At 49.2% G+C, this 108,923-nt stretch overlaps 5 protein-coding genes across 9 annotated transcripts in view; 1 reads left to right on the top strand and 4 right to left on the bottom strand.

Moving 5' to 3' along the window:
- LOC128836776 (pepsin B-like) overlaps positions 1-1,853 on the bottom strand; it is a 7,631-nt gene extending 5,778 nt beyond the window's left edge. The window contains exons 1-3 of the mRNA XM_054027359.1: positions 1,744-1,853; positions 1,285-1,438; positions 554-671 (exon numbers count right to left, since the gene is read on the bottom strand). Of these exons, the coding sequence (XP_053883334.1) occupies positions 554-671; positions 1,285-1,438; positions 1,744-1,799 (328 nt within the window). The 5' untranslated portion in view covers positions 1,800-1,853. The remainder of the gene's footprint in view (positions 1-553; positions 672-1,284; positions 1,439-1,743) is intronic.
- Positions 1,854-14,446: 12,593 nt separating this feature from the next.
- LOC128836773 (gastricsin-like) lies at positions 14,447-26,437 on the bottom strand. Its single transcript, XM_054027356.1, has 9 exons — positions 26,305-26,437; positions 25,451-25,601; positions 24,200-24,317; positions 22,831-22,949; positions 21,602-21,801; positions 16,349-16,471; positions 15,570-15,717; positions 15,016-15,114; positions 14,447-14,818 (listed from the first exon to the last, which is right to left on the bottom strand). The coding sequence occupies exons 1-9, from the start codon at positions 26,358-26,360 to the stop codon at positions 14,663-14,665; spliced, it is 1,170 nt and encodes a 389-aa protein (XP_053883331.1). The 5' UTR covers positions 26,361-26,437; the 3' UTR covers positions 14,447-14,662.
- A 5,873-nt stretch (positions 26,438-32,310) lies between these two features.
- FRS3 (fibroblast growth factor receptor substrate 3) lies at positions 32,311-57,136 on the bottom strand. 3 transcript variants are annotated; one of them, XM_054028033.1, is made up of 8 exons: positions 57,032-57,136; positions 49,116-49,253; positions 47,858-47,946; positions 46,816-47,002; positions 43,997-44,158; positions 43,250-43,407; positions 41,355-41,653; positions 32,311-41,237 (listed from the first exon to the last, which is right to left on the bottom strand). In XM_054028033.1, the coding sequence occupies exons 3-8, from the start codon at positions 47,921-47,923 to the stop codon at positions 40,730-40,732; spliced, it is 1,380 nt and encodes a 459-aa protein (XP_053884008.1). In that variant the 5' UTR covers positions 47,924-47,946; positions 49,116-49,253; positions 57,032-57,136; the 3' UTR covers positions 32,311-40,729. The 3 variants fall into 3 exon arrangements, with proteins under 3 accessions (XP_053884008.1, XP_053884006.1, XP_053884009.1); XM_054028031.1 differs by having other exon boundaries at positions 32,311-41,653; XM_054028034.1 differs by lacking the exons at positions 46,816-47,002; positions 47,858-47,946; positions 49,116-49,253; positions 57,032-57,136 and adding an exon at positions 46,103-46,281 and having other exon boundaries at positions 32,311-41,653.
- A 3,801-nt stretch (positions 57,137-60,937) lies between these two features.
- PRICKLE4 (prickle planar cell polarity protein 4) lies at positions 60,938-76,275 on the top strand. Of its 3 annotated transcripts, none has more exons than XM_054027767.1 (8): positions 60,938-61,226; positions 69,842-70,010; positions 71,846-71,953; positions 72,747-72,875; positions 73,041-73,244; positions 73,692-73,878; positions 74,157-74,477; positions 74,987-76,275. In XM_054027767.1, exons 2-8 carry the CDS (start codon positions 69,858-69,860, stop codon positions 75,532-75,534), a joined length of 1,650 nt encoding a protein of 549 aa, XP_053883742.1. In that variant the 5' UTR covers positions 60,938-61,226; positions 69,842-69,857; the 3' UTR covers positions 75,535-76,275. The 3 variants fall into 3 exon arrangements, with proteins under 3 accessions (XP_053883742.1, XP_053883741.1, XP_053883743.1); XM_054027766.1 differs by having other exon boundaries at positions 69,831-70,010; XM_054027768.1 differs by lacking the exon at positions 60,938-61,226 and having other exon boundaries at positions 65,639-70,010.
- A 1,236-nt stretch (positions 76,276-77,511) lies between these two features.
- LOC128835679 (uncharacterized) lies at positions 77,512-98,270 on the bottom strand. The gene is made up of 14 exons (XM_054025268.1): positions 97,298-98,270; positions 90,508-90,583; positions 89,559-89,714; positions 88,171-88,320; positions 86,562-86,711; positions 85,622-85,716; positions 84,938-85,107; positions 84,207-84,397; positions 83,359-83,490; positions 82,480-82,593; positions 81,466-81,597; positions 81,004-81,135; positions 79,207-79,329; positions 77,512-78,343 (listed from the first exon to the last, which is right to left on the bottom strand). Exons 2-14 carry the CDS (start codon positions 90,544-90,546, stop codon positions 78,161-78,163), a joined length of 1,767 nt encoding a protein of 588 aa, XP_053881243.1. The 5' UTR covers positions 90,547-90,583; positions 97,298-98,270; the 3' UTR covers positions 77,512-78,160.
- Positions 98,271-108,923: the final 10,653 nt, after the last annotated feature.

The following is a 108,923-nucleotide window of genomic DNA, read 5'->3' as shown; positions in this document are numbered from 1 at the left end:
TTCTTATACGACAGAGCAAAGCAATGATATTAAGCCAGATAACCTCAAACAGACTTTTTTTAATGCTCATCTTCTTTATTTACCTATCTTGTACCTGTAACCATAACATTTAAGAATTATGGACCAGATCCTCAACTGGTATAAATAAGTGTCGCTCTATTGAAGTCAATTTATACCAGCTAAAGCTCTGGGTAATAGTTATGCCCTTCATAGCATTTGTTGTCTCCCAGCATGACTGCTTAAACTTTAGTATACACACTACAGTATTCTACCGTGCAGTATCTCAGCTGTAGAGTTCTGGACTACCACTTTAGAATACTGTAATACCTTTTATAAGGAAAGAGTGATCCATACGGTATTCAAGGCTTAGAAAAGAGCTCTAGGAGACTAGCAGATATCTTAGTATGACATTCACAAATACTGTCTGAGAGGATCATTTTTGATTTGGAAGATGCTGCATCTTCTTACCTAGTTGGAATTTGACTCTGCTTCTCAGGAGCAATGCGCCCAGGACATGCATCTACTGAATAGTTAACAGTTGAGCAGTACTCACAGCAGGCCTCAGTCTGGCAGTACGTAGATGGAACCCACAGGTTGGAGGAGCCGGTGTCGAAGAGAACCAAGAAGTTCTGGGGCGGGGTTCCAATGCTGATCTCTCCAAAGTAGAAGGACTGCAAAGAGAGAAGACGTGTGGGCAGGGGGATTCCTTTGTGCTCGTAAACAGATTCCAACATTTTGACTTCTCTAGCATCTTCCATCTGAAGATGCCAAAGGTCTTTACAGCCTTTAAGGAATTAAGCTCCACAGGGGTGGTCCATTATTTTGCATATGGGGGAATTGAGGTATGAAGAAGAGAAGAGACTTGCCCAATTCACCCAGCAAGTCAGTCGCAGAGCCAAGAACAGAACTGTGACTTCTCAACTCCCAGTCCTGCACTAGAACCGTACACCCAGTCTCTGGAGAAGACACATTATGTGTCCCAGGGAATACAAAGCAAACACTTGGGAGTGATAAAGTGGGAGTGGGAGGAAGCAGGGTAACCTGGACTCTGCTTTTTCTCCAAACGGAAATACAACTGGAAGCAGAACTTGTGTGTTCATTGTATTCCGTTAGATTTTTTCATCCAAACCACTTCAAAATAGTTACAGATTTCCAAGGACTGAAAAGAGGGATCTATTGACTTGTGACCACAGAAGTACATAGATTGACTAGGTAATAAGGAAGGAAAGAAGGCTAGCAAGACTACATAAAGAAAGGAGAGAGGGAGAGAGCCTTAATACTCACATCCAGGTAGTTGGCTATTGGTACATCAACGACATTGTAATTATTGAAGTGGTACTTCCTGGCAGGATCAACTTTGTGATGCTTCAGAAAATCCTCCAGAACTCCTTTCTCCTTCATCACCTCTCGCATAGACTTTCCTTTCTTCAGAGTGACTCTGCACAGAACAAGAGCAGCTCAGGAAATGGTTCGTCCTCCCAAGCATCTCTCATGTTGTTCCTCTCTGTATCCTGCCATCATGCCGTTCCTTCCTCTTAAGTACCTCTTACAGATCAGTGCGTTACCACTCAAAGTGAGAACGTCTGAGCAGAGGCAGAAATATATTTACAAATATCATACAATTAATAGTACTTTGTAAGGAACATAAGGACCTGACTTAGCAGAATACAGAAATGCTGATTTATTTACTATGTGGGTACTTCTACGCACTCCTCACTACAATATCTGTTCTGGAATACTCACTTCACCAGCCCTTCTGAGAGCTGGAGACAAACCAGAGCCAGGATGAGCCACTTCATGGTGCTCGATTTCTCCACCAACAGCTCCTGATCAGAACACGTCGGTCACTGCCGCAAAACTAGACTGACGCATCTAATCTACAATCCCTACTTTTATATCCTGGGCACTGCCTCCTGCTCCATTATCTGCTGGCACCCAAATTCCCATATCACAGTGCTCACCCAGTGTCAACACTTGGTGTATTTTATTTCTCCATGAAGTATGAAGATGTTTGTTTCTTTTGCTGGGAGCTGAGATTGTAAAGCAATTAGCACTTTTGACAGCCAGATCAAACAATTAAGATCTGCTCAGAAGCAAACCTCTGCTCACAACAAAAGAAAGGTGTTGTCAAAATGTCAACACACTGGAGCGTTATCTGTTTGCTTCAAAACTTCCCTGCCAAAAATGAAGAAATCCATCGCTGGCTGCAATGAATGGAAATTTGATACAGTTCTCTCTTTTTGACTCTAGTGGTTAGCCAAAATTCAAGGCCTAGCTGATTGTTTTGCTTAGGAGAAGAAAGTCATGTTGGAGTCAGGTATTTCTTTGATGCAATCTGGTTCACTTACAAAGGCCTGGTCTACACTACGGGTTTAGGTCGACTTTAGCAGCGTTAAACCGAATTAAGCCTGGACACGTCCACACAACGAGGCCCTTTCTTTCGAATTAAAGGGCCCTTTAAACCGGTTTCTTTACACCACCTCCGACGAGGGGATTAGCGATAAAACCGGCCTTTGCGGGTCGGAATTGGGGTAGTGTGGACGGAATTCGATGTTATTGGCCTCCGGGAGCTATCCCACAGTGCTTCATTGTGACCGCTCTGGACAGCGCTCTCAACTCAGATGCACTGACCAGGTAGACAGGAAAAGACCCGCGAAGGTTTGAATTTCATTTCCTGTTTGCCCAGCGTGGAGAGCACAGGTGACCACGCAGAGCTCATCAGCACAGGTAACCGTCATGGAGTCCTCCCAGGATCGCAAAAGAGCTCCAGCATGGACCGAACGGGAGGTACGAGATCTGCTCGCCATATGGGGAGATGAAGCAGTGATAGCTGAACTCCGTAGCAGTAAAAGAAATGGAAAAGTATTAGAAAAGATCTCCAAGGCCATGAAGGACCGAGGCCATAACAGGGACACACAGCAGTGCCGCGTGAAAATTAAGGAGCTAAGGCAAGCCTACCACAAAGCCAGAGAAGCAAACGGAAGGTCCGGGGCAGAGCCGCAAACTTGCCGCTACTACGCGGAGCTGCATGCGATCCTAGGGGGTGCAGCCACCACTACCCCAACCGTGTGCTATGACTCTCTCACTGGAGAAACACACAGGGAAGACGGTTCGGGGAACGAGGAAGATGACGATGGAGGTACTGTAGGTAGCTCACAGCAGCAAGGAAGCGGAGAAACCGGTTTCCCCAACAGCCAGGATATGTTTGTGACCCTGGACCTGGAACCAGTAACCCCCGAACTCACCCAAGACCCTCAGGGCACACAGGAGACCTCTGGTGAGTGTAACTTTGTAAATATTTGTAAACATTACAAAAAAAAAGCAAGCAAGTCTGTTAACGTGTATGGGGATGGGGCGGAAATCCTCCAGGGACATCTCCAGAAAGCTCTCCTGGTTGAAATGGGGTGATTTTATTAAGGGGGACATTCAGAGGCGCCCGTTCCTGCTCTTCTGACCAGAAATGTTCCCCGCTGTTAACCACGCGGTGGGGGGGAGGGGTGAAGTGATCATCCCAGAGAATCGTGTGTGTGTGTGTGGGGGGGGGTGGTTTACTTGTGTTTGTGCCGCATGTTAACCGGGAAACCGCAGCCCCCTCCTTTTACATTGAAACCCCATTTTAAATGGACAACCCAATTCATCCTTGATATGGGAAATGCGCTGCTGTTTGCAACCTTTCCCGCATGTTAAGAAGGTTAAAAAAGCCAAAACACTGTGGCCTACGATGGCTGCCTGCAAGCCGAAATATGCGACCTTGTAATGAAAGAGTGTACCCATTGTTCCCTAAAATGTGTCCTTTTTAACCACCTCTCCCTTCTCCTCCACCAGCTGCAAATGTTTCTCCTTCGCAGAGGCTCGTGAACATTAGAAAGAGAAAACGTAAGACGAGGGACGAGATGTTCACGGAGCTGCAGATGTCCGCCCAGGCTGATAGAGCACAGCAGAATGCGTGGAGGCAGTCAATGACGGAGATGAGAAAAGCCCAATATGAACGAGAGGAGAGGTGGCGGGCTGAATCGCGGGAAGAACAGAGCAAGTGGCGGGCTGAAGACGATAGGTGGCGTCAGCTTGCAGACAGACGGCAAGAGGCAATGCTCCGTCTGCTGGAGCATCAAAGTGATATGCTCGAGCGTATGGTTGAGTTGCAGGAAAGGCAGCAGGAGCAGAGACCGCCGCTACAGCCCCTGTGTAACCAACAGCCCTCCTCCCCAAGTTCCATAGCCTCCTCACCCAGACGCCCAAGAACACGGTGGGGGGGCCTCCGTCCACCCAGTCACTCCACCCCAGATGATCGCCAAAGCATCAGAAGGCTGGCCTTCAATAAGAGTTAAAGTTTTAAAATGCAGTGTGTCCTTTTCCATCCCTCCTCCCCCACCCATCCCAGGCTACCTTGGCAATTATCCCCCTACCTCTGTAAGGAACTAATAAAGAATGCATGAATGTGAAAAAACAATGACTTTATTGCCTCTGCAAGGGGGAGGGGAGGGTGGGGTGGGGTGGTTGGTTTACAGGGAAGTAGAGTGAACCGGGTCGGGGGGGGGGGTTGGAGGGTTCATCAAGGAGAAACAAACAGAAGTTTCACACAGTAGCCTGGCCAGTCACAAAACTCGTTTTCAAAGCTTCTCTGATGCGCACCGCGCCCTGCTGTGCTCCTCTAACCGCCCTGGTGTCTGGCTGCGCGTAATCAGCGGCCAGGCGAGTTGCCTCAACCTCCCACCCCGCCATAAAGGTCTCCCCCTTACTCTCACAGATATTGTGGAGCGCACAGCAAGCAGCAATAACAATAGGGATATTCTTTTCGCTGAGGTCTGAGCGAGTCAGTAAGCTGCGCCAGCGCGCTTTTAAACGTCCAAATGCACATTCCACCACCATTCGGCACTTGCTCAGCCTGTAGTTGAACAGGTCCTGACTCCTGTCCAGGCTGCCTGTGTACGGCTTCATGAGCCATGGCATTAAGGGGTAGGCTGGGTCCCCAAGGATCACGATAGGCATTTCAACATCCCCAATGGTCACTTTCTGGTCCGGGAAGAAAGTCCCTTCCTCCAGCTTTCGAAACAGAGCAGAGTTCCTGAAGACGCGAGCATCATGTACCTTTCCCGGCCATCCCACGTTGATGTTGGTGAAACGTCCCTTGTGATCCACCAGGGCTTGCAGCAGCATTGAAAAGTACCCCTTGCGGTTTACGTAGTCGGTGGCTTGGTGCTCCGGTGACAAGATAGGGATATGGGTTCCGTCTATGGCCCCGCCACAGTTTGGGAATCCCATTTCAGCAAAACCATCCACTATTGACTGCACGTTGCCCAGAGTCACTACCCTTGCTATCACCAGGTCTTTCATTGCCCTGGCAAATTGGATCACAGCAGCCCCCACCGTAGATTTGCCCACTCCAAATTGATTCCCGACTGACCGGTAGCTGTCTGGCGTTGCAAGCTTCCACAGGGCTATCGCCACTCGCTTCTCAACTGTGAGGGCTGCTCTCATCTTGGTATTCTGGCGCTTCAGGGCAGGGGAAAGCAAGTCACAAAGTTCCATGAAAGTGGCCTTACGCATGCGAAAGTTTCGCAGCCACTGGGAATCGTCCCATACCTGCAGCACGATGCGATCCCACCAGTCTGTGCTTGTTTCCCGGGCCCAGAATCGGCGTTCCACGGTATCAACCTGCCCCAGTGACACCATGATTTCCACATTGCTGGGGCCTGTGCCTTGTGAGAGGTCTATGGCCATGTCAATTTCCTCATCACTCTCGTCGCCGTGCTGCAATCGCCTCCTCGCCTGGTCCGGGTTTCGCCTTGGCATGTTCTGGCTCTGCATATACTCCAGGACAATGCGCGTGGTGTTCATAGTGCTCATAATTGCCGCGGTGATCTGAGCGGGCTCCATGATCCCAGTGCTAGCTATGGCGCCTGGTCAGAAAAAAGGCGCGAAAGTAGTATCTGATGGACCAGGAGAAGGAGGGCGGGAGGGAGGGAGGGAGGGAGGGAGGGCCAAGTGACGACATGGCGTACAGGTACAGGAACAGGGAGAAACACAAACAACTGTCACACAGAATGGTCCCCCCAAAGATTAAACTGGAAACCCTGGGCTTAGCAGGCCGTTGATTTCACGGAGGAAGGGGAAGCAAATGAACACAGAATAAATCTATTTTTTACATCTTAAGGTGGCAGCCGACGCTGCAGCATGAGTGACAGCCATACCAGTATGATGATGATGGGTACCAATCATAATATACCATCATCTGCCAAAAGGCAAGGGGCTGCTGCTGTGTAGCAATGCAGCCCCATGTCTGCCAGCCCCACGTCCGCCAGCACCCAGCATCGCCCTCGGCCTCTTCTGGGTGCTTAGCAGACAATATTGGGCAATTGGCAGAAAATAGTACATTATGACTGGTAACCGTCATCATCGAGACAGTAGCATGTCTGCCCAGGTGGCCATGATTGACAGCCACTCCAGTACGACGACGACGGGTACCAGTCATAATATACCATCGCCTGGAAGGGGCTGGTGCAATGCAGCCCTACGGCTGCCAGCCCCACGGCTATCACTCATGCTACACCGTCTACTGCCAAAAGGCAGTTAGCAGCTGCTGCTGTGTAGCAATGCAGTCCCACGTCTGCCGGCACCCAGAGGACATATGGTGACGGTGAGCTCAGCTGTGCTGAGCGGGCTCCATGTTGTCTGCACAGGTAACCCAGGTAACCCAGGTAAAAAGGCGCGAATCTATTGTCTGCCGTTGCTGTGACGGGGGAGGGAGGGGCCTGACGACATGTACCCAGAACCGCCCGCGACACTGTTTTGCATCATCCGGGCATTGGGATCTCAACCCAGAATTCAAAGAAAAGGCGTGAACCGCTTCGCGGCTCGAGCTGTGGCGCAAACGTAGTATCTGACGGCCTAGGGGAAGGAGGGAGGGGGGCCGAGTGACGACATGGCGTACAGGCACAGGGAATTAAAATAAAGAACGGTGGCTGTGCATCAGGGAGAGACACAAACAACTGTCACAGACTGGTCCCCCCCAAAGATTAAACTGAAAACCCTGGGTTTAGCAGGCCGTTGATTTGACGGAGGGAGGGGGAAGCAAATGAATACAGAGAAAATCTATTTTTTACATCTTAAGACGACGGTGCAGCGTGACTGATAGCCCTCGGCATCTTTCTGGGTGCTTGGCAGCAAATACGGGGCGGTGTATGACGATGGTCTTCAGGCCTATTGCACGAGCTGCTGCTCAGGGAAGACTCTGCTAATGTGCGATGACCCGACTTGTAATAGGCCGGCTAACAGTCATAATACACCATTTACTGCCAAAAGGCAAGCCCCACGGCTGCCAGCACCCAGATCGCCGATGAAGGCTACCAGTCTACTGCACCGTCTACCGCCAAAAGGCAGTTAGCAGCTGCTGCTGTGTAGCAATGCAGTCCCACGTCTGCCGGCACCAAGAGGATATATGGTGACGGTGAGCTCAGCTGTGCTGAGCGGGCTCCATGTTGTCTGCACAGGTAACCCAGGTAACTAACCCAGATAAAAGGGCGCGAATCTATTGTCTGCCGTTGCTGTGACGGGGGAGGGAGGGGCCTGACGACATGTACCCAGAACCGCCCGCGACACTGTTTTGCATCATCCGGGCATTGGGATCTCAACCCAGAATTCCAAGGGGCGGCGGAGACTGCGGGAACTGTGGGATAGCTGTGGGATAGCTACCCATAGTGCAATGCTCCGGAAGTCGACGCTAGCCTCGTACTGTGGACGCGGTCTGCCGACTAGAGCACCTAGAGCATTTTATTGTGTGGACATACACAATCGGCTGTATACAACCGATTTCAATAAAACCGGCTTCTATAAATTCGAACTAATTTCGTAGTGTAGACATACCCAAAGTCTGTACAAAGTCCTATTTCCCTGAAAACAACAAGAATCAAACATCAGGAGAAAGTTTCTTTGCTCACAGTTCCAAGCCCCTTTATAGCTAGCACTTAGCCCCAAAATCTCCCTCTTTCTAGGCTCTGTCTCAGAGCCATGCTCCCAGGCCTTTCCTGAATTTGTTTCTGTGGTGTTTCTCTTCTTCCCTCACACACACAGACACACCACTCCAGTCCAATCGATCCCCCAGTCCTGAGTTTATCGGATCACAGTTAAAGCTGTGTGAATAACTGATTTTTTTAGATCATTGGATGTACCCAAAAAAATATTTTGGGTCAAAGCGCATTGTTCAACCCAAAACAAAGTTTTGCTTTTGAGCTTTTTTTTAAATAAAAACAAACAAACTAGGAGTACATTTCTAAACAAAATTTGTTGTGAATCACTCAAAAAGCTTCATTTATAAAATGTCATAACTAAACACTCATTTTTGTTTGTTTTTTCAACTGAAACAATTTGGTGAGTTTGAAACAAATTTTCAAAACGTTTTGGTTTGAAACAAATCTGCATTTTTTGTGGAAAAATTCCAGCCAAAAAATCCTGCTCTGCTGTGATCGCAACAGAACTCCCTTTGGGCCTCAAAGTTGGCTCCTACTCCCCCGTCTTGCCTGTGGTTTTGCTTTGGGCGGAGGCTTCTATTGTATCAGCTATTTATCCCTTAAAGGAGCTCCATTCTGTTTTACATTTATCCTGAATGAAAGACCGCTGTTATGCCTACCAGCTTCAAGAGGTTTAACCCAACCCATAGCAATCCTAATGGTGGAGCTGAGCAGTTATATGAGGTTACATTCGCTAGATTCTGCTCTCACTTACCCCAGTGTAAATCTAGGGCATATCTACGCTACCACATATGTCGGCAAAACTTATGCCGCTCAGAGGTGTGAAAAAAAACACACACACACACACAACCCGGGTGACATAAGTTCCACCGGCATAAGTGGCAGTGTGCACAGAGTGTTATGTCAGCGGGAGAGCTTCTCCCACCAACATAGCTACTGCCGCTCTTTGGGGAGGGGGGTTAATTATGTTGATGGCAGGGCCGGCTCCAGGCACCAGCCTGGCAAGCAGGTGCTTGGGGCGGCCACTCCGAAGGGGGGCGGCACATCCAGCTATTCGGCAACAATTCGGCGGACAGTCCCTCACTCCCGCTCACAGCGAAGGACCTCCTGCCGAATTGCTGCCGCAGATCGCAATCACAGCTTTTTTTTTTTTTTTTTGGCTGCTTGGGGCAGCCAAAACCCTGGAGCCGGCCCTGGTTGAAGGGGAAGCTCTCTCGCATTGGCATAGAGCAATGGTCCCCAACCTTTTTCATCTGGCGGGTGCCAGACGACGAGCCACGGAGAACCGTGGCGGAGGACGAGCATCCGCCAAAATGCCGCCAACAAGCAGCAACATCAATAGGCGTCGCCGCCGAAATGCCGCCGACAAGCAGCGTCGTCCAGAGCGATGTTCGGCAGTGACACCTTTGGATGATGATGCTTCTCGGCAGCATTTTGGCAGATGCTCGTCCGCCGGCCAGTACGCAGGCGCACTTAGATGCCCCGGCGGGCACCGCATTGGGGACTCCTGGCATAGAGCGGCTACACGAGAGATCTTACAGTGGTGCGGTTGCATCAACACAGCTCTGCCACTGTAAAGTCTTTCATATAGACATAGCCCTAGAATAGAATTGGTCGGCTCATTTTTTTCCTGTAAAAAAATTTCCATGTAAACAGAAACATTTTATTTCCATCAACATTTCTTCGACTTTCTTAAAAAAACCCTCCAAACTTTTAAATATTTCAATTTAAAGGTGTTTTGGGGTTAAAACATACAAAATGTCAAAGAAAGCCTCATGTTTGAGGGAGACGTTTTCCATTTTTGTCAAAACATTTCTTATTAGTAAAAAACTTGTGACAAAAAGTTTTCAACCAGCTCTGATCTGGCGTAACAGATCTTGTCTTCATGGGAAGCCCTGGTCTTCACTAGGAGAGAAGGTGAGTTCTTACCTCATCCTAGCTGGCCCGTGGTGACTAACTGAGGTTAAAATCCTAGTGAAAATAAGGCCGTTGTAATTGTAACCCTGGGCTCCCCCATAACCTTCACCTCGAGACTTGCTCACTGTGACCAGAGTCTCAGAGGAGCCAACTGAGGTCACTCAATTTGGGTGAACTGCAAAGAATGGGACAGGCAATCCCCAAAGCCGGTGGATATTCCAATACTTAGATTTACCAGATCAGCTTCTATAATACCTCACTGGTTACCCAGAAACCAACAACACAGTTCCCTTGAAGTAACCCAGCCTTAGGCCTCCACCCAGACACCCAAGTCAAATATGATGAGGATTACTGAAAATCTTATTCATCATACAAAAAAGTTCTACCAATCCCAAAGGATCAGACACATTACCTTCCAGGTTAAGGAATGTTCCAGACCTTACCCAAATACACGCTTACAACCAATCCTTATTAACTAAACTAAAATTTATTAAAAAAGAAAAGAGCGAGAGTATCGATTAAAAATCAGTATACATACAGACAGGAGTACAGTTCTGAGCTCAGATTCATAGTAGAGCTTTGTAGTTGCAAAGAGCTCTTTCAGAAATAGTCCGTAGGTTATAGTTCAATGTCCATATTCAGGGTGAATCCATTTTAAGACTGGAGATCTCAGCCATGCGGCTTAAGCTTCCCCTGAATGAAGCATCAAGCAGATCGGAGATAAAAAGAATTGGGACCCAAGGCATCTTTATACAGTTTCAGGCCTTCTTGTGACAGCTCCAAGTCCTTTGGTGAACAATAGGCACTTATGGGGATTTTTGAAGTAGATCCATTTCCTAAGCATCACTGGTAATTAGCTATATGGATTAACATAAGGCAATTGCCCGTTTTCTATCATTCTCACATGATTTCCTATACATTTCAAAGAGAAACGAACACAGTGATGTTAATATGTTTACAGTTCATCTAAATGTTAGCATGTTCTTTTGGTCTCTGAATCAATAGCTATATTGACAGACAGGAACTGTCTGTTTACCTGGCTAGCATCAAACAAGATATGAGTACACACATACAATTAGTATCACCTCTAATTTCTAACAATATAGGTTTGCATTTCAAAGTTCTAGCCCATCTACCATGGAATGGCCTTAATTACTGTTTACATACTGTTCTAGCATCTCTCTAATGGTTGACTCTGGGTCAATTATCCTGCAGGATGCTTAACCCTTTCTGGCCATACGTCATACTTTGTATAAGATTTGTTGTGATTATATAACAGCGGTAACAACAATGATTTGCAAGGTCATATTTTAATTAGATAATGTCACACTCCCACACATGAAAACCATATGTTGCCCTGTCTCCACTAGGATCGTACCTCATGTTAGTTGCCTTGTGTTAGCTAACATGAGGTAGGAACATACCCTTTTTTCGAAGGGGCAAAGTCACAACAACTGGTGATGAAGATGGGTCCCTAATTCTGGGGTGCCTGCAACACAGGGACTGGTAGTGACCTGCTCATGTAAATAAAAAATTACTTTATAAATGTTTGTATGTCTGGGGGATATTTACGTGTCTGATTGTTCAGCAGAGGGCTGAGCTATCTACATTGCGAGACTGGAACCGTGTACCATAGCTAACGATATCTATGATGAAAAAAAGTGGGTGGTTTTACTGAGCGTAATGGCAGCTAAAACCCATAACTTGCTGCGCAGCCTTACTCTTGCTAAACCAACCGATGAAAGATTTGCTGAGATTATGGAAATTCTGTTAAGTCACTGCTCCCCAACGCTTCCGAAAGCAAATATTAGACATAAAAGCAAAAATTGTGCTTCATGATGGGAGCTCATCCACTAACCTTTTGTGATATGGCCAAAAGGTAGAGGAAGAGCTGCAGCAGTTACAGGATGCTGAAATTGTATCCAAGGTTAACTGCAGTGAACGGAGCACCCTTATAGCGTCAGTAGGAAAAGAATGGGGCTGTCGGTATTTACAGTGATTTCAAGGTAACACACATGAAAGCAAAAACTTCACCAGGGGGCAATGCCTACATTTTTTCAAGCTCATCCACTACCGTTTGCGATACAGCCAGGGACAGAGACATCACTTACTGGGCTCTGGAAATCTATCCAAGGTTAGCTGGAGTGAATGCAGCACCCTTATAGTGGCCGTTTCAAGGATCCCGTAAAGTAGGGTGACCAGATAGCAACTGTGAAAAAATGGGACAGGCGTGGGGGGGCGGGGGAGAGAGAATAGGCACCTATATAAGAAAAAGTCCCAAAAAACGGGACTGTCCCTATAAAAACGGGACATCTGGTCACCCTACCGTAAAGCCAGTATTGCATGCGGATCATCTTACTTTACATGGAAGAGAGATTATATTTGCCTCATTAGCTGTGAAGAGCATTTCTCCACGATCAACCTTGCCCAACCCTGTCTCCAAATTAACAGACACAAAGGCTTACTCCAATCTAACAGGCTAGTGTTTGGAATAGTTTGCGCACCTGCTATTTGCCAGTGAGCCATGGGCTGTGTATCATAGGGCATTCCTGGCACTCCGTTTTGCTAAGACAATATACTAGTCCTGGCGATAGTTATGAAGAGCATTTTGAGACCCTCCAAAAGGTACTTGTGAGGCTGGCTGGGCAGGGGCTTAGAGCAAACAAGGGGAAATGTGAACTTTTCACAGAGTCACGTACATCTTGGGGCCACTGACCAAAACAGATTGCATCGATCCCAAGAGAAAGCTGAAGCTGTCCTTAGCACGACCCAGCCACAAAACGTGCCCTACGGTTACATGCCTTCTGGGGCCTGGTCATTTTGTACCATCGGTTCTTACTAGAGCTGGTGGGAAATAATACGTCTGAACCATTTCCCAAGAAAAATGCCCTTTTTGCAAAGCCATGGGAAAATTTCAGGTTTTGCCAAAAAAATGTCAACTCCCTGTCAGGAAAATCAAAGTGACAGCTCCCCGGCAGGCAGGCTGCGGCGCTCTTGTCAATTTCACTTCGGCCTGCCTGCAGCTGGAGGGGGCATGGAGACTGAGCACCCAGGCTTTCTGCCCCGCCAGTCCCGGAGCTGGGTGGGGAGGCTAAGCTGCAGTCAGGATCCTTGTCTTCTATTGCTGAAGCCACTGGAATCCTGCCAGAGCAGCACCGTACCCCTGTAGCTCGTCTTTGTCTATCTGCATGCAGTTAGTAAACCTCGTTCTTCGGAACCAGTGGGGCTGTGTGGTTTCCACATATTCTTAACATTGTGCAGAGAGCACAGACACAACCGTCATGTTCCAATGTGACTTCATTTTCTAGCAAGGAGCAGCCCGATGCTGAATTATTCTAGGTTATGGTGGTGTAGCGGAGATAAAAATCCGCTCTTCAGAGTTCAAAGTGCTTTCACAAATGTCGAAAGAGGAGGCTGCAGGGTTGCCCGCCCTCCAGGATCATCCCAGAGTCTCCAGGAATTAAAGATGAAACTTTAATTAAAGATTATGTCAGGTGATGAAACCTCCAGGAAGACATCCAGCCAAAACTGGCAACCGTAGGCAGCTATGAGGGTAAATTAAGTAAGGAGGAAAGTGTTCCTATCCCCATATGGCAGAGAGGGAAAGTGACTTGCTCTCTGTCACATCAAATGTCAGCAGTAGAGTCAGGACTGGAATTCTGGAGCACCGTTACCCCAAGGCAGGATATGAGCGACTCCCACTGATTGCAGCTGAGAGCGCTGTACCTAAGAGCAAAATTTGGCCCCTAAATTTGCCCGTGCTCAGAGTAGCTCATCAGGAGCGGCTAGATGTTTCTGCCCACGAGTTCAATGTCCCATTGACATCAACTCGGATTCTGTAGCAGAAGATTAAGGGCCAACAAGCCCCACCTCGAGGGTGTTGAAATGTCCCAGGTTCCCTAGAGTTCCACCTTCCTGGTTCCGTTGGCTCTTTGGTGAAATCGGACCAGATCTGTGAGATGTTGTGGTCTTGCTGAATTGGCAAATTGTTGAATTGGAAGTTTTTCTGACCAGCTGTAGTCTTCAGTTAACAGATGGGTAAACTGAGGCCCATAGCAGGGAAGTGACTTGCCTGAGTTCAGATAGGGATTCAGCGCCACGGTCAGGAATGGAACCAGCACTCACAATTCTCAGGCCTTTGCCATAACCACCAAACATTCTTATCAACCTTATCTTAACTAAAGGAGGGACGATCATTTTCTAAGTGACCAGGGTTCTGCTTAAACCTCATCCTCCCTGGGCCTCTGCTACCACATCTCAGAGTGCTTTGAGATCTACAGATTAAAAGAGCTGCATATTATCAAGCCACTAGTCCCAACAAAGGAAGGGAAGATGTAGTGAGCCAGGTAGTGTTTAAACTTGGAGCTGCAGCATCACTATCCTACAACACCATGTTAAGTGTGGGTGGTATTTAAATGAAATTCCTGTGGTTGGTTTAGCTTTAAATTCGCCCCTACTCAGAGCAGCTGCATGTTTCTGCCCAGGACATACCGCTTTGATGCCATGCTTCCCTCAGCCAGGTGTTTATTTTGCACCAAGAGATCAAACCAAAACACATGTGCTTCATGTTTTTAATGCCTTTTATTTATTTGCAGTCACCTTCGAAGGGGAGCCCAGAATTCACCGGAGAGAGGCTTCAGAAATTTGCAAAAGTTCAGTACAGAGAGATGTTCAAAATCCTTGGCAAGAGGCATGCGGGGGCCAGAGTGTCACAGCCCAGCAGGTTGGAGCAGAGGCAGGAGACGGTTCGGAGCAGCGTGGAAGACAGTCAGTGGCACTTACGCTGCTGGGGCAAAGCCCACCTGACTGTTGCCTACATCGTAAACAGAGTAATATGCCCTGAGGAAGACGTCACCCAGGATCCAGAGGGGCTGCCCGTTCTGGGATGGCAGGTAAGTGGGTGAGATGCCCACGACGCACTCGGTGCTATTGCTCTGTTGAGAAGAAGATAGAAAGCTGAGTTAAAGCCCTTTGGTTTGGAAGCTCTGGTCATACCCCGTCACATGGATAACACAAGTACGGATGTGCCCAGCAGACCCATATCAAATATACAGCTCTCCGGGAGCCCACCCAGAGGAGACTATGCAAGTAGAGGAAGGTGAGGATAGCGCACTGCGATGAGAATCCATACCGGGAGCACGTAGGCAGAGGGGCTCAGCGGGAAGCTGGTTCCACTGATGGTGAAGGAGATGGTAGGCAGGCTGTCAATGCTGCTGCAGCTAACCGTGTACTGTGGAAAGAGGAAGCAAGAGCAGGTTTGCGTACTATGTACAGCCACTGCAGACAAAATGCTACATTCCATGGGACTCTCGAACCCCGCGCTTCTCCACACAGAGCTGCCTTCCATCAGCCTGGGAAAGCTCTTTATAACGATCACATGGAAAAGGAAGGAAGTCAAATCCTTTACTACAATTGAAAGGCCTCAACACCCTGAACAAGCAGAGATTATTAGGTCCACCTTACAGATGGGCAAACAGGCACAAAAAAGGTTAAATGAGTTGCCCAAGACCCAACTGAGAGTGAGTGGCAGATCCAAGAATAGAATAGTCCAGACAACCAGTCACCTGCTTTAACAACTAGACCACACTTCCTCTAAGCTGCTTCACCTAACAGAAACCTGCTTAGCGGCAAGATTCTTCCCCTCTTCCACTTTTAAGCCTCCCGGTGGCCAGCTGTTCTCCATACCTCTCCATCGCTGTTCTCCTGAGCGCCAATGTCCTCCATCAACTGCGAAAAAACCGCCTGTGGAGCAGTGAGGAGGGAAGTTCCAGTGTCCACAATCCCCTGGCAGCCACTGCTACACCAGCCAGTGGACTGTCCGTCAACAGAGAAACTAAGGGAACAGAACACAGGACACTTCAGCAGGAAAATTCCGCAGCAACGTACCTATCTCTTGCATGATGAACTAAGAACATGGGGGTGCTACCATTAGAGATGTTAGAGCCACTGTTTTGTGTTCTCGTGGCATCTCTGGAACTTTTTAAGTTTGGGTTATCTAAGGTCCCAGAGAGACTCAGGGGCAGAGTCTGGAGTAGAACCCAGGAGCCGAGTCCAGAGTAGGAGCCAGGAGTCCAGGTCTTGGCTCCCAGAGTCCTCTGTCTGATCACGGAGGACAGGTTAATCAAAGGCTATTAGCCAAGATGGTCAGGGATGCAACCCACCCCATGCTCTGGGTGTCCTTAGCCACAGATTGCCATAAACTGAGAGTGGACAACAGGGAATGGATCACTCAGTGATTGTCCTGTACTGTTCATTCCCGCTGAAGCACCTGGCATTGGCCACAGTTGGAAGACAGGCTAGGATGGACCATTCGTCTGATCCAGTGTGGCCATTCTTAGGTTTGTTGTTATGATCAAACATGTTCCAAAGCCCATTGAAATTAATGGAGGGACTCCCACAGATTATGATGGGCTCAGGATCAGGCCTTACATTCCTACAGAAAATATCAATGACAACAACCTTACCCTTCAATTCCAATTTGCCAATAAGCATCCTGGGTGACAGGCGTCCAGACAATCTGACCAGAGTGCAAATTGGAGTCAATCCCTCCAAAGAGAAGTTCACCACCATCCTGAATGCCCTCTTGCCTAAACAAACGCACAGGAGAGAAAGCGCCTGGTTATTTATAGCCATCTCCGGAATCCAAAGATAGACTGTGACTGGAACATCCAGGATCCTAGCTGGAGTTATAGCACAAAAACCTTCTCAGAGATAGACCAAGTACCCTGGTGACAATGGGGGGGTGGGGGGTGGAAATCAAGCTTATGGGGAGCTTTCGATCATCATGCACCAGACACATTGGTGCTGTGACACCTGCCCGTTCATCCAGTGAGCTGCAAACCTGGGCAGTCCCCAAATACGATGACGGCAGGTGGGTGCCAGTGAGTTTGCAATGGGATGTTTCAGAAAAGCCTCATCTACTGTTTGGAGAAAATGAATCATCTTGTAACAAGGGTGGAGTTGTCAATCTAGTGCCCGGCGTTCAAAGGTGCCATGGAGGTAACTGTGGGTACTCGGCATCTGGGAAAAAGCTGGCACGGAGAGTCCAGAGCAAATCATAGAATCGTAGGACTGGAAGGGACCTCAAGAGGGCATCGAGTCCAGTCCCTTGCACTCGTGGCAGGATTAATTATCTAGACCAGGGGTCTCAAACACGCGGCACATCCCACACACCTCCCGCACTCCAACCCCCTGCCCTGAGCCCCCTGTCACATCCCACACTCCAACCCCCTGCCACACCCCAACCCCCTGCCCTGAGCCCCCTGCCACATCCCGCACCCTAACCCCCTGCCCTGAGCCCCTGCCACATCCCGCATCCCAACCCACTGCCCTGAGCCCCCTGTGTAGATCAATCTCTGATCATTTTCATATGACTTTACATTGTGCCTCTTCATATAACCTTGTGGTGGGTCTACCCACGTGTGACCTCTGTTTTCATGGAACTTTGTATCAAAGCCTCATTTAGAAACTTTGCATTGCCCTTCCTATAATATTATAGCCCCTAAGGATAGAATAAGATAGAAGAAAAATTTCTTTTTGCTAGCAGTAGAACAAGAGCTCTCCCCCCCCCCCCCCCCACTCTTAATCAATTGCCCTGTTGAATGAATGAGGTGTGGATGAGCAAGGCATGGAAGGCAGCACTTCCAGACAGCCTCAACTGTTGGAGAGGGGCTGGGAGCCAGACCCAAGAACAATAAAACGTGTCAAGTGGGCTCATTAAAGACAAGCAGACATACCGACGGCCTCGGGGGTTAGAAGCAAGCACCTTCTTTTGGAAACACCCTCTTTGCAGTATTGGGACAACGCTCAAAAGAAAGCAGCACAAAGGACCAATGGACACAGACACAGAGTTTGAATCTGGTATAGATTTGCATAAGAGGAAAGCTGCTATAAAAGTGAGGTGTCTTGCAGAGGACCCCGGGTCTCGTCTTGTCAACATGGGAGCATCGATCCGGATCAGCAGAAGCCCGGCTCCACCCCCTCCCCCATCTAACTCACCTGGCCAGTGAAGTTAAGGGGAGCAACTAATTGGTAACAACAAGACGGAGTGTGTTTGTGTGTGTGTGTGAGTGTAAGTGTAATATATTATATGCATATTATACAGTGTTAATTAATACATGTATTACTAATAAATGTGGCGTTTTGTCTTATTCCCCCTGAAAAGATCCTGTGCAGTACTTTAAGTACAACACCTGCCACATCCCACACCCCCAACCTCCTGCCCTGAGCCCCCTGCCACACCCCAACCCGCTGCCCCGAGCCCCCTGCCACATCCCACACCCCAACCCGCTGCCCCGAGCCCCCTGCCACATCCCACACCCCAACCCCCTGCCCCGAGCCCCCTGCCACATCCCACACCCCAACCCCCTGCCCCGAGCCCCCTGCCACATCCCACACCCCAACCCCCTGCCCCGAGCCCCCTGCCACATCCCACACCCCAACCCCCTGCCCCGAGCCCCCTGCCACATCCCACATCCCAACCCCCTGCCCCGAGGCCCCTGCCACATCCCACACCCCAACCCCCTGCCCCGAGGCCCCTGCCACATCCCACACCCCAACCCCCTGCCCCGAGGCCCCTGCCACATCCCACACCCCAACCCCCTGCCCCGAGGCCCCTGCCACATCCCACACCCCAACCCCCTGCCCCGAGGCCCCTGCCACATCCCACACCCCAACCCCCTGCCCCGAGGCCCCTGCCACATCCCACACCCCAACCCCCTGCCCCGAGGCCCCTGCCACATCCCACACCCCAACCCCCTGCCCCGAGGCCCCTGCCACATCCCACACCCCAACCCCCTGCCCTGAGCCCCCTGCCACATCCCACACCCCGACCCGCTGCCCTGAGCCCCCTGCCACATCCCACACCCCAACCCGCTGCCCTGAGCCCCCTGCCACATCCCACACCCCGACCCCCTGCCCTGAGTCCCCTGCCACATCCCACACCCCGACCCCCTGCCCTGAGCCCCCTGCCACATCCCACACCCCAACCCCCTGCCCTGAGCCCCCTGCCACATCCCACACCCCAACCCCCTGCCCTGAGCCCCCTGCCACATCCCACACCCCAACCCCCTGCCCTGAGCCCCCTGCCACATCCCACACCCCGACCCCCTGCCCTGAGCCCCCTGCCACATCCCACACCCCGACCCGCTGCCCTGAGCCCCCTGCCACATCCCACACCCCGACCCGCTGCCCTGAGCCCCCTGCCACATCCCACACCCCGACCCGCTGCCCTGAGCCCCCTGCCACATCCCACACCCCAACCCCCTGCCCTGAGCCCCCTGCCACATCCCACACCCCGACCCCCTGCCCTGAGCCCCCTGCCACATCCCACACCCCAACCCCCTGCCACATCCCACACCCCAACCCCCTGCCACATCCCACACCCCAACCCCCTGCCACATCCCACACCCCAACCCCCTGCCTTGAGCCCCCTGCCACATCCCACACCCCACACCCCAACCCCCTGCCCTGAGCCCCCTGCCACATCCCACACCCCACACCCCAACCCTCTGCCTTGAGCCCCCTGCCACATCCCACACCCCACACCCCAACCCCCTGCCTTGAGCCCCCTGCCACATCCCACACCCCAACCCCCTGCCCCAAGGCTACTGCCACATCCCACACCCCAACCCCCTGCCCTGAGCCCCCTGCCACATCCCACACCCCAACCCGCTGCCCTGAGCCCCCTGCCACATCCCACACCCCAACCCCCTGCCCTGAGTCCCCTGCCACATCCCACACCCCAACCCCCTGCCTTGAGCCCCCTGCCACATCCCACACCCCAACCCCCTGCCCTGAGCCCCCTGCCACATCCCACACCCCGACCCCCTGCCACACCCCACACCCCAACCCCCTGCCCTGAGCCCCCTGCCACATCCCACACCCCAACCCCCTGCCACATCCCACACCCCAACCCCCTGCCCTGAGCCCCTGCCACATGCCACACCCCAACCCCCTGCCACATCCCACACCCCTCCCCTGAGCCCCCTGCCGCACCCTGCACACCACCTGCACCCCAACCCCCTGCCCTGAGCCCCCTGCCGCACCCTGCACACCACCTGCACCCCAACTCCCTGCCCTGAGGCCCCTGCCGCATCCCACACCCCTCCTGCACTCCCTGCCCTGAGCCCCCTGCCGCACCCTGCACACCACTTGCACCCCAACTCCCTGCCCTGAGCCCCCTGCCGCATCCCACACCCCTCCTGCACTCCCTGCCCTGAGCCCCCTGCCACACCCTGCACACCACCTGCACCCCAACTCCCTGCCCTGAGCCCCCTGCCGCATCCCACACTCCTCCTGCACTCCCTGCCCTGAGCCCCCTGCCACACTCTGCACACCACCTGCACCCCAACTCCCTGCCCTGAGCCCCCTGCCGCATCCCACACCCCTCCTGCACTCCCTGCCCTGAGCCCCCTGCCACACCCTGCACACCACCTGCACCCCAACTCCCTGCCCTGAGCCCCCTGCCGCATCCCACACTCCTCCTGCACTCCCTGCCCTGAGCCCCCTGCCGCACCCTGCACACCACCTGCACCTCAACTCCCTGTTCTGAGCCCCCGCCACACCCTGCACCCTTTCTGCACCCCCTGGGGGCAGCGTTGGGGTGGGGACTTCGGGGAAGGGGTTGGATTGGGGCAGGGAAGGGGTGGAGTGGTGGCGGGGCCAGAGGCAGCGAGGGGGGGTGTCAGTGATGTGGCCCTCGGTTCAATGCACTAGTCCTCATGTGGCCCGTGTGGTCGTTTGAGTTTGAGACCCCTCATCTAGACCATTCCTGACAGGTGTTTGTCTAACCTGCTCTTAAAAATCTCCAATGACAGAGATTCCACAACCTCCCTAGGCAATTTATTCCAGCGCTTAACCACCCTGACAGTTAGGAACTTTTTCCTGATGTCCAACCTAGACCTCCCTTGCTGCAATTTAAGCCCATTGCTTCTTGTCTTATCCTCACAGGTTAAGGCCTTGGCTACACTTACCAGCTAGTTTGACGGCTGGAAATCGAAGTTCTGGGTTCGACTTATCGCGTCTAGTCTGGACGCGATAAGTCGAACCCGGAAGTGCTTGCCGTCGACTGCGGTACTCCAGCTCGGCGAGAGGAGTACCGCGGAGTCGACGGGGGAGCCTGCCTGCCGCGTGTGGACCAAGGTAAGTTCGAACTAAGGTACTTCGACTTCAGCTACGTTATTCACGTAGCTGAAGTTGCGTACCTTAGTTCGAATTAGGGGGGGTAGTGTAGACCAAGCCTAAGAAAAACAATTTTTCTTCCTCCTCCTCGTAACAACCTTTTACATACTTGAAAGCAGTCATCATGTCCCTTCTCAGTATTCTCTTCTCCAGACTAAACAAACCCAGTTTTTTCAATCTTCCCTCCTAGGTCATGTTTTCTAGACCTTTAATCATTTTTGTGGCTCTTCTCTGGACTCTCTCCAATTTGTCCACATCCTTCCAGAAATGTGGCGCCCAGAACTGGACACAATACTCTAGTTGAGGCCTAATCAGAGTGGAGTAGAGCAGAAATGGTACAGTGAAGCCTAGAGACTGTAGCCCCTAAGGAACATGCTACGTCTGATTGGGTAGAACCTTCACCACATTATTCTGCTGTTGGCCCTCCTCAGAGCATGGGAGACCAGAGGAGCTGACACAAAGGGAAAGGGATCATGGGAAATATAAAGACAGCAGACGGGCTTAAAGAGACAGGGGAATAGCCTCCTCCTACTTACCCACTCAGGTAGAAGCTGAAGAGCGGGGCACTGAGAAGGTTCTCCTGGATCAGACCTTGCATCACAGTAGTGGCACCGCCAGCAGCAATGGCAGGGAAACCCAGACCGAGGATCCCATCGAACTGAGCATAGACAAAGTCGGTGCCAGGCTCAGTCTCACTCAGACCAAATTCCTGTTTTGTGATGGAAACGTCCTGGATCTGCAGAGCAAGAGATGGGAATAGCCATTACAACCAGACAGAGCAAGCAGGCCACTGAACCTAGCAAACCCAGGAAGGAGAACTTTGGGTGCACTTTTCTAACCAGCCAAGAAATCTCAGAGCACTTTCTGTGGGTATCATCACCTCTATTTTATAGATAGGGAAACAGGCACAAACAGGGGAAGCTATTTACCTAACGCTTACCCAGCCCATCAGAAACAGAGTTGAGAGTAAAAACCAGATCTCCCGACTCCCACTACTAGACCACGCTGCCTCTTACAATAATATGTTGTTACTACTAGCAAGACCCACTGAGGCTCAGACATTCCTCCAAAGCTCTGCAACTAGTGGATGTCCAACTAAAGAAAGGCTTCCCAGCTACAGATGCCTCTCCATACACAGCCTGGGAGTCTGAAGGTTCACGATGTTGAAAAAAGAATGCTGAGTGCCTTGGGTTTTGTTTGAAATACTCCCAAACATCCTGTTCCCCAACCACCTCATTTCTGAAAGCCCACTTCAAAAACCCAGATTATATCCTTATCTGCAAAAACAACAAAGAGTCTGGTGGCACCTTAAAGACTAACAGATTTATTTGGGCATAAGCTTTCGTGAGTAAAAACCTCACTTCTTCGGATGCATCCGAAGAAGTGAGGTTTTTACTCACGAAAGCTTATGCCCAAATAAATCTGTTAGTCTTTAAGGTGCCACCAGACTCTTTGTTGTTTTTGTAGATACAGACTAACACGGCTACCCCCTGATACTTATCCTTATCTGGAGATTAAAAGTGGAATAGATGTCTCGGTTCTGGCCCTCGGCAAGGCATTGTTTGAACAGAAAAGTCCCCAATGAGTGATGGGCCGTATATTCACTAGCTAGAGTGAGTGATCTCAGCCCCCTCGTGGCAGGGCCTACAAGGGAAATCAGAGACTTTCTACTGCTGCCTGCTGAAGGAGTTCGGATGCTAGCACCTGCCAGCTCATGCGAAGCTCAAATAACTATGTCCTCTCCTCAGCTGATGCTATTACTTACTGTCACGGTGTCATAGCCAAAGACTCCAGTGAGACTGCCACTGCCGTACTGCAGAGAGAAGGTCTGTCCATTGGAAGAGTAAGTGGAGGAGTCATTGGGGTTGAACAGAGTGTGGGTGGCTAGAGGTAAACACAGATCAGCGTCAGTTATCAGCTCGTGCGAATGACCGATTCAGACTCAGAGTCGAAGCTCCCCACCCCGAACTGAGCCCGACACTAATCCCCTCTAGAAATGTCCAATAATGGCAAAACTTGACCTTTCTGTAGCACCTTCCCCCTGCGGTTCTCCAACACTTTGCACCCGTTACTAATCAATTAAGCCTCACCGCTCCTCTTCGAGGTAGGTCTAATCACCCGCACTTTACAGGTGGGGGATGAAGGCACAAAACAGGGCAGTGACTTGCCCAATGGGACACAACCCTGCCCCACAATCCTGTTCTTTAGCCACGGGACCATCCCTTCCCTGGCTTGCCTCTTTCTTTGCATGCAGCCGTCTGAAACTGTCACATGTGCCTACACTGATTGAAACAGTTTTTTGGGGCTTCAGACACCTCAGCAGTGGAGCCGTTATGGGACTGAAAGCCTTTGAATAGGAATTTCTGCCCTTTGTAATACACAGATTGATATATTATTTTTATAGATATATCAATAGGGCAAGAAATAACGCTGCTGCAGAAGATCCAAGAAAGACAACTGTGAAGGTCTGGACACGTGTCAAGAGCAGACGCAGGAAGGATACCAGACAGGGTGACAGATACCAAATTGCAAGCAGGTAGAAATAGAGGAAGATCAAGGATGCGCTGGACGGACATGGTGGCGACTGACATACAACAAAAGGTTCAAAGATGAACAAAGCCACGAAGCTGGTACGAGGTAGGAAGTGGTGGACAGACTTCGTTCGGCCTCAAGGGTCACAGCTGAGCCGACGGATGGGAAGCAAAGAAGAGAAGAATAATGTGCGTGTCCGTGTGCGTATTATATAATCAAACAGTATCTATTTTAAATTATGTGTGCGTGTATATCTATAAATAAATCAATTATTATTTGAATTCCTGTAAGAACCTAGGAGCCCCAGTCATGGACCAGCCCCCACTGTGCCAGGCGCTGTACAAACAGAACAAAAAGAGGGTCCCCGCCCCACAGAGCTTCCAAACTACGTAAATGACATGCGCTTCCATAGTCTTGGCTATCTTTCTGTCTGCAGTGGGACTTCAGAACACTCCTAGCATATTGGGATTTGAAGGGCGTCATTCCTGACGAACAATCCGGATGACGGCTCGGTCAGTGCCCAGGATGGGATACTGTGATAGAGAGCCTCCCTCCATGGTAGAGACGTTTCCCTCGGCCCCTTGTGCATGGCGATTACTCACTGCAGGCTTGGCTCTGGCAGTACGTCGAGGGCACCCACAGGTTGGAGGAGCCGGTGTCGAAGAGAACCAGGAAGCTCTGGGGTGGGGTTCCAATGCTGATCGCCCCATAGTAGGACATCTAGAGAAAAGGGGGCATTCTTTTCATCACAGGTTCTCCTCCTCACGATCCGTGTCACTTGCCAACCAATAGTACTATTGAGCATGCTGAAGACAGTCACTGCCATCTGCACCACATATGTAATCTCAAACCAATGGGGCTGCCAGGTGGGTGGATGGTGACAAGAGACGGTGGAATCTCATGCAGTTAGAGGTTTTGCAAATGACTCCAACTATGCTAGAGGGTTTCCAAAAAAGGGCAAACTTTCCCCCCTTCCATTTTAACCCTTCTCTTTCCTCCAGAGAGATTCAATTTCTTAAATATATATTCTAGCTAGAGGGCAGCCTGTGCTCTTTATTAGGGCCGAGAGAATTGTTGGGTCTTTTACTCCTCACGGAACAAAATCTATATGGAGGAACCACTGGGCATAGCTGAGTCCCAAATAACTATGTTTACTAACTACAGCAGAACCTCGGAGTTACAAACAGCAGAGTTATGACCTGATTGGTCAGCCACACACCTCATTTGGAACTGGAAGAACACAATCAGGCAGCAGAGACCAAAAAAAAAAAGCAAATACTGTACAGTATAGTACTGTGCTAAATATAAACGACTAAAAAAATAAAGGGAAAGTTTAAAAAAAAGATTTGACAAGGTAAGGAAATTGCTCCCGTGCTTGTTTCAAAATGGCTAAAAGCAGCATTTTTCTTCTACATAGTAAAGTTTCAAAGCTGTGTTAAGTCAGTGTTCAGTTGTAAACGTCTGAAAGAACAACCAGAACGTTTTGTTCAGAGTTACGAACATTTCAGAGTTACAAACCACCTCCAGTCCTGAGGTGTTCGTAACTCTGAGGTTCTACTGTAGACACAAACACGCAAGGCTTAGCTACATACATGTGGCTGCTCTGGTTGGCTGCTCTAGAACACGGTGACCACCATGAGAGGGCCCACAAACTATTTAAAGGGATACTACCCGATTCCTGTACACTACAAGAACCGTCCTACAGAAGATGGGCTGGTGCAAGTTGGAGATCATATTTTCCATTTGAATTTTTCGCTCTCCTCCCATCCTTGCTCCACAGTTGACAGCCTCTATCTTTTCCTTGTCTCTGCTCCATTTTTGTCATTATTTTTTCCAATCAGGCACATACTCACATCCAGGTAGTTAACCAGGGCCTCATAGGCAACAGCAAAGTTGTTGAAGTACTTGCTGGCTGGGTCAGACTTGTGGTTCTTCAGGTAGTCCCTGAGTACACCCTTCTCCTTCATCACCTCCCGCATGGATTTGAATTTCTTCAGGGGAATTCTGCCCAGAACAGAAAGACAGCGATCAAGTCTCCCCTCGTCATTGTCCCTCTTCCTATTCCCCCTCTCTCCTTTTTGGTCTCACTCTTCCTGCTTCTCTTCCATAGCTTCAATAGGTTTGGGATGGGGTAGTTTGGTGGTATGTTTTCCAGTCACTGAAAGAACCCAATGCACTTGGACTAATTAGTGGGGTTCCACAGGGACTGACTTCATTGTAATTACAGCAGGGATAAATTTCACCCCATCTCTTCCATAGTCTTGGTTCTCTTAAGACCTCTCTGAAGTATGGAAGTAGCACACTGGAAAGCTAAGAATGGGAGATGGACACTGGGGTAATGGTGTCAATGTTAAGGCCAACCGTGGACTATTGTTTCCTTGGACTCAGGGAAAATGCAAAGCCATAGAAGAAAAAGCTGATCCTTCTTAAGATCCTTCGCACTTGTACAAGCACTACTGATTCACTGATCTGCAAGTCTAGTAAGGTCAGTAGCACTGCCCCCATTTTACAGATAAGCAAACTAATGCACAGAGAGATTAAGTGATTTGTCCAAGGTCACAGAGCCTGTCAGTGGCAGTGCCAAGGACAGAACCCAGGAGTGCCACTCTCTTTCTCAAACCACTCCCCACAATGTTCCTATTCTTTCCTTCACACCAGCACAATCAGCAATCGCTGTCAAGTGGCCACACTGTTATTCCATGCTCACCTCACCATCCCCTCTGAGAGGTGGAGACACACCAAGGCGAGGATCAGCCACTTCATGATGCTCTTCTTGTGCAAGCAGTTTCTAAACAGTCCCCCTGGTTCAGTCCTGGACACCGGGCTGAGGTTGGAGTCCCAGGCTCCCTGCCTATATACCCAAAGGGTGCACTGTTGTCTCCGCCTTCTTTTGCCACTATCTCATTCACATATCAGAAGCTTATCAACTGTCAATAACACTTCATGCTGCGGCTTGCCCTAACAGGGCTAAGGACCCTTTATCTCAAGAACAGCTGCTTAATCAGAAGGTTAATTGCCATTATTTTTAAATTACTCCTTGAAGAGAAATGTTGGAATGATAAGAGGAATCGAAGTTCTTAAACTCCCAAAACACCCAACAACCCACCAGCTTGTTCCCCTTTATCTTCCACTTGCTTGCAGTCTGATAGTTCTATCGCATGCTTTCTCCAAAGGAGGAAAAGTTTGATCACACACGGCAGCTGGCTTATAATGGAAAGAACAACAAGATTAGAATCGTTTTGGGTGACCTGCATTGTTTCCATCCCAGTACTCGCCTGTAACTTTTCAAGAGGCCAGATAAGTACAAGCAGGGCTGCCCAGAGGGGGGAGCAAATGGGGCAATTTGCCCCAGCCCCCCCACGAGAATACAGTATTCTATAGTATTGAAACTTTTTTTTATGGAAGGGCCCCCGAAATTGCTTTGCCCCAGGCCCCCTGAATCCTCTGGGCAGTCCTGAGTACAAGGGTATGTAATGTCCCTCAGAGAACAAAACATGGTGGTGTGGGTTGCATATCGAAAAATTCTCTGCTGATTAGGGGAGCTCCATTCACCTTGGAAGGCAGGAATGTCCCCATGGTGGCCTTTTAAAAACAACCAAGGGGTGAATTTTAGGGAACGATTTTTATAATCCCCAAGAGCCCCATTGTTTGTGCAACTGTATGTTTAATTTGCATTTGCAATTACACTGAGTGCGTGACAGTACATCAAATCTTTGCATGTAAGTACAGTAAATATTGTAGTAGTGAGGCCAGCTAAGTACTTAAAAGAGATTATGCAAGGTTAGGTGAGACTCTTACATGCAAAAAAACCCGAACATTTAAGTCATCATTAGCCCCACAAATATCCAATTTGCCCTCAAAAGTAATTGCAGGTGCACTGGTAACTCTTAACCTTAACTCTGCCCAGTAGTTACACTAATGGAGCAGTGGGAGACGCACAAAAAGTGTCTTTAAAAATCAGTTTTGTCTAAGCTGAGATACCAAACACTAAAATGCCTTATTCATAATCTTATTGCTATTAAATGGTGTCACTACAGAGCAGAGTTAGTTATTTGGGTGCCTTCACCATGCATTTCCATTTCTTAATAAAAATCTTAACTCTGAATTTCTTGGGTTTGGAGATGATCACGGTCATGTTTTTCACCTTGCCATACTGAGATGCACTCTAAACCTTAATTCCATTTTAATCGTTTTTTGTCTAGGACTTAATAGAATACTTCGGGTTGCCAACATTGTATTTCAAAAATAAAGGCCAGTTTTCATAGCGCATGCACACACATCGATCTGGCTGACATTGAGGAGAGGTGGGGGTGGCAACTGGCCAAAACTTGGTGTCTGTAGTTTGCATATTTATTATTATTATTAAGCCACACTCACCAGGGTATTTCTTGCTGCTTTTTGCAGCTCCTGATCCTCTTGTGCGGTGAGGAAGAAATCTCTGCAGGGTGCCATTTCAGATTTCAATGCGGTGTGAAGGCCCAACTTTCAGCAGGGGGTCCAGAGGCCACTTTGGCACGTCGGAGGAGTGGCCAGGACTAATTTGAGCAGCATTGAGACCCCGTACGGCCAGGTCAAGTTGCCAACTGGCGGCACTTCACAAAGTGCAATCCCAGAGGTGGAGCACTGTTCTGCCCGATTTCAGGTGCCAGAGCGATCCTCTGGACCACCCGGGCTGCTGGCAGTGCTACACTCCTGGTTGAAATACAGGATAAAAGGCACTCGTACTGATTTTGTATTTAAATAAGGGGCATCCCTTATAACACAGGACTGTTGTTATCCCTATGGAGGGATCACCCTTGGATCTGCAAGGGAGACTTTATCAATGGCCTTGCTCGGCCTTGGAGAACGAAGCCCCCCTGTGCACAGGACAGGAACAGCAAAACCTTCCCCGCTACTCAGCAGCAACTAGCTCAACTCCTGCGTCCGTCAGCTGGGGCCACCACTTCATCATCCAGTTCCCATCGATACCCTCCAACGTCAATCCTTGTCCTGATCATTATCGCTGTTTGCTCCTGAGCCCCGAGTCACGTGGATTCTGACACGAGCTGCTAGGGGAGCGAATTCCAGATGTGCATCACTCACTAGGAGAAAAACCCCTCTGGACATTTCGTCTATACTTCAGAGGTTCCAGTTCCAGGGGCATCAGTGTTGTCCTGTTGCTGCTAAGTTCAAAGGGAGCTTCACTTGCACCCTTGTGATCGACCGTGGTGGGTTTTGCAAAGATTTCACAGGGGGAAGGGCCAGAAGGGACCATTTCGATCATCTAATCTGAGCTCCTGCATAACACAGACCAGAGCATTTCACCCAATCATTCCTGAATCAAGTCCAGTGTCTGGATCAAACCACCAGTGTGTAGCCCTGTTCTGAGTGCATTGTGCCTACTTCCGGCAGATAGCTGGGGGTGGGAGGTGTCTGTCTCCCCTTTCCCCCACCCCACTTTCTTTTTAAACTGTCACTTTGTCAACACTTGAACTTTTCACGCCAATCAAGTCTTATGGAATTACTTCCTCCATAGTCTCTTTTCCTAACTGCAGATGGGTAAATTCTTCAGCCTATTGACATAAGAGCAGTGCCATACTTTGCAGCAGTTTAGATGTCTGATCTCCTTGATATCTGTGGGAGCGGGGAGAGGTGCAGAACAGCAAGGAGAAGGAAGACTCTCAAGCTTAGCTACGCAAGCAGCAACTCTTACCCTCCATCCCCAAAGACTGTGACTGTTCTCAGCAGAGGTATATGCTACGTGGCCCATATCCTGTTCTCTGGATTTTTATTATAAAAGGGCAAATATAAATATCAGCTCACTCAAGGGGACCCTTATCACCAAGGACCTAGATAAACAGTGGAAACTGCTCGCCCCATGGGCCAAAATCACAGGAAAGCAAATTGAACGTGGGTGGGAAAGGGGCACGGAAGGAACCCTGTTACCCCACCTCACACACTCAGATCTGATTTGGTCTTGCAGAATGTTCCTTTCTCCTTCAAGCTCCATTAACAATGGGCAAAAGGCCAGGTGCCTGGTTGTATCAGCTGAAGCATGATTTATTGCCAACACTAGAAATGTAAGAATTGCTAAACTGGTTCAGAGCAGTGATCTAAATCCAGGATCCTGTGGCCATCATTAGCAGATGCTTCACGGGTCACTGCAATGAACATCATAGTGGACAATTATGGAGTAACCTGCTCCTAAAGGAACTTTATTCCTGACTCCAGGCAGTAGTGGTTGATGTATTCCCTGAAGCATGAAGGTTTATAGTCCTCGTGCATTTTCTATCCTGTCTGACCCAAACATGGATGTTCTCATTATTGATCTAAATATCTACTCATCTGACATCCTACCAATTTTTTTAGGTTCAATTATCTTTCGTGGCAATGAGTCCCATACATTAATTACATACTGTGTAAAAAATGGATTTTCTTCCATCAGTTCTAAAATGCACTGCCTTTCAGTTTTATTGGATATTGATTTGGTTTTGTCTTAAGAAGTTACTAGGGTACACAGGAGCACCTGAGACTTCTCTATTGCAGTCGTTATTTCATATTCCTCTCTCATGACCCCTTTTATTCATCTCCTCTCCAAAACAGATAGTCCCCACTCTCTTCACACTGAAGCCTTTCCAGGACTCATCATACTATCACCCAGCTCTGCCCCTTTCTCTTTCTGCTAACATGCTTTTCGTAGACAGGGAGACCAGAACTGAACAAATCAGTGAACTTCAGAGTCATCTAGGCAATTTGGCTACACAACATTCACTCATTTCAATGAGAGGTGGGTGGATGAATCATAGTCAGTTTTGACAATCTCAACCAGAATCCCAAGTGCAGATGTAGTGTTGATTGAGAAAATCGGCATAACTACACAGTACCATTTTCAATCTCTATCTTTAGAACACATTATTTAGTTTTCTGGCCACTACTATACACCAAGCCGGGGTTTTCATCAAGTTGTCCTCAGTAACACCAGGGTCTTTTCCGTGTGTCATTTCTATCAGTTTAGAACCTAGTAAGCTGAATTTTATCTGCCATCGTTAGTTCTTTGCCAACTTCTCTGGTTTTAACTAACCTAAATAATCATTGTGTCTGCAAATGTTGCCACTGCTTCATTCATCCCATATCATTAATATAATAAACACTGGCCTTAGCGTGGACCTTTGTGGCATATTGCAGTGTTAACCTTTTGACAGGTTGAAAATTGGCCATTGACTCCTCTTTCTTTTCTGTCTCTTAGCCAGTTTCTGATCCATGACAGAATTTTCTCTCTCACTCCTGTGATCGTTCAGTTTTCTTAAGAACTTCTTTGTGAGGGACTTTGCCAAAGGCTTTTTAAAGCCCAGATAAGTTCTATCAACCAGTCCTCCTTATTCACTACTTGGTCAAACAAGCTCAAAAAATTCTAGTAGATTAGAGAAGCATGATTTTCCCTAACTGGAACTGTCCCCAAGTCTTGTGATATGTGGTGGTTTCCTTAACGGTCACACCACTGAAATCAAAGGATTCTCAGATTTCATTAAAAAAAACAACAACAACACACATTTATAGCGCTGTTTGCAGAGAAACCCTGAAAGCATGACCCCTAAAGCACAAAGAAAGTCCCCAAATACTTATTTTTTAAAAAGCGTATGATTTTAAGCCAATCTCCTGATTTTTGGGGGGTCTGATGTAATTTTCAAATGCTTGAGATTGGCAATACTGCTATTGCCTGCAGTTTGAATTATTTGGGTACATTTCACAGCTGATAAGAAGTTCAAACAGGAGCCTTTTATTAAGTGATAGCTCAAAGCTAAATAGATTGTAGCTAGTAAGCACTCTGGGACCTCGAGTCTGTTTCCCCATCTCCTCCCATTGTCCTTATTATGCTTTGCTCGATGGTGCCCCTTTGTGTTTGGCACAGCCTCCAGAATCCCACCAGCCAAGAAGCTCCCCTCAAATAACTTCAAACACACCTCCCTTGCGATGCCCCTTCACTTCCTTTCATTGGAACCAGTGGGCTCTGTATTGTATTATCCAGGTTAGATTTAAGCTCTTTTGGGCAGGAACTGTCATTCGTATTCCACAAAGCACTCTCTATAAACAGTGAGATTTTCAAGGGTACACATGCAGCCAGGTGCTTACATTCCATTTTGCCTTTGAAAATCTCCCGCAACATGGCAAAAGTAGTGAATAACCAGGCAGAGGCTGTTGCTGGAGGCAGGATACTGGGTCTTGATGGAGCAATGGGCTGATCTCACATGGAAAAGTCTATGTTCCGTTGCTTGGGAAAGGCACAGGACTGGAACAGCAACAGGTCAGAATTGAAGTGAATTGGCGTAACTGTTTGTGGGGAGCCCAGGACTGGTAAAACAGAGCGTAGTGTAGGTCAGGACTAGGGTGCATTGGCACAGCTGTTCATGAGATCAGGAATAGAATAGCAAGAAGTGCTGCAGGCCATGATTGCTGGACACCGGCAGAGCTAGAGGTGGCGTCCAGGACTGAAATAGCATAGGTTACAGGAGGTTGGGATAGAGGTGCATTGGCAGAGCTGTATGGGGAGGCCAAGACTGGCATAGCAGGTCAGGATTCGGAGCACTAGCAGAGTTGCATGAAGGAAAGTGCCTACTTACACTAGGATTGATTCTGGACAGCACATGGGGTCTCCAACTTAAACAAGCAACTAAAATTCATCTTTAAACTTGACAATTCTCTATTTAACAGCAAACAAGCCACACCCTCCACCAGATAGTCGTCAGATTCCATTTATTCTGTATACATTCTTAGTGCACATTAGAGTAAGACATGAGCGCTCCTCAGCTCACACAGCACTAAGGCTCTTTGCCTTGAAGGTTACACCTGGATGAAATATAAACAGGGACTGAATGGATATCCATAGTAATAACCCATCAAAGTAATTACACAGAAAGACCGATGTCTATGGACAGAGCAGCTTTGAATCCCTGGTGACCAGAGCCCCGAAGTGCCTTTGCTTTTCCGCCAAGTCAGAAATATTTAGTATCAAAGACACCAGTACAAGTAAGAACAAGGAGAATCACACAGGATAAGAGCTTGAGGTCAACACAGATGTGCCTGGGCCTTTTGACTTTAGTCACACACACACACACAAAGGAAGGAAGGAAGGAAGGAAGGAAACAAATAGGATCCCCTCTTTAGAACCAGAGTGTTCCCCACACCCACTCCCTGGCTTTCATTTCCCAACCTCCAGCCTATCCTATCCCTTAACTTCTTCCCTTTTGGTCCTGTTTGGTAGCAGGAATCCACTCCCCTTCAGCTACCTACACACAGCACTCAGCTTCAGATGAACCAAGCTTGGTGGGAAAACAAACTCTACAGACAGGCTGCAAGGGTGCCATAACAGGTGAGCTGAAATTACTACTAAGCAACTGATGAATGATACTGCATAGTAAGGGTGAAGGCAGATGCAGTTGGGTAGCATCATGCCTACGGAAAATGGGTGGGAAGTGGCTGCGGAGATGACTAAGAGAACTTATGTTAATAATATCTAGCTCTTGTATATCGCTTTTAATCCACAGATCTTGAAGAGCTTTACAAAGGAGATCAGTATCATTATGCTCATTTCACAGATGGGGAAACTGAGGCACGGGGAGGTGACGTGATTTTCCCACAGACACCCAGCAGCAAAGCTGAGAATAGAACCCAAGTCTCTTAAGGCCTAGCCAGTGGCCACACTGCACATAGGGATCAACAGAAACAACTGACTGCTCAAGACACACATACCCTCACCTGTCCTAGTGTGAGGCACAGGGGTCTCTGGCATGAGAGGTACAGAAACAATCCCCTCCCAGCATGAGAGAGAGGAGATTCTGAGGGTTAGAGGTATTTAGACGGCCGCTTCCCACTGGAGATAAAGACAGCAACAGCTGGGAAATTTTTTCCAGTGGACACAGTGGCTTACATAAAAATACTTGTATAATTTTTTTCGTGTTCAAACCACTCTGTAAACATCAATTAATCCTCACAATACCCTTGTAAGGCAGGTAACTATTACTAGCATTCAGACCAAGGGCGTTACAGTTCCTCTCCATTCCTAGAGAGAAAAGTAGGCATCTAGGCTGTGTAAAACAAGCTAAAAATAGACACGCTCCTTCAGATTAGACCTATTCCCTGCCAACCACAAATAGATGTCGAGGGAGAGGCAGTCCACCTGCCTAACTTCAAAACCCAAAGAAAAAACACTTAAAAAGTTAAGCCACTCAAAAACCTAAAGAAAATCTCCTCAAGCCGAAAGCCTCCTGGGGACACATGGTCTTTTCCATGTTATCAGCCCCACACAGAACAGATCAGTGCAGGGACGATACCAGAGGAAGCCCTCCATCCACAGGACAAGCCTTAAGAGATGATGTGTTCCTCATCATGGAGCCAATTCAGTACGGGGGCTAATTCCTTTTTGTGTTAGCACATGCGGGGTCTCCAGGGCAGGTACTCACCCATTTATGATGCTGAGCTCCTTGTGTCCAGCAGTGTGACACCAGCCAGATATATAATGCTTTGGAGAGCACCTTTGACTCTGGAGACCAAGGTTTATGAAGGCCACTACAAAAGATGAAACATTCTGGTTTTTGCCTACATTGTATTAGCTGAGATGGTCACAGCATGTTTGGAGGGGAGACACTGGGATGTGGATGATGGTTCCTAATTTAATCCACATCCAAGATACAAGTGCGCAGGCATTTGGATAGTCCAATAATCTGTTCCTTGCAAGGCTCACGGCAAGATGTGCAAGGAAAAGAAAGGCAACCTTTAAAAGAATATGGTATAGAGGAAAATACAGACTGAGAAGATGTCCTGTTTTCTTGTCATGAACTAGAAGGTTTCTAACAAGGATAACTGGGGCAAAATTCATCTCCCGTGTGACCCCACTGAAGTCAGTGGAGTTACAGCAGGGCTGAATTTTCCCCGCAGATTATGAACTCCTCAGGGCATTATTGTCTTATTTTAGATCTGTAACAGTGTCAGGAATACCAATGGTGCTCTATAAAATATAAATAATTCCAAACCAAAAGAGAATCATAGGATAAGAGATTCCAACAGAATTACCACTGGATTACAGGCTCCCTACCATCTATTATCCAAAGCAACGTCTAATCAAACAGAGCAAGGAACTTGGTGGTGAGGAAAAGTCAAATAAAAAAGGTCCAAGCCTGTTCAACCTGCCACTGAAAACTCCCATCTTCTACCTGAGAATATCCCACATCTGACCACTAGAGGAAGCTATGAGGCTGGATAACACCACACCACACTTGTTAACATTGAAACCTCATCAACAGGGGTTTCCCTTCTTTTTCCGGTCCCTGAAGCTCTAATGCAGCAGAGCTCACGCTGCGCTCCATGAACTGTTTTCCTGGCTGTCGAAAACGAGGCAACAGGACAGAGATTGGGAGAGGACCTTGTCCATGGAAGGAGATCTCACCCTTATGAAGCGGCCAGAGAATGAAAGAGCAGTGGAGCCACTGGTCTAATACATTCCTGGCTAACTCAAGTCAGGTGACCAGGGCTGTGTTTCCCCCAAGCCCATGAGATGACTAACTGCCTTAAGAAGCCTTTATCTATTCACAGTGTGGCCGATTGGTTCTCCCTCTTTGCCTGCACAGATTCTCTCTCTGTCCCCTGAAGTCTTCCCACCCAGCTCGAAAGCTGAACTTGATCTTCTGTGCTATGGATACATGGGTCCAATGAGCATTAAATTGTAAATTCACTTCTACTCAGCCATCACCTAGAGCCAATCTGCCCCTGGCACTTCTCTCTTGAACCTCTTCATGAGACCCTGCAACTTCTCATGAACAACGCCTGCTGAGTCAAACACTGCGCTCCTCTTACCCAAGGATGCCATAAGGAATGGAGAATTCGAGAGACAGTAAATCAAGACACAGCCAGATGGCAATTTGCAAAATCAAACTCCAAATCAAACCACACATGTACTAAATCAGAACCACCCAGGATAGAATCAGAGGCTTCTTCTATAACCTCGGTGATGAGAGAACTTCTAGCTACTTCATCTCCCCTCCTTAGCAGGTGCATCATTCATTATCAACCACTATAAACTGGATTATAGCTTTGATAAGGCAATCAAGTCAAAGTGTCAGAATCTCTATGTACTTATATGGCCTTCATCACCATAGTATCCCAACCACAAGTGCCTTACACCACTCCTGGAAGGTAGGGAAGTATTATTCCCCTTCACAGATGGGAAACTGAGGCACGGGGTAGTGTGACTTACCCAGGGTCATCCAGGAAGTCTGAGGTCGAGACAATAATTAAACACCTATCGCCCTAATCCCAATCCCATGTACTAGACACTAGACCATTTGAATGGCATTGCAGTCCGGGGCACATTAGGGGCTTCAGCCTGGGTGGATGCACTGGGGAGGAAGCCCCACAGAGCTGTGTTGCTAACAAACATCACCTTGAAGAGACCCGTCTGATTTATTCCAGCCTCTCAGCTCATTTCGAGTTTTGGAAATACTCATTCAGGTATATTGGCTGTTCCCAACTCCCCCACTCTAGAGAGAGAACACTATGACAGTAAACTCTACAACATGGCCCCAGGCCTCACCTATTACATTACACCTGATTTGACTTCTCCAAAGACAGGTAAGCACTCACTTGTACAGATGAGTGGCTTTGGATACACTTAAAGGAACCCAATGTTTCTGCCAAAAGGCAATGAAGGCCCCTCCTCTTTCGATGGGAAAGGACAGGGTCTGAGATATCTTATTCCAATGCCGGGAACCATATTGATCCTGGGTGTAACCCTACCAAAGCTAATGAGGCTGCAACCAGGAGGAATTTGGCCCAATGGTCAAGGAGTCCTCTTCTGCTATTGCAGTAGTGTCAAGAGTCCTTTGTGATCTTGGGGTGGTTCTAGCCAATAGCAAGCCCACATGGGGCAGAATGGGGAAATTTACCTTTTTGTCTGGGACTAGATTAGCTTTGCTGTTAAACCTCCAAGGCCCTGATCCGGCAAGGCAATGAGACTCATTGGGAGTGGAGGATGCTCAGTGATTCATAGGCTTGGGCCCCACATCACCTGAGGTCACTTCCCATGATTTACTGAAAGAAAATGGCACAAGCCTTATAAGTGCCTTATCACCATCTGCCAAATGAGTGAGTGCATGACAAATAGCTTATAGGATCTTCTTTCTTAGCTCAGTCCTTCTCATCCTTCCCTCTCAGCCTTTCATCTCCATCAGGAGATGATCCTGAAGTCCTAGGATTGCCACCACCAGGCCACTCCCAATTTTAAAGAGAGGCACACTTTCTAAATCTGATCAGAGTCACCAGCAAATGCAGGAAACTTCACAACAGAGTGGAGCTACCACAATACAACAGGGATGATGGCTCCTGTCACATACTGGTTTTTCCTGTCTCCCCCTTACTCTCAAAGGTGCTTAGACTGTCCACACTATGACTTACACCATGCTAGTAAGAACTCCTCTTCAACGTAGGTGTTGCTAGGGCTGTCTCCCAGGCCAATGTGGACAGCGACTTTTCCATTTCATCTGCACTACAAATACAGCTGTAAACAGGGCACCAAACACAGGCTAAAGCCTCAGACATTTCCCATCTGCATTACAAGATCCGCTTTCACTGTGCGGGTGACAGGCATGTGGTAACCAGATCCCCTAATACTGTCATAGTGTAGATGGACGCAATGTCCGATAATTAGGTTAAAAAATCATGCTACATACAGCAATGGGGAGAGAGCCAGCTGGGGCATCTTGTGGGTACATCACAGCATGGTCTGATTAACCTAGTTCTCCGAAAACTGTTGCTGATCAGAGGAATTGTGATAGGGCCCTGCTAAAGATGCTTGTTAGCATAATTAGAACAAGGCCTGAAAGTCTGCAGTTCATGCAGGCTAAGCAGAATACGGGACAAAGAGAAGTGCTATTTCTTTTATCCCTATGTTAAGAGCACTCATCTAGCAGCAGGCAACTATTATCCTGTGACCACTTTTTACTTGGTGGTCATTTGTGACCAACATTATTTTGTAAACAGCCCCGCTAATCACTTTTTAAAACCCATCTTAGATGTTGGGAAACAAAAACATTTTATCCTCTCCGTTAGCTGAATAAACCTGTTAGATCAATACATTTGCTACAGACCAACGAGGAAGTGAGGAAGGGATAAAGGTATTAGAGGACTTGATTTACTGCTGTGGATGTGTGCCAGGTTCCCCACATCCCTAGTCATAACAACACTAAACTAGATAGTTCATCATGCCAAATGCTAGCAACAAATTCCTAGAATAGACCCTGATCCGGGCTGCAAGTGAAGTCAATGGAAGGATTCAGCAGACTTCAGTGAGTGCTGGATTGGTCCAATGAAGCACTATAATAGGCAACAACATTTGCCCATAAAAGGGCAATTCAAAGCCCACCAAAGACGGTGGGAGTCTTTCCACTGACTTCGATGGGCTTTGGATCAAGGCCTACATGAATACAGATACATTAATACAGTGCATTTGCAGCAACAGCTGCCATGTAACTCTAATATGTTCGTATTGTGACTTTTAAAGACATTCTGTCCAAGATCAAGCACACATTTAGCAAAACCTATATCCTGACTTGTTTTACAAATATATATATATTTTTTTGGCCTGGATGTTTTGCACATCTCAGCTGGGTGAGCAAAACTAGACAAGTCAATTTAAATTCAGCAGTTAGTCAGTTTCAGCTAAAGACTCTCAGGCATTGTCCAGTGCTGTAATGTTTGAGATGCAAAAGCTACAACGGAAGGTGATGTTTAACCCTTAAAAAAAAAGCCTCTTCATTGAGATTGTTCATGAAAATATTTTTATACAGTTACTTAAAAAAAAAAAATTCTTCCTCACCCCCAATGAAACCTAAATGTGGGGCATAAACTACGTGACAGTTTCCCTATAAATAAAGTCAGTTCATATATTAAAAATAATTAGCTTCTGTTATAGAACAAAAATAAGAGCTGGACTGAAGCCTGGAAGACAAGAGGTCAAAGGCTTGCCAAAACTCACTCACTTCTGAAGGTGGTGGTGGTGGTTGGTATTTGTAATGCAGATATCCTATCCTATCTCCTAGAACTGGAAGGGACCTTGAAAGGTCATCAAGTCCAGCCCCCTGCCTTCACTAGCAGGACCAAGTACTGATTTTTGCCCTAGACCCCCTAAGTGGCCCCCTCAAGGATTGAACTCACAACCCTGGGTTTAGCAGGCCAATGCTCAAACCACCGAGCTCTCCCTCCCCCCCAATGAGATACCAAACCAATGAGAAGAATCATAACTCTACAAATGGGGAGGAGTTCCTGACCTAAGGCTAAAGAGATTATATGGATACCCATCAGCTTTACTTATTTGTAGGGCTTGGCTACATTCCTTGCCATTGCTCCTAAAAGTCTCACGTTTCAAGGCAGCACTGAAAAGAAGCTGGGTTTGTTAGCGCTGGAAAGAATCTCAGAAATCGATAGATTATGCTTGTGACTGCCAGGGCCGAGATATAAGCAGATGAACCAGCTTTTCCCTTTCACTGACTCTAGTCTGTTAACATACCAATGGCAAGGACATCATAGGAAGGTTTGGATGGCTCCATTTGCCAACCCCGAGCGAGCTTTCAGAGAATTGGATGGCATGATTCCAATCCTGCGGAAGAGGGTGAGGGAGTTTCAAAACAATAAGGCAGAAGTGAATATAATTCCAAGAGCTCTTTTACGTCTCACAGAAATGAGAGGGAATAGCAAAGTGGAATCAGTGAATGCCTCATGCTGCAAAGATTGGTGTGGCCTGTAGCAAGTGAAACCATACACAGAATGTTATCATTGGAACATCCCACAGTGGAAGAGAAGTAGAACGTCATGCGCAAGTTTTTTTTTGTTTGTTTGTTTTTTTTTTACAGAAGGGCCTGATGGTTCACATCAAATTCAGCCCTGGGGTAACTGGTTACAACCACTCAAAGCCAATGGAGTTACAGTAAAGCTCAATTTAGTCCTTTGAGTCTACAATACAAGGAAATGAGCCATGCATTTAGCCAAAACACTAGTCAATTATTTCACGTGGACTCAGCGAGGTATGCGGGAGTAGGCACTGCTCCTTAGATATGACTCCAAGCTTGGTTGCCTCGCAGCTATGCTGACACTTCCATGTTTTCTGCAGTCACTCCCACCAGCCCAATATAGTGCATTCCAGGTAACTGAGCTTTGAGTCACAGCTACGCTTTCCCCATTTGTAGTTCCACAAAGCACCCTTTTCACCATATCATCCCCCCCCCCGTCCTGCCAGCCCCCGCCCCAAAAAAGGAAGTGAACACCAAGTGGATCCATTCCATGTTGCCACTGGCTTGGCACTTTTAACTTTGGTGCAAAAGAATGTTTACAAAATAAAATAAATAGATAGAAAAATAAAACAAATAAATAAACCGACAGCTGGAAAACATTTCTGAATATCCACAAAAAAGGCAGACAGATAAGTACACACCAAGGGCTCCCTGATCCCAAACCTCAAACTCCACTTGCATTCCCAGTCTTTCCCCCTGCTCCTATGGGTTTGGTTTTTTTAAAAAACACTCCCAATACTCTCTCCATCCCTCTCATAGAATCATAGAACATCAGGGTTGGAAGGGACCTCAGGAGGTCATCTAGTCCACCCCCCTGCTCAAGGGGGGACCAATCCCCAGTCAGATTTTTGCCCCAGATCTCTAAATGGCCCCCTCAAGGACTGAACTCACAACCCTGGGTTTAGCAGACCAATGCTCAAATCACTGAGCTATCCCTCCCCGTCTTCTCTCCACAGGCTGCCGACATGGATGACATGAAAGCAGGGGGATTGACCCTGGTCCATGAATGACCTGTTTACATTTATACTCCGCTTGGTGCCATTTCGAATGCTGGCACCCCACAAAATAACTTAAATAAATAAATAAATAAATAACCATTTTCTGCTACTCTGCAAGGCTTTAGAAACAAATGACATGGGAGGAACGGAGAGAGGCAGGCAGACATTTGTAAAGTCCGCTTGCTGGAGCTATCCCAGGATGCTGTATTGAGCAATAGGGTTAACAGGGCGTCGGGGCAATAGAGAACGAAAGTCACGCTACACGATACACTGAAAGGCAGGTACGAAAGCCACAATGCAGCGCTTGCACGCAGTGTTTCCCTTACAGAGGCAAGTCGGTGCTGTTATGCCGAGTTTTCCTTGAAGTCCCATCGTCTCTGGGCAGCGCTCTCTGCAAGTTGGACATGGCTGCTGTCTTTTTAAGGTCAATGACCGCGTAGGAGTCCATCCTGCTGGCTGGGTGGGCGGCAGGAAGCGGGGCGCAGGGCACCTGGAGGCTCTGGCGCCCCTTGTGGGGGTCAGCCTCCAGCTCCACCTGGATGTAGTTGAGCTGACGCTGCTGCTCCGGGCAGGGCCGGCGGAAGTCGAAGCTGAAGACACTAGGTGTGCAGTTGTGGCGGTGCTGCAAGAAGTCATCCCGACGTAGGCCGCTGTGCAGTGCGGCGTTCTCCGAGTTCATGTAGTTTTGCAGGGGGTCACCTTCGTCCGGCTCGGGGTAGCCATTCGGAGAAGGAGTCAGCGTGTCCCCAGAGTCCTCGTCCTGCCGCAGCGGCTGGCACTCCCACACAGGAGGCAAGGAAGGCAGGTTCTCGTAGTTCAGCAGGGGCGTCCTGCGGTGAGAGCAGCTGTTTAAGCCCAGGTCCTCCCGGGTGAGTTTCAAGCGCCCGCCACGCCGAAGAGATGTGCCCCCAGCAGGCAGCAGGCCATTCACATTCTCATATACGCACCTGGGCACGAGGCACTCATCCTTGCACTCGTTGTTGTTGTTAGGGCCGCAGATGTGCCCCCCGCACTCCCGATAGTAACGGCAGGAGCTGTCACGTTTCACCATGTGCCTGTGAACTGGGGCAGGGCCCAGCACAAACTTCACCTCCCCCGGCTGCAGGAAGACCTGGGGGTTTCGGTCCTCCAGAGAGCAGCTGTGGTTCCCGTGCAGAAAAGGAGGGTGGACTTCAGGCAGCGAGTGCATGCAGTGCCGGCCCCTCATCTCCTCCTCGCCACTGGTTGTGTTCACATAGGTGTGGGACTGCAGGGAGAGAAGATGTGTTTTAGAGGCAGAGGGTGATGCTGGGGAGGGGGGACAATGATAGGAAGAGATCAGAGCCAAAAATACAGGGGGTGGGATTGAGTGAGAGTACAGCTGAGAATGTGAGTGTGAAGAGTGAGGAGCCTGGTGGCTGATAAAGTGGGGGGGAGGAGGAGGAGTCTTGGTGGCTGAAAAAACTTGGAGGGGCAGTGTGCCGAGAAAGTGGGGAGTGAAACTTGACCGAAAGGGATGCAGCTATGGTAAAATTATGTTTACACATTAACTGTTGCAAACCAAACACCCAGCACCTGGAGACAGGAATGAATTTTGTTTTCTCTCATGGATGTGAATTTAGTTTCTATGGGGCAGGATGAGCAGCATCTTGCTCATCTAGAAACTATAATATGCCATATTATAAAGGAGACATAATATGGCTCTAAAGCTTCCCCATTAGTCTGGCCTGGTTTGGTTCTGCTCCTCCCTCCCATAACTCCCCAGCCTCTCTCTTAGGATCAGAGCCACTATTAATCAGGGGATTGATGTGTGGGCTCTCTGGGGTCTGAGGCCAGATCTACACTAGAAGTGCTCTGCTGGTATAGTTATACTGGTATTTTACACCAGCAAAGCGCTCCTAGTGTAGATGCAGCTTATAGCAGCAAAACAGAAAAGCTTATTCTAGCCCCTCCCCCTCAAAAAATGAACTATACCAGCAAAATTGCAGTTTTGCCAGTACAACGACATCTAGAGTACGGGCTTCTGCCAGTACAGCTTTGTCAGCCAGGGTCACGCATCATCACACCCCGACTGACACAGCCGTGCTGGCAAAAGTTTGTAGCACAGACTTGCCCTCACATAGGCTCCTTTCAAACATGAGCAACTTATGCACATGAGATGGTTTAAAACAAAATATCTCTGACACGTTTTTAAACAGGTCTCAAGTTGAGTTCAAACTCTGGTGTGGAGCATATGAATTTCCATCTACACAAGGTGAGATATCTTCTTGAGTGGTCTATATAAAGTATACAAGGACACAAAAATAACGTGAGGAAGGAGCCCACACCTGCCTAGGTTTGTGAGACTCTGAAGCACCAGCTATCAGACAATGATGGAGACAAGACACTCGCTGTAATGGACTGATCTAGCATGATAAATCCTATGAGCCTAAACACAGAGAACAAAGATCAGTTGCCCAAGCAGTGTAGTGGTAGCACAACACCATGCAAGGGTCTGAGTTTCGGTATCCAGCCTAGAGTTTAGCTTGGGGCTGGTAGAGATGTGGAAGCAGCACATACAGTTTCAGGAGGGAATTGCATGTTGCTGTCAAACAAGGGGCAGATCATTACTGATGGCCGGGGGAAGCTACACCCAGCCCTCGCTGCGAGCAGCTGTTCCAGTGAGTAGTCACAGGGGTGCAAATTTGCAACAGTGAAACTAAGTAAAACAGCCAAGAAGGAGCAACTGACAAGGTAAGAGGGTCTCTGGGCTTCCTTAACATTGAGCAGATGCGTGAGCCTCGCACCCCACAAGAATCCTAGAAGAGAAGAAAACATGCTATGAGTTCCCTGCAGCAATGGAGATCAGGAGACCTGGGCTTACCTGCTCATCTGGCCCAATGAGGGCATGTGTGGAGTCCTCCCCAATGGAGGAGTGTCTCAAGCTGTTCATGGAAGGGTGTCGGGCCGTGGAGTAGGATGGGGCTTCCCCAGGGAAGCTGTGGAATCCGTTGGGGAACCCTGGAACAGTGTATCCCAGAGCTGGGGGGAGAATTCAGAGAGACGTGCTTTAGAGGCAGAGCATCACACTGGCCTTGCGTACAGATGCGGCTGCATCTGCACCATGGGCCAGCTTCTCAAAGGGCCTTATTAAACAGACGTGCTGGAAAGGCAGAGCCTGCTTGGCGGGGAAAGGCTCCTACCGTGTGTACGCCTGTTGTAAATATGCAGGCTAGGCCCCCAGGTTAAATTTACCAGCACTTAAGTCACGTCTATGAAAGTGGGAAACAAACACACATTCTTCTAGTTGAGGTTTCCCTCAGGAGCCCGCTGATCTCTAAAGAGGCCACTTGGCAGAGCTCCAGTTGGAATCCAACTGGAGTCGGAGAATGAGGTTGATATTTGCAGTTTTTGTTCCCATTTCCTTGGGAACAAGGTATCACATCTGCAAACGAGTGGGGCTTTAAGCATGCTGCACAGACATACGTGGACTCGAGGGCCCAGCTCAGAGGCCAGACAGCTCACATCAGCTGCTTTGGGGAATGTAGCCTTGGCTTGGAGACCAGCACCCAACACAGAGATAAACTTGGACAAACTTCCTCTACCCTACCTAGTACTCTGGAAGCCTTACTGTTGGTTGTCTGGGGTGTCCGGGATAGCTCCAGCTCAGTGGAGTGACTGCCCCTAGTCATGATGACTGGCTCCTCCACCACATTGATACTATTACACTGCATCAGGTCCTGCAGCAGGTTAAAGATCTCCTCCGCCCTTGAACACTTGAAGGCAAATATCCCTGTGCAAATACAAAGACGGGGGGTGGGGAGAGACGAGTACAACCTTAGTTTAATAAGAGTGTAGTCTAGTCCTTGGAAAGCAACATAATGTAAAATCTGACTGAAAAGGGTTTCTGTTTAACACAACACAATTAACCTGGGGAACTCACTGTCACAGGATAAGGTCACGAGCTTGGCAGGATTCAAAAAGAGATTAGACATTTATATAGGTAATGGGAATAGTCACCCTTCCATTAGATAGTACACACATTTGTAAGAGGTATAAACCCTCATGCTTCAGGGTACAAGTCACATACTAAATATCCAGGATTAGGAAGTAATTTTCTCTATACACCCGTTGTTACACATCATGAAGCTTCTTCCGTTTTCCTCTAAAGCTCATGGTGTGAGACAATATTTCAAACAGGATACTAAATTAAATTGACAACTCGTCTGAGCTTGTTGGGCAAGCCCTGTATTTCTCTACACACAAATTTATGGTTTACAGGAAAATATTTTGTAAGATATTGTCAATATTTAAACACCCCCGAGGCGATATTTCTGTATAGTGTATCCTGTTGTTACATCACTAGAAACATAACACCACCATTGCTAGTTGATCCATGAATTGGTGCATCTAATGCCAACTTTACATTAGTTAACTCTGCTGGAGATAAGAATGGTATACTGGGTGACAGATGAGATTCTTCACCTGTAATTTCCATTCTTTCATTTTACCTGGGGCCCGATCCAACTCCCATTGTCAATTAAGTCTTTCCATTGACTCTAATGGGAATTGGATTGGGCACCTGGAATGCATGTGGAAGGGAGGAGCAACTGCACCCCACTTTTAAAATGTATCAGATTAAACGGTGGCTCCCCAGATAAATAGTTTGACCAATAGCCAACGTGTGCAGAACTAACCAATCACATGCTGGTGAGCACACACATGAATGCACAAAAGCCATAGCAACAAGGACAACAGCATGGCAACAACTGCTGCTACTCTGAAGAAAAATTTGAAAAATATTCTTGCCAGAAAATATATGCATCTGTCTTATTCACTGGGGCTAGGGAGGAATGATCCAAATAAAATCAATTAAGTGAGAAAGTCTCCTATGAACAGGAAAAGAACCAGAGGAAATGTATGCAGATCAAAACAGTATGGCTTCCATACAATTTATCTTTGCATATAGAGGACATGGATGACTTAACCTGTGCCCTCTGAAAGCTCTCTTTGTAGATGAAGAGTGAATGACTCTACCCTATCTGTGCTATCTAGAGCTCTGTAGAAAACCCAAGTAAACGTAACAGCATTCCAACGACTGATCTGAATCCTGCAAAAGGCAAAGTAGACACACAAAAAGCCACAGGTCCCACCCTGCTGACAACCGATAAGCATGGAATTCCACTAAATGCAAATCCTATTTATATAAATATTATAAAAGAGTAGCACACAGCATTGTAAATGCACACAGTACTTTATAAATAGACGCAGAACAGTGATGTGGACTTTATTCAGAAATCAGAGGACTTTTCAACACACAATGCTAATTGGGGGACACAACCTGATTTTTTTTTTCTTTTGCTGTGTGCCAAGAATATGCTCATCTCTTTACAAGTAATATACAGATAGTCCTTATGCCAAGAAACTTACAGTTTAACAGGCAGCATGGAATAGTGGGAATCAGGAAAAAATAGGCTCTATTCCCAGCTCTGCCACTGACTGAATGGGGTGTTCTTGGGTGAGTCATGTCATCTCTGTGCCTCAGATTCCCCATATGTAAAAAATGGGGCACTTTTGGAACTACCCTCTCCCCACCTTGCAAAGTGCTGCGGGATCAATGGATAAAAAGCAGTAAACGTAGTAGTACTGCTAAACAAGGCAGATAGAGAAGACAGAATGCACTGGAAAGACCAGAACAGAGGAGGACAGGATTTTTTAAAAACTAACATTGACTCACTTTTTTGGGTCATTGTGGAACAAGCAAGCCTTTTAGAAGGGACCTAAACAAAGACAGAGCAGAGGCTTGGCAGACAGTAGTACAGAGGACATAGATGATGACGTGCATTGAAAAGCAAATATCTGAAGTTGAAACATGCCTAGGAAACCAGAGCCAACAGCCTCATCCTTGCAAAAAGCACCTTGGGGGACCTTGGTTTCACATCCCATAGAAAGGTGGCATTTCTAGCACCTCCTCAGTACCAACACAGAAGAGTAAGCCCACAGAATCACTAACTTCTTCTGCCACCCTGGGTTTTCCTTAATGGTCTCTGATCCAATTGAAATCCCACTCCAAAACTGCTTACCTTAAGATATAATGAGAGCCAATTCTAGATGTGTTTCTCCATGCTGTGCATTTATAAGGCAATAGCCTAATTACTTTAAGTCTATAAATATAAACAAGTGAGCCACAATAAGCCACAAGAGTGATACCACATGATAGGTCTGCCCTCAGTCACAAGCTTCCAACATTAATGTCTTAATTGGGAGTATTAAATGCACATGCAAACACACCACAGTACCCTAGAGGTGTGCTATCGCTTGTGCATGTGAAGCAAGGAATAAAGCAGGTTTCCCAGATGTAATAAGCAGGGGAGAAATCAGCACCAAGCAATTCCAGCATTCTGAAACTGAAAGTTTTAGACAGGTTTGTTCCCCCAAAAGACACAACACCTTGTCCAGTCTGGCAGCGGCGTCCGCTCTCGAAGGAGAAGAGGTTGGAGTCATAGCCATAGCGGCGCAGGCAAAGGTACGGCCACCTGACAGCATCGCGCTTGTGTGTGTGCAAGATGAGCTCCATCTGCGTTAGCTCCATAATCCCAGATCCCAGCGCGTTACCCTCATCGTCCACATTTGTTACCTGCAGAGGCACCAAAGCTCACATCAGGAGGCTCAACACAGGAGATCATAGAATACCAGGGTTGGAAGGGACCTCTGGAGGTCATCTAGTCCAACCCCCTGCTCAAAGCAGGTCCAATCCCTGTGACAGATGTAAGTTTGCCTGGAAGCCCCAGCACTCTCTCCCTTGACTCATTAACATGCCTTGCTCTTGGATGATAGGGGGAGGTCATTTGGGAGTGAATTCATTGCTGGTGAAAGGTGCGACATGGACAGCCCTGAAGACTGCAGCCCCACACCAGTTCAGCTAATGTGCCTCAACACAGGCATGGGGGGGCGGGAGGGGAGACACCCTTGAGTGGGAAGAGGAGAGTTCAGTCTCTCTCCAATTCTTGGCCTCTCTGCTAAGACTGTCAAATGGTTCAACCACTGCCGGCTGTGTTGGTGCTTTTACAACGTGGAGACCTGTTTACAGCCAATTAGGCTGAAACGCACAGACTCATTTCACACAAGCCACCAAATATGGTGATAACTTTTGATGCCCACTGACTTGGGCCCAATTTGAAAGGTTCCGCAACACGTGAGCCATCTAATTTTCCCTTCTCATTGCATCTGTTTCTTCTCTGGCACTGGGAGATTGAATCTCAATGCCAACGCAAATCCTTCTACACGACAGAGGGTGGAACCAGCAAGCAGGGGATTCCCTGCTTAAAAATTAGCAATACATTTGCAAATCTTTCCCTATAGAAGAATTTCCCCATAAGAGAAAGGGCTTTAATGCGTAGGTTCCATGAAATTTGGATTGAACTTTGCAGGCCTTGATTCTCAGTGGCTGCTGTCAATTGCAGAGCTTTCCCTCTAGGATAAAGGGTATTACCTTAAACTTGGTGGGGTGGTTGTCTGGGACACTGTCTCTGCACAGGTAGCTGTAGCAGCTCCCCATGTCGTTAGCATACCAGGTGAGCCCTAGAGGGACGGTGCGGGAGAAAAAAAAACAACAGAGGATAAAGGTACAATTTCATTTGCGTTTTTGATCCGTAATTATTGTTTCATCCCAACCAATGACCCAGGCTTTTAGAGTGGTGGAGCAAAGGCAGGGACGGCTCAGTGGAGCCCTGGAAGTGTACTGGACGTTAAATGCTCTCAAGGAAGGGGGGAGTGGGTATGCATGCCAGGGCGCAATGCCACACCACCAGGGGATTTTTCTAATAGAAGAATATTTTCACGGAGCAACTAACAGCGAATGTGATACAATGGGGCTACGGAAGCTGTTCATAAAATAATGTTACTCTGGAGTTTTGGCACCAACTACCCATTTTATGACTAATCACAATGAGGAAGGATTCCTTAAGCACTAGCCAGGTCTACACTAGGAGTGTTTCACCAGTATAGCTATCCCGGGAGGGTATAGCAGCAAAGCACTGCTTGTGTGGAAATAGCTTATACAAGCGAAAGCACAATCTTACCACTATAACTATGTCTAGGCTAGAGATCACAACCCTGACCAACAAAGCCATGCCGGCAAGAGTTTGTAGTGTAGATCAGCGGTTCTCAACCGTTTCGGGCTCAAGACCCATTCATAAATGTTTATGGCCTGTTGTAAATAGTCTGGGGGTGGAGGCCCTGAAGGGTTTCGGTTAGGTCCTGCCCAGCACTCACCCCACAGCGGCAGCCCCTGCAGCTGCTGTGCTTTGGGGCTAGCTGGGCTTGGTTCTCAGCTCTGGACATTTCAACCTTCGGGGTTGCAGCGCCACCAGATTTGGCCCCGCCCCGCCCCCCTGACTTGACCAAATTTGCATGAATGGAGTTGTGACCTGGCTCATGGGGTTGCAGTGGCACTCACTCAAATTTGTCCTATCCTGGGTGTCCTATCGATGGCTGGGCCAAACCTGAGTGTCGCTCAGACCCCAGGGGTTGCAGTGCCTGGAGCAGGGAGGCGGGCCCAGCCAGTCCTGTGGGACAGGAGCCAAAGGAGCTGCCACACAACCCTTTGAAACATCCTGGCGACCCAATTTTGGGTCTCGACCCCCAGGTTGAGAAACGCTGGTGTAGACCTAGCCCTTGCGCAGTGCCTTTGAGATAATCCGTGAGGACAGAAGAAAGTTCCTAACTCTTTAGTCTCACTTGATTCTTACCCAGTTGAGGCCATTAGGTGGTTTTTTGAGGGCGGGGAGGGATTCCCACTTTATTCCCACAGTCCTCTGCTGAGTGTCATGGTAACCAGGATGTCAAAAAGTCACCTAGCGTTCCGTAGAAACTGTCCCATGTTTCACCTGACAAGAATCCAATCAGAGATTGGCAGAGAAAAGAAAGACAGAGAGCTAGATTTTTATCATATCTCTATTAATCTTTCTAAAAAGTTAAGAAAAACAAAATTAAAGCAATAATTTATAAATGTAAGTTTATGTAACACACTGCATGGACAAATCCAGTGGGGACCTGACAAGTAAAACACACTTTGGGGGTAAATTAGAATGTAGGTGTAAACAGATCAATCCAGAACTCACTGGATGAGCAAAATGAGAGGTAGGTCAGCAGGAAATGCAACTAGCATTTGCTTACCCCCTCCTATTGGCTGCTTTTTTCCCCACATCCCTCTCGGTTTGTAAGTTACACTTCCTTTGCCTGTTCAGCACAAGGTACCCTACTTTGCCACTTACATCCATTTTCCACCCAACAAATGTCATTATTGAACTAGGCACAGACATTCACAGGAGTTGCACCATTTACAGCAGAATGAACAAAGCCTGCAAAGCATTTTCAAAAACACACCAAATGTGTGTGCAGCTATTAAGGAATTAGCTCAACACCGTTCATAAATAAAGTGGGGCTGGAAATGCAGATGGACAAATGAAATTTCAGACAAAGGTCACAAGCAACTTTCTTTTCACTGGGCAATTTTGGACAACTAATCTCCAGAAATAAGGCAAATTTTGCCTCAATTATGGGATCCTGATCCATTACTGGGCCTCCAAGGCACTACTGCAATATAAATAAATTATAATACTAGTAATTAGCATCAAAGATACTAGAAATCACATGTATCTGATGCTTTAGGAATCTGTCTGCATCTGAATTAGACAGAAGGTTCCTAACAAGGTTCAGAGAGCAAGAAGCTATAGAAGCCAGTGGGCAAATAACACAATAGCTATTCTATTTTGGATCATAAAAGGAACAAATTCCAGATATACACAAAACTAAACAACTATTCAGTACTTTTCAGAGAATGCAAGTGCCTAGTGTACAGGAAATGCACGTACTAGTAATAGGAAAAACTGGCATTACAGACTTTAGTTTACTGAACTCAAAGTCAACTCGGGGCACCAGAATGAGAACCAGTCACTACCAAAGGACGCTCTGTGTTAATTATCTAGTAGTCCAAGGCGTGAGAGAGTAAAACTGTACGGATAACTAGCCTGACATTACAAGAGTAAATGAAATGAAGATGCTATTGAAAATTTCAAGCTCTGGCACATAATCAGTTTCATCATCAGTCACTCCAGCTTAGCAAGACTTCAGAGACAAAGATGATTCTCTTGGGCAAAAGCAGTATCCTCACGCCCACATGTATAGGTTGTGGCATTGACCATGTATAGCTAGCACATTTTGACCATTACAGTAACAAATAATATCCTATGCGTCTCCACTGTACATAACTCGGTCAGACTTGATTCTGCTCTTTCTCCTTCCTTATCCATACCTGGGTATCTCTCCATCACACCTCTGAAACACTGTCTCTGTCTGCCACTGCCCCAGTCCTACCTCTGATGAATCCTCATCCAGATCTTAAGCCTGATCTACACTTAAAACTTAAGTTGACATAGTTACAGCACTGACACCCCTGAGCTCTGCAGTTCTACTGACCTAACCCCCCAGTGTAGATGCGGAAGCATTCTTCTGTCGACTAGCTACTATTGCTCAAGGAGGTGGAGTTACTAGTGATGGAAAAAACCCTTCTGTCACTGCAGCGTACATCTATTCTCCAGGATTGCAGAAGTGTAGCTGCAGCACCAGTTATACCACTGTAGAGTACATACGCCTTAAGTGTCTTCTCAACTTCATTATTACAATGACTTTCTCAATGGCTTTTCTTTGTCCCAGCTCTCCCAACTCAAGAAAATGCAATTTTCTGCAGCCTGCGTTCTTACAACCAATGCAATCACATCATCCTCAATCCTGAATAACTCCATAGGCTCATGACTCAGTTCAAAATTGGCCTCCTTGTTTGTAAAACCCTCCATGAACTTGCTCCAGCAGACCTCACAGACTTTGCCCACTAATCTAGCATCAGCCTCCGCTCTGCCTTTCAACTAATCTGGTCACTGCTGGCACAAGGAGCCTTCTCTTCTACAACTCCTGCCATTACCAACATCCTCTCCCCCCCGCCCTCCCACTATATCAATTCTCCATCCTATTTTAAATCTCAGTAGAAAACTTCAACGTTTTTCTTTGCCTCTTTGTTTTTCTCTCCCTCTACTAGTATTTCTGTCACTCAGTTCTTTGGCTCTGTAAAATGTTTGGGACAGAGTGTTATGGGCTTCCATTGAAAGGCTGAAAGGCTCAGAACTGAGAAAATGAGATTATAAAACTACCCATTTAATGATCTTTGGAGATTCCCTAGTCATCTAGTCATTGCAGACCATGCCTTGTTGCTGACGATTTTAGTTGTATCTATTTGATGCAGATACCTAGATTCTTAAGACTCTACTCTTCAATGAGCAATCCTTTGAAAACATGCCTTTTTCTGACTATGCTACACATCCAGAGAATATCCTAGTTGACCAAGCACCCTCCTTATTTACTGCCTACCTACATACTGTACACACTAAAGTGCTTCAAAGCTCTTTCTGAGTTTCCATCATCCAGATCCCTTTGCCCACACCAGCTGCTCCAGTCATCTGCTGAAATCCCCCATAGCCTATACACAAGCAAAGCAAAATGCTGCTATCCTTTGTTAAAGGCCCAGACGTCAGTTGTGTCTTTGGCATATAAATATCTACAATACCATTTCTCATGGTTTCTTGCTCACCATGCTTAAGCTTAATTGGCTTTCTGGGGGAAATGAAACCACCTAGCAGTCCTAGCCCTATGCACACCTGTGACTGCCTGGGTCAGTGACAGTGTATCTACACTGTAGCTGGAAATGTGCCTCCCAACCCCTCCGAGCCAAGCTCTGCTTGAGTGGGCATGCTAAAAATAGCAACCGGGACAGCTGCGCCAAGGTAGCAGCTTGGGCTAGCCACCCCAGCTCGTACCCACAGGGTCGGGAGGATTCGGACGCAGGTAGCTACCCAGAACTGCTACCTGTGCTGCGCTAGTCCCGCTGCTATTTTTAGCACATTAGCCCAGGCAGAGCTAGCACCCCCGGCTGGGAGACTCTCTCCCAGCTACATACCCTAACGTGAGAACTGCCTACAGCCAAGGGACGGGAGTATTCTCAAAAAGATACAAGGTTCCATGGAGTACTTGTGGCACCTTAGAGACTAACAAATTTATTAGAGCATAAGCTTTCGTGGGCTACAGCCCACTGCATCCGAAGAAGTGGGCTGTAGCCCACGAAAGCTTATGCTCTAATAAATTTGTTAGTCTCTAAGGTGCCACAAGTACTCCTGTTCTTCTTTTTGCGGATACAGACTAACACGGCTGCTACTCTGAAAAAAGGTTCCATGGTTGTCAAAAGGCCTAAGGCAGGATATATATCATTTCCTATCTTATTGTGAGGGATAGAGTCTGAAATCACAGCTGGCAAATTTTCTTGTGATACTCCTGTCACCTTTCAACAAAGGTGGAGATTTTCAAATGCACAAAATGGGGACTGGGCACCTAACTCCCATTAACTTTCCATGGACATTGGATGCCTAACTCCTGTTTCTACCTTAGAAAATATCTTCGAAGCGTTTTTTAAAAACTAAGGAAAGGAAAGTCATCCACATACAAAACTCCATCCTCTCCAGCTCATATCTTGGTTCTTCTTATTGAGTGTCTCGGTGCATAGCTCAACTCTTGGATTCCCTTTGGCTTACCAAGGGTGTGAATTTGGTGGTCACCTCCAAAACTCTGACAGCACCCAACACCCTCCAGCACTATAATTCACAATAGTGCTTTCACCTCCTCCCCTTGTAATCTCTTCCTGTGTTTTTCATATTTATGTTTTTGAGAAATGTGGGTTAAAAACCAATCATGTGAAATGATGACATAGCTCCTTTTCCTGGGAAGGTGGTCGATGAGAAATAATCTAATCTTCATTTTAGAATGACATTTTTTAAAGTTTTACACAAAGATGACAATTTTAGGCAGAGGCCGATAATTTCTCCAAGGAGCTTACAAATAAAAATGCATTTTAACTCAAATGAGCTGATATGCACTGTGTATTGCATCTCCAGTGCTAATGTACTGCACTGCTTTGTTCTGTTTCCAAAATCATTAAAGACCCTATGTTTATGTGCAACACACAGGTGGGGAGTGCCGATCACTCTTCATTAGCAGCAGTGGATGCATAACACCAAATTGAAAGCTTTTGGTTTGCAAGCTGACTGACAGCCAGCATTGTACATGTGAGTGAATACCTTTCCAACTGGCACGACACTACCAGCAGAGCCCATGTTAAGACAGATACCTGCCCTGGAGCGAAATGTTAATAAGACACAGACTTTCAGGAGTCTTTAACCCCTATTTATTGTGTCTTCTAATGCCAATCTGGAGATTGCCCACTCTGTGGGTATGTCTATATTGCAATCTTTCCTGCCAACTGCAGCGCGGACGCAGCCTGCGTGAAAGGCAATGCCTAATTCAACCATTTGTATCTGGAAACAAGGCATACATCACTCCCAAGTTCAAAAATTATCACTGCCTTCCTATCCATTAGAATTCAGATCCAAACTCCCTGTGAGTCTTCATGCTCCTCCATGGACTCCCCCAAACTTGAATTCATCTCTAATTGACAGTTTTCTTCCGCTCCCTGAATATCTCACATTTCTGTCCAACATTCCCTGTCTCTCCACAGCCAGTGGTAGAGACTCCTGTCTCCCTGTGCCCAACTCCTAAGAAGACTCACGTCCATCTAATGGTCTGTTTAATGCAGTATCCTGTACACCCCTACTTGCAAATTCCCATGTTCTGCTGGAATCTCACGTGCAAAGTTGCACAACTAGGGTTGCTAGGTCAAAAAGGGACCCTGGCGGCTCTGGTCAGCGGGCCATTAAAAACCTGGTTCCATGCGGCTGGCAGGCTCCCTATGCAGCTCCCGGAAGCAGGGACATGTCCCTCTAGTTCCTAGGCAGAGGGATGGCCAGGTGAGCTCCACGCACTGCCCCCGCCCCGTGCGCCAGCTCCACAGCTCCCATTGGCCAGGAACTGCAACCAATGGGAGCTCCGAGGGCAGCGCCTGGGGCAGAGGCAGCGCACACTGCGCAGAGCCACCTAGGAGCCAGAGGGACATGTTGCCGCTTCCAGGGAGCCTCCCCGAGGTGAGCGCCACCCAGAGCCTGCTCCCTGCACCCCCTCCCACACCCCAAGTCCCTGCCCCAGCCTGGAGCCCTCTCCCGCACCCAAACTCTCTCCCACACCCCGCAACTGCTGCCAAACCCCAACCCCCGGCCCCAGCCCTGAGTCCCCTCCCACACCCCCATCCCCTGCCTGGAACCCTCTCCTGACCCAAACTCCTTCCCGGAGCCCACACCCCGCACACGCTCCCACACCCCAACCCCCTGCCCCAGCCCTAAGCCCTCTCCTGTACCCAAACTCCCTCCCAGAGCCCACATCCAAACCCCCTGCCCCAGCCCAGAGCCCAACCCACACCCTGAACCCCTCATTTCTGGCCCCACTCCAGAACCCACATCCCCAGCCCAGAACCAGTACCCCCTCCCACACCCCAACCCCCTGCCTCAGCCCTCAACCCCCTGCCATACTCCGAACACCTCAGCTACACCCCCCCAGCCCAGAGCCCCTTCCCGCACCCAAACTCCCTTCCAGAACCCGCACCCCGCACCCACTCCCTAACCCCCTGCACCAACCCAGAGCCCCCTCCCACACCCTGAATCCCTCATTTCTGGCCTCATCCCAGATCCCACACCCCCAGCCGGAGCCTGCACCCCAACCCTTTGCCCCAGCCCAATGAAAATAAGCGACTGAGTGAGGGTGGGGGAGAGCAAGCGACAGAGGGAGGGGGATGGAGTGAGCAGGGGCGGGGCCTCAGAGACAGGCAAGGCAGGGGTGGAGTCTCGGAGAAGGGGCAGGGCAGGGGCAAGGCAAGGGTGTTCAGTTTTGTGCGATTAGAAAGTTGGCAATTCTCCCTTATGTGCAACACATCAGGGAGGCAAACACTGTTAATTACTAACAAATTTATTACAGCATAAGCTTTCGTGGACTACAGCCCACTTCTTCGGATGCATACCGAAGAAGTGGGCTGTAGTCCACGAAAGCTTATGCTCTAATAAATTTGTTAGTCTCTAAGGTGCCACAAGTACTCCTGTTCTTTTTGCGGATACAGACTAACACGGCTGCTACTCTGAAAACTGTTAATTACATGATTCAAAAAGCAAGAGATTTGAGCAATGAAGAGAGAACAGCAAAATTGCCCCTGGATGCCACCTTGCATGCAAAGAAACGCCATTTGGCACAGGATACCACCAAGTGCCACAGGACATAACCTACGACAAAACCCTTGGCACACAGCACAGTGCAGTCAATGAACCCCTCAAATCCATGCTTGATCACACAAGCAACTAGCAAAACTACAGAGGCTTGGAGTGGTGAAAAAGTAGGGAAAGGGCAAGGTTTGTCCTATGCCAGTGCCCCAAGCCTGGCTTGGGAAGCAGGATGGATGTTCTAAAGCCCTGGTTTGCTAGGGCACTGTGTGGCAATTACAAAGGGGAAAAGAGGTGGCAGAGGGCTTTAAAGAGGGGGACCATTATATTAGTGATAGCACAAAATGAAACCATTGGCATGTGAGTGGGAAGGGATATTTAACGAGGGATGCCAGGGCTCTTGGAGCATCAGGATGGGGATGGAAGGGATAGGGTAGCTGATGAAAGATGAACAGGTAAATCATGGGGGGCTAGATAATGAGGGAAAGGATATTAGGGGGAGGTGCGAGCTCTGTAAAGCAGTAAGTTGAGGAGTAAGAAGGGGTAGTTTGGAGGTAGGAGCAGTGAAAGTGTACATGGGGTCAGTGGAAGAGGATAAGGGGGGTCAGTGCAGGAGGGGTCGGGCAGGGGATAACGGGGGGTCAGTGCAGGAGGGCTGGGGAGGTGATAATGGGGCTGAGTGCAGGAGGGCTCAGGGGAAAACGGGGTGAGTGCAGGAGGAATGGGGGGGTCAGAGGGAGTGAATAAGGGGGGGTCAGTGAGGAGGGGTCGGGGAGGGGATAACGGGGGGTCAGGAGAAGGGGATAACGGGGGGTCAGTGCAGGCGGTGCTGTGAGGGTCAGGGGATAACAGGGTCAGTGCAGGAGGCGTCGGGGGGTCAGGGATAACAGGGGGTCAGTGCAGGGAGAGGCAGGGGGAGGGGATAACGAGGGGGTCAGTGCAGGAGGGACGGGGGGGTCAGTGCAGGAGGGGTCGGGGGGGTCAGGGATAACAGGGGGTCAGTGCAGGGAGAGGCAGGGGGAGGGGATAACGAGGGGGTCAGTGCAGGAGGGACGGGGGGGTCAGTGCAGGAGGGGTCGGGGGGTCAGGGATAACAGGGGGTCAGTGCAGGGAGAGGCAGGGGAGGGGATAACGAGGGGGTCAGTGCAGGAGGTGCTGGGGGGTCAGAGGGAGGGGATAACAGGGGGTCAGTGCAGGGAGAGGGGATAACGAGGGGGTCAGTGCAGAAGGTGCTGGGGGGTCAGTGCAGGAGGGACGGGGGGGTGACGGTGCCAGGGGAGCAGGGGCAGGAGCGGTCCCATAGGGGGTGCTAGGGGGACCCCTGGGGGAAGGTGCCGGCCGGGGCGGGCCCGGGGGGTAGTGGGGAGGGGCCCCGGGGGGGCGGGGCGGAGTGAGCAGGGGGGCCGGGAGGGGTCCCCGGGAGGGGGCAGAGGCAGTGCGGGGGGGCCGGGGCGGGGTCTCTGTACCTGCGGCGCTGCCCGGCCTCTGCCGTGCGGGCGCTGAGGGCCGGGCCCGCCCCGCCGGCCGGCGCCGTAGGGCCCCCGTTCGGGCTCCGGGACCCGCCAGCGCCGCCTCCCTCCCCCCACCCCAGCTCGGGCCGGGGCCGGGGCCGGACTCGGAGCCGCCGGGAGCAGCGAGTCCGGCAGCCGTAGCCTAGAGCGTCTCTCGCTGGGAGGACCCGAGCGGGAGGCGATGCGGCCGCTAGGTGGCGCTGGGGACACGCGGCTCCGGTCCTCTGGCGGGGGGCGGGGCTCCGAAGGGAGGCGGGGAGGGGGCGGGACCTTGGAGTGAGCAGGGGGAGGAGCTTAGCTGCGGGGGCGGGACATAGGGCTTCTGCGTGTGGGAGCTCTGGGACTTGGCAGAGTGAGGGGACTTGGGGCTCAGGGGGCAAGGGAGGGGCTCTGGGACAGGGGAAAGGGAGCTGGCCCTGGGGGGCAGAGAGGGTGGGGGAGCTGGGGCTCTGGGGGCCATGGAAGGAGGGGAGCTGGGGTATTTGGGGGGAAAAGGAGGGGAGCTGATGCTGAGTTAAAAATGTTTGCACCTAAAGAGAGAAAGCAGCTGGAGGAAGGGACAGTGCAGTGTACAAACCCCACCCCACCCAGCTCATGCCACAACAATGTACATACAGCTCACACGCCGGCTCCCCCAACACAGACAAAACCCCATGTGCACTCCCACGCCGTATACACAAAACAGCCAGTACTCCGTGCATACTAACCCCACACCACCCACGCCCATTTCAGACGGATCATCCCTTTCATCTAGCAAACTATACTACCAGTCAAAAACCTCCCTTTATCCCCATGGATTTAGATGCAGTTAAAAGGTGTGTCCTTGTTTTTCCTCGCCATATATCCTGTTTATAGCTTTCAAATACCTACACACTCCAGTAGCTGCCAGTAATGTTGCAATATTAACATAAAAGAATAATTCATATTAATAATAGCTCATTCCCACATACCATGGTAAATGCCTACGGATTAGATAATATTAATTATATTTTTACAGTATAAAAAAATATTGCATATTTTTACAATATTCTTCACTTCCTGTACTAAACTGCTGTGTAGTATTGTTGTCTGCTATTAAACAGTTATCAGAAGTGGCTGTATTTTCCATGGATATATAGTGATCTCTGAATTGTGTGGTTTGTAAAATCCTGGGGGCTCCTGTGTGATGAAAGATGCTGTAGAAATGCAAGGTGATGCCATGTATTAAATCCTAATTTGGAACAATCCCCGTAGTGGCAAAGTGCCCACACCTGGTCCATTACTCTGGCCCAATATTCAAAAAAGTGCTTTTTCCATTTTTTTGGTGGAAAGATTGCACATGGACAGAGAGACACACACAACAGATTTCCCAGGGCACTATGTCTTCTCCCCAGCCATTTATCTGCCAAGTACAATATTCCCTGATTCAACTAAAATAGCAAACGTACACACGCCAGCCAACTGTTGCCCTGTACCGGCTCACAATATCCCCATAACCTCTCAGAATAGAATTCCTTTTGCATGCAGTCTGAATGCATGGGATACAAATAATAATCATAATTAATAATGCTAGTGACAACTAATTAAAGGTGAGCTTAACATGTTTTCCCTGACTTATGGACAGGGATAGTTCATGATTGAACTATCATTGAACATGATTGACATGGAGTTTTGTCAGGGTTTTGCGGGGAGGGATAGCTCAGTGGTTTGAGCATTGGCCTGCTAAACCTAGGGTTGCGAGCTCAATCCTTGAGGGAGCCATTTAGGGATATGGGGCAAAAATCTGTGGGATGATTTAAGTGGGGTTTGGTCCTGCTTTGAGCAAGGGGTTGGACTAGATGATCTCCTGAGGTCCCTTCCAACCCTGATATTCTGTGATTGTTCTAGCCAACCTATTCTATAACTTCAGAGTTAAATGCTCGTCTGAAGTCAACAGGTGTAACAGAGAAGAATTTAATCCTGACCTCTGAGAGATCGTGTGGGTTTATGTTTTAAACAGGTTTTGAACATGACTCAGACAAAATATCCTTGTCCACACCAGTCAGGGGAACTAATGTGAGACTTCTGCTGGCAACAGCAGTGATGGAAATTGCCTGTAGTTGGCATGCTTCTGATCCCCCAGTGATATTCACCCCCGCAGAGGGGGCCATCTGAAGGCATATGTGCTACATGAGTCTTCAGAGTAGGGCATAATAAATCTGCAAAGCCGCTAATATGGTTCAAGACATACTACAGGGATGGTAGGGGGCTGCTTTGTGAGAGGGACAGTAGGGAGGCATTACTTACTAGGTCTATACATCTGACCAATTACTTACATCTGTTATTCTTAAAGGTGCCACAGGACTCTCTGGTGCCTGCTAGCTATTTCTGTTTTGTCTATTAGCCTGTAACAATGCTATAGGCAGGAACTGCCTTTTGTGTTTTGTACAGCATTTACCAACAGGGACCTGGTTGCACTTGGAGCCTCCAGGCTCTTCTGGAGTACAAATAATAACAAACAGCACAGCGCTGTGAAAGGGTTGTGACTAAATGATTATATCTTCAGGGTTGTAGCACAGTTCCCTTAACGTGCTTAGAACACAGACTGGTTCTGTCTAGCGAGGCAGAATTTTTCGCGCTATGGTTGTGTTGTAATGTCTGGTCTTGTAGATGGGAGCTTAGGTGTGATTGAAATGCTTCCTTTTCTGTGTGAATAGACACAAATGACAGTGAGTGAATGGACAAGGAGAATGTAGAGGAGGCAGCAATTGTACAAATTGTGCGGAAAATACACAGAGAAAGTCAAGAAAGGCCCAGCAGCTCAACGGGACAAAGTCCATAACAGCAAGCAGTCAAGATAAAGCTGACACCAAACCCAAACACAGTAGATTAACTTTCACTGAGTACAAGTTGGTAGAATAGTTCCCTTTAGGACTCTGGTCTAGCTGAATGTGCCTGGGGATTGGAGCTCCTTTTAGAAAGCCATCCTGGGTGAATTGAGAGGGGTAGTATTCTTTGATACACACCTAGAGACTGGCATAGGTCCCTTTTTGTTGTTGTTTTTGACAGGTGGACAGCAAAGGAAATAAAATGCTATAGAACAGGAGTGAACAGATGTGATGACACATATAGGGCACACTGGGGAGATCTCTTCCCGCCTCTGCTACTGACTGGCTGCGTGACCCTGGGCAAGTCACTTCACAGTCAGCAGCATCATTTGAGTTATTTGTGATGCAGTAGTTCTTAGAGCCCCCAGCCCTTCTGCTAGGTGCAGTACAAACCAATAACACAAAGCCAATCTATGCCCCCAAGACCTTCCAATGTAAATATGAGACAACATGTAATACAGCAAACAGAGGGGAACCCAAGGTATCAGTGAGACAATTATGATAAATGTGATTAACAGCAGCGAGGGCTCTCCAGCTGCCTAACCATTGTTCATGTCATTATTTTAGGCATCATGGCAGAAATGATTTTTAAGGAGGGAGTCGCTGCTCCGTGCCTCAGTTTCCCCATCCCCAAAAAGGGGATGATTATCTTGACTTTCTTTCCTGAAGCCTCAAAAGAGTTTGCGATCTGTGTAGCATAATAATCATCACAGAGAGGAAAAGCAACACACCAGTGAAGCGGGGGGAACTGGGCAACAGATGGAGGGAAGCAGAAGATAGAGAGATGTGAGCAGTAGAGCAGCGCCCAGTTCTTTCCCCTGCAGGGTTAACAACAGTCTCCTCTCGCCTCCTCTGCTCGTTTCCCTCCCGGCTCGCTGCCATTGGCTGCCTCTGTAGGTTTAAGCTAAAAAGCCCCGTAATTAGGACCCCAGCTGACACCGAGCCAGGTTCCTGGGCAGGCAGATTTAAAAAAAAAAAAAAAAAAATCTCCCTGGTGTAGCCTGGGTGTTTTCCTTTCGCTTTGCTGCGCAACCTTTCCAGCCATTCTCCCTCTGCCTGCGGCCCTTTGAAGCAGGTGGAGAACTGGGTGACCAGCCATCCCCGTGTTATGGGGCTTTGTCTTGTATAAGCAACTATCCTCCCCCGCCCTAGGGGAAAAAAAGTGTCCCGATTTTTCACCCTTGTTTTCTGGTCACCCTAGTTGGGGTGCGACGGGAAAGGGACAGGAATACAAACCTCTTGGCGTCTGGGCGAAGCAGATCTGCGCTCCGGCGCTGGAAGGAGGGGACCCCAGGAAGCGGCAGGTATGTGAACTGTTGCTGACGGTGCTGCTGTGATTCCCGGCAGGCAGGTCCTTTAGGGGTGGCATGCTTAGTGGTGCTGGGACAATTTGTAGAATGGGGGACTGAGAGCCACTGAACCAAACAGAACTTTTTCACTTCCAGCTCACCCCTCTGCCTGTTTCTGAGTGGGACAGGAAACACCACTGCGACTGGCACTGATTATACCCCCTTGCCAGCAGGCAGGCCGAGCACAGAACGGGTAGGGGTGGACAAAACACCGCCCTCCCTGCTCCCCAATAGGTGGTGAAACAACAGGGGCCAGATATTCAACAGAGCGCAGTGCCCACAATGGGGGCCAGGTCTATGTATGTGCAAAGAGCTCAGCTCTGATGTAGGCACTACTCGATTTTCAAAAGAGCCCAGACCGGTGGGCAAATCAGGCTGTAATTGTCACAGCCGGGAGAGGGCATCACTGGGCGCTGAGTGCTTAAAATAGCTCCCCCTTCATCTAGGTGCCTAGGCAGGAAGGAAAATATAGCCCTGGGTGTGAGAGGAATAGCACTGGGTCGGACAAGGCCGTTCCATCTTGCAGGGATTTTGGTATTTTGAACATTTGCTTTCATTGGGAATGAAAACTACAAATTTTGAAATATTCCACCAAAGGGAAGTGAGGCCTGGCTCAAGTCTACCTGGTGGGTTGTCTTGGAGCCTGGGGGTCCTTCTTCCAATCCCGACCACCTCGTGGAATGCAGATCTTGAAAGATCCTGAGCCCAAGGCAGTCCACCCCGTGGGCTGCCCCATAGTCACAGCCTAGGTTCCCCGAGGCAGGTTGCCGAGAAGCCAGGTGAGAAAGCAGGGATGTGTCGAAACTTAGTCGAAATCGTTCCCCGTCCATGGAACATTTTGATGAAACAGCAAATGCTGATTTTAAAAAAAAGTTTCATTCCAATTTTTCTGACCAGCATCAGCTGACACCTGCTTGCACATTGCTATGGATTCGGGGCTGCCAACCTGGATTCTTTCACCCGCACTCAACTCAGTTTAGAAAAGAAAAGAAAAAAGAGGGATGTATCTGCAGATTGCTCAGCACAGCTACTACCAACCCTCTTGTTATAATGAATCACAGGTATCTCCCCTAGGGCTTTTAGTATAGTAGGCAGGTTACAGTAAATGGTGAAAATTGAGTATAAATCTGTATATTCAAAAGTGGCCTGAGATTTTGGGTACCCAGCTTGAGACACCAATGGCCTGATTCCCAGCGTGCCAGTAACTGCAGCCCCTGCTTAGCACTTCAGCAAATCAGACCCCAGATGCCTCGTGTTGGGCAGCCCAAAATTAGTGGACACGTCTGAAAATGCGGGCTGTAGTGAGAATGCAGTATATGTAAGCCCCGTCGTTTTCAGTTTAAACCGATTTTTACCGAATAATTCCCGGGTTTTACAAAAAGTATTATTCATCTTTTTCTGATTTTCACTCTACTTTTGTATCATTCAAATATATAAAAAACAACTTGTTTTATTAGGAAAATACCATACAGGGCATGAAATCTATGTGTTATGATAGTACATTAGGATTAGTCTGTGTGTATATGCAAAGTTGCCTGTTGAAATAAGGTTATGTATTAGTCTAGAACGGGATGGGCAAACTATGGCCCACGGGCCGAATCCGGCCTGTCAGGGCTTTGGATCTGGCCTGTGAGATTGCCACCCTCGTGGCACTGTGGGCCCCGCGCCGCTGCTGGAAGCGGCTGGCACACGTCCCTGCGGCCCCTGAGGGAAGCGGGGGGCAGAGGACTCCGTGTACTGCCCTTGGCTCCAGGCACCGCCCCTGCAGCTCCCATTGGTCAGGAACAGGGAACCGTGGCAGGGACCCCGACTTAGCCCTGCTGTGTGCCACTGCCACTCCCACTCTGGAGCCACTCCAGGTAAGCTGAACCCCTCCTACACCTCACACCCCAATCTCCTGAGGCACCCTTCTACACCCCATACTCCTCCTGCGCCCCAACCCCCTGCCGAGCCCCTTCCTGCACACTGCACCCCCTCCCACACCCCACACTCCCTCCCGCACCTCAACCCCCTGCCCCAGCCCAACATTCATGGCCCTGCATGCAATTTCCCCACCCAGATGTGGCCCTCAGGCCAAAAAGTTTGCCCACCCATGGTCTGGAAGATACACACAATAAACAAACAGGCACGCACGCAAGCTCTGAAGTGCGTGTGCATCTGAACATACTGACAAATCTCATGTCCACCACGTACACAGTTCAAGCTGTTAGCAGATAACGGTTTAAAGATCTGACACACACTAAAATGGGAAGAAAATGAAAATCTGTATCAGAATACATTTCAGAACACAAGGAAGTATTCGAAAGGTTTTAAAAAACAGGAGAAAAGGATGAAGTTGAGTGTACAGTATGCGCTGCAAATGGTGTGGCCCAATTATTAAATGTAAATATTTATAGGTTATTAGTTCTAAGTCTACAACATAAACTGTTTATCCAAATGCAAAGTTTTATTTGGGGATTAGAGAGCTATTGTTTTCATAAACTCAGAGGTGGCATTGTGTTTTGAGTTCTGGTTTAGTTCTGCAACAAACCACATTGATGAATAGAATTCAAAACATGAATCTACTGGATACTTTCCCCCCTGTCTTTCCATACACCAAAATAAACCCAAATATTTACCCAGAAAAAAATTAATATTTTTGCACTGATTTTCACCTGTTTTTGTTCTTGTGATAACAAACACTGATAAATGCCCAGGAAAAATTAAATCACATAAAAACTGAAATTGAAGGGCCCTAAGATTATGGTGTGCACAGAAAGAGAGTGATGAAAGACGAAGGTAAATCCTTATCACTTTAGTCTTAAACTGCATTTGGAACCAAGGAAGGAGTAGGTTACATTGAGCGTGACTTGAAAGTTAACGTTATGGTCTTGGCATAAGAGAGATGGAAGGAGCATTCGTGGCCCATGGGGAGCTAATGTAGGAAAGCAAGATACAATTTCACATTCATTTACTGCCTTTCATCTGAGGATCTCAAAGCACTTCACAAAGGTTCATGTAACTATTGTTGTGCCCATTTTACAGCTAGGAAAACAGACTCCAAAGGGGGAAGTTCCCAGGGTCACACAGCAGGTCAGAGCCAGGAACAGACCTTAGGAGGCCGGCCTCACCATTTTGGGTTCCAAGTACTAAGGGCAAATTCAGGCCTGGTGTGAGCAGGAGAAACTCAACGGTGGAGCTGCACCTACTCACAGCAGCTCTGAATTGGGGACCTCACTGTTGAAAAGCCCCGTGAGGAGTGTGTGTGGAGACAACAAGGTACTCTCCCAAGGGATCCCATGAGCCGCCCAGCACCTCAAGTTCATGGCTAATCTAGTCTGCAAAGGAATAAGCCTGCCAGCAAAGAGAACGACCTTGCACCAGAGGAGTGAGCCGGACAAGGTCATTAAATCCTCTTTCCCATGGATGAGCAAGCACCAAGGCCAGTGATTAATGGGGCTGCCTTCAGAGCAGGGTAGGGGACAGGGCAGGAGAGAACCAAGGACCTGGGGAAGGAAGCACTGAGCCAACAAACTAAGGAGGGGGAAGGAGCTGAAAAGAAACAAAGGAGATGAACCTGTGGGAGCTGCCCGGCTCCGCCTAGGGAGGTGCTAGCTATTGTCATTCCCTGCTAATTGTGGGGAATTGTTCACAACTCAGCTGGCAGCTGGCCAGATTGATTAGTCACATAAAACCCAAACACAGGGTAGGACTCCAGGGGCTGGATTAATCTCCAGCCTAACCCTCCCTGACCGCCTTACTCCAGCCAAAAGAAGAACAGGAGTACTTGTGGCACCTTAGAGACTAACAAATTTATTAGAGCATAAGCTTTCGTGGACTACAGCCCACTTCTTTTCTCTAAGCACCATTTACCGCTCTGATGGAAGGTCCCATCCTGCCAGCCCTGAAGTCCGAGGTCTGTACTGCCCAGGCAGCGTCAATGCCAGCTCCTCTTATGTTACCTTCACCCCTGATCTGGATCATGGTGGCCAGGGTGCAGAGCCTGGGGAGTTTGCTATCTGGAAGGCCCTGGTTGGAAATCAAGGGGAAAAGCTGTTCCTGAAACTCTACGGAATTGTTATTTGTGTTTCAGAAGCACCTAGAGGACCCAATCAAGATCAAGCCCCGTTGTGCTAAACACTGTAAAGAAACATAGTAAGGCACAGACCCTGTGCAAAGCTTCTAGACAAGACAGACAAAACGTGTGAAAAAAGAAGCATTATCACCATTTTACAGATAGGAAAACAGAAGCACAGAGGATGGCCCTGATCCTCTAGGCCAGTGAGACTCAAGACCTTGGTGGTTCAGGAGCTAAATTAGTGATCATCATTACCCAAAAGAGCCACAGTCGTATGAATTCAGGGTTTCATTTATTAGCTATACACATGCATATATATTAGTCTCACAGCAAAATGACTGACCAAGTATTCTACAATTGGTTAAGAACATAGTAAAAGCATCCTGACTGGTTAATAATTAAAATCACACGTTTTAATATCACATGCCGCAGAGAGCCGCAGGAGACACATTAAAGAGCCACTTGCAGCTCCCGAGCCGCAGTCTGAGTATCTCTGCTCTAGGTATTTAGGTGCCCTTAACATTTTCAAAACTGCCGCTCAGCTATCGCCTAACCCCGTAGGTGCCCAAATCCCCTAAACCCCTGCTGGACAGCATTCACAAAGCGCTGACGCTGCCCTGCAGCAAACCAGCCATTTGGACCCCTGGAAGTCCTGAAGCAGGATTCTCAAACCAGGCAAGTATCAGAGGGGTAGCCGTGTTAGTCAAACACGGCAACTTCAAACCAGGCAAGGGAATTCCTATCTTGCTGGGGGGCCTGATCCTCTAGGTGTGCACTGAACACACCTACGACGTGCTACCTGTCAGACCCCACAGCCACAGTGGAAGTACTGGATGCAAGCCACCGGTAGGACAGCACATGCAAAAGAGAGTTGGTGGCAGAGGGAAAGAAGGACAAATAGGAGAGGTACTGAGTGTGAGCCGAGTGGAAGGAGGCACCAATCTCTGGCCCAACAGCTCGGGGCACCAAGTTAGCCATTTAGGCTTCCAAATCCCGCTCCTCTCCCCAGCATTTCACTTCTGGCTACCATAGGCAGCTCCCCACTCAGTTTGTGGGCTTCTGAGGATCTCTTGCTTAGGTGCCTAATTCTGCCCTAGGGCTGCCACCGCCAAGATGCAAAAAAACCCCAAAAAGCGGCCACTGGCCACCGTACCACCACCAAAAAAGGCCCTAGTGCCGCTGGTGAGCTTGGGGTCCATCCTGCTTCCCAGAGCCCTCAAGGGAGTCCCCCTACCTATTCTCCCCATACATTGTATGGGGAGCTTGGGCACCGAGGGCTGAGACCACTAGGCAGCATGGCACCTAGGGGCCAGGCTAGGTGTTGCAATGCTGAACAGAAAATCTGGGCCAAAGTGGTTTGCCCAAGGTCACGCAGCAGGTCAGTGGCAGAGCCAGGAATAGAGTCCAGATCTCCTCAATCCCAGCCCAGGGAAAGGCTTCTGTCCTCTGAGGCTCATGCACCAGAGATGAAGCTCTGAAGTGCAAAGCTCTCCCTTGCTGGCATTGCAACACCAGTGCCATCACGTAGAGACGCCAGCCCAGCCAGTCGGGGGTGCCATTTGGTCGACAAAATGCATAGATTGGTCAGGCAAGTTTGTATCTTTTCCCTCTTTTTTCCCCAGCGGTAATTGTGGTCTCTCTGGCGGAACCACAGATCTCCCTTCCCTCCTCCAAGTTTGCAGTGAATTCTAGAGCCTGCCACTTGCTGCTCCCTTCCTGGGCTGGGTGCTGGGAACAAGGCAATCAGTCCTTTTTGTTTTTTCCTCCTGTTAATCGGGCAATCTGCTAAGTTAATTATTGACCCAGGCACCCAACAGAGAAACCTGAGCTCCCTGTGCTAATTACCTCGGAGGAGCGGTCTCAGGCCTGGAGAGGCGTGTGGATGAGACTCAGAAAAAGAGCCGTTAACTCATTAAAACCAAGAATTCCAAAAAGCTGCACCGATGGCTGGATTTAAAAGCCCCAGTGCACCCCTTGAGATCTCCATACAATGCTCGCTCTGTTCTAAAGTTACTTTCCTGACCCTAGGCACACATGGAGCGCTCAGAATTCCAGGCTCTTCTGAATGGAGTCACAACAGAGGGGTGGGGAGATCTATTTCACATGCCTTCTGTAAGACTGATCCTACCTTGCAGATGATATTTCTGTGCCTTAGAAAGGTGCCGGTTATCCTGGGATGTGGGAGACAGGGTAGGGGAGCATGTTGCAGACACACACATTGGAGTGCGATGTATGTTGGAGTAGCATCTGTATTGCGGAAGGGAGTGTGTTGCACCTGGGGTTGTGGGATAGTGTAGCAAAGGGGCAGGCTGAAATGGCATTGGTACACATTGGTCACAAGACAGATGCCAAAGGGATGTTGCAGAAGGGGATAGAGAACAAGATAAGAACAGCCATACTGGGTCATACCAATGGCCCATTTAGCCCAGTATTCTGTTGTCCAACAGTGGCCAATGCCAGGTGTTTCAGAGAGAATGATCAGAACAGACCATCATCGAGGGATCTATTCCCTGTCGTCCACTCCCAGCCTCTGGCAGTCAGAGGCTAAGGACACCCAGAGCATGGGATTGCATCCCTGGTCACCTTGACTAATAGCCACTGATGGACTGATCCTCCATGAACTTAGCTAATTCTTTTTTGAACGCCGTTATCATTCCGGCCTTCACAACATCCCCTGGCAACAAGTTCCACAGGTTGACTGTTTATTGGATAGCTTGTTGGAAACGTCCTGGGAGCACAGAGACGTGTGCATGCTGGAGAGGGGTATACATCGGGAGTATAGACGGGTCTGCCCAATGCAGAGGAGTGCACATGGAGAATGCATTGGGATTGTGGGGTGCTGCAGAGGTACATATGTGCAACTCGAGTTCACTGGAGTTGGGAGCAGAGTGTGCTGGCTTTGAAAGTTACAGTGTGACTCCGGTCTATTAGCCAAGTAAAGGGAGTTAAGATGGTCCCTGACACAAAGCATAAGTTACAGCAGCTTAGACGCCTTCTCTGACTTGGGCCTGATGAGTGAACTGATGCCGGTGAGACTTCTCACAGCAGCTCCCTTTGTCTGTCCAGCTCTGCACTCTCGCCCAGTGGCGTGACTGGCTTGATGCAGCGTGGATCAAGGAACGCCTTACAACCCCCACGTGCTGCAATCTGTGTCATATGGCTCGTAAATTCCTCTGCTCGTTCCCCCGGGCAGTGCTGCTGATCAGTCATGGCTCTGCAAACCCACCACCTCTGCTCTTCCTCAGTGTCAGCCCCGGTCTCCCGGGTTTCTCTCTGCTCAGCGCTAGGACAGGAAAGCCAGCCGCAGAGCGTCGGCCTCTGGGAAGGCATCCAAGGAACTGCAGGAGTTGAACAAGCCATCGCATTGACATCTTGGCTTTGTTTTGGAAACGGAAGAGCGGAAGGAAGCCAGCGGTGGAACAGAGACGCAGGGGGGGATGGGACTGGTTTCCACAGTGTAACCATTAGCCAGGAGAGGTGCCCGGTGTCCGCTGGGTGAGGTGGCTGCTTGGGCTAGAGGGAAGGATGATTAATAACAGATCTGTGGGGGGCTCACAGGGAAAAATAATTGTTTTCCACTGAACTGGAATAGACAGATTAAAGCTGCTTCCTGCTGCTGCAGAGTGACAGGATGCTAAATCATGGGATAACTATGGGAGCATAGGGCTCTCACCAGCTGGGGAACTCCCCCCTACCTGGCCTATACGCACCACAGAGCCAGAGTCCATTCCAGCTGGGTACAGAAATCCAATTCAGGTTCCCTCCCACCTCAGGGGCCTCTCTCAGGGTCTGTCTGACTGTCACAGCTGCCTTTTAATTCCTTCCAGCCATGGCTCTGCACGGAATCCAGGCCCCCCTGCTTTTCAAAGCAACATGCGCCCTTCCAGGGTCATTAGTTGAGCCAGAGAGCTCCTGTTATCTCCAGCTAACTTTCCAAGGTCTCTCTGAATAATCCTTCCTTCAGCTGAAAAACTCCCGTTTCTTTTTTGCCTTTCACTAAAGGCTCTTGAGACATGTGAAGTTCAGTATGCCCCCGCATTGCTTTGCCTGCTACTGAAATGCAGCTACCTCTGGGGTGGAACTGCTCATCCCCCCCAGTAAAGACGGAAGGTCCTGTGCTTTCTTTTGATGCCATATGTATATACAGTAAGCTCCATATCAGTTCTGTAAGGCAGTAAACGTACATCACTAAGCACACATTATACAGGTTCTACATAGCCACTCAAGTGTTCTGTATGGGTCAAGGCACCAGACCAATTCTGCAATGCTACCAGGCACTATATAGGTTCTGTATGGGAAAAGAATCCAGGCACCATGTAGGTAAATGTCCCATGTAGACCCCACAAGAGTTCTGGTTCCAAATCGGTTTTGTTTGACCAGTTGGGCCTGGTCTGAATAGAGGCACCATAACAAGACTTCAGGTCCCACCTGAAAGCCCTCCAAGCAGCACACGCAGAGGCACCAGCCTGCCCCATTAACAGTCCTATCCCCTCTCACTTTAGTTTTGTTTCAGTTCTCGCTTCCTGCTGATGTCCCTGCCGAGCCCGACATGGCCCCGGAGAGACAAACCTCCCTGCAGTGGGACACTCACTGGCCTCGCACCCACCTCCTCTTCGGACAGTGACTCCGGCTGCGCCCTGGAAGAGTACCTGGAACGCGCAGCAGACGCTGCCCCAGCAGAGGTAGGCAGGATTCCTTCTTCGGCCCAGCTGTAGCTACTGCTTTTCCTCTGACCAGTGTCCTGCGAGATGGTATCGGGGGCTGAGACTTGCCCCTAGAATCTGAGCATGGGCTACTGCACATGCTGAGGAGGCCACCTTTGCTGCGCCTCCCTCAATGAAGCATGTCCCTTCTCTGTTGCGCCCACCTCCTGTCCCCGCTGGGACGCTGTTGTCACTGCATCTGGGAGCCATCATGTCACTTACCCCACAATCAGCTCTGCCACTACTGTGCCCCCCCCCCCATTCTATTCCTGTGCAAGCCCTACGTGGCTCACGCCCAGCGGCAGGCAAGAGGGGAGAGGGCTGCGATTGGTCCTGTTTAAACCTCCCATTGCATCACGGCGTCGCTCGATTGGCTTCCCTGGAGTGACCCCCCAGATCCCGACAGAGCACGGCTAGGGCTATGTTAGTGGGGTGCAGTCTCGCTGGGCTTCTTTAGGGGCTTGTGTCAGTGGGCACCTGCAAATACAAGGTGGGGGATAGTGCTGATGGGGACTATGCCAACTGCTCTCCGACAGCCCTGCCAAGGCGTTTATTTCAGGCCCGGGTTTCTCCAGCAAGCAGGCCGCTAACAGGAAAGAAACAAAACTTCCAGGCACAGCCTGAGACAATCCAACTCCCTTTATCTGGGACCCAGCTCAGGTCCACGGCAGGCCCAGATCTGCATTCTCCTTTCACCTGTGAGAGATTAACCCAGCAATGGAGCTCTAATAGCCTTGTTGCCACCTAAAGCAGGCCAAAGAATGAACCTCAGGCTTGCTTAGGAGCACGAGTCCCATGCTGCTTTGCAGCTAAGCTAATTTTTTTTTTTTTTTTTTAAACTAAGCAATAACTTTAGACCAGTGGCTCTCAACCGTTCCAGACGACTGTGGTGCCTTTTCAGGAGTCTGATTTGTCTTGCCTACCCCCAAGTTTCACCTCACTTAAAAACTACTTGCTTACAAAACCAGACAAAGGTGGCTAAACACACTAGTACTGAAACATTGCTGACAGTCTCATTTTTACCATATAATTCTAAAATCAATCAATTGGAATGTAAATACTGTACTTACATTTCAGGGCACAGCATAGAGAGCAGCATAAACAAGTCATTGTATGAAATTTTAGTTTGTACTGAGTTCGCTAGTGCTTTTTCTGTAGCCTGTTGTAAAATGAGGCAACTATCTAGATTAGTTGCTGTATCCCCTGGAAGACCTCTGCCTACCCCAGGTTAAGAACCGTTGCTTTAGAAAACTGCTGCAGCCGATAGTGTAGGAACAGTAACCACAAAATGTGTTCAGGCAGTAGAACACAACGTTCCTACCAAAAAAGGAACAAACGAACGCTCTCTAATCAGATCTGGTTGAGGCAGCTGGAAAGGACAAGGGGACAGGGAACTTAGAAAATAACCTAAGTAGACATATACACCAAAAGCGGGAAATAGAGAAGGATTGGAATGATAAACAATATGAGGTAAGGGCATAATTAGCCTAAGAAATCATAGGGGAAGTACAAGCATCTGCAGAGTGGATGCAGGTTATCAGCAACCGTCTGCAGCTGTTGGTAACTGTCTGCCTCGCTGGGTTTGTGCTGTCTTTACTAACTGTTAAATCCATGTGTCCACTCGGAGCTGATCTATCCGAGGCTGGTTACTGAGCTAATCCGGACTCGAGAGAGCCCCTCTCACTAAACGGATCATCACCGTTAACATTTGTATCAATTATTGGGGATCGATTATTGCCCAATTATTAATCCTTGATTTATCAGTATTAACACCTTGGAAATCTTTTCATGTCTCTTCTGTGTGAATTCCCCAGGTATCTTCGTGCTTCAAGGCTCCCTCAGCGGACAGGGTGCCTGCTGCCACCAGGAGCCAGCTCCGCATCAAATCTCTCCTTCAGCAGCTGCCCCCGCAGGACTGCAATGTAAGATGGGCCGTGATTTTCCCATGGGGATTCTTTGTGCTGGCTATGGTTCATGTATCCATCACTCTGCAGCATGAGCCAATCTCGTTCTTCCACACCCCATAGGCTTTGCCACCCTCTGCTACTCCGGCCTTAGCTCCCTCTCCCTTATCATCCTATGCACCTCCATCCTGTCCTGGAGCAACCCATTACTTCTGTCCTCCCACTCCAAAGACAACTTTGATGCTTCTCAATCCTGCTTTGCAGCCTCTCCACCCCTCCCCCCAGTATTCCAGTTCTGTGGTCCCCCATATTCCCCAGTATTCCAGTTCTGTGGTCCCCCATATTCTGCTCTGCCAATGCCTCTTATCCCTGGCCTGCTGCTGCCCCTGCTATTCGCAGTCCTGGCTCTCTTGAGCAGAAGCCAGTGATGCCAAATTCTGCATTGGCTCTGCAATGTGGACACGTGCCCATGGCGGCCAAAGCTGTGACCTCTCCAACCAGGGCTGGTTCGAGGGACAGGGGAGCATGGCATCACCCTGGCCCTCAAACTTCCCAACTGCTGTGCCGCTTGGCTTAGTTCCTCCACTCCTGATTGGCCAGCCAGCCTTTTGGCTTTTTTAAAATTATTATTTTTTGCTCGGCCACATGGGCTCCCGACTCCAACCAAACTCCTGGCACTTGTGCCTATGCTCCAATGCGATGCCCATCGCCACAGCATCCAAGCACTTCTTCCACATTTGAGCACCGGGTTGCAGGGGTGAAACCCCCAATGCTCCTGCTGCTGTGATGCCATCTTCTGGTTCCTTTCCAGGACAGGTACTGCCCTGGCCTTGGGGAGGAGGAGAGGAGACAACTGCAAGCGTTCAGTGCCCGTCGCAGGCAGGAGTCACTGGGGCAGGGATTTGCATGCCTTGTGCCCTCTGCCCACCTTTGTGAAAAGGTAAGACGTTGCCATGCCCATTCCAACCTACTTTGTATCCAGGACATGCCAGGCTGTAGCCTGGGGCCCATCAGCACCCGCAGCTATGCCCCTTTCCCCTTTGACTGGCCAGCTCACAGGTCCCGGGATGATTCTCAGGGCTGATGATATCCATTTGCCTTGCAGTGCGGCAGGAGGTTGAACACAGGGGACCTGGGGGTTTTTGCATCCAGGCTGGGGGACCGGTCCTGCTGGCATCCCTCCTGCTTTGTCTGCCACTCGTGCCACCAGCCTCTGGTTGACCTGATCTACTTCCACCAGGACGGGAAGCTCTACTGCGGCCGACACCACGCGGAGTTCTTCCGGCCACGCTGTGCCGCATGCGATCAGGTAGGCACACAAGCAACTGCGCAGGCACCGGGGGCTGAGTGTGACTGTGTCCCACTTTGAAGTCACCGGAACTGCTATGCCACGCTAGGCCTCGGCTCCATTTAGTCCGGTATCCCCGCCATACTGCACCAGCCCATTGGTCCATCTACTCCTGCATCCTGGCTCCAGCCAATGACGCTCAGAGAAAGCTGAAGATGCCCAGTTGTACAATGCTGTCCATGGTGTGTACAGAGGCAGCGGGGGTTCCTTCCTGACCCTCGCAACAACCCACTTATGCCCTGAAGCATGAAGTTTGATCATCCCCATTTTAGCATCAGAAATAAGCTCAAATCCCCCAAAATTTGCAGGAGGAGGGGTTACAACCCAGATCCAAATGCTACCAGCTTTGGGGCTCCATCTCCACCTTTGGTGTCCAGCTGAGGTCTCCCTTGTGCCTTCTCTCGCCAGCTGATCTTCACAGACGAGTGCACAGAGGCAGAGGGCAGGCGCTGGCACACGGAGCACTTCTGCTGCCTGGAGTGCGACCTGCCTCTTGGGGGACAGAGGTATGTCATGAAGGGCGGCAGACCCTGCTGCTGCAGCTGCTTCGAGAGCCTCTACGCGGAGCTCTGCCAGGCCTGCGGCGAGCTCATCGGTAGGTAGCAGGCAAACCGTTCATAGCTCTGAGCTCGGAGATCACACCAGGCATCGGGGGTGTGTGTGTAGGGGGGTGCAGAGTAGGCTGAAGGGTTCTGCGGGCGGCTCAGAGCAGCCAGAGTTCCAGGGCGGAGGGATTAGAATGAATGGGAGGCAGTGGGCCTGGGATGGCCCAGCTGAGGCCTCACTGGGAGAGGACGGGCACCACCTTGAGCAAAAGCCTCCTATCCTTCTAACGTCTCTGTGTGGGCTGTCGCTCACTGTGCTGTGCCTCAGGTGTCGACAGCGAGCAGGCCACTCACCAAGGCCGGCACTGGCATGCCCGGGCCTCTTGCTTCTGCTGCAGCCTCTGCCAGAAACCACTGCTAGGACAGCCGGTCACGGCCCATCACAGCCTCCTCTACTGCTCCGAGGCCTGCAGCTTGGAGAAGGCAGCGGCGTCCTCCACAGCCTCGGACTCGTCCGACTCCGCCTTCATCTCGGCTCCGTCTCCTGACTCGACGCCAGTCTCCAGGGCCAGCAGCGAGGGCGGCAGGAATGCCCCTCCGGCTCCAGTAATGGGTGGCGATTCCTGTCAACAGAGGGCAGAGGCGGAGGGTACAGTCACGTGCAATCCCCTTTCAAAAGCGGGGAGGGGGGGAAATTGGGGGCAAGGAGAACTTTGATCCCGAACGGCCAGGACAGGGAATCCACAGAATTTTCCCTTAGCAGCTAGAGGCCAGGGCATGTCCTCCTGCCAGCACATAGTGTCAGGGCTGGCTTGAGTGTAGGATCATTCTCCTCTTGCTCACATCAGTGAAGTCACTGGGAGGTTGCATGATCAGCAGGATCAGAATCAGGCCCATAAGCTGTACCACGACAGACCAGCCTGTCAGACCTCGGGAACATCTCTAGCGGTGGCCAACAGCTGATGCCACAGGGTAAGACATAGGGTGGGGAAAATTCTGCCCTGATTTATGCAGCTCCATCGGCTTCCATGTACATGTCAAGGCAGAACTCGGCTTAGGCTCCAGCATTGTACGTCAGTTGTCATCAAGCGGGGGTGCGCGGCATGGTTGTGAGAGGCACATTCAGATCCTTTTCTTTCGTCTTCTCCCCTCTTTCAGAGATGGAGGACTCCCCTGATCAAGCCTCCACGCACCCCGCATTCAGAAGCCAGGATGGCCACGGGACAGCATTTAAGGAGAGGAGTAAGGGAACTCCCTGTCCCAGTGCGCTGGCACAAGCAGCTGCCGCTCCCCCGGGGCAGGAACGATCCTCCACCACCCTGCCCAGTGAACTGGGTCTGAATGGACCTGGGGCCTTGGGCGACCAGCTCCCTGGGAGGCTCAGGCCTCAGCCAGGCGGTGGAGCCCTGCACTTTAGAATTGGTTCATCCACCGACCCCAGTATGGCTGCACGACAGAGCCCGGGCCCATCGCTCACGGGCGCCCGCCCACCGGACGTCATGGAGGAAGAAGATTCCTGGTGCCCAACCTGCTCTTCCTCCTCGGACTCAGACTCGGAGCAGGAGGGCTTCTTCTTTGGGAAACCGATCCCGAAGGCTGAGCCGGCCCTCCCTGGCAGAGAACGGAGTGGCCTTGGGAGGGCGGCAGGAAGGAGCAAGCACTTGGCCAGGCTGCGAGGAAGCCGCAAACACTGCAGCATTTCCTAGCAGGGGGAAGGCTGGGCAAAGAGCAAGGGCTCCCCAGGCAGCATGGAAAGGACAGAAAGGGGGTGGACGGCGGGAGGAAGAACTTGTTACTTAGCCAAGTGTATTTAACCAGAGGGTCCCCCCCAGCAGACGAGAAGTAGCCCCATGATGAAGAACAAGTACAGCAAGTCGGGGAGGGGAAGGCAGACAGCCCTTAGGGGACACAGACATCCCCTCTCTTACCTCACACCCAGACATGGGAAAAGACAAACCAGCCAACTCTGTTTGTTTTCCAGAGCCCCTTGTACTGTGAAACTCAGGGCGGGGTTGTTTACACAGCAAGGCTGCCTACAATCCAAATCTTTCCACTGCCCCATCGTAGGTTTTCGCAAGCACTGGAGAGCTCAGAGGGGCAGGACATAGGCGGCAGAGTTTGGCTGCTCCGCCAAAGGGGAACTTTTGCTCTCAGGACCTCCGTGCTGAGAATCTCGTTCAGACTGGGGGTGGCCTGGCCCCTTTCGCCAGCCCACCGGGACCGATCAAAGATGGACACCGGATCCTTCAGCTCAGGGTCGAGTGCAGCTTTCTCACCCGCAGTGAAAGCTCTGAAGGAGGATGACTGGACTTTGGAGAGAGAAGGAGGGTTTTGAAATCCCAGAACCAAACTGTAAGCAGGGCGGGGGTGGGGAGGGGCAGACTGTGAATGTGCCGGGGGATTCCAGGGATCAGTTCCTAAGCTTCACCAATAAAGCTCAACACAGACCTGAACGGGGTTGGTGTGTGGATAAGAGAAGCAGGTCCCGGGTGGGACATGCTCTGCCACCTGCCTGACTGCTTCCTGCAGGAGGAAGGAAAGGGCCTCACTGCATTACAGGGCATCCAGCAGGGGCGGCTCCAGGCACCAGTGCAGCAAGCGTGTGCCTGGGGCGGCAAGCCACGGGGGGTGGCCTGCCGGTCACCGTGGGGGCGGCAGTCAGGCTGCCTTTGGCGGCGTGCCTGCGGGAGGTCCGCCGGTCCCGTGGCTGTGGCGGCAATTTGGCAGCGGGTACGCCAAAGGCGCGGGACCGGCGGACCTCCCACAGGCACGCCGCCGAATCTGCGTTACCAGCCGAACCTCCTGCATGCGTGGCGCCGAAAGCCGCCTGACTGCCGTGCTTGTGGCAGCAAAATAGAGCCGCCCCCGCATCCAGTCGCTGCCCAGAGCAAAGGGGCTTCCCTTCCACTCAGGGTCTGTCTACATTACAGCTGCGGTAGTGGGCTGCAGCTGGAGCACCGGAGTGTAGACGCTTCCCACAATCGCGGAAGGAATTTTTTCCGTTGATGCAGTTAATGCACTTCCCCGAGAGGCGATAGCTACCTCGACGGAAGAATCCTTCCGTTGGCCTGCCTGCGTCTACCCAGGGGGTTGAGTCGGCCTAAATTTTAGACGTGGACCAGATCTAAGCCATTGGCATGGAATATGCTGGCGGGACAGAGCACAGTTTTGAAACAGGAGGGGATGGGAGTGCTGCGGGGCCGATGTAAGGAGCCCAGGTATGGACGAGCAGGGGAGCTGCAAGTCAGGAGCGAGGTGCATCAGCAGAGCTGGGTAGGGAGTCCAGGATTGCAAACACAGAGGAGCGGAGCTGCCGCGGGACTGAAGATTAAGCTGGCCTAGGGCCATATTTTTTAGAAGAGTCCAGCTCTCATTTAGGCAGAAAATTAAGTGGAGAGATTTCCCGAGGAGCCCAGCACACTGGGTGCTGAGGGCTTGAAAATAATCCAGCCCTTAGCTCCTTTAAAAATCCCACCTCCTGTAGCTACCTGCATCACACCTTGCGCCAAGCAGAGCCGCCAGTCCCTCCTACGGGAGAAATACCCCAAATTGAATGTTTTGAAACAAGCATATAACGGCCTCAACCGAACTGCGGCTGCCTTATTCACCAGCTTCCCCATTAACTCCCCTCAGTGGCTCAGTCAGTGAGCGGCTGTATTCACACTCGAGCAGACTGACACAGGAACGCTGATGGTGCAGGGGCAGCTGCAGGGGTCCCGCTGCCCGCCGCCTGCAATTTTATTTTTCAGAGATAAAACAATTTTCTCCAGAAAACAAACATTTCAATGTTCAGGGAAGCCAAGCAGGGACTTTCAAGGACTCCTCTCCTTCAATGAAACCACGGGGCTCAGGGGCCCCGATCCTGGCCAGGTGAAACTGCTGCAAGTGTTCTCCCGAGGAGGCTGTCGCCCATCACTCCCAGCGTCGGTTTCAGTCAGCCCCGCCCAACAACCCCCGTCCCCATCCCCAGCCCCTCTGGCACCACTTATCCATCCCCATAGTTACTGACCCCTTTGGCCCTAGCACCGCTCGGCCCTCCCCCAGGCCGTCTCCTCCCCTCCCAAATTACTAACCCTCCCGGCCACTTCAAGCCAACAGCCCCTTTCCCGTTCCATGCCGTTGTCCAGCATCAGCACCATGATTGCAGCCCTCCACGCTGGGGCTCTGCTCCCACCCCATCATCTCCAGCTGCAGCCGCACAAGTCCATAGCTGCTGGTTTCTCATCCCAGCCAGAACCGCTGCTGGGGCTCCAGCCCCAGTCCCCAGCAGCGCTCCCCCCTCCCCCCCATCGGGCTCAGAGCCAGAGCAGACGTCTCCCACTGTGCTGCCTCTCATGAGCGGGCGGAGCCCGAGTCGTAGCTGCTAATGAAGCGCTCCAGCTCCTGTAGGCAGTGGCCCCCAACCTGCCGCAGGTTGGCCCGCAGCGCAGACCCCATCGCCGCCTCCATGGAGGGCTCCTTGTGCAACAGCGTGGTGGCCACCACAGCAAAGGCCAGGCTGGACTGCTGGTAGGACTGCAGGGAGGGGAGAAGGGGAGCTTGTCAGACGAGGCGGTGGGCAGGCAAGTCCCTAAACTCAACCTGGGTGCCTGAGATTCCCCCCAGATGTATTGAGGCCTGACGGGCAGCCCCGTGAAAATGATCCGAGCTACTCTACGACTCAGGCCAGTGGCACCCCCTAGGGCTGGGGCAATAATGTGCTTTCATTGATCCCTGCTGCTGTCATGACGCACCTCTGCTGGGCAGCCCGAGGACCTCTCCCCGCTCCTGTGTGGCCGTTCCCTCCCTCCGCCCAGAACACTTTGCTACCAGGAGAACCTTGCAAGGGGTCAGGCTCTGGAGTCTCAGCCGCAGGGGTGGACAGATGGGCCAGCCAGCCAATCACCTGGGCGTGTTGAGACAACAGGGCCGGCCCTCAGACTGCTCCCAGTCCCTGGCCGTTTAATCCACTCCCCAGCAGAGTGTGAATCCAGGAGGAAGAATATTTTTTACATGCCGTGACGGCCACAGGCATCAAAAACGAATCAAGGAGGAGGACTGGGCTAGGAGTGAGGTTGCTTTGACTTCCTGGCACCAAACTCCCCAGTCCTGAACCGCTCCTGGCTGGTGGTGGGGTTTTGCCTCTAACCTCCCTCTTCCCAACCCAGGATCACACTGGTCATTCATGGATAGCAAACACATGAAACACCCTCCCTGAACCTATTGCACCTGCTTTGAAGCCCTCACTGCAGCTGTTGATTTGGGGCGAGCCATGCAGATGACGGAGGTGGTTTGGGAAGGGAAGGGAAACCCAGATCCTGCACACATCAAGAGCCTCAATGGTCCATCTAGGTCCGACCCTGCTCCTGGGTGAGCAAGAGGGGACAGTTAGAACTTACCAGCTCAATTTCTTCCTTTCTGGCCAGTATGGCAGCAGAACGAAGGTACTCCGCTGGGGTAGCCAGAGCAGAGCAGGCCTGGTAAGGATAGCCTGCGTCCTTCTGATGAGCGGCCAACTGGTCCTGCGTTGATTTCAGACAGGGTGAGGGAAAGAGGTTAACCTGCTCTGGGGGAAGACATGGCTGGACGTTTGCAGGTACATGAGTGAACAGGGCTACTGACAAATTAAATCGTCCCAAAATCAAATCCAATAGTGAGTGGAGAAGCCAGAGATAAACTCTCCCCCTCATCGCTTGGTGAAAGAGGGAGCATTAGAGGGATGGCTGCAGAATATTTTAAAGCATTTTTCTGAGCTTTATGCCACCTGCCCCAGCTTCCTGTCTGGGTAGCAAAGGGGTGACAGAGATGGGCACCAGTCCAGGTCAGCTGCGATGAAAAGTCGCTACAGTCGGATCGCTGGTCTCGTCCCTTGCGTGAAGGGAGGTTGTGATAAATGAAGGGGGAGATAACTCCCTTTTATGGACACCTAGTTAGTTATGAAATCCCTCTTAGTAGCTGTTCTCTACTTGCTTTACCTGTAAAGGGTTAAAAAGTCCACAGGTAAAAGGAAAGAAGTGGGCACCTGACCAAAAGAGCCAATGGGAAGGCTAGAACTTTTTTAAAATGGGAAAAAACTTCCTTTTGTCTGGTCTGTTCTCCGGAGAGAGGGGAAGGTGCAGAGACAGGGCTATAGGGTGACTAGATGTCCCGATTTTATAGGGACACTCCTGATTTTTGGGTCTTTTTCTTATATAGGCTACTATTACCCCTCACCCCCTGTCCCGTTTTTTCATATTTCCTGTCTGGTCACCCTACAGGGCTGGGACTATGCTGTAAAAAGGTTTTGGTCAGGTATGGAAATCATCAGATCATACCTCAAACCTCCTCAGGAATCAGAAAATGTCTAGAAAGACGCGATTAGGTTTATTTCTGTTTATTTCTTATTGGCTTGTGGACTCCTCTGTGCTAACCCCAAATGCTTTTTTGTTTGGCTTGTAACCTTGAAGCTGGACCTCAAGAAGGTTGTTCTTGATGTTTAATTTTTGTAAGTGGTTTTTTTTAAATCTAGCAAAAGCTGAAGTTCCAGGCATATTTTCTTTCTTTTTGTTTTTAATAAAATTTACCCTTTTTAAGAACAGGATTGGATTTTTGGTGTCCCAAGAGGTTTTTTGCACATGTTTAATTAGCTGGGGGCAACAGCTAATTTCCTTTGTTTTCTTTCTCAGCTCTTCCCCGGGGGAGAGGGAGAGGGTGTGTGTGTGACAGGGCTTGAGGGTACCCCACAGGAAGGAATTCCCAAGTGCGCCTTCCTGGGTTCCAAGGGGTTTTGCATTTGGGTGGTGGCAGCATCTACCCCTCCAAGGTCAGAGAAGCTGTAACCCTGGGAGTTTAATACAAGCCTGGAGTGGCCAGTATTGATTTTTAAAATCCTTACGGGCCCCCACCTTCTGCACTCGACGTACCAGAGCGGGGAACCAGCCTTAACAGAGGTTGACGGCTCTCAGCCCAGTTCATGGTGGGCAGGCACCCCGTCACAAAAACCACCACCACCGACAGCCCTAGCAAAGCTGCCAAGAAATTAATGGCTTACGGGGGATGCTTACCAGAATCTACTGCCTTAGCATCTGCTTTGAAGCACCCATGCAAAGGATTCTGGGGGTGTTTTGGGAAACAAAAGCGGGCTGGGCAAGGACTTAATCCCTCCCAGGCCTAGGGTGCCAACCTGGGAGAATGGGGGCAAACAGGTCAGTTCATACCAGCTCAATTTCTTCCTTTCCCACGGGAGGCAGCTCCTCTGTGATCTCAGACCAGAGTGGAGGTAAAGCAGCTAGAGCAGAGACAGCCTGGCTGAGAAGATCTGGGGCCTTCAGGTTGTCTTCCAGCTGGAGCTGTGGAGATTGCAGAGGGGAAGAGGGAGGTTATGCCATTCCAGAGGCACCTCCCACGGCGGCAGCGAAGACACTGACAAATCAAAGCCAAAAGACTGGCTGGGCCGTGGGAACGTTCCCCAGAACCCTTAGCGTGGGTTAGTCTTGTTGCCTCCACTGATGCACGGTTCAGGTAGCGCAGAGGATTCTGGGAACACGCATCAATTCCACGGGATGGGGCAGGCAAATGGAAGTGGGTAATGTGTGGGAAGAGGGCATCAAACCCCACCTTACACTAAGGCCCCAGTGCATCTGATCCAAGGAGAAGGAGAAGGGAGGGTCAGTTCATACCAGCTCAGTATCTTCTGTTCTGATGGGATGAAGTTCCTCTGTAGTTTCAGGTGGGGCTGGAGGTTCAGCAGCCAGATCAGACCCGGCCTGGCTGGGATGGTCTATGGCTTCGTGGCTGGCTTCCAACTGGACCTGTGGAGTTTTCAGATGGAGTGAGGAACAGTTAGATTGTCCCAAGGGAGGATGAGGCTGTGGGTCCATGAGCAAAACAGAAGCACCAGAAGCTCCAATAGTGCAATCAAACTTTGCAGCTTTAGGGCAGATTCTGCAGGGATAAAATCCCTCTGATGTCTCACAGCAACTGGGAGCATTACAAAGACTACTGTAATAATAATCCCTAGCGCTTAGCTAGTGCTTTTAATCCCTAGAGCTCATAACACTTGACAAAGGAGGTCAGTGTCATGAGTCCCATTTTACAGATAGGGAAACTGAGGCATGGGGAGGGGAAGTGATTCGCCCAAGGTCACCCAGCAGGCCAGTGGCACAGCTGGGAATAGATTCCAGATCTCCTGCAGCCCAGTGTTCTAACCATTAAACAACACTGCCTCCCGTTCCACACCATAGAACACATGAAACGCACTTGTGACCCAAGTGCCCTTCTATCCATTCGCTACGTTAGGGGAGGGGGCAGACTCCTATCTGAGCAGCCTTGCACCTCGACATCGTCAGTGATGTAACAGTGCTACTGCTGCTGCTGGAAAAATGCTCCCATCCCCATCATCCCCCTTGGTTGCACTTAGCTGTCTCCTGCACTGCCTTAGCAGACTCTAAAGGACTGAATGGACCACGCAGATGCTACCCACAAACTTTTGCGCCCGTTGTCTTTGAAACGCCTTTGAAGCGCCACGGCAGCTGGTGCCAAGGCTTATGGGGTGTGTTTGGGACTTAACGGCAATCCACTGTCAATCAATGCCAGGTGGGCACGAGGAAGGCTCTTCAAATCCCATCTCCCCACAGAGCACCAACACGTCTGGCCTCGGGGAAGAGCTGAAAGGGGGACGGATTAGCTCATACCAGCTTGATTTCCTCCTCCGGGAGACAAAGATCCTCCGGGGTGTCAGCCAGGCCTGAGTCAGTCGCCAGAGTGCAGCAGGCCTGGCTGGGATTGTCTGCAGCCTCCAGCTGGACCTGCAGGGATTTCAGACAGATGAGGACAGTCCCAGGGCAGGACGGGAGCTGTGGGTGCAGGAGTGAACAGTGGCCCTGGAAATGCGGACAGTCAATCAGACCAAGGAGCTCTGTGGTTCTAGAGGAGATTCAGCAGCAACTGGAGAAGCCCGGAATAAAACCCACCCCCATCCCATTTCTCTCGGCATTGGGGAGTGTGGCAGAGACGCACGCAGAACGTTCCTTGTGTACGATTTCCAGCTTGCTGCTGCACTGGGAATTCAGGCTCCCCCCAAAAACCAGCCTATTGATGCAGAGCCATCCGTGGCCCGCGTGAAGCGAGTTTGGTGGGTCTCAGCCCGAACTCCCCCCGGACAGCTGCCAACGCCACAAAAAGCTGCCGTCGTCATTAGCCTCCTTTACAGTGAGTCTTGGCAAAGTGTCCCAAGATGAAAGGGGAAGCGGCTCCCCAGAACCCTTCACACTGGCTGCTTTGACACCCCCCTGGCTGTGCTGCCACAGTCATCACTAAGGATGCGGGGGGGCTTGTGAGATCCAAAGGGGAGCCCTGCACAAGTCACGATGGGCGAGTGAAAGGAAGCGACACGCAGGGACAAAGGGATCCAAATCCCGTCCTATCCTCCTCAGACTGCAAACTCCTTTGGGCAGCACGTGTCCCTTTGTTACAGGGACGTACAGCACCTAGCGTGAGGGGGCTATTGCAAGGCCCTAGGGCACCAACACATCTGCTGCAAGCAGAGTGAGAAGAGCCGGGTGAGTTCCTACCAGCTCAATTCCTTCCGTTCCCATGGGATGAAGATCCTCTGTGGTTTCGGGTGAAGCCGGGGGTTTAGTATCCAGCACAGAGCCGGCCTGGCTGGAAGGGTCTGTGGCTGGCTGGCTAGCTTCCGGCTGGACCTACAGACGTTTCAGATGGGATGAGGGAAGGAGGTTAGACAATCAGAGGAGGATAGCAAACGGTGAGCTTGCATTCCCTCTGGCCAGGCTACAGCATCACGCCATGATGTTGGGCATGAGGCTGCCAGTCCAGCACCTTTCACCAGCCCTTAATTCAAGAACAATCGCCAGCCTGAAGCTGGGTCCAAGAAAGGGGAAATGAATCTCCCCCTAGCAGGCTTCTGCTGTGCCTGAGGTTCATCTCAGCGTCTGCAAGAGCTTGACTGAGCCCTCAGCAAGGAGATGAAAGGGGAAACCCTACCAGGGACTTCTCAGCTGGAACAGAGGGAGGTGCAGCCAGCAGCTGCCTGCTGCAAAATGGCCCTGGTAAGGTTGCTGCTGCTTGCCTTTGCCAAATATAGAGGGCCAATCCCAGTAAGGCATGCTGGGAAAAAGAAGTTCCAATAAGATGGTGACCTTGCTCTAAGAGAGTGAGTAGGCACCAAAAAGGCCCTAGGGGAAGGGGCTGTGCCTGTTATCTTCTCGTGTGGCCCCACCTTAGATTGGAAGCTCTTTGGGGCAGGGACGATGCCCATCTCTCTCTCCGTACCCTGCAGCACCCGAGTGTCACACAAATCCCCCTAAGCCCGAGGGACTTAGGACACAACCTTGTCCTTGAGACCCATCCATTGCCCAGGAAACCCAGCCCGTTCTCTGCCCCGCCCCCCGCCCCTGACCTGGGGCGGTTTGGGTTCTTTCACTGGAGCTGCGGAGTCTTTCTTGGATTTTCCAGGCTTCTTGGGTGCTGCTGATTTCGCTTTCTCTGTCTTAGAAGAAACACTTTTCTTTCTACTCGACTGGAGGAAGGAAAAAGAGCAAAGGCTGGAATCTCCCAGGGAGGCCGACGACCTGGACGACTTGAACTTTTCTGCAAAGAGACCAATGGGGACAGAATGAGGCAGATAGAACCAGGGGGCAGCGGGGACGCTGGGCCTACGGGGGCCAGGCCACATTCCTCCTCCTGAGTGAGGGGCAGGAGCTCTGGTTTTAACACTGAGACGCCTTCTGCTCTCCAGTCTGGGTGGAGAAAAATCAAACGGGTCCTCCTGGGCCACTCCTCAGCCCGGGCAGACTCTGCCACCCAGCCTCTTCTATGGGCTTCAGGCTTCCTCCTTCCACCCCTGCATCCTTCTCCTAACAGAGCCACGTGCCAGCAGTCAGCTGTGCTCCACAATGCCCTGCTTGCAGCTCTTTCTGGGACCCCTGAGATAGATCCCCAGGGATCCAGCCTCTGCTCCCCAGGCTAGAGAGACCTCCGTGGCAGGCAGAACTGGCAGGACTTTCTCACCCGGTGCTGAGCCACTGGAATGCAGCTCGGGATGGGGCACTGCCACCCAGGGGCTGTTTCCCAGGGCTGAGGAGCCCATATGGCCTAGGGCCTCCCTCTCTCCCCCCCCGAGGGACTGACCTCTGGAAGAGTAAGACTGAAAGCGGTGGTAGCGAGGGGCAAATTCCCCTCGGTAGCCGCCTCGGAAAGGACCGCGGTGATGCTTCCAGCCACGGCCACGGTACTTCCTGGGGAAGAAGTCTTGCTCCCTGTGGAAGGAACAGGTGGCCCTGTGAGTAGCTTCTCTCGTTCTGGCCAAAAGCAAGTTTTAGCCCTGAAGGCTCCATCCGGGGACAAAGGGCAGAGCCAGGTCCCCCCTGGCATTCAGATCCAACCTCCAGGGCTGGCCGGCTGCTTTTACCTTTCCCCAGGCTGGCACGCCCATTTCCTCCTTCCCCTGGTATCTACCCCTCTGCCAGCCCCACCTGTGTCCTTCCCCTTCTCCCTCCAGAGGAGATTATCCCACTTAGAGTGGTGCGGCCCCGACAGTCACAGCTGGAAAGCGGCAGCGGTAGGAACAGGCCAGCCAGGGATGAGCCTGCGAACAGTGGGATATCCTGGGATCATTTGACTTGAGAGCAGAACGGGGGTCACGCCAGCACTGCAGGGGTTGGATGTGCTCTTTGGGCAACCCTCGCCTGGGATCCAGCCCACTCAGCAAACCTCTCTGTTGGGCCAGCCTTGGAATTTCAGAGCCTCGGCTCCCCAGGCAATAGGCCCAGCCCAGCATCCCCGCCAGCCAAAGCACCCTGCTCCCGCCGACACCCAAGTGCCTCCTCTGCCAATACTTGCCTGTCCCAGGAGTTGCCATGTTCCTCCCTCGATATTGACTCCAGGCAGTGCTGGTTTGATGGCGTGGCCTGAGAAAAGGGACACGTGTTACAGAGGTTGTGGGGGCGGTGGGGTGACTCTGGGTGCTTTGCAGAAGCTCAACAAGTTAGAGCAAGGGGAGACCCGCTCACTCGCTCTGCCTTCCTGAGCAAGGAACAGAGCCCAGGTGTCCTGGTTCCCAGTCACCTGATCTAAACACCAGGCAACGCTCCCCTCCCAAGGTCTGGGGATAGAACCCAGGCATCCTGGTTCCCAGTCCCCTGCTTAATATAGTTGCCCATGCTACTTCTCTGGAAGTGACTCTTAAGAAATGTGACGACTCGGAACAGCAGCAGTGGGAGACAACGCGCCAGCTACACTGCAGTATAAGAGGGGCGGGGGCGGGGGGGTGCGCGCGCACCGGGGACGCGTTTGCTCAGCTCCAGTCCTCAGCAAAGAGCCATCAGGACACGGATGTGCATGGGTCATGCTCCAGGGGTCAGGGCAGGGAGCTAGGTGCTGGGGGCAGGGCAGATCCAAGTGACAGATGGATAGAACTGCAGGCTTGGACTTGCCAGATTCACCAATGTACAGTGCGCCCCATGAGAGACTGTGTACAATGATAAAGAAATCAGCTCCGGTAGGCCTCCCGCAGAACATGACAGAGGACAGACTACACGGCATTTCTCCCGGAGTTCGCAGGGTAGGACCAGAACTCCCTTTGGTTTGTCCAGCACAGAAGGCTCCGTTCACTTGGGATCCCCAGCACTGTAACCAGCACAATCAGCCCTGCAGAGATTATACTAGTGTTATGCCTTCCCTCCCCCACCCCCCGCCCCCAACCCCAGTCTGACCGCTGCCCACCTCTCATGGGCACAACTTGGACCCCACTTACCGAGTGCCACCCATCCCTGAAGCCTTCCTCAGGTCTCCCGGATTTGTTCTCCCACCTGGCTGGCTGCTGATGGTCCTGGGGTGCCCAGCACCCGCCCTTGTCACCCCCGTAAAAGTCAGCGGGGTAGGGTTCGATGTCTCGGGAAAAGGGCTGCAAAGACCCAACACATAGGGTGAGGGCAGTCCTGAGTGAGACACACGGGGATGCACGACCTGCCCTTGTGTCACAGGGACAGAGATCTCATTCACAAGGATTGCCAGACTGGATCAGACCCGGGAGGGGGGCCCATCTACTCCTGCATCCCATCTCCATCAATGACCAGCACCAGCTGCTTCAGAGGAAGGTGCAAGAACCCCTGCAATGAACACTATGGAATAACTGGCCCTGAGGGGAATTTTCTGCCTGACCCCATCAGTTAGTGGCTGTCTCGTCCCCTGAAGCCTGAGGGTTTGTAGCCTTTACATGGTATTTTTATCCTATGGACTACATCTTTGGAAGCTCTCACTGCCCCTATTAATGTCTCATCCTATTGGAAATCCTACAGAGCTCTTGCCCTCTGTATGATACCTTGTGGCAATGAGTTGCACGGGTTAATTTATACACCCAGACTAAACAGTGTTTCCTTTTAGGAGATTTCAGTTTCCTTCCAAGGTCATTGGCTGTCTCCTTGTTCTTGGACTGGCTGGGAAGGTCAGCGGGCACCCCCAATCTACTGTCCCCCTCATTCCTTATTTTACAACCTTCTCTCAGGGGTTCCCTCCTTGTTAAATCACAGAGGGAAGGTGGGCAGGGGTGGTTTCAAAGGGAGCTCCCGGGGGGGTCAGCTGGAGGAGTGCTAGTCCACAGATGGGGACACCTAAGCACAAAGGTGCAGCGACTTGCCAAAGGTCCCACAACGACTCAGTGGCAGAATCAGGAACAGAACCCAGGTGTCCTGACGCCCAGGCCCCTACTCTAAACTCCAGACCAGAACGTGGAGTGAACTGTATGAAACCGGATGGCTTGGAGCGGCAGCACTAAGAGGAACACCACCAGTGGGGACAGGGGTCTCGAGTCCAGATAGAAGCCTCCGGCCCTTTCCCTCCCAGGCAGGTGGCAATCCTCTTCCTCTGCCCGCCCCCCTTCAACTGGGGGGCATTAGCACTTCAGGCCCTTGCTAACCCCCACAAGCCTGATCAGCCCCCGTGCCCTCCTTGCTCTTGCTGGGAGAGAGTCAAGCCCCCACCGGTGTAACACCGTGGCCTGCTCCCAGACTTCATAGCCCTTGGGTGGCAGAGGCTGGTCAGGACACCAGCAAAAGGCAATGCTGACCCTCAGACCTTGCCGGGGCTCCCCATTCTCTGCCCTGTGCTCCTGACCTGCCCCACCTCCTCCGACGGTTAGTTCCTGACCCCCTTAATACTGTGGTCTGAATTCCTCGTTTCCTACCCCTCAGGAAGGCTCCGTTCATGGGCGTTCCCCTCATGGAGCCGTGACCAGCTCGAGCAGCCAAGCAGAGATTGCTTTGGTCACTTCCAGACAAACCAGGAATTCTCCCTGCCACCCACAGCCCTCGCACTGTCTGCGTGAGCACAACGGTGCACCAAGGCTCAGCCTGGACCCCACTTACCGAGTGCCAACCACCCCTGAAGCCTTCCTCGTGCCTCCCGGGTTGGTTCTCCCAACTGGCTGGCTGCTGATGGTCCTGGGGTGCCCAGCACCCGCCCTTGTCACCCCCGTAAAAGTCAGCGGGGTAGGGTTCGATGTCTCGGGAAAAGGGCTGCAAAGACCCAACATGTGGGGTGAGGGCAGACCTGAGTGAGACACATGGGGATGCACGACCTGCCCTTGTGTCACAGGGACTGAGGTCTCATTCATAGGGATTGCCAGACTGGATCAGATCCGGGAGGGGGGGGCGGGAGGGGGCATCTACTCCAGCATCCCGTCTCCATCAGTGAGCAGCTACTTCAGAGAAAGATGCAAGAAACCTTGCAATGAACACTATGGAATAACTGGCCCTGAGGGGAATTTTCTGCCTGACCCCATCAGTTAGCAGCTGTCTCGTACCCTGAAGCATGAAGGTTTGTAGCCTTTACATAGTCTTTTTATCCTGTGGAATGTAACTGCAAATATTCACATTATCCACATCAGTAAAATGTCTATTCCCCTTTGAACCTGACTGAACTCTAGGCCCTGGGTTAATTATGTGTAGTGTAAATACAAGGACCTGCTCCAATCAGTTTTAATCAATATCCCCTTGTTCCCGTGCGATGAAGGAAGGTGAACAGGAGCGACCCATTTACCTTCTCTCCGCCAGTCACTGTTTTGTGCCCCACCGTTGCTGCCTCATCACAGCAGCAAGGAATGCACCTGGGGCACTTAACTGCGAGGTAGGTGGGCAAGCCCTGTTTGTTTGTGGTTAACTGCTGGGGGAACCAAGGCAAGAAGAGGTCAAGTGACTTGCCAAGGGTCACACAGCGAGTCAGTGGCACAGCCAGGATTAGAGCCCAGGTGTCCAGCCACCCAGGCCCCTGCTAGGGCACTCTGCCTCAATGGGAGTGAGCGGCAGGAGTGGCCTGGAACGGCAGCAGCCAGAGGCAGGCGACACACCTAAGATGTTCTGCTGGGATGCATTAGCAGGAAGGATACTGGCTGGTCCCCAGGGGGTGACTCAAGCCCCAGGCATGTAATATCTTGGCTTATTCCTATGCCTTGGTGGGTTTGTGACCGCTGGGAAGCAGGGCCAGATCAGGACTCCTGGCAGAGCCAGTCTGGACCCCCTACCCTGCTGCCCTCCCTGTCTTCCTGACCAGCCTAACACCCTCCCCGCCCGGGTTCAGGAAGGCTCCACTCATTTGCATGCAGGGCCAAGCAGCGATTGCTTATGCCTGCCCCAGGAATTCTCCCCGGGACATCGTCCTCACTACCCACGTCCCCTGCTCCTGCCCTAGCCCCAGCTCACCTCCCACACTCTGCCTGGGCACAACACCCCTCCAGGCTCAGCCCAGACCCGCTTACCGAGTGCCACCTGTCCCTGAAGCCTTCCTCGCGTCTCCCGTGTCGGTAATCCCAGTTGGCTGCCTCCTGATGGTCCTGGGGCGCCCACCCCATGCCCTCGTCATCCCTGCGAAAGTCGTCAGGGTAGGCGGAGGGGCTGATGTCCTTAGGGCAGGGCTGCAAAGATGATACATGTGGCACAGGGCGGAGGGCAGCGATGAGCATGACACATGGGGAGGCAGGATCTTCTCCTTTACCTCAGTGACAGCGGTCTCCTTGCTGCCTCTCAGCAGGTGGATCGCGGGGGGCACAGTTACATGGGTGGGAACGGGTACATTTTTAACCTACCCCTAGACTGAAACTCCTCTTATTCCACACGTTCTTCCCATTCCCAAAGCATCACAGCAAACACGAGACAAGTCAGCAACGAGCCCCCTGAAGCTGCAGCTTCTGACATAGGCAGGCCAGAGCTGTTCCCAGTGCCATGACAAGGCCTGGCTGAGATTCGGATTTACACTAGAGATGGAGCTTGATGTGTAGCTCCAAACGAGGTGTGACTGGCCCCCAAGTTCATCTCAACTGACGGTTAACGCTGCAGCCGAATGAGTGGGACTTACAATATTTGACACCACCAGCCATTTCGCTGCTGGGTTGCATTGGTGGAAACAACCCAGCTATTCAGGGAGCCTGGGCAGGGACTGGGTGGAACACCACCATTTCCCTCCCCCGTACACACTCCCGCTTGGAAAGAGAGGAAAGTAGACTGAGAAGACCAGGTGTCTCCTGTCACTGGTGACCTTATCGTTCTGTCCATGCTTACAACTCCTCCCTCTCCCCAGCCATGTCCAGGGCTCGCTGAACCATTTGGAAATTAACTCTTTGTCCCCTGTGGAACGAGCCAATTCTGCAATGGTCCCACCTCTGCCCCGAGCACCAGATTACGCCATCTCCTCCCGCCCAAACCACTTACATGGAAGAAACCATTTGGGTGCCCTCTTCCGGGGAACATCCTGTTGCTCAAGGCAAAACCCCTCCTCGTTCAAGCCCTGGGAGAAAAGGGGTGGGGAGGGAAATGTGTTGTGAGTTCAATTGATTAACAACTGAAACCCTACATAATTCAGTCAATCAATCAGCACAGACAGACAGGCCACACATTCCCAGTCCAGAGAACAGGGGTAGTGACAGGGCCCCGCTATTCCCAAACTACCCTCCAGACCTCAGCCCTTCATACCCCACTTGTTTATCACCGCTGAAGCTTGGCGGTTAGCTACACCGACTTCCTTGTCCATTTTGGTAACACTCCTCGCTTTGCCTGGCCCTGCCCTTAGGGCATGTCTTCTACAATTCAGTACGATCACAGACCTATCTGCCACACCAAAGTGAGCTGCTACTCATTTCCCATGATTTCTCTTACCCTAATTATGCAACAGTTTGTTGGTAACCCAGACAGTCAATTGCTTGTTATGAAATATACTCAAGAGAGTAAATAACCAAAGTCAGTCACATTTATGGCTCAAAGTCAGTAATAGTGGAACAGAGGAAAAAAGGTTCAGTACAATACCTTTCCAGGAAGCAGGCTCATGCAGTGTGGTTACAGAGAAGGCAGGGGTCCAAAGTTACACCCCTCAAGCTATCCTTTTTCTGTCCAACCCGTTCACAAGTAACAAGATACTGTATGCATCATCTGAGGCTAGATTTAACCAATCATCTTTCTACCTTGTTTTTCTGGTACCATGCTGTACTTGTTAGCTCTCTGTTCTGAACTCAGGCATTCCAGATCCCAAGGGCGGGAAGGCACGCCCCGGGCTTGTACCAGAGTAGAACACTCATATATCTTGTCTTTATCTTTGAGACATTCTGTTAGACTCGCAATAGAGGTCTCCCTACGGGATGGGGAGCAGGCAGATACTGGACACACTGTTGGTATATAATACTCTAAATGCTCTTTATTGATTACAAAACAAACCTTACTCACTCCACATTCACACCCCAGAGTCCAAAGGTTAGAATGGTCCCGATGGCCAGTCGAGATTCCTTCCAATCATAAGATCGTAAGATGTGGGGAGCCGGCGAAAACCACATCTGTATCCACATGGGTCTCTGGATCGATAAGCGACTCTGATTTGCAGAAATCATAGGCAACCATTTATAGTCCATTCCATCGCGTTGTCAGTTCTTTGCCTTTGTTTACTAGGCCTTCTACCCACACTATTCCAAAGAGACAATTCTGAGCAGGCCGCCATGATCCAAGACGTGCCATTTCCTCCAATTCTTATACAATTTTATATCAGTCCAGCTGGTATTGTTTCCTTTTCTGCTGACTTTCCGTATTTTTCTCGGAACATAACAAGATTGTTTTTGCACAAAAGTTCTAATAGTCCTTGACCTTAAGTTCTTGCTTCAGTTGTCAACTTACAACGCATGTATTCATGTCAAGCACGCGTCATTCATACTAGGCCTCAATAACCTATAACATGTTACTACATAAATATATAAATCACAATGTGTATATATATTTCCCAACAATTCCAGGATTGGTCAGAGAGAGTAACTCCCTACCCGTTACTATGGTAAAACATCCACATGTTCTGTTCCTGACAGTTTTACTATCTACTTAAGCCGAAGTTTACTTCAGCTAATGCAAGTTGCTGTAGGATACTTAGCACAAGTGTACAGGATTATAGAAAGACAGAGGCCAGTTCAGGCCATGTAACTGCTTGAAATATAATCTAATGGTACAGTAGAACCTCAAAGTTATGAACACCAGAGTTCTGAACTGATCGGTCAACCGCACACCTCATTTGGAACCGGAAGTGCGCAATCAGGCAGCAGCAGAGACACCATCCCCCCCAAAAAATAATACCAATACAGTACAGTACTGTGTTAAATGTAAACTACTAAAAAAATAAAGAGAAAGTTTTAAAAAAGATTTGACACGGTAAGGAAATTGTTTCTGTGCTTGCTTCATTTAAATTAACATGATTAAAAGCAGCATTTTTCTTCTGCAGAGTAAAGTTTCAAAGCTGTATTAAGTCAATGTTCAGCTGTAAACTTTTGAAAGAACAACCATAATGTTTTGTTCAGAGTTATGAACAATCTCCATTCCCAAGGTGTTCATAACTCTGAGGTTCTACTGTATGTTGATATTGTTACTCCTGGGAGAATTCTGCGCCACCGCGCAATGCAGAATTTTGCAGAAATTAACATTGTGCATTCAGAATTTCCTTTCCCACACAGAAATGGGCTACAGTGCTGCTAGCTGCCACTAGCACATAGTCAACACTGCTGGGGGGAGGGAGCTAGAGGGATCCTGGCAACTGCAGTTCCCAGCATGCCTTGAGGGAAGGAGAGGGTGGCGCACAGGAAACTCGGCCTGGGACCGAGCATCAGTCTGTTTCTCCTTCTGGATCCCTGGGATCTGGGGGGGAGGGAGCAAGTGTCTGGACAAGGGGGGCCCTGCGGCTGGGCTCTGGGGGGAAGGAGGTATGGCTGTCTGGGCTGGGGAGGCACGGCTGGACTCTGAGGGGAAGGGTTGTGGGTGTCTGCCCCCGAGCTGGGCTCGGGGTGGGGAGGGAGAAACTGGGTTATTCTAGGGGTTTCTTTAACTCTCTACTCCTGGGGGAATTTTTGCGTGTGGGTCTGTATTGTTACAGACATACTTGCTGACAGGTATTTTGAAATAAATTACCAAAACAATTGAAACTGGCGTGATTATGTAGTGTTATTTTGACAAATAAAATTTGCAGAATTTTAAAATATTGTGTGCAGAATTTTTAATTTTTTGGCGCAGAATTCCCCTAGGAGTAAATTATTGTGTGTTTAATGCATATTGATATACGTAGCCCAAATAGTACATATTGATAATGTGATATATATTTATTAGACCAGCATATATTGGTCAACAGGAGAGTCCTCTATTTGTAGGTAGGCCAGAGTCACCAGATGACAAGAAGAGAGTGCACTATAGGGTGGCAGAGCACATGCCATGTCCCCTTCCAGGACCTGTCTCCATAGGTTCATAGGGGATGGCTTTCAGCTCAATGGAGTTGGAGGAACCTGACTGAGAAGCCCCCTTACTGCTCATCACAAGTTCACACTGGCTCAGCTCTCAGATGGTGGATGTGTGGTGCCTACACGACACTTGCCCTTAATGGAAATCCACTGCACGTCTTCAGGAACAGCCCCGGAGCACGTCCCCTAACTACCATTCCCACTACGGATGAAAAAGCACTGGTGACAGGCGACCAAAGACCTGATACAAAGCCTACGGACACCAATTGTCCATTGACTGGGCCTCAGGGGCTTGATCCTACCGCCTTCATTCACGTGAGCAGCCTTGCAAACTGGTGTGGGCAACTCTGGCAGTACAATCTATTGTGCTGAGCATCTGCAGCAAGAAATATGGAAAACCCTGCCCTGCCCCACAGCACTGGCCTTAGGAGATCCCTTGCTGCCCTTCAAAGAACACTCCAAAAAACCTCCCTGGGCCCAGTCCTGGACCTGCAGCACACTGCAGATTGTTCTCCCCCCTACTGAAGGTGATAAGCGCTGAGTGTACTTAGCCCCACTGACCAGGACTATCCCCTACAATTTTAAATGGGTGCCTCAGATTTAAATTTGGCCTCAGAGAGACACACTGTAAATAGAAGCTTTTATAAAAACTACGACCAGTAGAAAGGAGACTGCACACACAAAAATCCAGTAAAAGCTGTTTGAAACAGATAAACACTGTCCTGCCCTCTGCAGTCCAAACACTGGCCCATTAAGAGCCTGAAAGTGAAACTGACCATAAACAAAAATGAAACTGACATCATCGATTTGCATTGTGAGAAATGGGACAGGAACTAGACAACAAACTGGATGCAACAACAAACAGCAGGGCTTGGGAGCGGGAGGTTATGGCTTTATTCCAGCTCTGGCAGTGGCTCACTCTATGACCTCACATCCCCTCTCCAGGCCTCAGCGGTTTCCCACCTGTAGAGAGGGCATGATGAAACTTCTGTGCCTTTATAAAGCACTTTGAGAGCAGGGGTCGGGGGAACTGGCCATTCATTTTCACAAGACACATGCAGTACTGCTAACCCCAAATTTTCCAAAATCATGAAGTCAGGCCCCCCAAAATCATTTTAAAAAATAATATTTTGGGGGTTCTATTTTCCTTCTGCTTTCTGGGCCTTCAGGTCACAATTTCACTTATTTTGTCTTTTAATGAAAATGAAGATTCTCAACTAATCACTTCTCTCTGAGCACTGGAGCTTTAAAGCAAGCAGGAAATATTGCAATAAAACCACCAAAGCAGGCAACACTGGCTTGCCTCTCAAAATAGACCACTTGATTCCGGGACTAATTAACTTCAGTTTTTGAATAAGGAACTTGAAACAAGTAAAATGCCCAGGCAGGCTGAGCACAGGGACAAGGTCAGTTTTTATAAATGCCATTTTTATTTAAGATTGGTGGGGGAAGCCTTTTGTTTGAAACTTTCCCAATAAAAGTTGTGGACTTCCAAATTGTACACTTAGGACTTGTCCACACTTGACAGTTAATTCAGATTAAGGTAGGGTTTGGAACGAGAGCATCCTGTTCTTCTTTTTGCGGATACAGACTAACACGGCTGCTACTCTAAAATCCACACATGGAGTTTATCAGGAATAGTTTATTGCTTTAAATTCACACGTTACCTTATACTGGATTAATTTTCATGTGTAGAAAAGCCCTTATTCTGGTTATGTCTACAGTACAGACCTAACGAACGGTGGTAGCTCTGTCCGCAGGAGAGCTTCTCCCGATGACATAGCGCTATCCACGCCGGCACTTTTGTCGGTGAAACTTTTGTCAATTGGGGTGTGTTTTTTCACACCCCTCACCGACAAAAGTCTTACCAACAAAAGTGCTAGTGTAGACATAGCCTCAGAGCGCCCAGGAATAACACAAGAATAGCAATTCCTGAATAACTGGCTGTCTCTTGTTTCCACACAACACCCAGTGTAATCAGGGTCTGTGGGCAGGACTACAAGCTAAACCCTCGGTGCTAGTCCTATCGATCTGCCTGGCCTGCCTTTCCACAATGGCCCATCTTCCCGCCAAGGAGCAAAATGTGCTTTATAAACTGTAAAGCAGGGGTTCCCAAACTGTGGGCCGTGACACAGCCCTGGGTGCTCCGCCATCATGGGCAGAGGTTTTTTGGGGGGGCCAGCAGTGATGCCAATCACTGTGTGTCCAGGGCAGTTTCCCCATATGGGCTGGGGAATGGCCACCACGCCCTCCAGGCTCAGATAAGTATAGTCCATGGTGCCCACGAACCACTGGGTGCCAGTGGCCATGGTAACAGTGTAGGACAGGCATGGCCCGGCCCAGTGCGCACACAGCCACAAGGAGTGGAGATGCCCACACTGTGCCAACTAGGGACTGAGTCCACGGCTGGGCTACGCCATCCTGAGCTACCACCCTGTCCGCACCCAGCCCCTAGCTACCCCCTGCCTGCACCCTGAGCTACACCTCTCTCTGCACACAACCCCTAGCTACCTCCTCTTTGCACACATCCACTACCTATCCCGTCTACCCCCTGTCCCTGAGCTACCACTTGCCTGCACTCTGAGCTACCACCCTGTCCGCACACAGCCCCTAGCTACCGCATCCCTGCACCCTGAGCTACACCCATCTCTGCACACACCCACTAACTATCCCCTGTCTGCACCCTGAGCTATCCCCCGACCTGCACACAGCCCCTAGCAACTCCCTGCCTGCATTTTGAGCTGGCTGAAAGGCTGAAAATTGAAGATGAGATCAGACTGAGTCTCACTAACGTATGTCCCCAGATGAAAAAACTGTGCACAGAGAAGCAGGCACAGCCATCGCATTAAGACGACTCCTGGTCTGTACGTTATTTTATATCTGTATTTACAATATTTGATTCTTTTCTAATGAGTAGAGAATAGGGTTGGGTCTTTACTTACACAGCACAGAAATGTAGCTATTATGCTAAAAACATTGAAAACACAGTATCGCGTCCAAAGCTGGACACTTATTTTGTTTTAAAACAAACACCACAATGTGTTTGTCAACAATTTTGTTAACACTGTTGTGTTGCTGAGTGTTCAGTTTTTATACAAAATTATGTGCTGAACACCACATTTGGCTCTCCACATTTTTTTAAAGTGTGGTTTTACTCAAACTGTTTGGTTTCAATTTCTCTGAGGGCAGACTGCCAGGGATTTCGAACATAACAATTGTTTGCGTTACAATGCAAAGGAAACATGTTCATTGTTTATTTACAGTGGTGCGGTTTATATGAATGTAACACTTAACAGTAATCATTGTCCTCAAGAAGCGTTAAGAGTGGGCCACAGGCCACACAGGTAGGCCACAGGGGGGAAGTTTGGGACCCCCCTGCCCTAAAGGCTTTACAAACACGAAGGGATTCACCACCCTGCAGGAAGAGAGGCAAGGGCGCATTTTGCTAACAAAAGCCAGGACAGGCAAAACACTTCGCTAACCAACATATTCACTAGCCTTTGCAAGTGCGGCATCCGTTGTTATAGGGCGGGGGGGGAGGTTGCCCTTCCCCAGATGCTACACACACACACACACACACCCCTTTTGCAGGATACAATATAATCAGGACGCTGATACTTTGCGCACACACCCCCCCCCCCCGATTTTTTCTGCAATGATCCCCAAGGCTTTGCAATGCACCAAACACATCAAAAATACTCCAGCTACTCACTCCGCTCTGAATCTTGCACCCCACGCAGTTCACTCACCCCAAACTCCAATGGCCGTGGCTGGGCACCCAGGCACAAATCAGCTGGGCGAGAGTGGGTGGGGAGGGGCCAGGGGAGCTACTCCAGGCCCCACAGCGAAACAGGCGTCGGTCTAAGTCTGGACTGGAGAGACCGGACCTCCCGCTGCAAAGGGAGCAGCCCTGCCTAGGAATGAAAGCACATCACATGCCTGGCCTTGCCTGCTCCTGGCCGGCTGGGGGTAGCAGCCCTCTCAGAAGCCATGTGCCCGCGGTCTCTGGCTTGCAGCTGCACCGAGCGGAGGGGAAACGGAAAACTTCAGTTTCCTTCCAGCGCAGACAGCAGGAGACTTGAAGTATTTCTGACTCCCCTGCAACGAGCCTCGCCTGGAGACGGGAAGTGGGAGGGGGGGGACACGAAAGCCTGTGGCTGCTGATTGCCCTTGATGGATGGATGTTGTGGTCCCACCCAGGAACTGGTATATTAACATCGCAGGGAAGAGAAGTGGTGCTGAGGTGTTAGGGGTTGCACCTTTGCAGTTGCTAGTGTGTGACACTAGAGACAAGGTCCCCGGAGGCCAAGGACCAGGACAGCAGGCGGCATCTCCCTGAATCAAACAAACCTGCAAAGCGTTTGAAACTTTGCTTGTGTGTGTGGTCCTTCTTGGGTTTTAAATTCTGCAGAAAACAACATAAATCTATCACTCTCTCCATATCTATCTATTGCACCCTTGGTGTATGCACTGCCCTGGTTGAGACAGAAGACCTCAAAAAGCTGTGTCTTGATGCAAATATGCCAGCAATCGATGTCATAAGGAATTAAAAGACCTGCTGCCCCGCTCTTCTGGTTCCTGAGTGCCTACAGGGAGGATTGCCTAATGTTAGAACATTGGCTCCTGAAGTTGTAGCTTCTGTTTAGCTATGACACTAGGGGTACATCTACACTACAGGGGGGAGTCGATTTAAGATACGCAAATTCAGCTACGTGAATAGCGTAGCTGAATTCGACGTATCGCAGCCGACTTACCCCGTTGTGAGGACGGCGGCAAAATCGACTTCTGCGGCTTTCTGTCGGCAGGGCGCTTACTACCACCTCCGCTGGTGGAGTAAGAGCGCCGATTCGGGGATTGATTGTCCCCTTGGGACGCGATAAATCGATCCCCGAGAGGTCGATTTCTACCCGCCGATTCAGGCGGGTAGTATAGACCTAGCCTAGGAGATGGGAACAGACACTTCCTATTCCAGTGTCCCAGATACAAGGGAGGGTGAGAAAGATATTTGCTTAGATGATCAGGACCTGGAAAAGACATCTCACTGAAAAGCAATGAGGACAGACTGTGCCCGACCCTGGGCAATGGAGAGAGATGGCACAGACGGCATTGCCCTAAAAAGCCACCTGCCACCAGCTCAGGAATAAGTATCAGAGGGGTAGCCGTGTTAGTCTGGATCTGTAAAAAGCAACAAAGAGTCCTGTGGCACCTTATGGACTAACAGATGTATTGGAGCATAAGCTTTCGTGGGTGAATATGCACTCTGTCAGACGCATGTAGTGGAAGTTTCCAGAGGCAGGTATAAATATGCAGGCAAGAATCAGTCTACAGATAAGGAGGTTAGTTCAATCAGGGAGGATGAGGCCCTCTCGAGGCCTTTCCCTACGTAAAAGGATAAATGGATACAAGTCAGATATCAGGAATGGCAATATACAAAAAACTGTAGGAGAACACTTCAACCTCCCTGGCCACACAATAGCAGATTGAAAGTTAGCCATCCTGCAGCAAAAAAACTTCAGGACCAGATTTCAAAGAGAAACTGCTGAGCTTCAATTCATTTGCAAATTTGACACCATCAACTCAGGATTAAACAAGCCATCTACAAAAGCAGTTTCTCCTCCCTTGGTGTTCACACCTCAACTGCTAGAAGAGGGCCTCCTCCTCCCTGATTGAACTAACCTCGTTATTTCTAAACTGATTCTTGTCTGCATATTTATACCTGCCTCTGGAAACTTCCACTACATGTGTCTGACAAAGTGGGTATTCACCCACAAAAGCTCATGCTCCAATACATGTTAGTCTATAAGGTGCCACAGGACTCTTTGTCGCTTTTTACAGATCAGGAATAGACATTGCTGACAAAGGGACACAGGGGATGGAACCCTGAACACAGCACGTGACTCTATCCTGGGCGGATCAAACCGGCCTCTGACAGATACCTGAGGGGGGCTGTCCTATCCTTACATGCCGGCAATCCTTGTCTAGCTTGCCATCGAATAGAATTCACAACGCTGTGGGACCTTGGGCAAATTGTTTTGGTTCTCTGTACCTCAGTTCTCCACCTGTAAAAGAGGGATTAAAACTGATCCGGCCTCCTGGTTCTTTTCTGCTTTACAAATAATTAAGATTGACGCGGAGGCCTGTTGGGTGAAAAGCCCAGTCCCCATCAATTACGAACCTTAACTAGTTTAAAGCTTTAATAAGATAACGTCTGGAGCGTATATCACTACCTGAATCATGCATAAGAGACAGAGCAGGATAGCGTAATGATCAGCTACCCAGTCCTGGGCACAGGTAGGCGGTTTCTGTCATCATCTGGTCCAATCGAGTAGCTGTCCTGTGTTGCTCCACCCCCCTGTGTTAGACACACATCCTTTATGCCGGTGCAGATTATTAAAACGAGCTTAACTATAAACATTCTGTTCTAAATATTGCTGGATGAGGCATGCCACACACGGGGCCAAGACCCTCTGGTTTATTAATTCAAACCTTTATTTGAACCAAAAGCATGGCCTTGTGTTTACAATTAGAAAGCAACGAATGACAGAGATACAGAAAAAGATATTGGCCAATTACCTTCTTCTGGGGCGTAGGCGGGTCATGATGGATTTCTCCCAGGAGTCTCCAACCATGTCCTTCCTCTCTAGCAGGTTTATGCCTTTTCCACAGTGTGGCAATCCAATAAACCTTACAATATGCATGCGCATACTACAGTTTACTTAATGTTTGCTGACCACGCTATTTTCATGTCAGCATGTCACCTTCCTCCAGACAGGCACTTTCCTGTTTTTCCCAGTACAGTGACTTTTTGGGGTATGAAGAGGGTACTGATTAACTTCATTTTATCTCGACCTTACCAAACATCACCTTTGTCCTAGCAGCGTCATTTAAACAAGCCCACATGAGGCAACACTCATGTCAAGCGAAGACCATGCAGTGTTATTGCAGCCATGTTGGTCCCAGGATATTAGAGAGACAAGGTGGGTGAGGTAATCTCTTTTATTGGACCAACTTCTGTTGGGGAGAGAGATGAGATTTCTTTTCCAAGACCTGAAGCAGAGCTCTGTGGAAGCTCAAAAGTTTGTCTCTTTCACCAACAGAAGTTGGTGCAATAAAAACAAAGACTAGACCAAAGTCAGTTCGCTGAGCAAGTGTATTACCCTGGCCTCTATACATGACCCAGGCTTATGATCTTTCCAACAGTATATTTTCATACACACAACATAATAACTAACCCCAAATCCTTCTAATACATTTTTACTTATCCTGGTAGTGGTAAAATTTTAACTGGTACCTGCTTGTCTATATTTTTTTTAACCATTACCACCTTCCTCATTACTCAATCTAGCTGTCTTTTCATTGTTTTTCTGTGTTCCATTATTTCTTACAACGGTCTTATTCTTACTTATCTGCTTCTTGTGGCCTGGGAGTTTCTGGATGGCTAGTTCTGATCAGTCACTGTCCATCTATGACCTAGCTTTTCTTACTAGGGAGATCTGCACCTGGCTAGTAAATCATCCATTTGTCTGGGTTGCTTTGCCCTATTATCTACACAGACCAAGAATCCACTGTAGATAAGACCGGACAAACCAGCTTTCTGTTTTTTACAAGCTCTGAAGTTGTCTTAGCAGAGTTTTGAGATCTGTGTCAAAAAGACACACAAAGAAAACAGAAAAATTCCCTTTTACATTTTCTTATAACACTATTAAATATATACTAGCTACTTCGCTAACATTATTTAATATGCATTTATCTAACACAATTAATTATACATATTTTTTTACAGATGAAATGCACCATAAACGCAAAATACAGCTGCAGTTGCCTCAGTGTTCAAGCTGTTAGTTCACTGCCATCTGCTGGCTTTGGAGAGATTAACATCCCCACATCACTGAGGCTATTCTTAAACAGGCCAAACTTCCATTCATTTAAATATTATTGTTATTATTAGTATTATTATTCATGTTTATTATGGAAGTGCCTGGGACCCCATTTTGCTAAGTAATGCACAAACACTGCTCACAAATGCAAGTCCCTTATGCTTTTAATGGGACCTTACCACTTTTACCAGTTCAGTTCAGGGTTATGAATGATCAAGGGAAAAACTATTTAAGTTTTCAGTAGAGTAAAATGTTGTTGCTTTTGAAAGTCCCCTCTCCGCCCTTCAAAGACTTCGAAAGGAATCCATCTGGGGCAATAAGGATAAGCCCTATATGCTCTGTATCCCATAAAGCCTCAATCCTACTCCCAGGGAGGGATCCAGGAAGAGACTTAGGCTCACAACACTGAGCATCACAGCAACTAACTTCCGGGTGCCCAGAAAAATCACACCAACAGCACTGCTGAGTTAGGCACTTAGGCTCCCTATACAATGAATTGGGAGAGAGAAGCGCTTTAGAATGTGATCCACAAAGCAGCATACTAGACAGGGAGCCACCTGGGCTAGTCAATGCAAGATGCTGAGTGTGTGTGTGTATGTGTGTGTGGACACAGTACACATGCAGAGTAAAAGACAGCCCTGGACCTAAAGTGTTTGCAATCCAAATAGACAAGGCAGACAAAGAGCGGAAGGGGAAACTGAGGCATGGAGCAGGGAGGTGATTTGACCGCGGTCACCTGGAACCAGGCTAGGGTGACCAGATGTCCCGATTTTATAGGGACAGTCCCGATTTTTGGGTCTTTGTCTTATATAGGGTCCTATTACCCCCCACCCCCATCCTGATTTTTCACACTTGCTGTCTGGTCACCCTAAACCAGGCACAGAACCCAGAATGCAGTGCCTTGTCCATTGGACCATGCAACCTCTCAACATTCCTGTGGGCTGGGCTACCTTGAAACTGTCTGTTTACTAGAGATTTAGGCCCCAATAGTGAGTTCTACAGAGAAGCTTCCCTTACTGAAGTCCTTGCAGGCTCAGGGCTTATATCCCATTATCTAAATATGCTGGATGAGGCTTTGGCCCCAGCTAGTTTCTGTTTTATGAAGTGAAGGGGCATATTGACAAACATTTTCAAGTTAATTTCAGGGAGCATCCTGAAATCCAGCTCCATTAATCACCTCCAGCCACACTACCCTCCCATTAACCCCCCCACTAGTACCCTCATTCAGTCTCTCCCCTTCAATGCCTCGTACTCCCTGGTGTTAATAGATATTAAACCTCTCCCATTCTTTAGACCTATACTAACCACAACCTTTGTATGCAAACCAAAGTGTATTCTGCCTTCTAACCCAAAGCGTTTTGTCCTTTCTCTGAACTAGGGTGTATGTCCAAACACTGAAGTAGATAGGATCAACAATGAAATCTCTTACCCTGACCCCTGGAGGATACGTCCAGATGTTCAGGCATGGACCCCTGGCAACTAACAAAGGATGCCTGTTACTACAGATGTGTGTTGTGATGAACAAGAAGGTATGATTGACAAGGGGTACTTCTAATCTAAATAGGTTCGGTTATTGATAAGGGGGATGTTGTCAGATGCTACCGGTGTGGCTTTACGTTGTTTGCTGCCATTTGTTTGTTAATTTTTACCTATGTGTTGGTTAAACAGTTTAGCAAGGTTATGCACATTGTAAATGTTGTACAGCAATAATACAATACAGCAATAAGACAACAGTACAGCAATAATACAGTTGTTTTTACACAGTAACCAAGTTAAAATTAAATGATGGCTTATACTGGTCCAGCTAGTGTTTTTTAGCTGATTGTTAACTTAATTATTCATATATGGTAGATAGAGGTGTGTTTGACCAGTCTCTTATTTATAAAGCACTTTATTTTTTTTTCTTGATGCTTGGGGTTTTTTTTTTTTTTTTGCTATATACTGATATTTTTTGGTGTTTTTAGGATGTGATTTTTTTTGGTGTTTTTGGTTTGTGGGATGCAACTTAAACAGCTAGTTAGTTAACATAATAAAGGATTTTTGTTTGTTTTTTTTTGTTTTTTGTTTTCAGTAACCCAAGCTTAATATACAGTTTAACTTAGTTTGTTTACAATGTAATAAGAACAATGTAATAGGGACCAAGCCTTTTATAACACAAGCTATACTTTTGCAATTGTTGTATAGATATTTATTTTCATTTGAAGTGCATTACTAATATTTGTATACAAAATGTAATGCTTAACGGCTAAAATAAATGCTTACAATCTTTTTTGAGAAGCTGTATTGCTTTTTCTTGCTGAACAATTTGTTTCAGCAAAGGAGTTAAAAGAATTTTTACTAAGCTTTTTAGAGTTCATTTGCTTGTGATACCAATTTCACTTTTGTTAACTGTTTAGAAGCACAACTTTAACAACCACTGCTTCCCATTAACATAACATAACAAAAGAAAAGCATAAAAAATTAAACCAACTATAAAATTAAACCAAAATAAATTTTAAATACAGTACTTTGAGGGTATTTGAGGGTATACTTTCATGATGCTTTGTTATGTTTGGGAGCCAAAGGTGAAAACCTGTTCAAATTGTTTGGTTAGCTTTATGCAGAAATTGTTGTTTTAAAACATTTTGGTTATGATATTTTTATAACTATATTTAAAAGTGCAAACAAGTTTATAAAAAGCCCAAACAAGAAATTCACATTTTGTTAATATTACTTTTACCTTAATGTTGAGGTTTCCCCTTGCATTTTTTTTCTTTGAATAACAAATAAAAAAAATTAAAAACAAAACAAAACAAAACTGTGATTGATAAGAGAATATTTTTTGTTTGCAATTGCATTATTTGTTGAGGCAGAAATATATGTACATATATTTGTAACTGAAATCTTTTTAAACTTTGCACAAAAAATTGGTGCTAATAATACTATGATTATACCCCAACCATGATTTTAAAATAGTGTGGTACCACATATACATACATTTTTAAAAGGGTATAAAATTGACTTTTGTTGCAACAAAATAAAAATAATAAAAAATAGTTATGTGACACACACAACATACAGCACAAGACAACACACATGACATATAGGACAAACTTACAATTAACAACAAATGGCGCCAGAATTCTATTCATAACTATACAAAGTAAGGGAAACAAAAATAAAAAATAAAAAGGATTATATTTGAATAAACAAATTATTACCTTATTTAAAACTTGTTACATAAATTGTTAATATATTAATATTTGCCAAATATATTTTATTAATTTGGTAACAAGGAATTTTGCATTACTTTATATTTAACATTATTTTAAAACTCTGCTATATGGAAATAAGAAAAGCCTATGTTTCAAATATTAGTGAGTGGTTAGGATTAGAAGCAGTGTGTGCATTTCTGTTGCTTGGCAACCATATCGTTAAGAAAGTTAGGAATAATTTTAGCTGTTGCATTCCTGAAGGGTTAAAATACTTAATTTACTGGATTTATTTAAAGTAAAGTTTTTACCTTGTTTTCTTTTTGTTTTTTGTTTTATTTTGTTTTTAATTGCTTTATTTTTTTGGAGGTTTCTGTAAAAACTATAACTTAACTTTTAAAACAAAGAGAGAGAGAGCAGAATTGAGGAGAGACGGGGGAAAAGGGGGGGGGGGTGAAGAGCAACCTACGAAGGTAGCGAGACCTGAGCCAAGAGAGATTAACTTTATCAAGATATTTGAAAGTACAGGCAGCAGCAGCAAATTTAGCAAACTAAGAAAGCATATAAAGGACAAAACTGAACCAGTATGTAAAAATATTTGAGAAAGAAGGTTCTATTTTCAGATATGAGTGCGGAGTGTGGTTCCGTGGGTCAAAGCAGTTGGGAACCTGCACAGTTAGGAACCGTGCCCCTGTTTTTTATCCTGGCTTTGAGAGGAGAATGGGGGTAGTTACCTGCTCTTGTCAAACCTGAATTTGTTCCCCCAATGTCTGTTGCTTTTGTGTGCATGCCAGATGGACGGCGGGAGTACCCTTTTTTGCTACAGTTAACTGGTTTTGGGCAACTCCATGTGTTAATGCATTAATTCTAGGTGTTAACCCACTTAATTTTGGTTTTTTACTTTGAAATTCTTTTTTATTCATTCCCCTGCGATCGAGTCGCAGCTTCTGTCTCCTAATGTGCTCTGTGAACTGTTCCATATTTTCCTTCATTTGATTTACCAATTCTGTGAAAGTATTGTTTGCTACTCTTTCCTTCTGTGCACTTACTTGTCCCGTTCTGACAGGCACCAGTCTACGTCTCAGTTTAAGTTTAACTGGAACCTGGCTTTTATCATAAGGTGGTGGTTGCAATGCAGTGGACCCCGCTTCATCTTTTAATTTTACTAGGACCACCTTTTTCCACTTTTGTCCCCATTCTTCAGGCACAGGGTAGTTACCTGAAGCCTGCTGTTTACCACCAATATTTATAACAGGACGGCACATGTATTTTTTGTAGGTTCCTTGCAGCTGTTTCCAATGTTTTATTCTGTTCCTGTACTGGTTGTCTCTGGGCTGCTTGCCACCCTGCAAGGGCGGTTGGAGCATTCCAGGGCCGTGTAGCTTCTTTCGATTCTTTTAACTCTTTCTTTGTTACTGTTACTTGCCCTGCCAAATTTGTGGCCTGCTGTTTCAACCATCTCACTGCCATAGACATTAGTTGCAGAATTCTTGCTTTTTTACTTTTATTAGTTTTTAGAGCCTTGGTTTCTACCATCGCTCTACATATGCCGGTCCATGTTTCCCCACTCTCTTTTTTAAATTCATGTGGTCCCCCTTTACTGGCAATCCAGCGGCTCCAAGAGTTATCGAACTCCGTGGGGATAATAAGGGAGGGGATCAGGGGGTTTCCTAGCTTGAGGTTTGCTGCCATGTTAGATTGCGATTCTTACCACGGCAGGTTCACTTACTCACCAGATCAGCGGTCGGGGTCACCAGTGTTGTCAGATGCTACCGGTGTGGTGCTCTGCTTTCTCCTATGTTGGTATCACTCGGCTGCGTGCGTGTGTTCCCTCTGTGTGCTGCCCCAGCTCTGCGCAGATAGCTGACCCAGCGGACCCGAAGAGAACCCCCAATAACCACAGAGTCTAGTAAGATGCAAAGTCACGTCGACTAGGTTTATTGTGACCTTGGACACGATTGCGTTCCCCATAAATTACTTAGTCTACTGGGCATACTACAAAAAAGTGTCTCTTGGCAATGGAGCCGGCTCAGTCAGACGTGGGACTTTCTACTGCCCCCTCGGCCGGACAAAGACACCACCCCAGGAATACATTCTTATACACAAGTACAAATAAGCTACACATCACTCCTGACGTATTGAGGTGCAACCCCTTCTACGTAGCAAGGTGCCGCCTCTCACCTTGTACAGATTGGTTCGATCAAAACAACTCTATCCATCATTTTACCCTTTTGGCCCTGTCATTGGGATGGATCAGCCTGTTTCTTGTTGTGTGTGGAATGTACAAGTATGCGAATGTTTTGATATCTGGTGTCCAGTACCTTTTAGGTACGTCTCTTTTTGCAGCATCAGCCCTTTCTTTGCCAGCTTCTGTGAGCAGGGCCTGCCTCTGGCTCACAGCTTAACTTTGCTTTATGTTAGCAAAGTCTTGACCATTACTTTAGTTCAGGCCTTAGGCCTCATACCGGGCCTCTGATACCAAGGTTTATATCTCAGGGCCTCCTCTTACTACAGGGTATGTTTATTGCACGTTATCTGTGATTTACAAAATGACCCACTGAAAGGTGTTTTTAGCTCATTGGGGAACGACTTGTTGCCACAGATGTTCTTAGTAATAACAACTGGGTTAGAAATCCCTTTACTTTATCACTCGTGTCATCTGAGATGCCATAAAAGAAATTCCATAAGCAATTAGGTAAATTGAGATATCAAAAACAGACCAGAGAGTGGGATTGATTGTGAGAAAGTAACTTCTCTTCCTCACCAAGGAATTTCTTTGTCCCACGCGCTACAATAGGGAAGAGTTTGGGGGAGTTAAGCTGGAGGTGGACAAGCAGCTATCGCTCCCCTAATTGCGGAGAGGTTGGTAAAGGGTGCTTTTCTCTCTGTACTCTGCTGGATCCATAGCTGACTAATAATCTCTGATTAAATAAGTCCAACTGACATCACACATGGTTATGAATCAGAGCACGCACCGGTAGAACAGACAGCAAGGCAAGCAGACTTGCAGACCCCGCAGCTGGGCCCTGGAGCTGGAAAGGCTTTAAAAAGCTTGGCAGCATTCATGGAAGCAGGGCTGCAATTACACCCCGGGAAGCAGACTGCTCTTTGCTGAGTGTTGCAGCAGAACAGAACCAAACCACGTGGGCTTGCCTCCCCTCCCTGCTGCCCAAGTCCTGAGGGGGCTCTACCCCCTCCCTTGGGAGGCCAGGATACGCCCCAATTCCATCCCATTCCATTACTGACCTACCACCACCTAGCCCAGGTGTCTTCAAATCTACCATACCGCCCTGCCATTGGATGCCGAGCCCAAACAAGCCCGCCCCCTCCTGCACTCCCATTAGCAGAAGGGAGAGAAACTACATTACCTAAAAGCTTGTGCGTTAGCTACACATGCACATCACTCTCTTTTCCAGGCTCAGAGAGAGAGAGGGCGTGGTGTGCACATATGGTTCTGGGTAATGTAGTTTTTAAGAAGGGTGATAATAACATTACTAAATAGGGAGTTTGGGGGTTGTTGCAAATGGGAGTGTCCCTGATATGCTGGGAGGCTTGGTCAATCTGAGCCCTGGTCTACACTACAGTGTTAGCTCGACGCAAAGCACCTTATATCAACCACACTACATAAGCAGCTACACTAAAATTTTGCTTCCGCTGATGTAACTTGCCCACTACACCGACTTAATAACTTCACCTCCACAAGAGGCGTTGAGACCCAGTCAATGTAGTTAGGTCACAGCAGAGTCGGTATAGACACTGCATTGCTCACATCAAGTGTTGCTGGCTTTCCAAAGCTGACCCACAATGCCACACACAGACAGTTCAAGCGATACAAGCACTCCTGCTAAGGAGATGCCCCACCGACACAAGGAGGAAAATCTAGACGTGCAGAAGTGATGTAATTACTTTGGTGGCTGTATGCTAATGTTATTTAGGTCAACTGAGAGAAGGTGCCTTGTTAATGTGCTGTTCGTAGGAGGCATTTTGATCCATGAATAATCTTGGCAAACTTTCCAATAGTCGTTGACATTCTAACTCTCTCCATCACTAACGTCTCAGTCTATGTCCTTTTCTTCTTTAGTCCCTAGTCCGCCCATATCCATGTTCTCAGAAAACCATATTCACGTCCTATCAAAGCTAGTGGTTATTTCTTTGGGTGTTCATGCCTTTGATCCTGCAGACATTTAAGGATATAACTTTACTAACCAGAGCAGGGACTTCAGGATCAACGCCTTGGACTAGCATTATTTATATTCATTTTTCCCTATTTTATCTTTCAAGGGCTTGCACTTTGCACATGGAGTGTT

This window comes from Malaclemys terrapin, chromosome 4 (assembly GCF_027887155.1).
Source record: "Malaclemys terrapin pileata isolate rMalTer1 chromosome 4, rMalTer1.hap1, whole genome shotgun sequence".
NCBI classification, from domain to species: domain Eukaryota; kingdom Metazoa; phylum Chordata; order Testudines; family Emydidae; genus Malaclemys; species Malaclemys terrapin.
Note: the sequence above shows the minus strand (reverse complement) of the source record. Positions and strands in the feature narration are given on the sequence as shown.

Excerpts from the sequence above, each read along its gene's own strand:
- LOC128836773 (XM_054027356.1), bottom strand. The coding sequence starts at position 26,360 with ATGAAGTGGCTGATCCTCGCCTTGGTGTGTCTCCACCTCTCAGAGGGG. Across the intron at positions 25,602-26,304 it reads CTCTCAGAGGGGATGGTGAG|AATTCCCCTGAAGAAATTCA; the intron begins GTGAGCATGGAA and ends TGTTCTGGGCAG. Across the intron at positions 24,318-25,450 it reads CCCTGGTTAACTACCTGGAT|ATGTCCTACTATGGGGCGAT; the intron begins GTGAGTATGTGC and ends CCTTTTCTCTAG.
- FRS3 (XM_054028031.1), bottom strand. The coding sequence starts at position 47,923 with ATGGGGAGCTGCTACAGCTACCTGTGCAGAGACAGTGTCCCAGACAAC. Across the intron at positions 43,408-43,996 it reads GACACCCCAGACAACCAACA|CTCTGGGATACACTGTTCCA; the intron begins GTAAGGCTTCCA and ends TTCTCCCCCCAG. Across the intron at positions 41,654-43,249 it reads TCATTGGGCCAGATGAGCAG|TCCCACACCTATGTGAACAC; the intron begins GTAAGCCCAGGT and ends CTCTCCCTGCAG.
- PRICKLE4 (XM_054027767.1), top strand. The coding sequence starts at position 69,858 with ATGTCCCTGCCGAGCCCGACATGGCCCCGGAGAGACAAACCTCCCTGC. Across the intron at positions 72,876-73,040 it reads CTGCCCACCTTTGTGAAAAG|TGCGGCAGGAGGTTGAACAC; the intron begins GTAAGACGTTGC and ends TTTGCCTTGCAG. Across the intron at positions 73,879-74,156 it reads GGCCTGCGGCGAGCTCATCG|GTGTCGACAGCGAGCAGGCC; the intron begins GTAGGTAGCAGG and ends GCTGTGCCTCAG.
- LOC128835679 (XM_054025268.1), bottom strand. The coding sequence starts at position 90,546 with ATGTTCCCCGGAAGAGGGCACCCAAATGGTTTCTTCCAT. Across the intron at positions 88,321-89,558 it reads TCAGGGACAGGTGGCACTCG|CCCTTTTCCCGAGACATCGA; the intron begins GTAAGCGGGTCT and ends GGGTCTTTGCAG. Across the intron at positions 83,491-84,206 it reads AAGAACCCAAACCGCCCCAG|GTCCAGCCGGAAGCTAGCCA; the intron begins GTCAGGGGCGGG and ends AAACGTCTGTAG.